The sequence below is a fragment of the Dermacentor andersoni genome, chromosome 2, assembly GCF_023375885.2.
Source record: "Dermacentor andersoni chromosome 2, qqDerAnde1_hic_scaffold, whole genome shotgun sequence".
NCBI lineage: Eukaryota > Metazoa > Arthropoda > Arachnida > Ixodida > Ixodidae > Dermacentor > Dermacentor andersoni.
Window position 1 is genome coordinate 200,103,647 of NC_092815.1, and position 144,179 is coordinate 200,247,825.

The 144,179-nt window shown below is 47.5% G+C and overlaps 2 protein-coding genes across 2 annotated transcripts in view; both read left to right on the forward strand.

Annotated features, from left to right (window-relative positions):
• Positions 1–10,497: 10,497 nt before the first annotated feature.
• LOC126540240 (lipase member J-like) lies at positions 10,498–70,239 on the forward strand. The gene is made up of 10 exons (XM_055076277.2): positions 10,498–10,617; positions 19,057–19,275; positions 27,172–27,394; positions 27,944–28,058; positions 36,558–36,708; positions 38,124–38,219; positions 41,228–41,380; positions 43,342–43,413; positions 54,422–54,490; positions 66,439–70,239. Exons 1-10 carry the CDS (start codon positions 10,498–10,500, stop codon positions 66,706–66,708), a joined length of 1,488 nt encoding a protein of 495 aa, XP_054932252.1. The 3' UTR covers positions 66,709–70,239.
• Positions 70,240–81,166: 10,927 nt separating this feature from the next.
• LOC129387350 (uncharacterized) overlaps positions 81,167–144,179 on the forward strand; it is a 66,608-nt gene continuing 3,595 nt past the window's right edge. The window contains exons 1-8 of the mRNA XM_055076276.2: positions 81,167–81,340; positions 82,916–83,004; positions 88,599–88,787; positions 90,998–91,228; positions 99,360–99,498; positions 103,181–103,527; positions 103,883–104,753; positions 127,684–127,925. Of these exons, the coding sequence (XP_054932251.2) occupies positions 81,167–81,340; positions 82,916–83,004; positions 88,599–88,787; positions 90,998–91,228; positions 99,360–99,498; positions 103,181–103,527; positions 103,883–104,753; positions 127,684–127,925 (2,282 nt within the window). The remainder of the gene's footprint in view (positions 81,341–82,915; positions 83,005–88,598; positions 88,788–90,997; positions 91,229–99,359; positions 99,499–103,180; positions 103,528–103,882; positions 104,754–127,683; positions 127,926–144,179) is intronic.

Genomic DNA, 144,179 nt, shown 5'->3' on the forward strand with positions numbered 1-144,179 from the left:
ACCTTCAAAAAATTCTTCACTTGTACGAAGGTACAGAGGTAGATCTAATGAAGGACATACAGGAGAGATACATAGGGGACACTAGCAAGGAACCCCTACCTAACTATGAAGGCGTAGGCAACTCCAGCCTAGACGAACCCATCAGCGAGGCGGAGGTCCGGGCGGTAATTGCCAAGCTCAAAACCAAATCAGCTTGAGGCCCAGATGGCGTTAGCAATAAAATGTTTCGCAATCTAGACGATAACTCTATAACTGCCTTAACTAACTTTATGCAGAAGTGCTGGGAAGAGGGTAAACTACCAAAGCAGTGGAAAACCGCTAAGGTGGTGATGATCCCAAAACCAGGCAAGAAACTCCAGATAGAGAACTTAAGACGTATCTCTCTAACCTCTTGTGCAGGCAAGCTTTTGGAGCACGTTATTCAAACGCGGCTCAATAACTACATGGAGGATAATGACATCTATCCGCATTCGATGGTGGGCTTTAGGCCCAGGCTCTCCACCCAGGACGTGATGCTGCGACTAAAACACCAAATCATCGATGCGGAAACGGGGGACGCAAAGGCAATCCTAGGGCCTGACCTAGCGAAGGCCTTTCATAACGTCACACATAAAGCCATTCTTGAGAACCTTCAGGACTTGCGAGTAGGCGTACGAACCTACAATTACATTAGGGACTTCTTGTCAGACCGAGAAGCAAAAATCCAGATTGGAGAATGCCAATCGGATGACATTAAATTAGGCAGCAAAGGGACCCCACAGGGCTTTGTGCTCTCGCCCTTTCTTTTCAATGTGGCCATGATCAAACTCCCTGAAAGACTGGAGGCTATTGAAGGACTAAACCACAGCATCTACGCTGATGACATCACGTTGTGGATAGCTAGGGGCAGCGATTCCCAAATAGAGTAAACAGTCCAAAGGGCTATCCAGGCAGCTGAAGGTTACGTCGGACTTAGGGGACTTAAATGTTCACCGCAAAAATCGGAACTGCTTCTATACCAGCCGAAAGACAGGGCCAGTAAGGAGGAACCGCAAATCTCCGTCACAGCTGGGGGGATCCCCATTCCAAAAGTGGACAAAATCAGAGTTCTGGGACTTTTCATCATCATCATCATCATCATCATCATCATCATCATCATCATCATCATCATCATCATCAGCCTGGTTATGCCCACTGCAGGGCAAAGGCCTCTCCCATACTTTTCCAACTACCCCGGTCATGTACTAATTGTGGCCATGTTGTCCCTGCAAACTTCTTAATCTCATCCGCCCACCTAATTTTCTGCCGCCCTCTGCTACGCTTTCCTTCCCTTGGAATCCATTCCGTAACTCTTAATGACCATCGGTTATCTTCCCTCCTCATTACGTGGCCTGCCCATGCCCATTTCTTTTTCTTGATTTCAACTAAGATATCATTTACTCGCGTTTGTTCCCTCACCCAATCTGCTCTCTTCTTATCCCTTAACGTTACACCTATCATTTTTCTTTCCATAGCTCGTTGCGTCGTCCTCAATTTAAGTAGAACCCTTTTCGTAAGCTTCCAGGTTTCTGCCCCGTACGTGAGTACTGGTAAGACACAGCAGTTATAAACTTTTCTCTTGAAGGATAATGGCAACCTGCTGTTCATGATCTGAGAATGCCTGCCAAACGCACCCCAGCCCATTCTTAATCTTCTGATTATTTCAGTCTCACGATCCGGATCCGCAGTCACTACCGGTCATAAGTAAATGTATTCCCTTACCACTTCCAGTGTTTCGCTACCTATCGTAAACTGCTGTTCTCTTCCGAGACTGTTAAACATTACTTTAGTTTCCTGCAGATTAATTTTGAGGCCAACCCTTCTGCTTCGCCTGTCCAGATCAGTGAGCACGCATTTAAATTGGTCCCCTGAGTTACTAAGCAAGGCAATATCATCAGCGAATCGCAAGTTACTAAGGTATTCTCCATTAACTCTTATTCCCAATTCTTCCCAATCCAGGTCTCTGAACACCTCCTGTAAACAGGCTGTGAATAGCATCGGAGAGATCGTATCTCCCTGCCTGACGCCTTTATTGGGATTTTGTTGCTTTCTTTATGGAGGACTACGGTGGCTGTGGAGCCGCTTTAGATATCTTTCAGTATTTTTACATACGGCTCGTCTACACCCTGATTCCGCAATGCCTCCACGACTGCTGAGGTTTCGACTGAATCGAACGCTTTCTCGTAATGAACGAAAGCTATATATAAAGGTTGGTTATATTCCGCACATTTTTGTATTACCTAATTGATAGTGTGAATATGGTCTATTGTTGAATAGCCTTTACGGAATCCTGCCTGGTTCTTTGGTTGACGGAAGTCTAAGCTGTTCCTGATTCTATTTGCAATTACCTTAGTAAATACTTTGTAGGCAACGGACAGTAAACTGATCGGTCTATAATTTTTCAAGTCTTTGGCGTCCCCTTTCTTATGGATTAGGATTATGTTAGCGTTTTTTCGAGATTCCGGTACGCTCGAAGTCATGAGGCATTGCGTATACAGGGTGGCCAGTTTTTCTAGAACAATCTGCCCGCCATCCTTTAACAAATCTGCTGTTACCTGATCCTCCCCAGCTGCCTTCCCCCTTTGCATAGTTCCCAAGGCTTTCTTTACTTCTTCCGGTGTTACCTGTGGGATTTCGAATTCCTCTAGACTATTCTCTCTTCCATTATCGTCGTGGGTGCCACTGGTACTGTATAAATCTCTATAGAACTCCTCAGCCACTTGAACTATTTCATCCATATTAGTAATGATATTGCCGGCTTTGTCTCTTAGCGCGTACATCTGATTCTTGCCAATTCCTAGTTTCTTCACTGCTTTTACGCTTCCTCCGTTCTTGAGAGCATGTTCAATTCTATCCATATTATACTTCCTTATGTCAGCTGTCTTACGCTTGTTGATTAACTTCGAAAGTTCTGCCAGTTCTATTCTAGCTGTAGGGTTAGAGGCTTTCATACATTGGCGTTTCTTGATCAGATCTTTCTTCTCCTGCGATAGCTTACTGGTATCCTGTCTAACGGAGTTACCACCCACTTCTATTCCACACTCCATAATGATGCCCACAAGATTGTCGTTCATTGCTTCAACACTAAGGTCCTCTTCCTGAGTTAAAGCCGAATACCTGTTCTGTTGCTTGATCTGGAATTCCTCTATCTTCCCTCTTACCACTAACTCATTGATCGACTTCTTACGTATCAGTTGCTTCCGTTCCCTCCTCAGGTCTAGGCTAATTCGAATTCTTACCATCCTATGGTCACTGCAGCGCACCTTGCTGAGCACATCCACATCTTGTATGATGCCAGGGTTAGCGCAGAGTATGAGGTCTATTTCATTTCTAGTCTCGCCGTTCGGACTCCTCCACGTCCACTTTCGGCTATCTCGCTTGCGGAAGAAGGTATTCATTATCCGCATATTATTCTTTTCCGCAAACTCTACTAATAACTCTCCCCTGCCGTTCCTAGTGCCTATGCCATATTCCCCTACTGACTTGTCTCCAGCCTGCTTCTTGCCTACCTTGGCATTGAAGTCGCCCATCAGTATACTGTGTTTTGTTTTGACTTTACCCATCGCCGATTTCACGTCTTCATAGAAGCTTTCGACTTCCTGGTCATCATGACTGGATGTGGGGGCGTAGACCTGTACAACCTTCATTTTGTACCTCTTATTAAGTTTTACAACAAGACCTGCCACCCTCTCGTTAATGCTATAGAGTTCCTGTATGTTACCAGCTATGTTCTTATTAATCAGGAATCCGACTCCTAGTTCTCGTCTCTCCGCTAAGCCCCGGTAGCACAGGACGTGCCCGCTTTTTAGCACTGTATATGCTTCCTTTGGCCTCCTAACTTCACTGAGCCCTATTATATCCCATTTACTGCCCTCTAATTCCTCCAATAACACTGCTAGACTCGCCTCACTAGATAACGTTCTAGCGTTAAGCGTTGCCAGGTTCAGATTCCAATGGCGGCCTGTCCGGAGCCAGGGATTCTTAGCACCCTCTGCAGCGTCGCAGGTCTGACCGCCGCCGTGGTCAGTTGCTTCGCAGCTGCTGCGGACTGAGAGCCGGGGTTTGATTGTTGTGTTCATATAGGAGGTTGTGGCTAAGTACTGCACCAGGGTGGCCGATCCTGCTCTGGTGAGGGAGGAGTGCGTTGCCGGTTCTGGTCACCGGGATCAGGCCACACTCCAGGCCTGTTTATGCAATTTTATCAGCACGCGGATTTTCTTTTTATCCGGTGTAAAATTGCGCGGCACCGGGATTCGGACCACGTACCTCTTGCACGCGAGACGGGTGTTCTACCTCTACGCCACCGCTGCACCCTGGGACTTTTGATTCAGGCGAACAGCTTTAACGGCGAAACAATAAGGAAACTAGACGGCTGCGCAGTGCAGACCATGAGGCTGATCCGCAGGATTGCCAAAAGGCGGTCCGGGATGAGAGAAGCGAATCTAGTTAGGCTAGTCCAGGCCTTTGTTATAGGTAGAATAGCTTATGTTGCTCCCTTCCTCAGTTTTAGGTCATTCAAGAAGAAGAAGATTGAGGGCATCATACGTAAAAGTATAAAACAGGCGCTGGGGCTTCCCTTCCGCACTGCAAATGAAAAGCTTTTAGCTCTAGGGCTGCACAACACTCTTGAGGAGATTATTGAAGCAGTGAGGATCTCGCAGTATGAGAGACTTGCGGGAAGCCCTACGGACAGGAAAATCCTAGCTACGCTAGTCATAAACTATGAGGGGCAGGAAGGCATCAAAGTCGACCTGCCGCGAAGCGTGCGGAACCGACTAATAATCCCACCACTACCTCAAAACATGCACCCAATCCATCACAAGGAACGCAGAGAGAAACGGGCCGAGGCTCTTGAGAAGCGTTTCAAAAACTCGAAGGACGTGCTCTACGTTGATGCTGCAGACTATGGCAAGGGCCGCATGGCCCTAGCTGTAGCTAGCGCTGAAACTAGATTGATAGCCAGTGGCACAGTTCCAACGATTGCTCTCAGATTGGAGAAGAATCTGCCATAGCACTTGCAATTGCAAGTACTTCAGCCAAAATTATAGTCAGCGACTCTAAGGTTGCGGTGATGAACTTTGCCAGAGGCAGAATTTCTCCCGAGGCGAACAGAATCCGGCAGACCTGCAGAGATGGCAGGAAAATTGAAATAATCTGGGCACCTGCGCACGCCTCCTTCGCTGGGAACGAGGCGGCCCACGAATTAGCTCGAGGACTTACATTCCGAGCTGGTGGGCTCGCCGAAGGCTTCACGGGGCGGGACCGCTTAGTGTGTTACAGAGAGATCACACAACACTACAGACTAGGGCGGGTTAAATATCCTCCGGCTGATATATCCTTAAACAAGAACCAGGCCTCCACTTGGCGTCGCCTGCAAACCAACTCGTTTCCAACCCCGGTGTCGTGAAGCCTCTACTACCCGGGTCAGTACTCCAGCCAGTGTAAGCTATGTAAAGCCAGGGCTAATCTTAATCACATTCTGTGGGAATGCCCACAGGCTACCTCTGAGGGAAGAATAAAGTCTTTAGAACAATGGAAGACCTTATTACTTAGCTCCGATCCGGAGATTCAACTGAAGACCGTCCGACTGGCCGAAACCGCCGCTAGGGTCCAAGGACTCCTGGCCGTCGTCTAGGTGGGAAGGCTTAAAGCCTTCCCTACATCGGTTGGACAACTAAAGTTTTACAATCCAAAAAAAATCGCAACCTCGTGTTTATCATCACAACACCAAAGTCCTCACGTATTTCGTTCTACACTTTGGGAAATAATACCTGGAAACTGCATGGTGTCATCCTGGAAATTCATTTCAAGTGGATACATCTTGCAAGCTCACCGGCTACATTTCGTAAATTCCGATATGTGACGTTAAGTGATTAAGAAATTAATGTCTTTTTCTTAATTAGTTTAATGCGTGTTTAGATTTATTGTGTTAGTAATCTCCACCTCTTCGAATAATCCAGCTCAAGGACGAGAATTATGCTATCTGCCCCAGGCGATCATTAAAAACTCCGTGAAACTGAAAATGATGACCCTGTTGCTCTTTGTTGTAGTTAACGCGTCGCTACAGCTCATTGAATGTCAGGAAATATTGAAGCACATGCCGAAATGGACAGAATTCTGGCATATTGTTATGTTAGTTGTAACCCACTTGCAGACTGTTTTGCGAACACCTGAGTGTTGTGTGCATATAGTTGCTATCTCTGCAGTAACTGAAGAAATCAGCCTGGTTCCTCTATCGGTTGCGGTCACATTAGGAATCCTGATCTTTATATCGTTTTATATGCCGGTTGCTTTTTCTCCCTTAGACTGCAGCGGTTTTCTACGAAAAACTGTGAGCGCAGCATTCTTTCCGATGAGGTATTAAGTTCGGCCGGTATGGTTTCACGTTAATAGCGTGCGGTTGAGATGACACACAAAAAAAAAAATGCTGATTTCCTTCGTTGTGCGAGTTTTGAGGGTAGTTGTCAATATAGCAGATTTGGGAGCAATTAAGTTTTAACGCAATCGGACTTTTTAAAGAACTTGAAAATCGCACCTATTTCGAAGCATTTATAATCGAATTTCCAGCTTAAATTTGGCAATATCGAGGACGAGCGCGCCAGCAGTGCAAAAAAGGCCACCCAGAATTTTATCAGACGGAAACGCTATGAGATGAATATTGCGACGAAGTGCGAAACTGAGCCTAGTATTCAGTCTTTGCATATACTGATATTGGCAAGCAGCTGCAGTGAGTTGCCGTGTCCGTATTTGCTCCCCATAAGCCATCGTTCAAACTTCGTCGCAAGATTCGTCACGGGGCTGTCCGCTTGACGTAACAGCTGGGCGCGCTCTTCGCCCGACTGATGCCCAACCCGACCAAGACCGTAGCAGAATTTCTGAGGTAGGCGACCACAAATTTTCGAAGACGCTGGAAATGCGGAATAGGCATTACAGTCGCCGCTCGATGCCAAAGTGCGCGCAAGTTGAAGAATACTGCCGCAATGACCTGCGGTACACGATAAGAAGCGTTGTGCGCGAAGAACTACGAAACACGCTTTCATCGTCAATGCCCCATCGATTGCTGACATCGCCCGCCAAGCGATCCATCCTCAACGACTGCAGCCTGAGCCACCGCAACCTCAGCCAGAAACCTGCGTCGCCGTCACCCGCCGTCACGTGCTTCGTCGGCGCCCGCGTCGGTGCCCAGCGCCGCAATGTCGTCACTAGCACCTGCTGCCGCCGCCAGCACAGCCAGCCGTTGGCTCGCGCAGCGTCCTCGGGAAGGCAGACGTATGGCGCGCCCCCGACTACAGCCCGCTCGGCCATCGCTGCCGAGAGAAACGGAACACGTCTGTACGGACGGTGCCCGTGCCACGAGATGGGACTACGAGGGTTCGCCGTGAACGCTCCGCGTACGCAGCAAGTCGAGTGACTACCTCGCAGCAGCACGGTGGAAACCTCGACAACCATCACGTTCGCCGTCGAAAAGCTGGCACTGCCTCTTCTCACCGCAGCGCCGACAGTGGCCCAACTCGTGGCCGGTCGGCGAGTCCTTATCCGGGAAAATGGAAGCAGCAAATGGTGGCTGCGGTTGCTGTTCTTCGAAATGCCGAAGATCCTCCGCCACCGACCAAAGCGCGCGAGATAAGGCGTAGCAACGACATACCGCCAGTCAGGCGAAACCTCGAAGCAGAATAAACGCCGCATAAAGAGTACCTGATGACGCGACGTAACAGGAGCGGCGTGATGCGACGCAGCCGCGACCCGACCCTGTGACCTTACTGGGATGCAAGACCTTGACGTGCTTTTTGAGGCCCACAAAGCGCCACTGTAGCAGAAAGAGTAGCCGACTACTCCGCCGGCAGTGGATTTCTCGCCGCTACGTTGAAGAAATTTAAGACTACATGGGACAGGCCCTTAAATCCGTATAGCAGGAGGTCGCCTAATAATGCTGACTGGAATCTGCATGGCCAGGCTTACTCTGTAGCCTTCGTTTTACTGCAACAATGCTCAGGGGACGCAATCCTAGGCATTGACTTTCTGAGCGTACATGGCGCAGTCGTATACCTAAAGTGCAATTCGATCACGTTGTCTACTGGCCAAACGATACCTCCGAACAGGGCTCTCAGTCGCCGTGCATCGGATGCACTTGACAATCAAGTCAGCGTCCCGTCTCGCTCCATCATCATGATCGGAAGCCGTCGTCAATAAGGACGAACCCATGCTGCTCGACCACAATATCGGCATCCAAGGGGAATCGTACAATTACAAGGGGAAAAAGCGAAGATAATGGCAACAAACTCGGCCCAGGAATAGAAACACTTAAACAACAGCACGAAGATCGCATACACGGAAGAAATTGCTGTAGCAAGCAATGTCTTTGTGGTCTCGGATTCTACCTTCCTAAGTCGACGGTCCAAGTTCCTGAACCCGCTTTCGATATTGACCGACTCTTCCCGGATATATGCAACGACAGCTCAAAATTGCCCAACAATATAAAGACTGCTTTTCGTCGTCGTCTAATATCAGACAAGAAAGCGAAAGGGCATAAAAGAACAAGTCGACGAAGCGCAGGACGACAAAATCATCCAGAGGTCGAATAGGCCATGGGCGTCTCCTTCGGTGTTAGTGAAGAAATAGGATAGAACTCTGCGTTTTTACGTCAATTATCGTCGCCTCAACAAAGGCATAACGGAAGACGCATAGTCGACACCCCTCGTCCCTATTAGGGATAGACTACGCACTGGACCGACTCTGAACTTTAATGTAGTTTTCGCCGATGGATCTTTTTTTGTCACACCGGATGTCCAATGTGAGTTCAAGGTGATGCCGTTCGGAAATTGCTCGTCACCTGCAACATCTTCGCGCGTGATGGATATGGCGTTGGCAGACTTGAAGCGGCAGGAACGTCTCGTCTGCTCGTATAATGCCATCGTCTTTTCCACAAAATTTTACAATCACCTGAGGTGCTTCGGAATAATACTAGAGGCAGTCAAGTCAACCGGACTCACCCTGAAGCCGGAAAACTGTCGCTTCGCGTACGAAGGGCTCCTGTTTCTAGCCACATCAAAGGTAAGTCTAAAGTCCGTCCTGACCCGCAGAAGACCGCTACCATTGCAACGATCCAGCAGAGCATCGATTAGAAGGCAGGGTGCAGATTCCTTGGCCTGTATGCATATTACAGGTGCTTTGTCCATAACTTTTCATGCATCGTCGAGATAGTGACACATATAATGAAACCTGACGTCGAGTTCAAGTGGGAAGCACCGCGTGTCAAAGCATTTGAAGAACTGAAATGACGAACCGACACTTGCACACTTCCACGAAAGGACCGACTCCGAAACACACACCGATGCAAGTAGCTTAGGCTTTAGTGCTGTGCATGTTCAAAGGAAAGACGGACTTCGAAAGATCATTGCTACGCTAGGGGGTCGTTGTCGAAATCGGAAGCCAATTATTCTACGGCGCAAGAAGAGCGTCTTGCCATTAATAGAGCTAAGGCTTAGTTTTGCCCTTACGTCGCCGGGAGGTCCTTCAAAGTCGCAAGCTAATGCCACGCCTTCTGTTGACTGGCAAATTTTAAAGCTGCATCGCACGGTGAAATCTCAGACTTGAGAAATTCGACATCATCGTGATCCGAGACTTTCTCACGCATTTTTTGCCGACTCACTGCATTGTGTTGGACAAGCCTCTTATATGGGCGGAAGTACAACGGATACCTTTGGAAGCTGTAATTATTGTACAAGCAATATGGCAAACGAGCAATAAAACAAATGGGAGACTGCACGTTATCTAGTCTTTCTTAATAAATACCGATGTAATAAAAACATTAATTTCAAAACACGCACGGCTATCTTGACAAATAACCAGCCGCGGTTACTCGGTGGTTTTGCGTTCTGCTGCTGTGCACGAAGTCGTGGGCTCGACTCGCTGCCGTGGCAGCATTCTGCTGGAGGCAGAATTGAAGATGCGCTTAGCTTCAGGGGCGTTTTATCGGAACGAAAGTAACGCTACACCATCTCCATAACGTTAAATCCCATTCGTCATAGGGAACAATGCACCCTTAACAAGAACGAAGCGCCAAGCGATTTCTCGTATACGCATATATATTGTTTCGCTCCTACTTGATTGAATTACGGCAACTACAAACATGTATGGGGTGCCGTTCCCGAGTGAGAGCTTTTGTATACAAATAGACCGGCAATATTTCCATAATGTACCGTTGTGTCATTAGTGTCTTCCGCACCAAAGAGAAGAATGCGCCACAAGAAGAGCGTGCGTGCCAGCGCTACAAGCGACGACGTCGTCGCATATCTACTGTAGAAACAGCCGTGCGCGCGATGAAGGAGTCAGCGAAGCTTCTCCGCAGACGCAAGGACACACGGCTTGCATCGGCGCTCTTGCGATGTGGCGGATCAGTGTTGGCGGCCGAGACGCGAACGCACCACAGCGGTGCACGCCCAACATTCGCGCAACTGCACCCGCGGCTCCGGCTCGGGAATGGTGGCCGTGGCACAGGTCGTTCCGCGGTTGATTGTGAGCAGCATCGGCCTGGCTCTCAATTTCACCGCGAGGCTCATGAGCAACAACGCTAATGACCCCGACGTGTGCACAACCATCGTAAGTTCACTCCTTTATATGTTTGTATATATATATTGCTTTTATTTTGTTTTTGTATATATTTTGTTGTGTATAAATTGTTTGCGCAATAATTTCTACTCGTAGCGCAGAAAATGGCATGAGGGACAGAATTGGCCATTACGGCGAACACATGCGATAACTTCTAATTGATACTACTATAACATTGACACGAACTTCAATACCACTACAGGACGTTTAAGCGCAAGTAATCTTTGCACGAGAAAGTGAAAGCAGGAAAAAGACAAAAACACAACCTAATTCGTATAGCAAGAAGCACAAAGCGTGGTCAAGACACCTGATGGGACACATACCGCCGGTTATGAATTCCCTTATGTCAAAGTGGTATGAAATAGGGGAGGAGGGGGGGGGGGGGTGCTGTTGCTTACGCAAGTTTCCTACAAATGCTGTACCTCTGTTGCTTTCATAATTTTCAGGTGACTGCTACATGTGAACTTGCTCATTGGTTCGGGAACTGAAACACATTTTGCTGGTTAAGATGGTGCGGGTTAGGCCGTAAAGTGGCTGCAACAAAATAGGTTCTTTTTTGCCTTCGTGGTGTTACTGCGACTGCGACGTTCAAACTGCTAAGAAATTCGATGACTTGGCCTTTTCTCCCGGTCACGGCGGTCGTGTTGCGAAAGGTTCAAAAAGCCGAAACACCTGGGGTGCTGAGTGCTCGACTCAGATAAGCTTACTTGTATTACGGCGAGAAATTCGAGCTAAGCAGATCACATGTAGGAGCCCTTGATTTGTCGACGTCATAGTTCAATTGAAATGCAGATTTCTCGCATGACAAGCTATCCGTTATCATTTGGCATCGTTTTCAGCAGCGGTGTTCGCCTCCCTGTACACATAATCTCCTGCAAGAGCTTGCAATAGCCATGATTGTACTAACGAGCGGGAAAGATTGCGTAAATAGAAAGTTTTTTCCCTCATTAGCTTTACCTCGGAGCCAATGCACACGGACGGAAACATTTACGTCTGAGATCGTTTACGACTGTGACCAAACGTCACTATCTCAGGCCCTGTAAAGATGTAGGAAAATGAATCTTTGAGAATGCCGTATCTTCAAAACTAGCGTTTGAGTTCGAATGCTCCTGTGAGCGTTAACATTCTCTTCCAAATGTCTGCGGCTCGCGAGAAAGTTATCGTGCATAACTTACTTGAACTGTTTGTTTGTCAACGTTTGTAACTTTGGGGCACGTTATTGACTGCCGAACAACGCAAAAAAAAAAAAAAAAATATGGAAAGACGCTAATTGCAGGCGATGTTCGCGCTCTGCGTTACTGCAAAGTTATTGACGAGTGGGAGACCAGTTTCCTGTGCAAATACACCGTAGGTGTATCACTCCAGGAAGCTGTTGACACACCTGTGCTCTTGGGCAACTTTAACTTGAGGCGGAAAGCGTTAACGTGCGATTTCGCACCAACTGTCTTTTTGCATGAGTCCTTTTGGTTTTGGCATGCTCTAACGACATATTAACCATGAATTGACGATAAAATGACATGGACCGTATAATGGCCCTGTGTAACAACAGGATCTCATGCTTGGTAGGTCGCCGTAGTAGCGAGTAGATCTAATTCTCAGTTTAGTGGAATTAATAAAACTCGCAGTGTTACGCTCTCGCAAAATTAGGAATACAACGCGATAGGATGGCGCTTGTGAAAGAGCAACAATTTCGTTTCTGGCGAGAAACTTGCAGCTACAGAGTGCTTTGTGGCTGGGTGGATTGTCGTTATGCAGCACCCAGGTTTTGTGTGTAACAAATTAGGCTGTTTTCGCAGAACAACCTCCCTCAGACTCACTTTTGATGGTCTGATCATACGGGTCAAATCTCTGATGGCGAATGGTGTAAATGTCGGGAAAGACTATGAGCATGTACTTCGTCTAGCTGCGGACTTTCAGCCGTAGTGACGTTGGGCTCTTCCTCAGTGAAGGCTATTGCTCCGTCTTAGCCTCATACTCGTACACCGGAGTTTCATCTCCAGTGATTATTGCTGACGTGAAAGACGTTCGGCAGCTTTGGATGCGATTGATGTAGCTATCATTAAAAAAAAATAATTGAGGATTCATTGCACTCTGTGAAGGTGGATTACCAGCGAAGCTGTACCACTTCACACAGGGCTATACGAGGGTGCATGTATTTATGGTAGTGACAGCATTACTGTGATATACACTCTTTGGTTCGGTTACAAACTCAGAAGCTTGGCCAAAGTTAAATTTATACGCGACCATTGTTGAGTAGTTGAGTGAGTTGAATTGGTGTGGCATTTCAAACGAAACTGTTCTAGCAGAAACTGAGGGAACCATTTCTTTTATGGTTTTGAAATGTCCACATTGAGGTTGCCAACGATGATCACAAGGGTAGTGTCATCATAGCAACCCATGATAGATGCGTGTTCATGAACTTCTGAATGTCACACTTGGGTCTGCCGACATATATATATATATACATATATATATATATGTATATATATATATTGTGGGCGTTTATTACGCTCGTCTTCTTCATCCGTGTGAGATCATCATCGTCGGGTGAGTGAGTGCCTTTGCTGGTTCGACGCCGAGTAGTCGGGCCAAATAAACGTCGCCCGAACAGAGACGTGATCACACACACACGCACAGACACACACACACACACACACACACACACACACACATATATATATATATATATATATATATATATATATATATATATATATATTAGTCATCATAAGAAGCCAACAAACACTGACACTAAGGACAACATAGGGGAAATTACTTGTGCTTAATAAATGAAAATAAAGAAACGATAAATTAATAGAAACTAAAATGGATGAAAAAACAGCTTGCCGCAGGCGGGAACCAAACCCACAACCTTCGCATTTCGCGTGCGATGCTCTACCAATTGAGCTACCACGGCGCCGTTTTCCCATCCACTTTCTTGGGTATTTATGTGTCCTAGTAGAACCCTGGGAGTGTTAGCCAGCGCCACCACTCACAGACCTTGGCGGCGGACGTGGAACGTCCTTTTTGCCGTAGGCGTCACGAGAACGTGATCTTTTTGAGTGAAGGCAACTACTCAATAAACCCACATATGCTACCTGAAGGCATCAATGTTGCCGGATTCGAAACCCTCGTAATGTAATAAACGAGAAGGAATGGGGTTAACCGAGGGCTCGATCTTTTATTAGTCATATTATAAGAAGCCATAAGAAGTCTGTCGCTGCTATGTTGCCATAATGTATTAATTCATGCAATGTTAAATTACTATTAGGAGGTCCCCCTGACAGTTCTTGCAACTCCGGGACCTCCTTCAGTACTAATGATGAATGATGATGATGAAATAACACTGACATATATATATATCATCCGTGTGTACCACTATTCCGTCTTTCGTTTGTACGACACAGACATCCCCACAGTCGGTGGTCGGTGGCATTGTCTTCTGGCGAGTCAAGGGTGTGTGGCTGTGGATAAAATTGGTCCTTTGCGTATATGGCAACGCCTCCGGCTCATGAGTCCATGTGCTGTTGTTCACAAACTATTCCAGCCTGCCCATCGACTTGAAACAATGGATCTTGATTCATTTATTACATTTATTACTATCTTTTACAATTGTTAGAGGTGGTCTGATTGAAGCCCACTTTACCTCATCCTCGGGGTCGGCCCGGTATTGCACTATCTATGGCATCGGCCCAGGCTCGCCTCTTTTATTGTTGACGCAGAAACACGAAATATACATGGAAATATTTATTTATTTCTTGAATTTATTATGACATTATTATTATTATTATTATTATTATTATTATTGGCGGAGTGCTTGGAGCCTGCTTCACCTCCGCCGCGGGTCGGCCCGATCTCTGGGATCGGCCCACGCTAACCTATTTTGTTGTTGACGCATGAACACGGATAATACATGTAGCCCTAGCCATATACAGCTTCGCTGTGAAACACAGCTCAAGTGTGGCCGTTAGGAGACGATTTTTTAAATTCAAGTGCAATTGGCGGAAGCTGCTCGACGCGTACAATTAGGATTTCCAGAACACGTTCGCAAGGTGGCGGCACGCACTTAGAGAGCTGCGCTGCTACGCAAGAAAACTATTTCATTTTGACAGTGTTAGCATCTACATAGATAAAGTACTTCCTCGAAAACAGAGGTGGTCTCAAACATTTTTGATACCACCTCGCATTTATACATATGCCAATCTTTACTACGCCAGATGTGCCGGGTCTGGGAGTTCACCTAGTGGAGATGCCCATTTAGTCTGCTGCTGAAGTGCTGATTGACTGGAGTGCCCGCCTCCTTCGGACGCATACCCCAGCCCAGTAGTGACGTGTCCTCATGTGAGCTCAGACATTTAAAATGCTCCCACATGGAGTGAGCTTCCGTATTCGGAGACAGTGTTAATAATGTAAAATAAACTTTTTTCCTTCGCTCCTACTCCCGGACGTACTCATCCGTGTGCCTGGAAAGATTACTGGCCTCAACGCTACCCTGGGCGGCAACAAAGTAGTATATATATTTTTTTTTTACACAGCAGCCACAGGCTGGAACGTCGACCCAAGGACATTGCTACTCTCAGCTGCTCAAGATGATTCTTTCACGCTTTGCGTATTATTCTGTATTGAATTAATTGTTTATTTTATTGCTGTGTATACGTGGATATCTTGTTTGCATCCCGCACTACTCATCTTCCTAATTTAACTGCATTATACCTGCACCGCTTGCGTATATTTTTACTAATGCATCTGTTCCCGCCGCATTGGATGAGTAGTCATGGCGCTGCGCTGTTGACTACAAGATCTCCGCTTCAATTACTGCCACGGCAGCCGCATCTCGATGCCGCCCGCATGCGAAAAACGCCCGTGCGCCCGGTTTCGGGTGCGCATTAAAGAACCGCAGAAAGTAAAACCTTATCCGCACTACCTACATCGTCCCTTATAACCCACTGTTCCCACGGGTTTCAGGACGGAAAACTTCGCAAATTTTTAATGCATCTGTAACACTTGCCTATTGAAACCTTAAGTGTAAGACCGCGCTAATTAGTGGTCGATTAAGACAATGAAATGCAATGACGTGTGTACACGCGGAGGAAAGTTATCGTTTATTGGTTAGCAAACATGAGTGCTCGACATGAGTGCTGAAACTGAGCGCACTTATCCTTGAAAGTAACACATCGCATTCGAGAACATCCTTCGCCGCATCCAATGGTTGCAGATCGTTGCTTCGTTACCTTTTGATAGCTTTGACCTCTGTGCGACTGCTTGTGGTGCAGAAAATATTCGCGCGCTGCCGGATGACTGCATGGTGCACTTTAGCGTGACGCTTGCGCGCTACACTCGCCCACGAGAATAACGCTGGCACGTGCGCCCGTGGCCACGCTCCGCGGAGCGCCACTGCGCACCGTGTGGCCGCACATCGAAGCAAACCTGCGCAGACGCAGCGATGCCTAAAGGCGTGGCTTCGTGCTCTGTACATTGCTTGAATCAAGCCTGCCGTTTCGGTGCGGTGAACCAAACTTAGCTTACAGTAGCATGTTCGCGTAGCGGCAAGCCAGCCCTAGCGTGTATCTATACCGCACACGTCAGAGAGACGGTTTCAACACGTCGAGCTTACTGCACTGGGCTTTTGACTCCAGTGAACATTTCCGTCGGTGCGAAAACATTGCACAAGATGGCAGGAAGCCACGCCTCCAGTGCAGCTGTGCAGCTTTGCTCCAGTGCACAGCCGTGGAAGCTGTACTGGCGCTCTGCGGAGTCCGGCCTTGCGCTGGCGTTCCCTGCAATACCCTGCGCGCGAATGTACACATATACTTCACTCTCCAGGACCTGCCGTGCTTGCTCAATGGCTCTGGTGTTAGGCTGCTGAGCACGAGGTCGCGGGATCGAATCCCGGCCACGGCGGCCGCATTTCGACTCCGTCGAAATGCGAAAACACTCGTGTACTTACATTTAGCTGCACGTCCAAGAACCCCAGGTGGTCAAATTTCCGGAGTCCTCCACTACGGCGTGCCTCATAATCTGAAAACGGTTTTGGCGCGTAAAACCGCATAATTTATCTTTTTTTTTCACTTCAGTCTGTGGGGCCGTCGGCATATATGCCTCGAAGCATGTGAACTTCTCGGCCCCATTTTCCCATTGTGTAAACATTTGCCTGTTGAAGCGCGTGGTTAAATCAATTAAAGTATCTTTAGAGCACAGAGAACCTTTTACGACGTGCTTGCTTTTTCATTAACATGTACGACGCACACCTGGCGTGGCGGCTGAGTAGATAATTTTATTGCCATAGCAATTACATAAACACTCCAGGCGAATTTCTGCCGTCACCGTGAGGTTCCGTATGAGTGAAAGCGTGTGAGGGTGAGCCGGCGAACGCGGTTCAATCTCGCGCGCGCGAGGGAAGAACGCGGCCCGGATGCGTGCCATCTCCTGTGGCGCGCAAGGCGAGGGGGTGAGGCGAGGCAGGAGGAGCGTTCTTCTCCGGCGGCTGCTACGGTGCCTCGACGTCCTCCTCGCCCGCCGCTCCGTACAGAGTGGACACAACCGCGGCGTCTTCGACGGCGTTGGCCACGCGAATCGCGGACGCCGTATAGACGCCTTTGGCGGACACCGTAGGGACGCACCGCGGCGTCTTCGACGGCGTTGGCCACGCGAATCGCGGACGCCGTATAGACGCCTTTGGCGGACACCGTAGGGACGCATTGCCGGCACTCGCGTGTCTTGAAAGCGGTCTGCGACGTGGCTAAACTGCACGCCCGCGCGGGCTTCATCTTCAAAGCGATCTGTGATGTTTGCAGGGTGCGCGTATTACCGGTTGCTCCTTATGCGCTGTGCTTTCGACGTTTCGTACGTGTTGAAGCGACAGATGCACGGAGGGCAATTGGCTCGCGGCTGCTGCCGCGATTCCTAACTCCAGCGTTTTCACAGAGAGTTTCCGCCGTCATCGAGCGATGTGTGCGGATGCTTACCTGTGCGCGCGTGACACCGTGCTGGTTAATTTAGTTAAAACACGTTGACGGGCTAGTTAGTTTGAATCCATGATAGAATGTGTAAGCGCGACTGAACAAGGACGTACAAAGAAGCAGACACACAAAGACAGCGCTGTCTCCGTGTGTCTGTTTCTTTCTACGTCATCATTGAGTCACGCTTACATATTCTATCATTGTTTATTTAGTTAGTAAGCGAATCTTTACAAGTTCATACGACCGTTAAAACTACTATCCTTACTTCGTACAGCTATCTACTAATTTGCTATCGCAATCGGTGCAGCTCCTTTCGGGCTGAACTGCGAATTTTTTAATTTATTCACTTCCGGGGCCATCAGGCTTTTCAGAATGGGGTGGAAAAATAATACAAAAATGCAAAATTCAGATAAAGGGGAAAACCGGTGTGTGATATTAGTGCTGATGGCGGACTTCGAATCTTTTTTTGGTCCGAAATGAATACAATAACGGTGGAAAGGTGGTCCCTGTTTTGAATAGGCTTTGGAATGAACAAGATAGAGTACTGGTTCTTCCGGCAACTTGGGACGCCAACTTTCATGTGGTGATTGGCACGAGTAAGTTACGTCTAGGAGTCGTAAAAAGTATTTGCCTTAGGTACTCCTTACTCAATAAAATCTTGCGAGAAACACGTAAACGACTTACAAGACGAGTAAAAAAAACAGCTTCTGTTGTCGACTTACAAGATGACACCAAAAAGGCTGAAATATTTAGCTTTGATAAAGCTAACAGACTGAATATGAATAACTTCAAGCTTCAGGAAATGATTGAGTATGAGAGTTTGTCGAAGATTGGGGGTAACGTATTCGCACTCTCCGAACCGGAGGGGATGGGGTGACAAACCCACCACGCGTGCATTTAGGGATGGTTCGACTGCTGCGGTAATAAGGTCCACGCCTGATCGACCGTGGATCAGAGGTATGAGACGGGAGGCGAAGTAAAAGCACACGCTCAATTTAATAAAATAAAAGCAGGCCAGAGACATGATGAAAAAAGGAATACGCAAACTGAAAGCAGATGTTGCAAAGCCTCGCGGAAGGCCGGCGGGTCACACGCAGCACCAACTCTGACGCAACGCGCGACACTAAGCCCACCACGGGGGAACAGCTAACACTCGCGAAAAAAAAAAATCAAATACGCAACACAAATGAAAAATACACGCGACAATAAACGTGGCAAACACTGCACTAACAGAACATACAAAAATGAACACGTGATGAATATGTAAATGAAAGATGGAACGTGATTTAAAAAAACAAAGTCCGGCGGAAAGTTCTTAGAGCAGGTTGTAACACGAGGCCTATCTGTGGCGTGCTCGCGGAGATGCCGATCTGAAGAAGCATCGGGCTGCTGGTACCTCGCTGCCGAAGATCTTGACAGACTTGCACCTTCTGTCGATCTACCGGCAAAGACTCCGGCCTGGGCGTTTCAGGCTGCCGACCACGTCTTCAGCTGTCGGTCCATGACTCCGCTGCTCGGTCTTCCAAACTACTCTGCCTGCTCGCCGTGGCTGGCCTGTCCCTCGTCAGACTTTTGCGACCCACGTGACCACCGGTCCGGCAAGCTCAGGAACAATAAGGAGCTTGCCTCCCTGCCACCATCTAAGCGGCGCTGCGGCTGCGTCGGCAATAGCGGCCATGTCGCCATGGGCGTGGGCACGCACTTTGTGACAGGGTTACACACAAACGAAGAAAAAGAGATATGATTTTATTGTTTCGAAGCGCTTAATGAGTAGATAGCCTCAATCCAGGCCTGCTGCAGTAAGCAGATATTCTTGTCCCTAAAGCGTGGTGGCCGCACTCTGGTTTGGGGATGTGGACAGGGCGGTGGGACATGGCACTGGGGATGGTGGAGCGTGGCATATCCACCAGGGCTGATGCGTCTTTAGGTGATCGCCGCATCTAACTCAACCTAACTTCAAGAAAGGGGCTCACAGATGGAATAGCACACAGTGGTATAAAGTTTGTAGGGATAAGGTGCCTCAGATAGGGCGGCCAACGTATCGATAGGAGGACCTATCTGTGGCAAAGGCGGCCTCGTTACCCTCGGCATTATAGTATTAAAGGGTTAGTGCAATGACGTCACGTGCGTTTGTTGTCGGTGGTGGTTGGTTGTAAAGGGAGGGACTTCAGAGGTGATGAGCGCTGGCGCCTGACGTCTGTGAGAGTCGTTCCCAAGACGAGGGGACAAGAGCGGGAGAGTGGGAAGGCTGGGAGAAAAGAAAAGAAAGAAAAGGAGATAGAAAAAACGGGTGGGGGGTACACCAAGAGGGAAAAAAAGGAGAAAGAACAAGAAAAGAAGAAGGGGGGCATGGGAAGGCGTTGGGGAAGCGAGAGGTTAGGGAGCATTCAGGGGTGTAGTTGGCGGCATGTTCTTGTAGCATTAGAGGAGCCGGTCAGGCGGTCAGTACGCGAGTAACGCAAAACATAAAAAAAACGGCCGTGGCTTAGCTTAGTTAAGCCTGGTGATTGCGAAGCAATAGTGTGTTATTCTCGGATCAGCTGGTAGTAATTGAGTAAATATACTCAGTAATGCCTGAGAGGAGCGGGAGTTAGGCCGCCATTGGTGGCTACCGCCTCGCCTCGCGACGGCGTGAGATGGGGCCCCGTTTTTACACAGCTGGTGTGACGTCACACCGACCGTAGCGCCCCTGGTGAGAGGAGCGGGAGTTAGGCCGCCGTTGGTGGCTACCGCCTCGCCTCGCGACGGCGTGAGATGGGGCACCGTTTTTACACAGCTGGTGTGACGTCACTCTAGGTCACGTGGTGTGACGTCACGCAGCGAGGTCACGCTAAAGGTCAATGGTGCCTACCACCGCCTCGCCACGGAACGGGCTGAAGTGCGACCTAAAGTAGTATTGCTTCGCAATAAAAAGATGAGCTGAAAGAGTGACTTGAGTACCATAGCAGCAATGCGTCGAGTAATTTTGAAGTAGTTAAAATGACGGCAAGGAGTCTGGGGTGCAATGTATGGGGTAACTGGAAGGCAGCGGCATGGGCTTTCAAGGGACGTTGGCCCAGTAGCTCAACGTGCCGACCCCCTAGGTGGGAGAATTCCTTATTCCAGGACCCCTCTCTCTGACTCGGGTGCCTCCTTGGCCCGGGCGACGAGACTGCGTTGGTCCAGGAACAGGGAAAATAGAGAAGTTTTCACGAAGGCAACCTATTGTGTGGTTATCATTATTGCACACGTACCCGGTCTGGTCCTTTCAGGACAGGTCATTAGCAGTGTTATCAGTTAGATGCTTGTATTTAATAATGAAAGAGATAGCCTAGCTATGGAATTAGTAAGAAGTGTCCGGCAGGGTAGTCTTACGAGTGATTATCATCGCATTGCATTTGCTCACATAAAGAGCCATAAAAGATGCATCACACCAGTTGGAAATTTTATTAGGGTTGGCTTGAAAAATGGAGGTCCTTCGATTCTCTAGAAACCGCAGCCGTCTGCGAAAAGTCCCATAAGTGGTAATATGTCGAAAAGGTCATTATTATTAAACAAGGAAACGGAGGGTCCCAGTGCTCGGACCTTGCTAAAAGAGGAAACGACGTTCTGATGATGAGCATGAGGTCGCGGCTTCGTTTCAAGACCGTTAAAAATTCAGTGAGGAGGAGGAGGACATATAAAAAAAAAAATGTAAAGGAATTAACGCGTGAAATATGCGCACGTACATAGGCTCACGTGCCAGTTACACAGACACAAAAAAAGAACTGCTGAAATACATTAAATGATGTCCCACTGCACCATCTCTCGTAGGCGAGGCGCTGCTTGCGGGCGTAATTAGCAAAAAATAATTCACCAGTTTCTGTGCTCCCCGCTTGCTAGCATATACATTGACCTGCAGCATTTGTCGACGTGCTCGCTGGTCAAAGCGTTCGCTGCAGTCCGAAGCTACTTCAGGGTTCGCAGAGACGGTGCAACAAATGACTCTCCACTAATCTTTGGCCGCTTTGTGTGGTTTAAAGCGCACGTGTGGGCGTTCTTGCAGTCCATTTCTGTCGGAATGAGGTCCGTGCAGCTCGTAACTGAACTCTCCATCAGCAGCAGAACGCGACAAGTCGCCGCCACAGCTACATGTCGCGCGTAGTCTGAGGCACGTCGTTCGACAGGCTGTAAGGTTGACAAATTTCGAAAAGCAAGACCTTTTATTTATGCGAACTTGCATCCACTAAATTGTGATATAACTCGGCAATAACTCGGCAACCGAGCAGTTTTCAATAAATTATCATCAATTGAGCTTTATCATACTCTAGATAAGCCTCAGGTAACCATACACTTAATTATAAGCTTACTTTTTTTGCCGTGGCATGCATGTGGCTGATCCCAGAAGTGACGGCGCCACCGCTTCCTTGAAGCCAACGACGACGAAGGGCGAAATGATTTGCATCGTTTGCAAATGCAGCTCGAGAAGGTGGTCTTAACGAGAATTTGACAAAGTGGTACACATGTATATATGTACAGAGCTTGGATTTGATAAATCCCGTCATTGTGGAATGAATTTAACCACTAGCTACGTTAGAATAAATGCAGCGAGGTTATCTCGAACAGAAACCGAAGTCGATAACGCTGTTAGACATTTCTCGACAAATGATTCTTGTAGAAGTTGTGATGCCTTACACAAGATAGCTCATATCATACAAAAATAGGAAGAAAAGAAAATCAAAAGTGAAAAAGAATTATGAGCCATTCCACTTTGTGAAGTTGGATGACCAGACAAGCTGTTTAGCACTCGACACCGAGGTGACATCGAATTTTGAACAAAGGTACGAACATATTTATTGCCCTGATCGGTGGCCATCGTGAAGATGGGTGTGAACACATTCTCGTATCACCTCTTTTATAGAATGCGTCCGTCACGTAAGACAATGAATCACTCATAGCTCCTTAATCAATGGTTTATATCACCGTAAATAATACAAAAAAATTAACGCGGGCTTCCCATTACGATGACAGAACAGAAATTAAATTCTACACCAGGCACGTACCCAAGGGGGGGCCCGCCTCCCCCCCTCCTGCCCGAAGTTAAGACGCATACACCCCCTCCCCCCCCCCCCCCCCCCCCCGCTCCCCGCCCACGCCACCACTTCTCTCACACATTCCTAAGGTGCCGCCAAATCAATGTTGAGACTTGACAGCTATTCGGCAGTCAACATTTTGCTGCCTTTTTCACTCCTTATGGATGGCGGTAAATATCGGCGACTTCTGGGATGTGAAGGCGAGTTTTCTCATCAATTCGGTGCTCGCACGATTAACTCGAGATGCATTCAGTTGTCACCGTCTATTCAACGGTCACGCGCACCGTTGTTGCTTCGTTAGTTCAACCTTCTTCGTTTAGACTAATCCAGGGACCGAGAAAGGGATTCAGTTCCTGGTCAGCTGGTCTGTATGCACGTGGAACGAGTTGTGGCCAGAGAAAATGCCCATTGCGTTTAACTTTTCTTTTTGTTTCATTATTTCCTCGAATGACGACTCGCTGCGACGCTGACAGATCCTCGGAGCCTTGTGGCCACGATATGGGTTAGATAAGATGGAAAATAAAATAATGCGAGACAGCGTCCATCATCAAACCCGGCAATAACCCTTCAACTCATAGGCAATATGACTGTCACCCGTTAACTCGTATGGTATTTTTCCTAAATGTACAGTTCCTTTAGTGCAAAATTGCCAATTGGAAACAAGAGTCGGAAGGATTTGAGAAACTGAGCGATCTACAAAGGGAGAGAGTACCAAGGCAACAGCCAAACATGTAGGAAAAGCGAAGATTCAAAAATTTAGCCATTGTGTATGAAAATGTTTATGGATCGACATCTTTTTATTTAAAAAGGAAGTACAGAAAACGCCGCCGGAAGTGGAGGACAATTCCGTGTGTTCTGAATGACGCTTCTACAGTTGTCATTCGAGCCGCTTAACGTTGCCGCTTCTCTGCTGTGCTTATGTAGGTGCTTTTCTAACCTTCCGCGGTGGGCGCAGTACGTGTAGAATCGTAGCTTTCGGCGCCATGCGCGGTTGTACGCGACTGGCGGCCACGCATCGTTACGTAACTTCCCATATAACAATACGAGTGGGTTGTGGCACTTGTTAGAACAGTAAACGAGGGATCCAAAAGAACTGTGATAGTTCCGCAAATATATATTTCTGTATAATTCTTCCAGAGCTAATTTTAAAAAACGCTACTATAGTCGGACACAACCTAAGTCTGCAACTTAAGCACCGCCCACGCCCTCATAACTGCGAGCCACTGTTCCTCCGCCTACCGAGGCTGTAAATAATTCGTACTTCAATCTTTTTCTGTTACCCAAACAAGGCGGTAAATACAAAAATAAAAGTATTAGCGCGTAATTTTATACCTTTTCCCTCGCCTATCATAGTGGAATGGCGAATGCCTAATCCTTAATTGAACTGAAATAACACTGCTTGCTTCACTACAACTATTTGTTGTGAAGTTTCACTTCAGTTGGCAGTGCAGTTTCATGAGTAAAACGGTTTCAGCAGTGAAATGGACTGCCCCGCAGACTTTTGAAAAGTGACATGCTCAGACTCCGTATATTTTGTCCATGTCTGTTGCACACCTCATTGGTTCCGCCGATGAAAGGACTCTTCAAGAACAGCAGACGCTTCGGAGGTATCAAGTACGACGCCATTTTGAAAAGGCCGCATGACGACGATTTTGTATGCTTCTGTGATTGGCTGGTGGAGTGATACAACTCTGCGCGGTCCCTGTGCCTTTTTTGCCAACTGTTGTTCTCTTAAGTTCTATTCTGCTAAAGTAATGTTTATTTTACGCTTTCGCTTCTTTACTTGTTCTTGGCAGTGTTCTTCCTGCGCTTCTTTCCTGCGCGAGTCCATTTGACGTGGTTCTTTGTTTGCCATGTAAAGGAGAGGTGTATCGCACAGGACGTACCTATAATATGCACCTTATTTCATTTCTCTTTTGTGTGTTCGCGCGTTTTTTATGGCGAATGGTGGGCGTTATTCACATTTATGCTAGTAAAGGTACCCCCCCTCATTTGCATAGAAAAGTTACCTTGGGTTGGGTTCCCCCCGAAAAAAAAAAATCCTGGGTACGTGCCTGCCCTACGTTGGGATGATGAGCGGCAACGGAGTCAGCTGTGGAAGAAGACAAGGACGGACGAACGCGAGAGCAGGGGCACGAGCGCGTTAAGGCGGTTGCGCCGAGGCGCGCCGACGAGGTAGTTCGCGGGTTGTTTGCGGACGATGGAAATGGCCTAGCCATATACAGTTTCGCTTGCAAAAAACGCGCGTTTCATAAATGGTAATAAGATAATATTGATAAAGCGGCACACTTGAAGCAATAACATAATTTACCGAATTGTGAGACAGATAAATATGGCTCACCTTGACATTTCGCAAATGTCCACGCGTCGCATCACTCTCTGGTGGTCTCTGCGCTGTATCTGTGGAACATGCTACCCAAGCCGTACAACTTGCCTTGGGTGGCACAAACATGGTGCCTGTATTTCACACCATTATGATCATGAAACAAGAATGTCTGAAGGACCACACGCTGCTTACAACAGCTTGAGGCATTGGGATTTCGTTGGAAAGGCCTTCATCTCCAAGACCTATAGTGAGAATCTTTTCGTAATTGTCATCTAAATTTTTTGTCGTTCAGATGGCAGCAACGTAAAGTTTTGATATTATTGAAAACATTTCAACCAGAAAGAAATAACAGGGCAGAACAACGCACATTTATGTCGGAGAGCGGTGTATCAGCCGCAACTGTTTGAAGCATTGTTTAATGCAACGCGTTAAACCTTTCAAATGGCTTCGGCAAACAGGACAAGAGAAAGGGCGAGCGTCGTTGCACGCACGGATTGACTTTCGCGGCAAGGAGTGACTCCATAATGGTAGCATGTTGACACGTATTGGACTGCCCGTGGCATTCGCGGATGAGCGAGAATGCTACTGTGACAAAGGCGCGCCGTCATGCTTCAGCGAATCGCATACGCCTGGTTGCGGTGGCATCGCATGTAACAAACAGATGCAAATCCGCTCATTTGCATCACAACGCAAGGTTGCTCGTGCCTGACATTCAGTACGCCCTCGAGAGAAGTGAAGCAGGACATAGAAAGCGAAGGTCGAAGAAAAGCAGAACACAACGCAACGTCTCCCGTGCTGTCTTATGCTTATATTATTTTTTCTGATTGGAGAACGCTCAAGAGGCTGCGGTAACAATGGGAGAAATTCCAACTTGCGGGGTACGACGGAGACGAAGGGAAACACGTGAAATTGGAACGTCGTGACGCGCACAGATGTGGATACATTTGTCTGTCGGTTGCTTTACGGACAGTGAAAATGATGGCATAGCAGTGCACGTGTCTGGATAGATGATTGTGTATGGGGCCCAGCTCCATAGAATGCCTTTTGTCTGCGTGTATGTTTGAAGAAGAAGCCATTTTTTAATAGCGTACTTATGGTATTTCACGCACTTTTCAGGGGCTATCTTTTTTTCCTATAGTATGTGTGTTTGTATCTATACATGTTGGTATCTAACCCTTTTGCCGCCTGTCTGGTCGATGGGTATTTTGTGCTCGAATGGTTTGGGCATCGGGATGATGTGGTGAGGTAACGGAGTTCGAAAACAACCATCGGAGTAACTTGGGTCACTGAGCACATGCTATGTGCACATCGTGCCTCCCTTTTACGAAACTCTTTCACGCCAACCTGTAGCAATGGGTATGGGCCACTCGGTCTGTGCTGGTCTTCAATAAACCGATTAGACGCCAACTGGAGTCACTGGGTATGTGCCAGTAGGTGTGTTCTGTACTTCAATGAAAGTCTCTTATGCCAACTTGGGTAACTAGGAATGTAACACTAGGAATGCGCCGGCTCTAGAAGGACGAGAAAATCGCTTAAATTTATGCGATGCTTAGCGGAATCGAATCCTCAAGGAGAGCAACCCGATGTACTAGCAGGCTGCACCACAAATGCACTGGGTATGTTCCACTTTTCAATTGGCGCCTTTGGCGTCAACGGTTTGACGAGCTGCGCCATGAATCCGCTGGGTATGCGCGGTTCTTCAGCGAACAATTCACTGACTTTCATGCCTGTCCATCTGCCATTAAGTGAGCGGCAAGCGAGGGAACATTTCTCTGCGCTCGCACGCACCGGCGCGCCAGGCTTCTCGTTTCGAACGCCACGCGCGGACTTCCAAGTAGCGCCACCAGAGGGTGCTGCGTGTCCAGAAAGAAGCGCGAGAGAGGAGTCCCGCTGCAGCACACACCTCATGCATAACTCGTTCTGGCGGTGGCATTACGCTGTGTGGCTATGCTGATTCAATGCGAACGCATTACCGTGGACATTCATCGTGAGATGGGTTCTGCCGAATTTTTAAGTGACGCTTTGCCTCTTTGGTTTATTGGCCGCGTAATTCTGTGTTGCTTGTTACACCTGCATCGCATAATCGGTCCACCCCCCCTCCCCCCAGACAAGCACTAGGCCATTCCTCGACGCATATCAATATTCGCCGCGTTCAAACGTTTAGAACCAAATAGAAAATATACTGCGTTGCGGCCTGTCACGAGCGCAGGACAGGTTGGTGCGCAGCAAGGGCTACCCTTTCGAGACGCATGAAGTGGCTACAGAGGACGGCTACCTGCTGCAGCTGCACCGGATACGTCACGGCAGGGATGGACACTGCGGCGCCAACGAGACAGGTGGTGCGTGTTGCGGGCGAGGACCCGTGTTCGTCATGACGGGCCTCCTGGCAGACTCTGCCTCCATTGTGCTCGACTTCCCCAAGCAGTCGCTGGGTGAGTCGAGTCGCTGTACCCTGTTATTTTTTTCCGTCTCTATCTTTTGCATAATGGGTGCCAGATTGGGGATAGCTTCGAAATATTTGTGAATGTTTGGAGGATTTCCGTTTGCGGACAATAGTAAAGCGCGTATTTTGCAGGCGGTCGGCATTTAATATAAAATGGACGCCGGAATTATAGTCTGGCGCTGCGTTTGTTCAGCAATTGCAGTGGGAGGTACAATATATGCATCATCCTCGCCTACTCGACTATGTGTTTGTCCAAGAGTGTGTATGTCGTTTTCTCTATCAACTTATTGTTCACATGCCCGAATATTTTTCGCACTTGAAAGCATGATTAAAAAATCTAGGAGATACACTGCAGTTATCGCCGAAAAAAGGTGAAAGAAATCATCTCATCACGAATTTTCAGAAACGGAGAAACCACAGTTGCGCAGTATAGCGTAAATTTGGGTTAATAATGCAACTTTTTATTGCAGAAAATGAATTAATCATTAGTTTTTAAGCTCATGCTTACGTTTGTTCTGTTCTTGTTGCGATGTTTCAGGATATGTGTTGGCTGACAACGGATACGACGTTTGGTTGGGAAACGTCCGTGGCAACACCTACGGAAAAAAACACAAGAATCTGAACGTGAAATCAAAGAAGTTTTGGAATTTCTCGTAAGCACAATATTATCATTTTTAACAGCCTTCTCTATGTGTAGCAGTGAGGAAAAGTATACACAGCAGAGGGTCGCGCCGAAAAAGCTGTTTCTTTGTAATTAGCATGCATAAACTGAACTTGGCGACTGCAATGGCGACGAATGCAATTAATGGGTGCAGTTAACGAGTGCACAATTCCAAGTTTGGACTGCAGTCCTCATTTTGGTGCCACATTTGCAGGCAGAAGAGAAAACCACGTTTATTGCTGCCATTCCTGGTCCCTACACTCTTGCTCAAGAGTGTGCATGAATTACGTTACCCATATTTTAAGCGGGTCGCAACAACGGTGAAAGTGCGTGCAATTTAAAAGGCAAATGCAGCTACATTTTTGCACTGAAGATCGAGGGCATCACGTAAGCTTTATATCAATAAGTTCTATTGAATCACAGAAATCGCAAAGCGCCCACCAGGGAGCATTCTACGTCGATTTTTATTATAAATTTGCAGCGACGTAGGCATTAGAAATCAAAGTATAAACGCTTGTATCGTAGCCGATGTCCTGCATAGCTGTTTCAGCGCACTAACCAACAAATATTTTGATTCATTTCGTGCTTCGTGTGGAGAACGAACTAATACTGTACGAGTATGTGTCGCGTAATAAACAGCTTTACGGGATGTTGTGAGAGAAGAGGGCATGGTAGCTATGAACTGAGTGCGGTACGGTAAGGTACCTGGGGCAGTAGCAATTGGGGTGAAAGTGCGGAAACGGTTGGGGCCAGAATGATTGAGCATCTTGTAACAACTCATGAAGATTCAATAACAGATGCAAGATCGCCTTAGAGCAGTCGTATTTCTATCACGGCAGAAAGACAAGAGCGGAGTTTATCTTTTAGAAAGAAAAATGTTTAAGATTAGGTGATAACCGTAACATCTTCCAAGATGACACGGGGTTGAAAGCTAGTAGTGGAGCGCAGAAACATACAAGGGACAAATAAGGGGGAGAGACACAAGGGCACTAGAAACAGGTGACACATTACAGATAGTCCGTTATTATATCTCGTTGGGTTGAAGACTGCTAGGATATATCGATATCGATGGCATGCAATTTAGTCTAATGCCCGGGGGACACGTGTTCAGAAATTTTGTTTTCTGAAGAGGTCGTAATATGCCAAGGTGGTCCCTTATCTCATTGTATACGAGCTTGAAAAAATCTGTAGGTTAGAAGGGCAGCTACATTTAGCGTAATTTCAGTGAATAGCAGATATAGCACGTTCTACCATCGTGTGGAAGAGTGGCTGTAGCTTGAGTACAGCTTCATATTTTGCAATTACATGAACAGTGATGAGCATAGAAATTTCACTAGAGGAACAATTTTCGACATTCTGCACCCCCTTTTAAGTACGTCGCCAGACTAAGCGCCTGTGGTAATATTACATCTGGAGCGACATTAAAGATGAAACAGCAGGGGCGGTGGGCCGTCGCGAAGCGAAAGCGTGGATTGTATGGCATTTCTGTGCGTTTTAGTTCGCTGTGTGCATGAAACTTTCACAAAAGTTCTCAAGCTCAAAGTTCAGGTACCTTCAAGTTCAATATCACCTCTTGTTAACGCGAAGCTTCGTATGCTAGGCCATCACCATTTCACTTACGTCAGTCAGTGGGTTGGTCGCTCAGTATTTCGCACGATATACGTGTGTTTCTGTTTGGGAAATCTTTGTTCCAGTTAACGAAGGTAAGAACATTGTAAATTGCTATTACGGCACTATACCACCAGGGCGATCACATATAAATAACGGAGCCTTTACATACACATCACGTTTTCACCGAAATGTCCGAGTCCGCACGATCTCACATCATATTACTACTCGAACCAATAGAACACATGGTTGCACATAAACGAATGGTCACGTTATACACTTGATGTTGAAGGTATGACAAGGCATGGACGCTTTGTGCAATCGACAATGTGCAAGAGTCAGTTTCCATAATTAGTGATGATGGCATGAAATGTGCATATACAAAAAAGTCAGGAAGATTCCGCAGTGGGCTAGTTGGTTGGACGTACTTAACACTGTTGCGGAGAGCGACGAAGAGACAGGACTTGAGCGAGAAAACAACACATGACACCTTGCGCTCACGTGTCGTGTGTTGGTTTCTCCCTCAAGTCCTGTCCCTTCGTCGCTCTGCACAACAGTGCTAAGTGATAAAAGTCAGATCCGTACGGGAGCAAGCTCGCACAGAAATCGCAAGTACATTTGCAATACACAACCCAATAAGTACGCGTAGTTGTGGACCTATGAATATTCAAGCTATACGCGCACCAGATACAAGCAAAGCGGTCTGCATAAGCACTGCATGTTGACCTCGAAAGTATTGCCGCTAAACGAACTATGTTGTGTACATGAAACAATGAATCGCGACGCAAAACACGCACGAATAATGTCGGATCATAGGCACATTCCAATGCACACAGACCTCTAAATGATATAGCTTCCGATATTCAACAGTTTTTTTAGAACTCCGAAATTTCATAAAGTTGGCCTACCCCCCCTTTCGGGTCATTGCATATGAGCCAGTATGTATACTCCCGTTCCCGGATAATCCTCGGACTGTGCATCTGCCATGGTGACACATGGACTACAGAAGCCCCGAATTTACTTTATGCAGACAGTCGGCCGTCTCTGCAACGAGCGTCTCTACAGCGAAATGACTTGTATAACGAAGGAATAATTCTGTCCCGGTTCTATTGCGAGTGGGGCGCTGAGCGACTTTTACAGCGAAGTGACCTATATAACGCATGGTTTCAGAGGCCCCAAGCATTTCTTTATATAGGCGTTCGACTATAGCTGTGCTGTGTCACGAGAGGTCTATAACGTCTATGCCGTCCATCTCTCTACATACACCTCTACAGGGCATTCTTTCATCGACAAACGTCGATGAGCGCCTTCCTTCATGTGACTTCACTGCATCGGCGTCACACAGTGCGCATCGGCGTGAACTAGTGTTGGCAGTTCAGCAGAGCTTGTGAATGTGTACATGCTTAAAAGCAGCAACACTGCATGACGATAATATTTTGACACGTGCTATGCATAAATAGGAAATTGGATTTTACGCGTTGCGGGAAATGAAAATAAAGATAATTTCAGGTAGGGGGTCTAGTTATACTTGATTTAATTAAACGTTTCAATAGCTTCACTGCACAAAGATTCCAACATGCGCGGTGGATCTGCATAATGTTGTTTATTATGAGACATTTACCTAACCTTAACCAAGAGTAGTTAAAGTTTATGTCATGGCTAGGCGCTGTTTAAATTTCAACGTGACGGGCATGGTGGTGCTGATTAAGCGCAAGGACGAAGGTTCGTTTCCTGCCACCACGGCCGCATGCCGCTATAACGCAATGATAATGCGCTCGTGTACTTCACTCAATGTGCAGAATAAAACGCGCTGGTTGGTCAATAATAAATCTGAAGATCCCCACAACGGCGTCTTTCCAACCGTCATTGTCACTCTGGAAAGTTAAAATTCATCAGTCCACAAATGAATAAATAGATCGATCGACTGGCAGGTCGCGGCTGCCTATGTGTATCGGAATGGTGACAGCTTCTACGTTTCCATAAAGGGAACTCGCTATAAATGTATGATGCGGCATTCGCTTCATCCAGAAAGGCATTTTTGATGAGGTTCTGTCTACTAGACAGGCTCCGCCGCACTGGAGCTTACAGCACTGCGCGGGCTAGGCTCGGGCCAGTCTCGGGCCAGGCTCGTGCAGTGCTCAGGCCAGGCTCGGGCCAAGCCTAAGAGCTTTGGGGTCGGGTCGTGCCTTGGTCTAGTGGGGACTTCATTAGGCCTGGAAATGTTATTTGCAACTCCACAAAGCTGTAAACTATAGAAACTGCAGACCTATGCAAATTCTAGGTCACTGGTGTCTGTCGGTTTAATGGAAAGTCGAGGCAGGCAAGTCACGATGGAGCATCTATACGCTGCATAGATTAGTCTACATTAGCGAGGTTCTTCTGCCACGGAGAAAACGGTACCAGTGATCAACCGCGCCTACTGTACGCTCCGCTTTTTTATGCAATCAGCATTCTTTGCCTGATTTAGGCAATTTTTATCTATCTATCTATCTATCTATCTATCTATCTATCTATCTATCTATCTATCTATCTATCTATCTATCTATCTATCTATCTATCTATCTATCTATCTATCTATCTATCTATCTATCTGTCTATCTGTCTGTCTGTCTGTCTGTCTATCTATCTATCTATCTATCTATCTATCTATCTATCTATCTATCTATCTATCTATCTATCTATCTATCTATCTATCTATCTATCTATCTATCTATCTATCTATCTATCTATCTATCTGTCTGTCTGTCTGTCTGTCTGTCTGTCTGTCTGTCTGTCTGTCTGTCTGTCTGTCTGTCTGTCTATCTATCTATCTATCTATCTATCTACATAATCTTACGTTATGTGACCCAATGAAATTATCTGCTAACTTGAGCCACTACGTATGTCGTCGAGGTCATGGTAGCTCAATCGTCGTCATACAGTCATGATCGTCCCCCGTTCTAGTCACGTCGTTCTCGTAACTCTGTTGTACTAATGCCATCATTTCAGAAACGTCTTAAAATTGTCGTCACAGCCTCATCGTCGTACCGCCTTCGGAGTTCCATCGACGTCGTTCCATCGCAATCATGTTGTCGTCATTCAATCGTGACATGTCGTGGTTGTCATGTCATAGTCATCATTGCGTCGTCGACAGATGGTCATCGTCATGCATTTGTTGTCGTGCTTTGGTCGTGATACCGTCATGGTCGTTCCCATCATCGTCATTCCGTATTCGTCATCTGATTCTTGTGATAGTGTCGTAGTCCCGCCATTTTCGTCATACATTCGTCGTTCACGCCATCATCGTCGTACAGCTGTCGTCCTTACATTGTCGCCAGGCCACCGTCGTCACGGAGTTGTCGCCCCGTCGCCATCATTTCAGAAATGTCATCCAATTGTCGCCATGCCGTCGTCGTCATGCCACCTTCGTCCTTACATGAACATAATTTCTCCTTCATCTCTTTATAATTGGGCTATCGTCAATCAATCGTGACATTGCCAGCGTCGTAATGACATTGTAGTTGTATCGTGGTTATTTATCGTTATCACTTTAGAATCATCGTCATGTCGTCGTCCTCATATTGCCTTCTCGTTCTATTGACGTCATTCTTTCTTCGTAATTCCATCGTTGTCACTGCATGCGCCATTGGCATAGTCTTCGTCCTACCGTCGTGAGATAACCTTGTCGAGCGATGGTTATAACAAAGCGGGACAAACATGGAGACGGTGTATGTCGCATATCGGCGAAGCACTTAAAATCTCAGGACGACTACTACAGATTCTAAATAACGTTGTCTTAGTCAGTACGGTGTGTCGCTACGTGGTCGCTAGACTGCGTGAATGGTAAGCGCATTGCCTTCGATAGTCATCTTAAGATGGGTCCTGCTGGAAGTATTTCGTCTTCGCGACAGTAAAAAAACTCTGGTCAACATTGTTCCTAGGTTATTAGAATCCCGAATTCGTAGAGGTGATCGCGCTCAGGCGCTGGGCGGACGACACGACGTTCGATGGACGTAGCGCTGCGAGTTTGACAGCGGGCCCGCCTGTCAGCAAGGGCACGCGCATTGGGGGGATTAGTAGTGGCGGTGAAAGGCAAACTTGAAGAGTTACTAGACATCACAGATTCGAATGAAAATGACGAAGTGTTGGAAAGATATTTGCATGGCAATTGCGCTAAAGGGAGTGGAAACTATTTGACTGGCGCGAGACTCGCTGCGAAAAATTCACAAGACTGTCTTCAGGTATGCAGGCAACCACAAGAGGAATCAATGAGAGGTGTTTCGGTGCAGCTGGTTACATTTTTCAAAAGCAGAAGACGTGCCTAGAGGCAGAGTCCTCTGTAATCTTTTGTTGCTGCACAAAAATATGTAGATTGTCGATAGCGATCACTGATGGGCCACTTTTCCCTACCTCTGCGTGTACGTGTAAATAGAAAAATAAAAAGAAATTTGTGACAAGCTCTTAGGGTACTTAAATAAAGTGGTCGCAAGCAAATTCTGGAACGTTCACAATTTTTGTTTAAGGTATAGTGCGACTAGCTACTGGTTTCCATTATTTTTCTTCATTATTCGTTCAAGCGAGTGGAATAGTATGCCGTACTTTATCGCAGAATTAGCCCAACTAACTAAATTTAGACTTTCAAATGTTCATTATCCTTAGATAAATGCTTGAAACTTATGCAAATGCAGCACACTTCTAGAACATTGGATGAGAGGGATGTGAAAAAGAAAACAGAACGCATAAAATATTATTGTGTGAGTGAATTTTTCTTTTGAATTATATTTTCACACGTTAAGTGGCCCAACCTTTGTGTTTGCTGCCTTGTATGTTTTTCAGGCACTAGGTGGGTTCCCTGCGAATCTACGTGAACAAACAAACGGATCATATTCCAATCTGATATAAAGAAACTGCGTTGCCTATCGTGTAAATGCACTGTACTGAAACAAAAGTATATAGAGTCAAAACCTGCACATATTGCAAAACAAGGATGCCTAAATTGTCGTCTGAAAAACTGACACCATTATAATGAAGCCAAATAAAGCAATACATATGGCACACTCCATGTGAATATATTGCAAATGAGCGTTAGCCTTGCGGATAACCCACTTCGGTTTAATGAAAAGAGCTTCTAGTGGCTGTGTATTACGGAATCCCTGAAAGTCAGTAGATCAGCGTACTTAAATTTACGTTCGCGCCAAATATATTGGTTCCATCGCGGTACATACCAATGATTATGCGATACTGAAAAGTGACATGAAAGGCGGTGTGTACGGGACCAGTCTTCAACAATGCCTTCGCTATGGCATATCGCCGGGCCTATCTGAAAATGTGGTGTGGCTGTTCATATCACACTATAAAGCATGAAGGTGGTGACCAAGAATGTACTTTTCTATATCTCCCTCTCTAAATGAAGCAGGTGTTGTGCCACTCCCGGTGGCTGTTGCCAGCATGATCCCTCCCTATTTTCCTAACTATCCATTGCATATGTGTGTTTTCATACCAAATATTCGAATCGTAATCTGTGCGTGTTCGGCTAGCAGTAAAATGAAATGAATTGTTTACTTCTCGCACACACAGTCAAAGTAGCCAGCAAGAGGGGACGCAAGGCAAAAACCTACTTTGACGGAGCTTGTTGTCCGTTGATCATACGGCAATATGTTCACAATAACCGACAGTTCGACTGAGCTTCGTGTAGTCTCAAGTTCTGATGAGTCGAACAGAACCTGGTCGGACACGGGCCAGGTTTAAAATCACCGGGCCGGGCTCGGGTGGGCCAACGCATGCTACTTTCAGGCTGGGGCTGGACCCGGGATTGAAAAACCGGCCCACGCAGAGTTCTAGCACTGGAGCTGCGTTAGTTTGGTTGGATATATTGCTCTGATGAGAGTAGGTAACTCATAATTGCGGACCAGTAAAAATTCGAATGAGAATTAATTGGGTACAATGCCTGGATTTCAGAGTTTGGGCAAATGGGACATGTTTTGAACATCGCTTCTGCCAAAAATCAAATGTTTTCATTTTGCTTCTTCAGTGAACGATGAGCGAAACTTGTTTTTCGTTTCTACTGAAATTTAGTAGGCTCGCGGCTTGACATAAAGAATTTCTCTTCGAGTTTGACTGCCTACCACTGGATATTTGGTGGCTTTTCAGTTATGTATATGTCTAGCTTCAGCTTTCGATGGATTGCACATTGGCGCCGAAACGTCGCTGTCAATATGACATAGAAACAGGCAGCCTATTTTAGTGGCGTTTTATTATTTTTATGTTATTGAGTGCGTAGAATATTTGCACTTTTTTCATTTCTCAGCCATGGGGTTTTTGAAGGATGAATTGTAATAGTGACAAGCGTACTTGTTGACCTGTTTACGGTGACCGCTTTTCACCGGCTAAGAAATTTCAAACGTTATCGCTCGGCGTAGGACAACTCTGCATGTGTTAGAACATTCTTGATTCTTGTTGTCTATCTTGATTCTGTTGAACATCTTGATTCTATCTGTTGTCTGTGTTGTGGTCGCATCTTCTGTAATCAAATTCTAGGCGTGACGCGTATAGTGTTGTACATTCTAGAACGTGAGCGTGCACCACTGATGACGCTGGAACCGTCCATTAGTCAAGCATAAAAACAAACGTGTTTGACCCGTCGATCAGATATCTACGACTGCCAACTGTGCTCGCCACTACTGTTGTGTTTTGAGTGTCACTTACTTTTTTGGGGCACAGGTTCGGCCAATAAAGATTGAGTTCTGCGACTAAGAGTTTTTCTACTTTGTTCTTCACCGTCACTACAACGTGACACTACGTTAGAAATCGTGCTTTTTGTAGGTAAAGAAAGCAACAGTAAATATTCGAAAACTTCGTTTTTATCACTGTAATTACGTCTGAACTAATAACACTGCATCTACAGATTTCACGAGCACGCCATCTTTGACGTCCCAGCTCAAGTCGACTACGTTCTCAAGGAAACTAAACACAAGGACCTGCTCTACATCGGCGTTTCTCAAGGCACCCTTATTTTTTTCACCATGTTATCGGAGAAGCCTTGGTACAACGACAGGGTGAGCTGACCAGAACGGCTAACATGCACAATCTATGAGCATACAGATGTCGTACTATATGAACGACACTGTGATGAAACACTCTGCATAAAAGAGAACAAAGACGAGCAGTTCCTTATAGCAGTCACGCTAGAAGGAATAAATTCGTTGTTGAATTGAAATCCTTCGTGAACTTCTTAGCGTCATTTCTATTATCACTTCAAGAGCAGGAGCTCTATATACGTCAGGTTTGAGGTTGTCATAGCCACAAGCTTTGCAATATTATGGTGGGTAACCTTTATGATAGGCTGCTGCAGTCGTGTACAATTCAATACCCAGAAGTGCTTGGATTTTTCCATACCAAGTAAGATTTACGAACCTGCTCAAAAATGGTTTCCAACCATTCAAAGGAAAAAACGACACCACCAATTAGCTCTCTTGTTTTAAGACATGCATGTATGGTTAAACCCTGATAAAGACTAAGCAAGCGGGGCAAATGATAAACTTTACATTGATTTTCAAAATCAGAGATACCGACATCTTCGGGCAAGTGATTTGACTGGAGAGAAATACCGTCACTCCGCATATGGAATTCAGGAGTGTAGATTTTTGGGCTGGTTAATTGCAGTCATAGCACTGGATTGATACGGACAAGAAAGACGACAGGACAGGCGCTAACTATCAAATGAATTTTATTTCAGAAAAGCATGGTACTTACACTGTTCAAATGAGTGAAAATCATCGCACGCGCAACCCAGCATACTCAGTTGATGCCACATACGGAACTATGTGAGAGCATGATGAGCCGCTGATATGTTTGTCCTTAATGATATGCAAAATACCGCAAGTCATATCCTTGCGTAGCGGGTGAACTTCCTATTACGTTGTCATCTCTGTCCCCTGTTTTATCTACAGACCCTTTTTCAGAAATAAATTGACCGTTTACCAAGAGCTGGAAATTTGTGTTGGACTACAGTGTCGACCCTGTGTTTCGAAATCCTTTTATTTTTGCATTTCGTTAGTTTGCTTCGAAATCTCGACACTGGCGTACAGCGTTCGGTGAGATTCGGACGAGTGCACTCGTGTTGAAACAGCAGTTCGCGCACACTACATGCATGCATTCGTAATGCGCGGAGCGACCTCCCGGGGCTGAAGGTGCATTTATTAATAAAGATGATGTATCTTTGGTACTGCCTTCATATCGGGGCAATACCGCAACGATATTAGAATTTTCTGTCTTAGCTGAAAAGTAATGAAAACGAGTGTTACCATCTTAGAAGAACGGGACATGGAGTAGCTGAGCTCTGGGAGAGAGAAAGATAGAGAAATAGAATGCAGGAAAGGCAGGGAGTTCAACCAGACACACCTCTGTTTTGCTACCCTGCAAGCTCAGTTCAGATTTTTTGCTGACCTGAGGACTTGATTTTGCTTTTCAGATTAAAGCCTTCGCTGGGTTGGCACCGTTTTTCAAGCTGGCACACCTTAAGGTACCGCCATTAGCTGTCTTCTCGCCCTATGCTGAAGCACCGCTGGTACGTACAATGTCCGCTAATTTGCTTTTCGTGATATGTTGGTTTGTGTTGAAACGATTCTGTCATACATCCACCATTAGTAGCACTGCTTCATATCACGTTCAAGGCGGAGTGTCTGTATACAACGGTCTGTATACAGCGGTCTGTATACAACGGGGCAGTTTCATCACAGATGAATGAGTGACTGTGTTGTTGCTTTGTCGAGCATGGGGCCGTAGATTTTACTCGTGCCTAGGTGAGATAAGTTCGGTGAGAAGCGGCACGAAGAAACACGGGTGCGTTGAGGTTTCCTCGGAGGCTAAGGAAGTGCGGATGGTCTAATTTATTATAAACCACCAGTATGACCTCTCTCGCAGCTGATGTCAACGCCAATCTAGCGTTATTGCACACCGAACAGCATACGTAATGTAGCAACCAATCGTTCAAAGATCATCCCAGTAAATTTTTTTAAGGAATGAGAACTGAATTTGATGTTGCTGAATCATGTTGGTGACACGAAAAATTTGTGTCTTGCGCAATCACGCGAAACGCGTAACGCATCAAGACAATGATGCATTTACTAAGTTTGTCGAATGTGACGTTAAGTGTGATCTCACACGTTTCTGAACCTATAGCTAAAAGAGTACAGCACTAAGCGGAAGATCAATGCTACAAATAATTCTTCATGCGGCATTCTCAGAAGCTGCTACAATATCGCCGATGCATTACGATAGCTGTTTTCTCCGGCTTTCTAAAATAGCACAGCTCAGGCTCCAAGTCCTAGTGACAGTCATTACAGTTTCATCGACGCCTTTACCATATCACGCTTTCCAGAACACGATATCGTGAGAGCCGTACATAAGTTTAAGCCTAAGCATTTTCTTGCCTATGATCGAATGGGAAGTTTTGTTATTAAAGGTTCTTCTGCTTTTTTCTGTCATTCCTTACCAAAATTTTAGTCTTGCTTTGTGTAGATGTGTCTTTTCTTCCAGTTAAATAAAGAACAATAGTTGGGCGCGTTGATACAAGTGGCAGTATCAGTGGCATCAGAAATATTCGTTCCATGTCCCCGTTGCCTCTTTTTGTTAAAGTTTTTGAAAAAAGCTATGTTTAAGCATCTGTCGTTTTTCTTTAAGCACAACATTAGCACTTTCGAACGTGATTTGGTTCATGAGAGGCCTATGGAAACCGACCTTGTTTCTTTTCTTCATGGTGGGCGACCCGCTGCTGTGAAACGGAGTCAGACAAAATGTACTTTGACCACTCAGAGGCATTTGGTGACGTTGCACATGGTCTTATAATCCGTAAACGTTTGACTTAGAGTGCTAATTCTAGCCTGTGCATGCTGATAAATGTCTACATCTTTCTGCGTTAAATTATGTCCACGTTAGTACTAAGCACTCTTTTCCTTTCCATTAATTTCGGGTGTTCCGCAAGGGTCTATTTTAGGCTCAAAATTTTTGGACTTTTCGCTAACAATCTCGAAGAATGTGTACGTCGTCTGACATTAACACCCTCGAATCAGTTCAAAAGAAAGCAATCCTCTTCATGCACCACCGTCTTGACCGGAACTTCCCACCCTGATCTCACCTTGTTGCACTAGGCCTATAAACTGCGCTCAAGCGGTGCCATATCGTGAGTGCCTTAAATTGCCGCCTAATCTCATTAACACCCCACGCTGCTCATTAATAAATAACTATCCGTTTCCTATAAATTGGAACCTACTATGAATAGCCACAAACTTAACCTTAAACCAATTTAACCGCCTACTAACATATTTGAGCACAGTTCAAATACAATCGTACAATTGAAAAATGGAACTTACTACTTAGTGAACCTAGGTCGTTGCCTTTAGAGGAATTTTTCGTTTAAGCTAGCTTGATTCATGCTGTGTTTATTATTACCTGTTTTAACTTTGATTTTGAAACAATCATGATTTTTAAGCTGTTGAAGGTGATGTGCGCAGAAAAATGTTTTGATGTTATATCCAAAGTACAAGTCCCGCTCTTGTGATAGTGCGTTTGGGCTGCAGTATGTATAAAAAAAATAAAAAGAGATAATTGAAAAAATAATTAATGCTATAACACGCGTTTTGATGTATACGATGCTTTGCGTTATATTATCGACATTTCAAACACTCACTTTTGCCCTTTGACTGAATTCTGTACATTTATTAGGTAAGCATAAGCGGTGGAGCTACACGGCGTGCTGCCTGTTGATAACGATGATAATAATAATCAATACGGCACGTACTCACTGGAAGCGCTTGTCCTTGGCCGCTGCCTAGACCGCGTTGTGTGCGAGCGCCCGTCTTCGTCTCGCTCGTCCTCCGGCGCTACGGCCGATAGTAGTGGCGCTGACATACGTTTTACATTTTTACGCTATCTTTTACCGTAGTCTGTTGTGGTTTCCTGGTTCGTTTTCTTCTTTTACGCTTTTTGCGTAATGATAATTGCATTATTGCTAAGGTTTAGAGATGTTTATGGGCAATTCCGTAAACATATGAATTGGATTGCACGGAGCAATGAAACGCTGAAATGAATCACGAAGACGAAGAAATAACGAAGAACATCTCTTGCGCCTTATTATTTGAAAATGAGATGTTTAATCGTCTAACAGTCACGCGCTAAGAGCGCTCGCGCCCCAAAACAGACGCCCTGAATGATTCATGCTGTGCAGGGTCGTAGACGACGGCGCACGTGAGAAGGAACATTCGCGTTCTAGTTGGCCTTCTGGCTCTTGAATTTCTTTTAGCTCGATATAGTGATGGCTTTTATACCTCGTTTGGTGATCTGCAGAAATGAGGCCCTCGAATAGCTGTTAACAAAAGCGATAAGTAATCCAAAAGAAGCCTCCAAGCACTCATGAAATTTTAAATAATATGTATTGTTTCCCTTAAGTCGTAGAACGTCACTATAGCTAGTTACAAGGCGAATTTTCTTAATGAAAGGTGCGCATTTCCTTTTTCACGGGGCAGTGAAAGTTTCCAATGGCTTCAACGTATCGTGGTTCCTTTCTGACCTTGACAGCGACTGGTCCACGCCGCGGGCGGCTACGAGCTGCTGCCGCAGGGAATGCCGATAGCGGGATTCGTGCGTCAGTTCTGCGGCTACGCCACGCGCGGCATGTGCTCTCTCTTGGCCGACAACTTCGCCAATTTCGGGAGTAGGTATGTTAACGAGGTACGTGCAACGCTGTCCGGTTAGTCACTTTACGTTAGTTCATGTCGAGTGTGCCAAATCACGAAGTAGGAAGCATCTCCGTCCCTAAATTTTCTTTCTCACTCAGTCCAGTATCATCGCTTGTACGATTACACTTAAATAAACATGGATTACAAGATACATCAGCCTTCGCGGTCATTACATTTTCTTTTTTCTGACATCTCGGACGACCTTTTCAATCATCTCTTGGAGCTTGATGTGTGCTACTGCTGTGCCGGTACGAGTAATTTCCGACTGCCTGTTTTTCCTTTCTCGACAGGCGGACTTTTGCAAATTTGGTTGAATTCTAAATTAAAAAAGTAGGGAGGATATATAATATAGCGACCTCCACTACACCCTGTGACGTCAGAATTGACATCGACTGTGCTTTTTCAAATACTGTGCTGCAGCGCGAGGCCTAACATATGGTGATCCGAAATATGAGGGAACATGACAGGACGATTTCTGAGCCACCAACGCAGAAGGCTTTACCGCAAACAGGAGAGAAAAATCACGCACGACGCGAAGCAAAGTCATAAAGAATTTATTTCAGCAGTGAAACTCGGAATGTACATGCGGCAACATCGCGTGGCAACATTCACTGCTGCCGCCTCACTCCATCCTACGCCTGCAAATTTCCAAACGACATGACATCATCGCATCCCCTGCCGCTCTCTGCTGTGTTTTTTTCACCTTAGCACACATTCTGTCACTCTGACAGAGCACAGGTTATAAGCCCTGAGGATTACACGGGCTGCCAAGCTACATTCCTTCTTTTTAATCTCGAGAGTATTAGCTTCTCCAGCTGTCTCTATGATTATCTTCTTTCTCCAATTCTTAGTTATTCTCCAAGTCTCTGCCACATACGTAAGTACCAGTCGAATACAATGTTTACACACTTTTCGAGGATAGCTGTAAGCTGCCGCTCAACACTTGTGCGACCTTGGTACGTTCGCTGCAGCCTATGTTATTCTGAAAATTTGCTTCCTGTGTTCTGGGTCGCTATTTACAAATTGGTCTCGGTAAACGTACGTTTGCACAGCATCTAGAGGCTGACTATCAATGTAAAACTTGTGCTGTCTTGCCTAACGTACGCCTTCAACGTATTATTCCTCAAACCTACTCTTAAAGTTTGTTGGCTGAAGTCCTTAATCATTTGTTGCAATACATTTTTATGGATTTTTACAATGCCTTACGGCAGCTCACATAAATATAAAGTATTATCTCCAGCATTGCCAAATTAAATAATATTGCAATGTTGCTGAGATGTTCCTCGTTGATCCTCGCACCTAATTACTGCCTTTCTAACGAAGCATTAAAATACTGTGCCTCTTTGTGAAATACACTTCTTTATGTCTATTTTCCCGCTTTTATCTAAAGAATCGTGCTAATCGTGGAATCTGTCATATTCAAAGACATAATTGTAAGACTTAATACAAAGCAAAAGCAACACGGACAACAGAAAAAAAGAAAAACATGGCAGCACCCCTTTTGTCCATGCTGCTCTTCGGCTGTAGCAAAATGTACGGTGAATCTTAAGCAACTCGACCACTTTGACATGGTATTATTGTATGCTTGCTGTACTCCTTGACAACGCAATGCCCACATGACTGCAGGCATCTGTATATAAGTGCATGCGTTTTCGTACGATGTGTAGTTCATGCAGAGTTGTTATATTCCGCAAAGTTCTCAACTACCTAATGGACTACAAGGACGGGATTCATTGATGAATATCGGTTTCTCAAGCCAAGGTTTCCTCTGAATCGATCGATGTCAAGTGTAGTCCTGATTACATTCGAATACATCAGAGAGTGCTTCGTACTGCACCAGAAGCAAGCTAATGAGCCACTAAATCGTGAACGCCCTGTCTCTTACCTTACAGATTAACATCAAAGCTCTTCTAAGTGCAAATAAATTTTTCATGGTGATTGTTTTTTCAACAGTCCAGGATTCCAGTTTACCTGTGCCACATGCCGGCCGGGACATCTATGAAGAATATTATTCACTACGACCAGGTAAGATACTTGAGTTAAAACTTTTTAAAACAATATTGTTACAAATACTCTCCTTTGGCTTAGTGTAATTCGCAAAATTAAGTATGGCTTCTCGCGATGGTACTCTGGGAGCACCTAAAATTTCAGTGTTTTTGATATTCATGTCTGATTTGGCTATCTACGAGGATGAGTAAAACATCGCACAAGCTCCGCAGCCCTGAGCCATTAAGTGTACTAAGTAGATTCAATTTCATGCACTAATTCGCATCCCCTACCAACCCCAGTTATACGAGCGAACTAATGCCTACAAAACTAGAGCTTGGTTATGTGTGGACTGCGGTACTGTCTGTAATAATGCCTCGAAAGCAAAATTATTCGTTTAGAGCCGAATCTAGGCTGGCATAAATACATGTGTCCCGAATGTCAAGAAGGGCACACTAGTGAAGTTGTCGAGATATGTGTTATGGTGCAGCGCTAACATTTTGTTGAAGAACTTTTTTGGTCGCATGAATGGCAAACTCTTTGACGCCGACGATAAATCAAGGCAAAGAAGCTACTCTGAGGAAGAGGGCAGCACTGTGAATTTTCAATATAAGCCCTGTCATCATTTACCCGAAATTCGTTCTGAATCCTAAGGTTCAACCATTTCATTTTTTATGGACGGGCTTTTTAATAATGCAGCGCGTAAATAGTTTTGCATAAAGCAATCTTGGAACACCCTTTGTTCTCTGTGGGCCATCTGCTCAACTATGCCTAAAAAAAACAATAACTACGCGCTGGTTAACGTTGCCCATAAGGGCGCGATCCCTTCATTCAACCCGTATCCCCGAGCACGCCGCCGGCCTCTTCTCCGTCACGTCACTCGCTGAGCGCTGAGGCTTTCTCTTGTCTGTGTAGTGTTGGCTAGGGTGCCTCGATGTCCTCCTCGCCCACCGCTCCATACAGAGTGGAGAGAACCGCGGCGTCGACTACGGCGTTGGCCACGCGAATCGCGGGCGCCATATTAGACGCATTTGGCGGATGCGGTAGGGACGCGTTCCCGGCGCTCGTGCGTCTTGAAAGCGATCTGGAACGCTTCTCGACGTTCACATGGAGCGGATGCGTCTCTCTAGAGCTCTGCAAAAGTTCCATCTTATCCTAGTTGATGTGGTGCAAGACCTTCCATTTTTGGTAAGGACATTCGAAACGCTGATCGACACCCGCTGAGCAGGACATCCGACCATTCGTAAGTATCGAAATTGTTTTATTCACCACTGTCTGCGCGCCTACCTTAAGCCTCGTCGGTGGCAGCGCGCGACGCCAAGGCGGCGATGCCAGCTAGAATTGAAGGAGAAGAGCTCACGGCGGAGGAGATGGTCCGCTGGCGCAAACAACACATATCCCGCGCCAAGCCCTCCTCCGCAGTCGCACTATCGTCGCAGCCAAGACGACCTGGGAGGATGGTGTGGCCCAGGCAGCTACTGCCGCCGGAGGATTCCCGCACCGCCGTCGTACGCATACGCGGGGGCGTAGACTGCTCAAAATACCACCCGATCTACGTCTGATGAAAGAGGCTGCCCGACTTGTCGAAGACATCGGCAGCGCCCGGGTAAATACCCTAAATAACACTTTATTGATCACCTCTACCAGTATGGACGGCATTGATGCCTACCTTCGTGTCAAAAGCCGCACCATCGCTGGAAAGACCCACGGAGTGGTGGTGCGCCCTACCTCTCCGTAAGACTCCTCTAAAAGCATTTCCCCCTTACCCGTCGACATTCAGGAAGTCGAAATCTTGCCTCATCTTCGGCAAGCTAACCCGGAACCACCAGTGATCCACGCCCACCGAATGGGGGAGAGCGAAACAATATTAGTTACTTTCCTCGGGTAGAAGGTGTCGTTCTACGTCAACAAAGCCCACTGCTGGCTCCGCTGCACCCCTTTTCGACAGAAGGTGGAAGCCTGTGTCAAGTTCAAGCAAATCAGACACCGACCGGATGTGTGCCCGGTTGTGTGCGTTCCAACTTGTGAGAAGTGCGGCGAGGTTAGCCCCGACGCGAACCATATCTGCAACCCTAAATAGGTGGTATGTGCGGGAGACCACGTCACGGGCTCGGCGCAGTGGCCACAGCGCTACAAGCCCAAGAGGCCCCCTCCTCCTCCGAAGAAAAATACATCTGAAAGCAAGCGATCAGGCAAGGAGCCGCCGCCCCCCCTGAAAGAAAAAAAAAACATTGGCCGGCGCTATCGACACCACTGACCTGGCCATCAGGAGCACCGCATAGGCAGGTGAGCTGGGCTGGGGTAGCTTTTCGCGGCTCCTCACTTCCCAACTCCCCTCCCAACCTGGCAAACACCAATCAGTCTTTCTCCCTAGCTCAAGAAAACGCAATGTTAAGAGTCAACGTATTCAAGATCGAAGCTCAAATCAAATCGCTTAACTTGCCTACCTGTAGGACGTCCAATACACCAGAGGACATAGAAATCTCGAACAACATGCAGACGAGTGCGGTGGTGGCGCCTCCCACTCGAAATACGGGAGGACCTCCGCCCGCCAAGTCCGGGAGCCCCTATGAGTCCGAAATACTCTTAGACGCCCACGCCTACACGGATCTGAACGACAGAATCACAGCCCTTGAAAACAAAAATGATCAGAGATTTCCTGCCCGAGATGCGCGCATTACACACTTCGAGACTCGCACGATCAATATTGAAAGCAAAATTGACGAACTCAAAAACATGATTGTTACGATCATCCCCCTTATTCGAACACAGAATAATGTCCAAAACAAATAAAAATAAAGATTTAGTTATCTGGCAGTGAAACTGCCGGCGGTAAAAAAAGAAAAACGCTAATTTCCCGCACTATGTAGCCAATCGCCCGACACCACCGGCGGTAATAACATTACAAGAAGTGCACTGTGCAGTAAAACTGTGATGATATGATACCAGTTGTAACGCTCCGTTGCAGAGTCTTACACGGCATTTCTTACACAACGACACCTACAGTAACACACACCAAATTTGCTGAGGTTGACATAGAACAAGACTTTATTAACATTCTTCCACAATCACACAATATTCCTACCATATCAATTCTTAATATTTACAGCAAACCGAAGGAAATGACATACAAACCGGAAACTCTCTTTCTTTCCGCCCACAAAGAAGCTCACCGCCACCCGTTAATTATTGTGGGTGATTTCAATGCACCGCATCAAGCTTAGGGGCACACAACCAGCTCTCCCATGTGTAGGGAACTATGGGAACTCATTCAAGACTCGCACCTTACTGTACATAATAACATAGATACACCGACGAGACTCGGTAATAGTGTCGCCATAGATACCACACCTGACCTTACGCTCTTCCGTCGCGGCAAAAATGTAGATTGGCTCCGATTAGATGAGAATCTGGGTAGCGATCGTTATATTATTCAACCTTCCTTTAGTTTCTAACACAAACCATTTCGTAACATTCCACGCACTATCACAGACTGGACTAAATTCCGAGAATACAGGGGAGGGCACATGTCAGGCGACATTTTTGACATAGAACAATGGGTGGAACAGTTAAAGAATGGTGCACTCAGATATACCACTACGCTACCCGAGGAGGCGCACATGCAGGAACTTGACGCGAAACTCCTCCACATGTGGACGGCTAACAGCTCGCTCTCACGAAGGTAGGGATGACAACGCTATAATATGAAGCTGAGACGCCGGATAGCGAAGCTGGACCTGGAAATCTAGGACTATGCCGAGCGACTGGCTAAACAGCAATGAGGACAAAAGTGTAAAAGCCTAACTGGGCGACTGAGCAATAAGCGAACGTGACATCCAATTAAGGCACCTTCTTGATCCGACTGAATCTAAAACTGTGTATGATCACCAGATCAATAAATTATTGCACGAACGAAAAGATAATCTTGCAAGCTTTTTCCAAGAGCTACGCGATAAGCACCTCCCCTTAAAGACAAAATCTCCCCACGTAAATTACCTAGGATCTAGCAACCCGGAACTGGACGCCCCGATTACGGAGGCTGCGGTTGCACACGCTATAGCTAACCTCAAAGCAACGTCGACATCAGGCTAAGTCTGGACAGCTGGGCTAGTTGGTTGTGATTAGCTTTATGAAACATCGTTCCAGCACACAATTGAACATGGACGAAAAGAGAAAGACTACACGAACGCCGGCGTTCGTGTTGTCTTTCTCTTTTCGTCCATGTTCAATTGTGCGCTGGAACGATGTTTCATAATGCTAGTCGACATCAGGGCCTGATGAGGTATCTAATAATATGGTCCGTAATGTCGACAGGCCAAGCGGTTTCTGCACTCACAAAATACTCCAACGAATGCTTGCAGCTAGGGCAGACTCATTGACCCCGATAACTTACGCCCCATCTCCCTTATGTCATGCCTTGACAAATTCATAAAACGTTATTCTCAACCAACCAACGGCATACGTGGAAGAGGCAGGGATCTTTCCAAAGGAAATGATTGACTTTCTTAAGTATTTATCTACCCAGGATGTCATGCTCCTACTTCGGAAGGATATAATTAAACAGAGTTCAGGTCTCGACACCAAAGCTGTGCTCGGACTTGACTTTGGTGAGGCCTTATTGAGGCACCTTAATAGACTAGGCATTGGAGAGGGTACTTTGATATACATCTCCAACTTTTTCAAAGATAGAAAGGCCACCATTCACATGGGCACAGAGCACTCTTCGCAATTCAACCTGGGCAGCTTTGGAACACCCCAAGGGTCGGTGTATCCCCCTTTCTCTTTAACGTCGCGATGCTAAACATCGCGCGCGAACCTCAGGCCATTTCAAGGAACTCCTTTACCCTATATGCGGACGACATCACCATATGGACCAGGGGCGGCGGTTGGGACGCAGAGCTGCAGGAACTCCTGCAGACAGACCGAGTCAACGAATGCGCACAGCAGCTCAACCTGACGTGCGCTTCAACCAAATCGGAGCTCCTTCTTGTCCCCGTACAAGAACGAGCCGAAATACATATCACTCTAATTAATATCATTCCTATTCTCTCCCATTCCTATACCATTCCTATATCAGTCCCATTTTTATCGTTCATAACATTCGGATCTTAGGTCTCACCATACAGAAAAATAGGCAAAACACAACTATAATTCATAGGCTCAGACAATACTTTGATCAGACAATTAGGCTAATTGGCAGAGTATCACACAAGACGGGGCTTGCGAGGACAAGGACTTCTCGAACTTGTTCAAGCCTGACATTACATCTCTCACATTACATATAGGGTGCCCTACCTCACTCTCACTAAACGGGGGGAGGAGGAGATCAATACACTTAATCGCAAGGTTGATAAATTCGCCCTCGTTACACCCATGACAACATCCCCGGAACGATTTCTTGCCACCGGAGCACATAACACAGTCTCAGAGTTAATTGAAGCCCACCTCAACGCACAGTGCTGCCGACTCGCAAGATCCACTGCCGGAAGATGCATACTTGGCTGGCTTGACATTAAGCCTCCCTTACAGCTTAGAAGCAAAGTTACTCTGCGGCGTGAGCTGCGAGCAAAATGCTATGTACCACCGCTTTCCCGGAACATGCACCCACAGTATAACCATATGCGGAGAGTGGCTCGGGTGCGAGCGCTGCACCGTCACTACGGCAAATTACTGGGCACACTATACGTATACGTCGCGGAATACCCCTCATTCGCTCTTGGCAGTAAGTTCGCTCTTACGGCAGTAACTCCACAAGGCCAGCTCGTGGCTGCGGCCTCTATATGCACCCCCGTCTCAGAGCAGGCAGAAGAGACAGCCATACTGCTGGCTCTCACTATTCCCTCAGCCACCACTATCATCAGTGATTCTAAATCAGTCGTGTACAACTATGGAGCTGGGTTTATAGGCCTACTGGCTGGAATCATGGCGCGCGAATCCGCAGTTCAGTCTGAAGTCGCACTCGTTTGGGTTCCTGCGCACGAGGGCCGGCCAGGCAATGAAACCGTTTAAGCCTGTGCCCGAGGTTTCACGATCCGGACACGAACAACACAAGGGCAGGTTGAGGCAGGCGCCTCACGTGGCAGGCTCATTAATACCACGACATCGCTAACACTACAAGTCATCTCGACGCACTTTACCCCCTCTCATTCGTGCCCCCTCGAGGGAGTTGCAAATCCTATGGAGACAACGGCAGACGCACAACACCATCGCTACTCTGTCACTCCCGAATAAACTATACCCCGACCGATTTCTCGATCCCGGCTGTTGTAGTCGCGTATCGCTCTTATGCTAACTATAGACCTTTTCATCGGGCGAGGAGGATAGGGTGCGCGGCGAGCCTTTCCTCCTCTCTGGCTTGGGCGACCCGGCGCGGCGCTGCGTGAAAGTATTGCTGTCACGGGCTGCGGAATGATTTCGAGATGTTTTAACGCGACAGCGTTAAGGAACTCGTGTCGCAGAAAAGCCGGTGTCGTTGGTGTCGGCGTCGGCGGCGTTGGCCGCGAGCGAAAATATCCCGGCAGGCAATTCATAAATAAAAATAACTAGCAAGTTGGGCTGCGTGGGAATCGAACCAGGGTCTCCGGAGTGTGAGGCGGAGACGCTACCACTCAGCCATGAGTTCGACCGCTCAAAGTTGGACAAAAACGCCTCTAGTGAATGCGGTGTTGCCTTAGAAACATGCCGCAGAAAGCTATACTGCTGTGTATATCGGTAATTATGAGCATGTAAGTTACAGAAGTCGCAGTTAAACGCGTAGCGAAGTACGTTTCCGCTATATTTCTTCTGCGCTTTCCGCACACGCAGAGCCATCTTGCGGCAAACACAGAAGACCCCCTCCTCGCAGTGTACGGTGCTGCCCCGACAGGTGGCGCGCCACGCGCGCATTGGGGCTGCGCGGGGACCGGTGCGAGGCGCGTCGCCGCCCCGACTCCCTCTCCCCTGACTACGCTTCTCCGTGCTCCCCCACGGGTTGCAGAACCAAGCGTCTTTCCTTTCTTTAGATCAATATCTATCTATCTCTCTGCCTGTGCCGATCACGACGTTTGGCTGGCGTAGATCGTTTCCCCCTCCGAGACACCGAGTTCTTTGGTTCCATCCGCTTGCTCAGGCACACGTTTCGTTGCCCCGCCGAACGCTGCGTTGCTCGACGCACACCGCGTGATTGGTGAGTGCAAAATCCGATGCGGGGCGCCTCGTAAGTGATCGCTGCGCCGTAGCGCATTGTCTTACACCCCTTGGCGGGTAGACGGGAACGCGGTCGCGTTCCACTCTTGAAGGCGAAGCTTAAGCGTCCTCCAATTTTTTAGATCGTACTCTGTGACATTTACGCAATGTCCGTTCATATAAGGTCGTCAGGGAAGCCTTTCGGTGCATGGTAACTACAGTAGGCAGAAATATGTCTTGAGGGCGCAAAAATGTGACGCGCATGATCAGCCACTGTGTACGCGCATTATCAGTCGCGGTGTGTGTATATCTTGTGAACTATTTTGCTTATATCGGTTTTCATCCAACAAAGAAAACCGGTGTCCCTGTATTACCAGCATTAAATGGTAAATCAGCTCAGTGTCTGATCGCTGGGGGAGTAAAACAGAAAAACAAGAGAGCGCATGCTCGTACATCTAAGCAGCGGGCGCCATCAAATATTTGTGATACACCGGCATCGTTCTCACGCATTTCAAGTCTAGTAGGCTTGAAATTACTATATGTCTACTCTAGCCTTCCTGCATGAGGCCGATGGCGCTGCTCCACACAGCGATCACTGCGGTTGGTGAACCAGCACGATACATATATAAGCTGTGTGCTTCGGCATTGCCTTTCTGGCCTGTATACAGCCATAATATATTCGAGGGATCGCATAAAAAGAATGCGATGGCTATTTTTGAAGACAAAATTTCCGTAATAATCATCCTCTTTCTCGAAAAAGCAAGAGAAAACGTACTAACGCCGCAATACGACCTCGCTTAGTCATGCCGCAGAACGTTTCTAGACATATAACCGCTGATGCCGTATGCTTGGACGATGCGCTATATAAAACAAAGATATCTGGAGTCCAGCACATACCACTGCTTAGGACGCTCGCGCAGTTCGTAAATGGTCGCTTTGCTGGACAAGCTTAATTCAGACTGTAAGGTATGCTGCTATTACTAGCCAAAACTATTTTATTCATGGATGGAAACCTCATTCATCGAACCAAGTAGTCACACAATGTAGCCTGCAGCGAACAGTTTGAACGCTTGTCAAAGTATAACAGCACAGCTCCTATCGTAACAGAACGTACCCACGCTGTTACGATTGTCGCGTATGTTTCATTCCTCCTCAACCGCAGCTTAGAACTAGAGGATAATCCTACAATAAGGTCACATTAGTGAATGGAACATTCAGAAATACACAATTGATCTCCGAGGCTGACTGTAGGCTCAAATGTATATGCGCGCACACATCGCGCCGCATGCTCCGTCCGCCTCAATGCCAGCAGAAAGTCCAGCCATACCGACTTAAGCCACTTCAGTACGTCTCAGAGAACCGTTTATCGCGTACAAGACGCATGTCATGCTAAATAGATCTCGCGAGCGCGAAAAAAAAAAAAAAACACCAGAAACTATCGCCGAACGTATACCTGCCATGCAAAACGGAGCGTTCGCCCAAGCCAGCATGCCGACTGCCCACAGATGGCGCCACTGCGCAGCAATATGGTGGCGCCCATGAAAAAACGGTGTATAACCAGGAACTTCTAAAATGCCCCGACCACCCCCCGCCTTAAGAGTGTGGAGCTGTGGGGGCTGCCCTAGGCAGCTCCGAGCCTGCGACGTTATTCATTCATTTATTGAGAGCGACCTGCGACGTGGACAATGTGAGCGCCCGCGCGGGCCTCATCTTCAAAGCGATCTGCGATGTTTGCAGAGTGCGCGTAGGGCCGGTAACTTCGCATGCACTGTGCTTTCGATGTTTCGTTCGCGTTGAAGTGAGAGATGCATGAAGGTCAATTGGCTTGCAGCTGCCGCGATTCCTCACTTCAGAATTTTGACAGCAAGTTTCCGTACTCATCGAGCGAGATGCGTTCGTGTTTACCTGTGCGCGCGTGACACCGTGCTGGTTAATTTAGTTAAAACACGTTGACGGGTTAGTTGGTTTCAATCCATGATAGAATGTGTAAGCGCGACTGAACAAGGACGTAGAAAGAAGCAGACACACAAAGACAGCGCTGTCTCTGTGAGTCTGTTTCTGCTTACGTCCTCGTTGAGTCATGCTTACCTGTTCTATCATTGTTAATTTAGTTAGTAAGCGAACGTTTACAAGTTTATACGGCTGATAAGACTACTATCTTTACTTCCTACAGTTATCGACTAATTTGCTTTCGAAATCGGTGCTTCTTCGCCTTTCAGGTGGAACTGCGATTTTTTTTTCACTCAGCAGTACTCTTCCGGCTTAAGAGGAAGCTTTAGCTCGGGTTCAATTCCGCCGCAGCCTACTCAAATACATGTAAAACGCCAAAACGTTTTTCTGAGATAACCCCTGGACCAATTTTCATGAAATATGTTGCATTTGACAGAGAAAGTCAAATTCTAGTGACTGTTGGAAGCAGAATTCCTATTTAGGGCCTTAATTAAAAAAAAAGATTTTCAAAAATTCGAAAGTGTGAAAAAAAAAAGAAGCATGAAGTTTACAACTTAATAGCTCTGCATCAAGAATAGATACCGCTGTTCTGTAAACGGCATTCACTAGATAATTCAAAGAGGACAAGTTCAATATGTCAGCTTTTATGTGAATTTGTTACGTTGTTTACAAGGGTTCTGCAAAAGCTGTAGTTCCATATTACTGAATTCTTTTAGATTCATGTGTAAGACATCAATTTTGTCCGCTTCAGTTGTACTATCGTATGTAATTCACAGAATTGTGGTATCGTTTTACTTTGCTGAGTTAGAGTTGTAAACTTGATAGTTTCGTTTTCTGAAAATTTCTGACTTTAGGAAATTTTTAATAAAATAATTGACAACCTCAATTAAAAATTCCAAACCAACAATCACTAGATTTAAAGTTTTTCTTTCAAATGCAACAAGCCTCGCCACATTTCGTGCAGTGGTTGCCGAGAAAAACAAATTCTCCTTTTACGTTTATTTAGATAGGAGCACCCGAGCTTAAGCTTGCTAAGTTCGTTCACAAAAGGGATTTTATATTTTGAATGCTTTAACGTGGCCTGCTACGACAATTGTATTAAGTAAAAATTAAGGTTATCAAGCAACATGTTGCTATTGCTATCAAGCAACATGTTGCTATTGATATCAAACAACGTTGCTATTGCTAGTTTTTCTCATTGCTCCCCCTTACTCAGTGCCCCCCTCCCCCCTGGGTCCCGTAAGGTATATAGAATAAGTAATAGAGAGAGAGATAAAGTTTTATTTGTGTTTTGTCTGGGCATCTTGCTCGTAATTTTCGCAACCTTTAGTTCAGGGCCCCTTTTGCTCGCTGAATTTCCCGCGCTCGCTGAACCAGGCGTGCCCCAGAATAGCGCTTTGGGACAATTATTATTTTTACTGGATGTAAATGAAACAGCCAATCTAATTTCATTGGGAACACAAATCATTCTGCTTGCAGATAGTTGTTGAAATTTGTTTTACTGATGTGTAAGCGAATTGAATTTGTTTTGGTGATGCATTTAAATGAAGCAACGAATTCGGTATGGCTGCAGACATTGGCAAAACTGTTTACCTATGTGCAATTCATAAAATATCGCGAATAATACGAATAAACTGAGATCACAGTTAAGGGTGTAGAATTACGCCCTAAGCTAACAGGGTCTTAATACAGCCTCGATACCGTCACAAGAGCGGTAGTAAAATGTTTGAGGTAAGGCCAGACTTTGTCCTGGCACCTTTTTCGTTTCTGTTGTCTTGTTGAAGCTATTCTCGCCACCTTCATTAATATAAATTTCTGATCAGCGGAACGGCTTACTCTGCACAAAGCAGTACCCTGCATGTCAATGAAAACGTGAAATGATTTGCTTATTAAAACGACTGCTTTCCCACCACCCCCTTTCTTTCAATTACAGCTTGTGATATCTAAGAAATTCCAAAAGTTTGACTATGGAGCGTTCTACAACAAAGACTACTATGGAAAAGTAAGTGCTGCAATTTCGGTTACTCTTGCTGCAGACCTCTGCTTTGTCGGAATCATTTCTAATTGATTTGGATTTATCGAAACATAAATAAGTTTCGTAATTGCAAATTGACTGGTCTGTCATCCTTGGTCCGTTGTAACGGCTCACTGAATGAAGAATATTTATGCCCCACGCGGTTACAAGTAGGAGTCTTAAGTACCGACCCATTAAGCCCGCGGTCTAATGACATCAGTTATAGGGAATCGCAGCGCGTTCAGCAAGCGTTTTTCAAAGATTAGCAAGTAATTTGTGTAAAAATGTGTCCCTTGTGCTTAATCATGTTTGCGGAGTTGGTGCCATCTGTGTGGCATGTCAGGCTCGCGTGGCACTTAAGATATTTGTTTCTGATAATTTATGAATAATACGTTACGTTAGCGCAAGGACAATGGCGTTGCGATCCTGAGCACGAAGCCGGCGGTTGGATCCCGGCCGTGGCAGCCGCGTTTCGATCGAGGCAGGAAGGAACAACGCCCGCGTAACGGGCACATCAAGGAAGGTGGCTGAAATAAATCCATAGTCTTCTACTACGGCGTGATTAATAATCAAATAGTGGTTTAGTCGCATTAAAGCTCTGGATTTAATGAATTTTTCGAAGTAATGCACTGGCAAACGTAGAAGTAAGTAAAAGAAACAAACAATGGTCTTTACTGCTTCATTGTGTGCTTGTCCCTCTTGCAGTACTTTTTTTTTTTATTGGTCAGACATGGTGGAAGGAAGAGGGTGTCACTTCCTGCTGTTGACAGCATAAATGTATCGCAAGGGGCGGACACCTGAACTATTACGTAGCCCCACCCCAGTTGAGCGATCTGGAGTCGGCGTTCTCATCTGGTCTGCTTTGCAAGAGTTTACCTATCAAAGAGTTGTTTGGCTTCGACGAACTTAAGCTGACCGGCGTCATCTGAATTACACTGGCGATAGCAAAAAAAAATAAATCAGGTGCACCATGTACCGTTGACATAAAGGACGACTATTCACTACAGTACTGGGAAAACTGAGTGAAGTGGTTGTGTCCTTTATGAAGTTTAATGTAGCGTATAACTATGCAATGCTGGTTAGTAATGGTGATCGTGCAGTCCCCATCGCGACACAAGGCGGCATGACTTGAATGGCTTGCTGCAGTGTCCTTGTATATTGTCTTGCAGGAAGCAGAGTTGCACAAAAGTCGACCATATATTGCGATCATTTCTCACGCAGGAAAGCGACTCTTCGAGCGTGCACGAACCTGCTAACAAGTATTAAAAAAATTCACCGACGATTACGATACTGCCTAATTCGAAATTCGAGCGCCGCTCTATACGTGTTTTCATATCGCGATATGTTGAGGTAAACAATTTGAGTGAAACATGTAGTGGAGTCGGCGATCGTCAAAAATTCTGATCTAGGGATTAAGCACGTCGGCTTTTATACATGACTCGTCGAAGATTCCAGTGTAATCACTGGTGCCGCCTGGCCTCCAGGGAGTACTACATAATTGGCGTTGCGCATACCATCAGATTACTAAACAATCGCAAAATATGACAATAGAAACAAGCGTGAACGAGACCAAACCAAGCAAATAAAACAAACGCGACTGAAAGCTGACGCGAGCAGACGATAGTACAAAACGAGCGGTCCGGCTGAGACCAGTTACGAGTACGCATCGAGCGGCTGGGCGGGTCCGCATGACACCAGTTTATCGCGGGCACGTCACTGAAGGGGCCGCTCTTACTAAAACCCCTTAAACTTCGTATAGTAGCGCCACGCTTTAAAGAATGCCGCCTCCTCCTCGCGCGTTCTGGTCGAGGCCGACGCCGCGTCGGCATTGGCCTAATGGCATCACGTGGGCGATCGCGCCAGCTTTGTTTACAGTCGCGCTGCAGCGTCGTTTTAGCTTCAGAGGCGTCTACAGAGTGGCGAGGAGCACATGTTTGCGCCTTTGCTCTTCCGTGTTTTTTGATTGGCGAAAGCCTTGAACTTTTGTGGCAAGTGCGACGTCGCATCACGGCATTTTCTATCACCATAATCTTCTGCGCCTTCGTATGCCAAAATAGTTCCAGCGAAGACAAGAAGCTCGTCTTGATACCGTCCGGTGAGCGCCACGGGTTAGGAAGAAAGACATGGATTCATCGAATTGGGATGGAGAATTTCAGACCTACATTCACCACAGGACTACAGGAGGTAGTTTCGAGTCTCTCATAGTATAGTCCTATGGGATGTGTACTTTGTTTATGTAGATAGTACGGTCGTATTTGGTGCGCTTAATCCTATTGTACGCCAACAGGCTTGAATTCGCGGGCACGCAAGGCTGCGCGCGAGAACTTGATTAGGAAACCTTTAAGATTTAGCGCGTTCCTTTTGGTAAAATTTGAGACTCGAGCGTGAAAGCTCATCTTAGGGAAGCAACTCTCTGCATTTTGAGGTTACTAACTAGCCTTCTTTAGAGCAAATAGCTTTGTTTGCCTCTTTTCTCCGTGTTTGTCATTGGCGGTCTCCCGGTGGATTAGTGATACAATGGAAAAGTGTGCGTGCTCTCCCGAAACCGCGTTCGTCGCCGAACGACAGCGTCATGTCTTTGAGACGTACTACGTTTATTTCGTGTCAGCTTTAAAGTGCATGTAGGTTAACATGCAGTGGTGGAGCACTCGCAAAAAAAAAAAAAAAAAAGAAAGACGCGCTCTTTCGAACCTCCAGAGCAGCGATGGTTCGTGCCGTCTGTCGGCCTTTGTACGTCATAGCTGACACGCGCCGCGAATTCACATGGTAAGGACGGCGCAGACAATTTAGGCTACTGAGGGCTTGCTGGAGGTCAGGATGTTGGCATTCGATCGTAAATGCGTTATTTTATTACAACCATTCGCAGCAGCATCTTGCGACACTCACTTGACAAATGTTGCGTACCTAATTGTAGCGCACGCGATACATTCCGAGTCGTCATGGCACAGCGTTAGCGCTCGTTCAGATACAGGTTTAAAAAATAATTATCAACACAGAAAAATAAGCTGCCTTCACTGAATTTGTACAACCGTCCGTATAGAAATTCTATGCTCTACACGAAGTTACTCGGGGCTAGAAAGCCAACGTCAACGCCTAAAGCGCACCGTGGTACTTTGCGTGCATTCACTATGCGAAAGGTCGGTTGCTGCGCTCGAACGGTCTACGCGGCGCCATGGTAGGAGAGGAAGCGTGATAGAGAGGAGAAACGAGGAAAAGTGAAGGCGGAGGAGGAGAGTGTCGCTACTTTACGAAGTTTAAGGGGTTTTAGCTCTTACTGGTCTCCGCTCTCGCGGTTCGCGTCTTTCATATCCCACTCCGCGTTTGCTCTTTCATCTTTCACTGTTCGTTCGCTTGGTTAGGCCGCCGCCGATGCCGACGCTCGCCGCAGGAACGGGCGCCTGAGTGCTGCGTTCGGAAAATTGAGGAGCCATTCGACCTTTTGAAGGTGGTTGACCAGCGAAACTGCTATGCTATGTCAGTATAAATTATGTTGGTGTAGAGATTAGTTGGTATGTCACTACACATATCATTATGTACGTCATTTATGCGAAATACAAAGAAATACACAATTATTCGTTGTCTGTTTTCTCATTATTTTAGCTTTATTTTGGGACGTAAGTGATGAACGGCCTTGTGGTGGCTGCGATACACCACCCCTGGCTCTTTTATGACTCCGCTCTAAAGACTCAGGTGTTGTGGACGCAGCGCCCTTTAGACGCAGGTGGCCGTTAAACCGAGCCTCGAAGCGGGCGACGTTGTGGTGGCCGTACGCCGTTCGGCAAGCTGCGGACACGGCGCGTTGACGGCGGAGCCTCCCAAGTCGCGGTGTCGGCAGCGACGGTAGACGTGCCCCGCTTCTCTGCAGTGGCAGCAAGCGGGCGGTGGCCAGTAGCGCGCCATATAACCGCCTTCCTTAGGTAGCGGGGCTGGGCGACGGGAGGGCGAGCTGGCGACTGCGGAGGCGGACGGCGCAACTGCGGCGTTACCAGTCCCTGGCGAGTGCGCGGAGGGGGAGCGTGACGGCGGGCTTCGAGGGCGTGGGTAGGCGCTTCCGGCCGAGGCCGCAGTGATTCGGGGAGTCCAAGCGACTGCTGAACCTCCTCGGACGATGTCAACTATGAATGCTACTTGAGGCGGCGTCGAAGAGAACATCCTGCGCAGTGCTTTGCGTACGACGGTTCTGATGGTCTCTCGGAGCACGTCGGAGCCTAGTGCTTGAATTTCGCTCTTCGCTGAAAGCACCTGACGATTGTATTGGCGAGTGCGCGTTTTCAGTGTCTTCTCAATGGTCGTTGCGTCTGTGAAAAACTCAACTGTGGTCTTCAGGGGGTTGCTGCTAAGTCCGGCGAAAAGTTCTTGCTTTACGCCCCGCATCGGGAAGCGGACTTTTTTCTCCTCGGACATTTCCTGGCCGGTGTGTCGAAAAAGAAAGGTCATCTCTTCTTAAGGACGGCGACATTCTCAATGGGAAGTTGCCCTCAGGTTTCTAGCAGAGCTTGCGCTCGCTCTTTGCGCACGACGCTCGTGAATATGTGCAGGAAGTCACGGCGAAATAGCTCCCCCGTTCTTAAGCTTGTTAAAGTGGTTTCTGAAATCTCGGAGCACGTTCTGGCGGCGTCTTCCAATGAGAAGAAGACATAGCGCAGCTTGTCGTTGCTGTTCCAGTTGTTAAATGTAGCGACCCTTTCATACGTTTACAGCCAGTTTTCTGGGTCTTCAAACGATGATCCGCGGAAGATCGGTGGCTCCCTGCACTGTTGCAGCACGATGGGTGACAGTGGAGATGTCATTGTGGTGGCTGAATTTGCCACGATCTTCTCGGTCATGTCGGTCCGTGCTCCGGGGGCACGCAGGTGTTGTAGCCTGCGGCTTGTTCAGTGTCCCGGGGCGACGCTGGTGTTATTTTCGGTGTGCGGGATTGACGGAGGCGTCCTATACATGGATGCAAAAGCGCCCCCGCCTGATGTCACGTTGTGGTGACGATGAAAAAAACAGCCGCAAAACTATGAATGGCGAAACTAACTTTTTGTTGGGCGAATCTGTGCCTACAAAAGCAAGTTACGCTCAAAGCACAGCGATTGCGGCGAACACAGTCGGCGATCGGCGAAATCTCATCTGCGGGGCAAGCGCGTCGGCTTTGATACATCAGTCATCGAAGGTTCCATAATAATCGCTGGCGCCCGCATGTCTTCCAGAAGGTCCCCAGTCCGATGCGATTACGACACATTTTCCCCGCGCAATACCCGAGTGCTCTTTGCAAGTTATGTCAGGAAATTAGAGCTACGCTCTCGCACATTTTGTCGGAGCGTCCTGTTATATCAACCAACTAAAATGGCAGTAGCTCCCGATGCTCTTGTGTCGAAGTGGGCCGCCGCTATGCGCAGCTGCAACTTCAAGACACAAGAGTGGACAGCTCAGCAGGCCCGAGAGGCAGCGACGACGAGGCAAGACCTCGAAGTGCCCTCGTGGGAGACCCGAGCGCGGGTCGCTAAACTTTGCCGGATTTTCAATAAAGTTGTTTACACGCATTCCAGAAAGCACTACGCAATTCGCGTCGCGCATACAATAAAATTACACAAGGTTCGCTGACAAGAGACAACGGACAGAACCATCGATGATGCCCGAGAGACTTCCGATAGATGCAGGCGCGTCCTGCGCTGAGTGATAACATTTTTTAGACGTCGGAGAACGGTCACCCGAGAAAGATAAACAAGTACAGGCGTCAATATGCGTTGACCGCCTGGGGAGTGCAGTTCAAAGGAGTGTATGAAACAAAACACGCTTGTTGCGATTGAGCACACTTCCTAATCAATTACCCGAATGAAACTTGGAAGGACTAAAGCTTTATTTTAGTGGACAAACAAGGAGCTGCCCGTTTCCTTCCCGTAGAAACTGCAGAAGCAGACCGGAATTTTACAATATTTACAACTTCACTGTGCTACGCAATTGCAAAAAGTAAATGAAACTCAGCATAATGTTAAATTCGTCTTACCGGCTAATTTTCATGTAATTCGTTTTGGAATAGTTTCGATAAGACAAGAGTTACAGCCGTTTTCTGTAACCATACTCCCTCCGCAGATGCCCATGTATCGACAGAAGAAGGGAATCCTGTAACGTTTACAACTTCACTGTAAACTAACTAATTATGACAAGTAAATTATGGCGTAATGATAGAGTCGTAATTAGGCTTAATTTCAGTTTGATTTTTTTACGAGATAGCTACATTATATTGAGAGCTACAGAGTATTCAAGAGAAAGTTGGCTTTGCTGCAAGGCATTTTATGTTCGCCGCCACGATTTTACTGGAAGGTAGACATAGACAACTTCGCTGTAAAACTTTTCAGTGCTTTAATCTTCATTGCCACTAATATGATGAGACTGACATAACATTTGTTGATTACAAACGTGAAATTCGTCTCATTGAATACAGTGTTTTACGAAATTGTAATGCATAATACGTTCTTTGCAGATAAGTGTTTCTTCAGAAATGATTTCTTCACCTGATCATAGACAAACGTGACTACATGTTGGGCTTATGTTTTTGTCGGTTATACCTCTCTGTTGTTTTCGGCTTACTTTCTTTTATTTTGAAAAGAAATGGAAACACCGTAAACAGACGTAAAATGAATAACAAGATATGGCACAACTGATCCTACGATGACTGTCGATGGTAATGCGAAGAGCGATCGTGGAATGTGGCGACAGATAATATTCCTGAAGTCACGTTTATTTAACACAGGCAGTGGTAATTATGAGACTTTCGTTGCTTTGGCTGTACGCCACGTACTCTGATATCCTCCCACTTTGATATGACACTCGCTTGCCAAGGTGGCGCATTAGCGTGGAGGCATAACAGCAACTGTATGATGCCGATGCATTGACGATGCAATTGCGAAGAATGAATGATATCGATTGAACGACAAAGGCGTATAACCAGAATGGCATGACGACAATGTGATGCCGTTATTTAAAATATGGTGATGGTATAGCGACAACGCGACTACGATAACATAAGGGCAACGAGATGATGACTGTGTGACTACGATGGTATGACGACAACCGGATGAAGAAGCGGGAATGACGACATTCGCACGACCAGTGACGACGACGGTATGACAGCGAATTAACGTCAGCGTCTGCGTGATGACGACGAAATGACGACGATGACATGAGAATGACGGCATAATCACGATTGAATGACGGCAACGTTATTACGACAGAATGAAGAAGAAGGAATTATGTCGATGCAGCGACGCAGATGGTGTGACCACGACGGCATGACGAGAATGAAATTATGATTCTGAAGTGACGACAATGGTGAAACGGCAACGTGACCACGATGGCATAACGACATTGGTGTGACGAGAATTGCATGTCGAAGTTACAATGATGACGATGAAACGACCGCGACGGCACCCCGACGACAGTATGACAACGAATGCATGACGACGACTGTATGTGGGCGATGCTGTGACGACGATGGCATGGCAACGGCATAAGGACAATGGAATGTTAATGAGTGTATAATGGCAATAGCGTGTCGATGACTGTATCACGAAACTTGTATGACGACGGCTGTATGAAGACGATGGCACGACGAGAGTCAGAGGACGAAGCTGGAGTGAAAATGATGGCCGACCACGACGGCATTACGACGACGGTCTGACAACGGAAGCATAACAGCGACTGTATGACTGTGAGGCATGGCAAGGGTGGCAAAATCACGGTTTAAGTATGGCGAAGAAAAATTCAAGTCGATTGAACGGAGGAAGTGGTATGACGATGACTGCATGACGACAGTTGGATGGCGTTGCTCACGTGATGACTGATAAAACGACAACGTGACGACGACTGTGTGATGACGATGGCGCTATGACGACGGCATGACCAGAGTCGAATGACAGAGCTAGAATGACGACTACAGCATGACGACCCCGTACCCATACCTAGTCACCCAAACCATTGGACAATTTGGACCACTGGGTCGGAGTAGAAGTGACGACGACTGCATGATGACAGTCAGATCACGGAGCCAGAAGGACATCGATTGAACGACCACGACGGCATCACTATCTCGGTATGACAACAAATGCATGACGACTGTATGACTACAATCCGTGACAACGACTGCATATGACGAGTGTAGGTGACAAAGCTACAGTGACGGCGGTGCAACGATCCCGAAGGCATCATGACCACGACCTTGTACCTAGTGGCCCAAGCTGTTAGACAACTTGGACCGCTCTGTCGGGACAGAAGGCGTGATGAAGAAGGCATGACGAGAGTATGATATCACGAAGCTTGAATGACCTAAATGGAACGGCCACGACACATCACGACCAGGAGCACATACCTAGTGGCTCAAGCAGGTAGACAACTTGGTCCGCTGGGCTGGCATAAGGACAGACAGGCAGGCAGACAGACTCACTCACTCACTCACTCACTCACTCACTCACTCACTCACTCACTCACTCACTCACTCACTCACTCACTCACTCACTCACTCACTCACTCACTCACTCACTCACTCACTCACTCACTCACTCACTCACTCACTCACTCAAAACGACTGAAGTATGCCAAGAATGACATTCGCATTAAAACGTGGTTGCTATGATGATATCTGTATTAAATAACACAAAAAACGCGGCAGTTTGTTATGTTATTGTTGCAGTTTTTTGCCTACACATTTCAACATTTATATGCTTGACCCAGATGGAAACACAACGAACAGATATCTTCAGTTTGACTCTGCACAACACCAAAGACAATCTTGCCTCTAAAGTACAGTGAGCTCTAAGGCAAGACTCACTATGACATAAGTGAATGCAAGGAAAAGTGCTGTTAAACACATGTTTGTGCTCTCAGCACTGACATAAATGCTGAAACCATTCCAGCGTAGGCAGTGCCGCTGCTAAGATGAGTTTTCGATGTTCGAAATGACAGCTCTCGACGACTGGTGGCGCGAAAGGCGCCATACAGGCAGGAAACTCTACCTTGCTTGATATTGGTGGAACTTGGATCACGTAACCCAGAACGCGCTAACGAGACGGTTGAAATAGCGTGAATCTTTCGGTGTGTGGTTGCCTGCGCCACATTAGTGGCATTTTCTACCGGCTTCACAATATGTGTATTGCAATGACCACTCATACAAACAGCGTAACGAACGTTCGGTGAGGTGCCGGAATGCTCACAACTCACGGTAGAAGGCTTCGCAAGTACAGGCACTGCGCGATTATTATTGCAAAACAAACACGAAAACGGCGATCGGAGCATAAGGAACTGTTTTTATGAACAAAAAGCACACCGGCGAACATAAGACAGAACGGCCGCTACCTGTGGTGGTGGTGATAAACTTTATTAAAAGGGGGAAGGGTAAAGAGGGACGTGGCTGAGGGTTAGGGCTCAAGTAAGGCCCTGGGCCTGCTTGGCCTTTTCCGCCCAGTCCACCAGTTCAAGTTGTCGGTCGACGTCCCCGGAACTGAGCCAGGCTGTCCAGCCAGTCTCGCTGCTGACGGGGGGATGAGAGAACGGGAGCGAGGTGCATTCCCACATTATGTGTGTTAGTGTTCCTGTTTCTGAACAGAGCCTACATTTGTCGCTTTCCCTGCCCCCTGTGATTTTGTTAATGTATTTTGGGTGTGGGTATGTATTTGTCTGAAGTCGCCGAAACGCGACCGCTTGCGTTTTGTCGAGTTGCTTGGCCGGTGGTGGCAGCGCGCGACGGCTCAAGCGATACCGATGAGCTATTTCATAATAAGTCTCGCAGGGTTCCTCGTGTCTCTCCTCCTCATTCACGCCGTCCGCATCGGCGGACGAGGCTCGGCGCGCGAGATCTCGAGCCAAACTGTGAGCCGACGCGTTGCCGGGCACAGCCGCGTGAGCGGGGGTCCACACGAGGGTTTTCAAGCCACGTGTGAGGACATGGTACGCCTGTTTGCAAATTCTACCACGGACGAAATTGCCGATGGCCTGCTTGCTGTCGCTGATGACGGTATTCGCTTCCGCATGCATGGCCATGGCAATCGCGGTTTCCTCCGCTTCCACCACTCGGCCAGCCGTGATTGTTGTATATTCTATCAGTCCTCCGTTGTGATCCGCTACCACCGCGGTCATGAGGTCGCCCCGAGGGTGTCTGGCTGCGTCTGTGTAGAGCACTCCATCTTGCGAGCCGTAGCGTCGCCAAATGGCTTCACTACGGGCCTGCCGACGGCCCTGATGGAACTCGGGGTCCATGTTGCGGGGTAGAGGTGGGGCATAAATATGCCCCCTGACCTTTCGCGAAATCGTAATGTACTCTATCCCCTCGGGGATAGCCGCGAGACTAAGCTTCCGGAGGACTGTGCGGCCAGCCGGGGTTAGCGAGAGACGACGGACTTGGGCTGTGTGGTGAGCGTCTAAGAGCTCCTCGATCGTGTTATGCATGCCTAAGGCCTCTAGCCTTGCGGTGGCCGCGTGGTCCGGAAGGCCCAAGGCTACCTTTGTGCTTCGTCGGATCATGGTGTTTAATTTGGCTAAGTCCGTGGCTGCGAGTTTGACATATGTTGTCGAGTACATGGTTCTGCTGGTTATGTATGCCTGCCGCTACCTGTGAACAGAGACTACACGTGTAAGTGAGGGAAGTTCTGCGCACAATGCCTTGCGTGCTTTGAGATGCAGTTGTGCATAAATATTTAAATGTGACGTTGTAGTGCCACGCGTTTCACATTTCATAGTACCTAGCACTATGTGGGCTTCATGGTACATCGTACAGTAGAACGAGGAGGGAAAAGTTGACTGTCACTTCAGCATACGCTAAAAATGATGAAGGCAAAAGACTGCGCGCTCACTAGACATTCATTACATTACTTGACATATTCATTCGAATGTATTACTTCCTATTGCTTTCTCCCACCATAGGTCGTGGCTTCGAGTGCCTTAATTAACTCTACCTTAATCAAATGTGCCTTAAGCAACTTCGCCCTCATTAACACCAAAGGTAGGCGGTGCGCCTCCCACCAAAGGTCGAGAGTTCGAGTGCCTTATTTCATTTCGCCCTAAATAACACCACATGTAGTGGGTTCGGCTCTCGACCTTCACGACGTCAATTGGAATCCAACGTGGAGATATTGCCTTCTCGTGCATATCTGGTTTGTCGTGGGTTCAAGCGCCTCAGTTAACTTCGCCTTAATTAACACCAAAGATTATCTGTTCGACTCGCACCAAAGGTCGTGGGTTAAACTCTCGACCTTCACGGTGTCAATTGGAATCGAACTTGGAGCCGGTTCACCGACATCTACAAGTGGGTTCGGCTCCCACCAAAGGTCATGGGGTTGAGTGCCTTATTTAACTCTGTCTTAATTAACTGCGCCTGAATTCACTTCGCCTTAATTGACACCAAATGTAGTGGGTTAGACTCTCGACCTTCACGACGTTAATGGGAATCAAGGAGGTTACAGGTTTTCTCTAACCTCCATGATCGGAATCCAACTTAGAGAGGCCGGTTCACCCTTATCTCCAAGTGGGTTCTCTACCAAATATCCAAGGTTCGACTCTCACCAAATTTCGTGGGTTCGAGTGCCCGAACTAACTCTATTTTAATTAGCTGTGCCATAATTAACACCACAAGTCATGCAGACGCTTCTTCGCCTCGGCTTCATGCTATATTATAAGAAAATTGATGGCCCAATTCGCCCTATTAGTCACCAAAGGACGGGGCTCGATTCCAACTAAAGGTCGTGGGTTCGACTCCCACCAAAGATTGTTGTTATTAATTATATTTGCCTTAATTGACACCAAGGGGCGAGGACTCGAGTCCCTATGAATTTCGGGGCCATGAATTTTGGTGCCATAACGCCGTACATCGCATTTTTTAATCCATGAGCCGTGTAAGGTTTTCGCCTTAAACATATGTTTAACGTTTTTCTGTCTTGTGATAATTTTTCGTTCGCTTCCAGCGGAGTGTTCCGGAGTACGAGCTGTCTAACGTTCAGACCGACCTGGGCATCTTCTGGAGCGCCGGCGACGAGTTTGTCCCCCCGGAAGACGTGCGCGAACTGCTGGCGTCGCTGCAGCGACATGTGAAGAAGAGCTACTACATCGACGACCCCTTCTACACGCACGTTCACTTCCTCGTGTCGACCACCAACGGAATATACCTTCATAAAGAACTGCTAGGTTTCCTCGCACGCTACGATGGGAAGGGTGAACTTTGCCCCGCTGCTTGAGCTACTAGTAGTACGCGGGTCAAAATAAAAAAAAAAGCAAGCGGCGAGGCGTCGTTCAACCCAGGAAGTCACCTTCAAGCAGTGCTGGTAACCTCCGAAGTCAGTTATTCCATAACTCGGTTACAGAAATTCTCTTTATTTCCGTGCATTTCTGTCGGAAAGAATTCTTCAGTTTGTCGCTATGGTCCCTGTGATGATTTCATTCTTTAATGCAAATAGACTGCAAATTTATAGTTTAAATTTATTTCTAACCGCGTTTTCAAATATTTGGATAATGAAATTGCTTCACTAAAGTTTAAATGATGTCGCAGTGCAAGTTCTGACAACAACACAGCCTGCCGCTTGAAGTAATATTCACAGAAGACATCGCATGTTTATGCTTTCCTTTATATACAAAAGAAGTTAGGAGAAAAAAACTGCCATCTGTAACATGTAATATTATTCGATGTGTAAGACAGATGGGCGGCGGGCCACTTTGTAGATTATAGCAGTGTCAAAACAGTGGGCCATTTCACGACAGTAATGTAAATTATGTGCAATAAATTTTCGATTGCATGCCGCGACGTGCTGATGTAGAACCACCACAATTATACGCGCTTGTTTGTCATTTGTAGCGCAGGAGGCTGATACGAGGCCACTTTTATGTTTTCCTTCATGCGAAAACTCGCAGAATCCCGTGGCCGCTTAGTTTCTAGAATGGGCCTCTGCCCACAGTTGCTCTGCCTGGGGGCGGTTTCGGGTGAATTTTCGTGCAGACGCGCAGTGCCACGACTGCCTTGCCGTGCTTGGATATGTGATCGCTTATGCCGAGGTTTGCCAGCGCTGCTTTGTTTGGTACTGCAGCCAAGGTTGTTTTTGCCGGTTACGTATTAATATTCTGCCCAAAGGGCGCCTAAATCGACAGCACAATTCTAGAGGTGCAAACGGCAATAGCGCAGTAGTTGTGCTAAGATTACGAGCGCAGCACATCCACACCTTGTCGTTCACTTGGCAAGGTGCGTTCATTGCGATGCAGTGTCGCCATATATGTCATGCTTAGAAAGCTAATACAAAGCTAATTAGCGCTGGCTGAACTCGAAACACGCTGTCACGTCAGTTGTTCTACGTATCGGTCATCGCGATGTCGCAGCCGTGGTTTCTCGCGTCTCTGAGCTTTGTATTTCCTCTTCGTCCTAGTGAATTGTTTTTCTAACTTACATAAGTTTCTCGTTGTCCCTAAATAAGGCCTGAAATCAGTAGATCTAGGGAAACTTATGCTTCGCAGCAATACCTTCAACACTTGCAGCCTTCTTCATGCGATTTTGATTCTTGTTAATTGCTGTCCTCCAGCGCTGAAACGATGGTATCATGGTCGGGTGAAAGTTAATGGACAAGAATGGCAGGTGGCATACGCAAGCGTAGTAACGCAAGGTGACAGTATGGACTTTCTGGTAACCTGCTTCGCTCCTTCCGAGAATCACGACGAATTTGGTCTGCAGAGGAGTACTTTGTGCTTTTGGGCAGCTTCGTAAAGTTGTGGCTTTTAAATCAAACGGTGTTTCGCGCATAACCCGTCTGATGTTTTTTGCATGTGCTGCAGTGCATTAGGATGAATGAGCATTAGCGGTTGAATAAAATGTGCATGCCATTGTTGCCACAAAGTGAAAATGCGTATTCCTTATTTATTACCTGCACTTTACATTATATGCATTACGGTTACGTTTCTGCATCGTCGGACTTCCCAAGTTCTGTAACTTGCATTTGATGCGCATGGGGATTGCACATACTTCATAAAATAAAACCTTGCCCGCGTTGCAAATTGCCTTTTTGTTTGAACTCCAACATCATATATCATAGTTCTATAGTATGCTGCTCTTTAAACTCCGAAGCACAATATCGATTCCAACGTTCTCTAAATGGATTGAATGTTTCTTGTGCGATTATACGCAACATGGTGTCGCTAAAGTTAGTAGCGTTGCAAAATTGGCAAGTTATTGGAAAAAATAGTCTATGTTAATATGGCCTCATTCTGTGAAAAGTTTAGCCTTATTAACCCAGCGCAGTTTGGCTTTCGCTCGGGACAGAGTACTGTGGGTCTGTTGCAAGATTTTAATGACTATATCTGTAACGAAATCGATAAAAACAATGTTGTTTTGACTCTTTTCGTTGATTTACAACGAGCATTTGACACATTAGATCATGAACAGTTACTATCAAAACTAAGCAGATGTGTTTTCAGAGACCCGTATTACTCATTTTTTAAAAATTATTTAACAGGCAGACAACAGTGTGTCCGTGTGGCGGAGTCCTATAATTCTTTGTTGCGTGTTAAATCAGGGGTACCGCAAGGGTCCGTATTGGGACCGCTTTTGTTTACCATTTACGTGAATGATCTTGCTTGCTTACCACTAAAATCAAAAATTTATTTATACGCTGATGACACGGCTTTGGTTGTATCGAACAAACTTTCGAGCGAAGCCGCTAGAGTGTTGCAGTATGATGTCTGTAAACTACTTGATTGGTTCATTAATAACAAAATGTTCATTAATAAATCGAAGACTAATATGATGTGTTTTCACAGCCCATATAAAGCAGTCGCGGATATTTCCCCTGTTTATCTCCACACCAGTGACTGCCTTGCATGCTCATGTCCTCCGGTAGCTCTGGTAAATAGCACAAAATACCTGGCCCTACACTTCGACGACACATTGTCATGGAATGTCCACATTCAAGAGCTCGCAAAGCGCTTACGTGCTGTGTGCGCTCATTTGTATGCCCTAAAATCTTTCTGTGATGTAAATATTCGTAAAATGGGTTACAAGGCACTTGGGGAATCGATCATAAAGTACGGAATAACAAATTATGGCTTTGCTTCTTCTAGTAGACTTAAGATAATTAACCGCATCCTAAAAAAAAAATTGCCTATAGCCTCTCGTATGGCACACTTGGTCACGGGGAAGATCTCTTGCTGAGCATGTACCAGTCAGACATGTTGTTTGTCGAGCAACAAGTTTTGTTCGACGCCATGTGCAAAAGATATTTTTTCTACTAAATTAAAAAACTTGAACGTGAAATCTCGCAGCTTACGTCAGACAGAAAAATATGTGGTACCTCGTGTGTGCACAAACTACGGCAAGAGAACTCGTGCTTTCTACGTGCCGGCTAATTTCAATAAGTTGAATGAGAATGATATCGCGGGAACATTTAAACAAATAAAATCACATTTAAGGTCATGGGTGATACGTAATGTCCATATTCTTTGATGTTTTCTTCGGGATTTGAAGCATGCAAACCTGATTGCGAAGTCATCTCTAATGTCAATGTGTATTTTTTTCCCCCTGTTGATGCAATAATATCTTTTGTTCAAATAATATCTTTTGTTCACTTTTGCAATATCATTTTTTTCCTATATTCTTTTTATTAATTTATTTATTTGTACACATATCAGTACTACCAGCTGACTGCCCAGCCTCGCACACAAGCAATGTTGCTTATGCGGGCTGGATCTGTAACCATGACATGACTGGATGTAATAAAGATTATTATTATTATTATCTGTCCTAGCAGCTGATATCTGGTCACAGGCGGTGTGCACGCACGCGGGGGTTGCAGGAGGGATGGTGGCGGGGTATATGACCTGCTGTTTTGATGTCATAAATTCAAGTGGTAGTCAGAGCATGCCTACTTTTTCACTTGTCCCTGTGTTTCGTGGTGCTCTTGAAGACGGAGTGGCAAGTGAACATGATTACAATTGCCCTCCAATAATGACTGTTGGAAGTCATGTTCGCTTGATGCCATGGTTTGTTCTCGGGTTTCAGCACCAAAATACGATGTGGCAAAAGGCCTTCTGCAGGCTTTGTGGGCGATTAGCGTGACAGCACACAAACATGGCTGACGTGACGGTCTCATCCTCGCAAGCCGAACGGGAGTGCCGCCACCTTCGTCTTCCTCTGCCTTCATGCGCCGCACTGTGATTTCCAACAACACTTGGCGTTCATTAGGGTTCTGCGCTGGGATTGTATGAAAGCGAAACATTACCTACAACTCCCTTTCCCTATTCGCTGGAAGCCACGCCAATCGAAGCCAATGGCCGCCACCGTTTACGTTGCGAGAGCTAGGACTTTATGGCCGATATCGAGAACTAGTATCCAGAAGACCGTTGGGAAAATGCCCCAAAATTTGTTGCCGAGATGACATTAAGGATGACCATTGCCTGGACCACCAACCCCTTTCCGGGAGTAGGGTTAGTGGGCCAGAAATGTCTGTCTGGCCTGAAGCGGTCAGGCTTGGTACCGTCGTGTCGGGCGATGATGTAGTTTCCGTGGAACGAAAGCCTGTAGGATACTTCACCAAGAACAGGTTCTGAGGAAAAGGGAGCCAGTAAGAGCACTGAAGAGGAGCCCATAAATAGTGAGTATTTCTTACAGTGAAGCTGTATACCACTACCCCCCCCCCCCCCCCCCCCGCCACCTCAGTGCATTTATCGTGTCCAAGGTCAAAAACTCGCAATCACAGCGGGAGGCGCACGCCGCGTGCGCCGCTAGGTTCCTTGCAGCCCCACCAGGTGGCGCTGGCCTCCACGCATCACCGCGGAGGAGAGCGAGCTGGAAAACCGGCAATCGACCATTGATTACTGTCTGATGAGAGAAGGAATTTATGATAAGCTGAGAGAAATGGTCATTGACGAGGAAGGGTATAGCAGAATAGGGAGTGACCATAAACGCACCATTTTCGAAATGGGATATGTAGTTGGGAAAGAGAAAAAGGAGCGTAAAATGGCCGGTGCAAATTTGAACGCTGAAAAAATAACAAATATAATCACAAGATACGAGGAAGAATCTGGCAAATGACCAAGCAAAGAGTTGGAGAACAGTGACCTTTTAAAAATAATAGCGACAGACATACGGGAAGACAAGCAACGCGCTCGTTGAAAGGAAAAATGAAAACGAAAACCTGGTGGAACAGGGAGATACGAGAAGCGATCGCGGAACGACAAAATGCATCCCGAGAGCACAGGCAGGTAAAAAGGAGCAGTTGCCGCACGATGAAGTAGCAAGAAAATTGGAAACCTACCGGGAGAAAAAAAATCTGTGGTTCAAATACTGGTTGAAGCAAAGATAAAAGGTGAAAGTGAACTTGGTTGTCACAAATACGTCAGAAAAAGAAGGCCGCATCAAGAATATTTTGGAACCACATAAACTGGAAGTCTCGCACAATACAACAGGACGAGGATGGAAACAAACTGGAAACGCAGCATTAAACTACATCCAAAAAATAACAGCCGCATTTTTCCAAGGCAATGACGAGTGCTCTATTATTTGAGGAATAATGGAGCATGAAAGAGGACCACATGGAAAAGGAGCTGGTGCTGACAAATTTCATTTGGAAGAAAGTCGAAAAGAAAATTCCTAGGCGCATTGCCAAAAGCCTACACGAGGTTCTCGTTGGGCTGATTAATGAACTAAGACTAAAAAGTAAGGAAGCTCTGTTGAAAAAAGTAGAAAAAGACTTTAAGAGATAGTCGAATACCGGCGACAACGTCGAATTAATTTAATTTATACAGGCAAGGGGGAGAAAGATAGAATTCATTTTTATAGACTGTTGACCACAACACCGGTAATGTACAAGTTAGCAATGCATGTAATCAGGAGAAAAGGATGCATATAAAGGCAGGGAGGACATGTAATCAAATTAAGCCTGCAAGCATGGGCCGAGAATAATGGCATTGCGGGAGAACTTCACAATGGCTTCGGAATAGGTAGGCGTCTGGGATAACTTAGAGTAGAAAGGATACTGTTATAGGAGGCCTTTTTAGACATTACAGGAGCGTATAACAACGTGGACCGCAAAATGTTGTGGGATGTTATAGAAGGGGAACGCTTAGGCAACGGTTGTCTAGAGCTTTTGAGAGAGCTTTACGTAGAAAATACCGATTGCGTTGTATGCGAAGGGATAAAGAGCGAGGACAAAGTTGATATCAACAAGGGACTGAGATAGGGGTGCCCTTTATCCACACTGCTGCTTATGATGCACATGGTCAGGATGGAGAGGGTGTTAGAAAGAAGTAATATCGGGTTTGATCTCTCATACAAGCAGGCGGGTACAGTAGTAGAGCAGCAGCTGCCAGGTTCAATTTATGTGGACGATATTGTGTTGCTAGCTCACAAAGAAAGCGATGTGCAACATCTGGGTAATATCCATGGACAGGAAAGCTGGGATTTCGGTTTTGAAATTTAGCGTTAGAAAATCTGGTGTTGTGGTATTCAATGAAAACAGTGAACAGACAGTTGTAATACAAGGTCAGCAAATACATAGGGTAAAAGAATACAAAAACCATGGTATACGGATAAACGAAGGCAATATATATATATATATATATATATATATATATATATATATATATATATATATATATGGAAATACAGGAAAAAACAATAACAGTAAAGGAGAAGAGAGATGTAGCCATAGCGAAGCACAGAGCGCTATGGGGATACGATAGGTACGGGGCGATCAGGGGTATGTGGAAAGCTGTAATGGTTCCAGGACTTACTTTTGGAAAAGTGGTTGTATGCTTGAAATAAGGGGCACAATCAGGACTCGATGCCAACGAAAGTTCAATGGGACGCCTCGCATTGGGCGCTCACGGGAAGACTACAAATGAGGCTGTGCAGGGTGATATGGGCTGGACAAGTTTTGAAGTGAGGGAAGCTCACAGTAAAATTGATTATGAAGAACGACTGAGGAATAAGAAAGAAAGTAAATGGGCTGGGAGAGTGTTGATGTATTTGTACAGGAAAACATTGATTTGCAGTGGAGGAAAAGAACTAGGAAGCTTGCCAGCAAGTATGCGGCCTGTAGGGTGGACAACATAGCAATAAAGAAGGTATAGCGGGAACTGAGAGAGGCTGAATTAATCTCATGGGTGGCGGCAATGGAAATGAAACCTGCCATGAGTAACTACTTAAAGAGGAAGAAATTAAATCAGGAAAGAAACAATTAATGATAACTCAAAGGGAAGCTCAATTTTCGAAGCGGGGTCAGGAGGCCTTAGAACACGCACTATAATTTCAGATATAGGAAGGAAGGATCATGTGCTTGCAGCGGTAAAGCTAGGGAAATGATGGAGCATCTTTTATTAGAATGTGAAGATATCTGCCCAGCGGTCGATTTAGGCACCACTGGCTTCCTTGAAGGCCTTGGGTTCAGCGAGAACGGGAGGAAAGTAAAGATGCCCGCAAAAGAGATTAATAAGAGCGATTGGAAGGTTGGTGGAAGAAAAGTAGGGAAACGACACACAATGGAGGCGAGCAAAAACAAAGTTCACTATAGTGTTTCCGAAACTGTGGCTATGAGAAATTCTAGTGGGGTGTCTTTCTTTTCTTTAACACAGGTAGAACATCAGGCTGTATAATAACTAGAGTTTGGTGGCGCACCCCACCACCCCGTTTCAAAGCGGACGCTCATAGCATCCATCCATCAATGAATACATCTATCCATCCATCCCCGGCAGCGGCGGCGACGGCTGTGTTTTGCAATCGTACCGTGTCATCAGTTTGGCCGTATACCACGGTAGCGGTTTTTGTCTAGGTTTCCCGCTGACTTCCATTAGCAGAATGAAACAGAAGGTACGTCGTGGGTCGAGACGACAGCCCCAGCTCTGATCGTTTCAGGTCCTCAGGTAAAAGGCGCGAAAAGGATGACGACACGCAGGCAGAGGCACGGACACACACACATTTTTGTGCGTCCCGCAAATGTCAAAAGCAGTTCCCAATTCCTAACCGATAAACTTGTTGGAAGTGGCGCTCTGTGAGACATAGTCTGTATGTGTGTCGTCGTCATTTCTGTGCCTTTTACTTGTAGACGCTAAACAAATATACAGAGATTTGCATCCTAACGCGTCAGATGAAAGGGTTAGTTATTTGACCCATTGACCCCCTTCAAGAGAAGTGAATAGTATTGTGGACTTTCCCTACCGCTCATTTTACCTCGTCAACAATACTTGGGCGTTATCTCTGTGGTCGACTTGATACTCATTTTTGACATCAGCCCATTAAAGCCCAGCTTATATCAACAGGTAGCTCCCCCTATGAATGGCGTGCATAGGCGTGGGCTGAGACAGTATGCGCTATTGTCAGTGGTATCTCGCGCACTTGAACAATTAAACATAGTAAACAAGAATCGCATACTAATCTAAAGGTATTCGAAAAAGACTCGCATTTGCGAATAGTCGCTATTTGATTCTTCGGAGAGTGAATCGAATAGGGCGCTATGCGATTCCTTATTCGAAAATTTCACATATCCTCATACCTCTAGAAAATAGAGAGCTTTATAATAGCGCTTGCAATAAAACGTATGCGCATTACGTCCGTAGAGAAGCGGCGTTGTCCTCACGGCGCATGCTCGGTACCTTATTGAGTTTCTGTGGTTTACGTACTATGCGAACGTACGTCATGCGGCGTGAATAACGTACGTAGTGTTTACGTACGGTAAGAAACGGCGCTGTCGAACATGGCGGCACCCACGGCTCCCGCTTCGGCGTGAAATCTCGTGGTGGCGACGCTCTCGCTATCGTTGATTGCCAGTGACTGCTGAAATGAGCTTTCGCTTCTTCTAAACTCACCTGAGATGTTATGAGCGTATAGCGCGGGAAATTTCTGAATTTCTTTGGTAATTACGGCTTTCATGGTCCTTACGAAACACCTTGTCTACGCGCCATACTACAGGTATTCGAGATAGGATGCCGCAGTCATGCAAAAAACACAAGGACAAACATTGCCAACAGCACACTATACACATTATATTACCAGCGACCTAGGTTCCCCAAGCTGTAAACGTTGAGAAGCCCATCCATCAAATAAACGCACCTTGTAGACGCGCACCCTAACTTCCGCTTTCAGAAGCGCAGTACTTGGAAAGATAGCATCGAGCAAGCCCTCCGGCAGCTTGGAGGGGTAGACCACTGCAGGACAAATGCTCGACCCGCCGTGGTTGCTCAGTGGCTATGGTGTTGGGCTGCTGAGCACGAGGTTGCGGGATCGAATCCCGGCCACGGCGGCCGCATTTCGACGGGGGCGAAATGCGAAAACACCTGTGTACTTAGATTCAGGTGCACGTTAAAGAACCCCAGGTGGTCCAAATTTCCGGAGTCCCCCACTACGGCGTGTCTCATAATCAGAAAGTGGTTTTGGCACGTAAGACCCCATAATTAAAAAAGAAAAACAAATGCGCGCAATCTATATATATATATATATATATATATATATATATATATATATATATATATATATATATAACGGCCGCTTTTGGAGCTGCACCACAAGAACGCGCTGTACCAGGAGGCATGAGCCTATCAAGGAGGCCAAGACCAGGGCCTCAGTTTCGATGTAAGTAATGAATGTTATTTTTCTCACTACCTCTGCATCTGCTCTTCCTCTTGTAGCAATCTACTCTCTTCCGCCATGAATCCTGTTACTTTCTCCGTCTATAGAGCGAGACACACCAAGTACCCGAAGTGGGTGACGTAGCTAGAGACAGCTATTGCTTGATAATTGCAATTACAGGTGCGATGATGAGAGCGAACCATGCTTCCCCAGTACAAAAGTTCGGTGCACTATCAATTGGCAAACAGACACATGCATACTACTCTCATTTCAACGCCAACAAATGCTTTGAAATGCTTGTCGCTTATGCCACGTCGCATAGACAGCATTTCCCGATAAAATCTCGAAGCATTCGTACGCAATAATGAAACGCGCGAATAATTGTTGAGCAAACCAGTGTCCCTCAGGAGGGTCACTCCGCATAGCAACAAGTTGCTTGCAAAAGCGAGAATTTGCCAGTTACACACATGCTCGCGTCACGCACACAGTTCCTCACCTTACACAAGCATGCGGCCTTACACAAACGTCTCGTAATGCAAATGATGAGGAATAATCAACTACTTTCAACATCCTTCGCGTTCTACTTCCCACAGATGTCATTATCATTATCAGCCTGGCTAAGCCCACTGCAGGGCAAAGGCCTCTCCCATAATTCTCCAACTACCCCGATCGTGTGCTAATTTTAGCCATGCTGTCCCTGAAAACTTCTTAATCTCATCCACCCACCTCACTTTCTGCCGCCCCCTGCTACACTTCCCTTCTCTTGGAATCCAGTCCGTAACCCTTAATGACCATCGGCTATCTTCCCTCCTCATTACATGTCCTGCCCATGCCCATTTCTTCTTCTTGATTTCAACTAAGATGTCATTAACTCGCGTTTGTTCCTTCACCCAATCTGCTCTTTTCTTATCCCTTCACGTTACACCCATCATTCTTCTTTGCATAGCTCGTTGCGTCGTCCTCAATTTCAGCTGAACTCTTTTCTTAAGCCTCCGGATTACTGCCCCGTTGGTGACCACTTGTAAGACACAGCTGTTATACACTTTTCTTTTGAGGGATAATGGCGACCTGCTGTTCATGATCTGAGAATACCTGCCAAACGCACCCCAGCCCATTCTTATTCTTCTGATTATCTGTCTCATGATCCGGATCCGCGGTCACTACCTACCCTAAGTAGATGTATTCACTTACCACTTCCAGTGCCTGGCTACCTATCGTAAACTACTGTTCTCTTCTGAGACTGTTAAACATTACTTTAGTTTTCTGCAGATTCATTTTTAGACCTACCCTTCTGCTTTGGCTCTCCAGGTCAGTGACCATGCATTGCAATTGGTCCCCTGAGTTACTATGCAAGGCAATATCATTAGCGAATCGCAAGCTTCTAAGGTATTCTCCATTAACTATTATCCTCAATTCTTCCCAATCCAGGTCTCTGCATATCTCTTGTAAACACGCTGTGAATAGCATTGGAGAGATCGTATCTCCCTGCCTGGCGCCCTTCGTTATAGGTATATTGTTGCTTTCTTTATGAAGCACTGCAGTGGCTGTGCAGCCGCTATAAATATATTTGAGTATTTTTACATACGGCTCGTCTACAGCCTGATTCCGTAGATCCCACAGATGTACATAATTTTATATGCGTAACTATTTTTATGCCTAGTCAACAAGGAAACCTGTTGGTCTGTCAGGCACGTAAGACGAATCGCTCTAAAGAAATTAATGTATAAAACAAAATAATTTCAAAAAAAAAAAATTGCTCTCCGGTAATTGAAAGTAGATGTAAGCATGAAATGGCTCCAGGCAAAGCATACTGGTTGGAGATACTAGCCACAATGTTAAAATCGGTAAAGTGCATGTTCGCAACGGCACACCCCACCACACCGCACCGCACCACACCGTACTGTGCACTGGCCCCCATGGACGCAATCGTTTCCTGTCAGAGACAGTGACAGGAAACAATCGCGTCCATATGGCGTCTGGCGCTGCCTGTGGTGTCGCCATCTCCGACCACTTCCAACATTACAGTACACTCAGCGTCTGTCGCAACTTTTTTTGCTTGTCGCGTCAAGTGGTCGGCTGCAAATGTGCGGCCTTAGGTAGGTGCAGTAGAGCGGGAAGTTGGGTTAGTTGGGGGAAGTTCATCTTATAAAACAGGGGTTACTGGAGAAGACGCGAACACTCTCACAACTGAATTTTATTGGGTGAAAGATAACACACACACATATATATGTATGTGTACAATGATCAAAATGACGTCATCAACACCGCCATGGCCGCAGTCTATGGCGGTGTTGTCGCCGTCGTGAACCGCCGCATAATCCTGGCGTTGTCAGTACTGTCGAGCAGTCTTCTGCTCTGGCATATAACTCGCTAAGCGATCGGCTTTCGGAAAACGTTTCCTGCCTCTCCTTCCATTGGGCTGCATTGCTCAGTTTAAGCACTTGTGATGGCGACCTCGTTGAAATGAATAACGATGTAGAAGCGCATGCAGCCACGACTCGACGCAGACCTGAAAGCTTACTGAGCAGAAATGAACGTGTTTCGAATTGAACATCGTTGTAGGTCTCGTACCAGCCAAACAACCATCCGTGGCGCACTGGACGTTGCCAGCTTGGCCAGGCAGTGTGGCGCCATCTCTCGAAGCAGTGCGAAACCCGGGCCGCGGAACTCACGGATTGCGGGCGTTGAAAAGAGAACAGGCAACCCTGTCCCAACACGACAAGATGATAATCAAGCGTATGGTGCCCTGTATCTGCCGTTTTAACGTCGCTATCGGAAATGACAAATTAGGCTTCAGGGTATGTCATATGTAAGAGGCATACAGCGCCGAAAGGAAGAAGAGGACGATGTGGACGTATCGTTCAGTACTGCACGAGCCCTCGAGGCGCATGACCTGAGCTGTGACCGGGAGAGAAGCGGCGCTGAGCAGGCATTATCGACGTGGACGAAGAAGAAGAAGAAGGCCAAGAAGGTTGGAGCGTCAGCATCGTACTGACGACTGGAAGCATGGAGGTTCGGTCAAGTCCGTGATGCTGGCGGGCCAGGCTTTGGCCGTCGACCTCGGCGACGTTCGAGCGAGGCTCCTTGGACCTGCTGCAGCCTCTCACAGTGGTGCCGGGCACTACAGGAAGGATCTCCCTTAAGAGGCAGACCAGCACGTACGATAGTCCCCGGGGCGCCTCGTCGGCACTCGAAGAAGTAGTGGCGGGACCAGCAGTTAAGCCTAACCAGTGAGGACGGAGTGCTTCGTCACCTACGGAGCTCGGGACACCGGCATCGGGGACGGACGAGTCGACTGGCCAACACGAAGGCAGCAACGGTTACGGAGTCGGCGAGAATACCAACTATGATGAAGATCCGACAAGCATCGGACGCGGAAGATACGGGCGACGACAAAAGTTTGTACGAACACTCCTTTCTGATGGCGTCATAGCCACAGGCTAGGGTTGCCTGACTTTCGCATAGAAAACGCCAAGGACTATCGTAGACGGGGATAAGGACATGTTTCGGTTATATAGGTGTTACCATCCCTTGAGTCAATTGAGTGTGGAGTTACTGAGTTTGAGTGTAATTAAAATCTGTTTACTGTGCTGCTCTGCGTCTGCCAACCCCATCTCTCCTAACATCCGCACGACCCTAGATCGGTGACACACGACAGCGTTTTAGAAGTTACAGCTTGAGTGATATTGTGAACAAACATTAGGAATGTTCTTGTGACTTGTTTGGGCGGTAACTAGCATATGTAATGCGGTCCTCTACAAGGGGCTGGAGGATCAGAGACGGCATTTTTTAAAGTCTTAACTGGCTGCCTGGTAAATCTCGTTTTGTTCTCGTAACGACGCCCGGATGTGTTCTTGTTTCGTTCTCGCTCCATTCTCATTTTGAGTGCCTGGATAAGGGATCTGGATTTTGACTCAAGGTCTCTTGAAGGTCGCGGACAACGGGAGCTATAAGCATTTCATCTTAAAACGTTGGCAGTGGTTATTTTCGAACCAACGACCGAGTGTTTTACCCTCGGGGCTGACAACCACGCTTGCAGAATGTGAATATATCTTAACCATATTGACACCTCTATTGTTTATTGTCTTTCCTGGGACCGCATTTCACGCGCTAACACCTCACAGTTATCGCTCAGCGATAACCGTCACGTGTTGGCGCGTGACGTGTTAACCGTGACTCCGAACCGTAACGCAGGACACCCCTGTATGTTTAAGAACTTACTCGAAAGTTGTCGTTGTTTCTATCTGTTGTGTGTGTTCTCCCTGAATTATGTGTGATTAGATTTTATGTGCGACGCCGATAACGTTGATGATTCTGGAAGGTAGACGAGCACCAGCGATTACGCTAAACCTTCGACGACTCGTGTAGAAAAGCCGACGCGCTCGACCGTCCGATCAGTTTTGCGACGATCGCCGACTGCGCTCGCCGCTATCGTTGTGCTTGACTGTTGCTTGTTTTCCTTGGGCACAGGTTCACACAGTAGACAGTTCGTGATTCACAATTTTCGCTACTGTGTTTTTCACCGTCACTACAATGTGAGATCTTGTGGAGGTGCTTTTGCATTTATGTACCGGAAGCACCCGTGAAACCCACACCGTGAAGACACCAGCGTCGCCCCAGACCACCCAGAAAGCCGCAGGCTTCAAAAGCGGCCCATGGACTACGATCTTCCACCTTAAGCGACCAAGAAGATTGCGGACAATTCAATTACCATCACGACTGACCGAGCATCGCCTGCAGTCGTTGTATTGCAATAACCCAAGGAACCATGTATCTTCCGTGGAGCTTCACCCAATGACGCAAAAGCCTGGCTCAAGAACTCAGAGAAAGTTTTAACCTTGAACAACTGGGACTCTGAAGACAAGTTACGCCATGTGTACTTTTCCTTGGAGGATGCCGCGAATTCATGGCTCGAGAACCGGGTGTCTACAGTTACAACGTGCGACCTGTTCCGCAGAAACTTCCATAGGATCTTCACGAGAGCTGCCCGAAAAGAAAAGGCCGATGCTCTACTGAAAGCCCGAGTGCAGCTACCTAACGAGGACGTTGTGATCTGTACGGAAAAAATGACCCGTCTTTTCCGCCACACTGATCGGGGAATGTCGGAGGAGAAGAAAGTCAGCCTAATCATGCGTGGAGTGAGGCAAGACCATTTGGCTCGAATGATGCGCAACCCTCCGAACACCGTCGAAAAGCTTCTTGGTGAGGCCGCCAACATCGAGAAAACGCTCTCAATTTCGAACAGACAATACAACGGCCACACGCTCATGAGAGTGCGCCGAAGGCTCGAGCACCCTGCTCCAACGACATGCGGAGGCTAAAAGAGGAGACTGTTGTGCCCGAAGAACTGCGAAAGATGCTTCCATCGTCACAGCCCCACGCTGAATCGACTACTGATATTCTTCGGGGAGAAATTCAGCAGTCGCTAGGAGCACCAGGATAACCGCAGCCTCAACCTGATGCAATGGCGCAGCCGTCAAGTCTTTCCTCCGCGCCTGCGCCAGGGCCCGGTAATGCCGCAGTTCCATGGCGAGCCACCGCCGCCACCGCCAGCTTGTCCACTTGTCAGCCCATGCAATTCTCCGAGGAAGACAGACGTGTGGCGCACTCCAGGTCACCGGCCGCTCTGCTTTCACGGCGGAGAAGCCGGCCATGTCTACCGCCCACGTCCGTAGCGTGACGTGGGACTACGAGGGCTTGCCATGAACGCCCCGCGCCTATGGCAAGGTAAACGGCCTCGTGATATGGACAACTACATCGCCGCCGCCATTCAGTGTAGCCCTTGACGACTGTCCCGTTCGCCGTCACCAGGCCACTACTTTTTGTCTGTGCCGACAGTAAACTGGCCCACTCCGGAGCCCGTCAGTTAGACCATATCGGGAAAACTAAAAGCATGAACCGATGGAGATGCGGTTTCTGTACGTCGAGATGCCGAAAATACTCCGCCACCGACGCTTCAGCATCCTACTCGACGACGTCGCAACCACAATCCGCCATCGAGACGAAGCGACGATGTGAAGAATACGCCGTCTACAGATACCTGACGATGATAGGTAACAACAACGGCAGAATGCGAAGCAGGCGTGATTTGACGCCGTGACCTAATCGTAACGCAAGACAAGGAACTGCCAACCTCGGCTTGCTTGTCGACGGCCACACAGCGACCGCTTTAGTGAACACAGGAGCCGACAACGGCGTCATGAGTGGATCCTGCGCCGCGAAATTAAGGAAAATCAAGACTATATGGGAAGGCCCCCAAATCCAGACACTTGGAGGATACCTGATAATGCCAACTGGAGTCTGCACGGCAAGAATTACCATCCGTGACCAGACCTACCCTGCGACATTCGTTATCCTCCAACATTGCTTCCGAGACGTAATTCTCAGCATGGACTTCCTTAGCCAACACGGCGCAGCCTTTCACCTGAAGTCCAAGTCGATAACGCTATCCGAAGACCATGTGATATCGCCAGAGAACTCTCTGAGTCACCATGGTTTGAGTGTGCTTGAAAATCAAGTCGGCATTCCGCCTCGCTCCAGTATCATCATTACCGTCGGCACGAAAACACCGGTAGATGTAGAAGGCGTCGTCGAGGGCGACCAACAGACCGCGAATTTTGCGTCACGAGAGGAATAGCTCGACTGCATAGAGGAAAAGCGAAAGTAATGCGGGCAAATTTCAGCCAGAAGTACAAACACCTCAGCAAGGACACGGAAGATCGCATACATAGAGGAAATTCTGGAAACCAGCAATGCGTTTGTTCTCTCAGATTACACCGCATATACCTCGACGGAATAGCTCCCCAAACAGCCTTCAATATCAATCCGATTCTCCCATGTGTACGCAGCAACAGCTCAAATATCTAAGACGACGATGCGAAGACTGCTGCTCGTCATCTCAAAGATTCGACAAATACCAGTCGCTAAGCATCCCAGAGTAAGCGAAGAATGCGCTTGACCACTCCGCCAGAGCCCTTACCGAGTTTCTATACGAGAACGCGAAGCTATAAGACAAGTCAACGAAATACAGCACGATGACATCATACAGCTGTCGAAGAGCCCGTGAGCACCTCCTGCAGTCTTGGGGAAGAAAAAGGACAAAACTCTGCGCTTATGCTTGTAATATCCTCGACTGAACAATATCCGAAGAATGACGTATACTCGCTTCCACGAATAAACGACGCATTGCACGAGCTCTGCAACGTTAGGTGTTTCTCATGGATGCATCTCAAGACTGGCTGCTGGGAAATAGAAGTCGAGAGGAGGGATCGCGAGAACATAATAGACTATTACAGGCGCTTCATCTAACACTTTGGACGTATCGCAGAGACATTGACATATCTCACAAAATCGGATGTGGAGTTCAAGTGGCAAACGCTGCAAATCGAAGCATTCGAAGAGCTTAAACGACGCCTGGAGTCACCACCAGTAGTTGCCGATTTCGATGAAGACAACGACACTGAAAATCATACGGAGGCAAGTAGCCTTGGCCTCAGTGTCATTCCAGTCTAAAGGATAGATGGGTTTGAAAGAGTCATTCCTTACACTAGCCGGTCTCTGTCGAAAGCGGAAGGGCAACTATTCTACGACGAAAAAAGAATGTCTTGCCATCATTTGGGCAACCACCAAATTCCGCCCTTACTTTATTGGAGGCCCTTCATAGCCATGAATGACCAACATTCCTTGTGTTGGTTGGCGAACTTAAAGAACCCTTCAGGACGCCTCGTACAATACAGTCTCAGGCTTCAGGAGTTTCACATCGCCTTCGTCTACAAGTGCGGACGAAAACACACTCATGCCGACTACCTATCCCGCACCCCTCATTAACCCGCCGCAGCAAAACGACACGGATGACGACGCCTTTCTGGGGACAATAAGCATGGAATATTTCACTGAACAGCAAAGAGCAGACCCGAAACTAAAAAAATTAGCGACCTTCCCCCCACCGGAATGTGGCGTTAAGCGAAGCTTGCCCTGCGTGCATCTGACCTTCGTCACGGTTAAGTAACCCATAGGTAAGGGTTGCGGATTGCTTCGGCCTCCTGCTGCCTCTGCTAGGGGTCTTCTCGTTGCTGTCGGGTTGCCTGGGCTCGGTCGGCTCTAGGCTGGATGGGCGCGCCGACGGCGAGCCCTTTCACGGGCGAGTTCTCGCTGCCGCTCGTCGAACGCTGCCCGTTCCTCGGGGTAATGCACAACGCGTGGCCGCCCATCCATTTTCCGAGACTGAACTGAACGAAACCAAGGGCGCTGTAACGTAAAGCTATTCCAAATTTTTATATTCCAATTCTGCAATCAGCCCTCCGCGATTGGTCAAAAACTTTTTTGGACCACCCCCACTTCGCCTGTCTGTCACGCGACGTCACGAAATCCGCGATAGCTCCCCATTTGATATGACGTGTACACACTGATTATGCATGATTTCACCGAAGAAAAGAAAAAATACTTATTTCTCATTCGACGCTTTTCACCATTAGCTCTCGTCTATTGGTCAAAAGTTTTCGGACTGCACCCACTTCACCTGCCTATCACACGACGTCACGAAACCGCGAAAACTCACCGCATCAAAGGGACGTGTACGCGTTAAAGATGCATTAATATGCCGACCAAAACTGAATTTTCTTCTGAATAGCCGCAGACTGCCCCGTTCGGAAAGGAATAAAAGATGGCTGCTGCCGATCACTCAGGCAATGGCTACTTGCACCTGCCGGAGAGCACGGGTTTATTTGCGTATACTAAAGCTTTATGCGCGACCGTGCAACGTTCTCGAGAACTTTCGGCACGTTTACGACCTCGTTCTGCCAACTCTTCATCCGTAATAGCGTCATTCTTAAGCTTCCGTTGCATGCCGCTGCGATTTTCGACCAGCCACCGCAATCTAAGTAAGGGAAAGCGGACCAATCACAGACGCCGGCACCACCCTCTTCATCGGGTTATTGATTTTCAGCGCACTGGCTCGGCTCCATCGAATCCCTCTCCACATGAGCGTGATCCTCGCCTCTTGTCAGGTAATTAGGTAAGACAAGCCGCATCAGTGTAGGCGATGTTATTCGTTTTTCAAGGAAACAAAAGTGAGCTCCTTTGAACGAGGAGAGCGTTTCATTGGTCTGTTCAGACAACCCTGCAGGTCACCGCCCGATGCTTGCGTCGGTGGTTTCGCAAATTTGACGTCAGGAGATGGGAATAAAAACATATTGGAATAGTTTTACGTCATAGGGTCCCAAGCCGGTGCAGCGCGCGCGAAGCCCTTTCCTGCCCTTTCCCTCTCCACCTGAAGCGAAACGGTTCTCATTGGTTACGCGCGTGGCGTGAGCGCGCGCATATGCAGCCGGAATCCTTGGTAATGACACGCTCCGGCACCCGGCGCAGCTTTCAACTCATCAAACCATTCATCCCCGCAGCTGCTCTGCTCTGGGATCAAGTGGGGTTTTTGCGAGACCGCTAGAACTCCACTTGTGAGGCGATACCAGCTTCGCTTGAAAACCTCGTCCAGTACTTGGAAAGCGACAACGACGTTGTCCCTTGGGCACTTAGGCGATTATTTCATTAGTTTTTCTGCAAAATAGCGTCCTCGTACAGAAGAACCTCTCACCATTCTCTGCCAACTACCGTGCCTTTGGACTGCATGCAGAGGTTCTGCACGCCCTTCATGACGATCCGACCACTGGGTACTTAGGATTCTCTTGTACGCTGTCGGGAATACAAGAGAACTATTATTTGCCGCCCCAGACCGACGATGTTGCACGCTACGTTAGGGCATGCCGAGACTGTCGGCGGCGCAAGACGTCAGCAACAAGACCAGTAGGCTTGCTACAGCCAATCGAACCTCCTTGTCCACCCTTCCATCGAATCGGAATAGACTTATTGGGACCCTTTCCTACGTCAACGCCTGGGAATAAGTGGATCGTTGTGGCTACTGAGTACCTTATCCGCTACTACGGAACAAAAGCCCTGCCTGAAGGCCGTTTGGCCAAAATCGCGAAATTCTTTGTCGAGAATATCCTGCTGCGACATGGTGCCCCCGAAGCGCACATCACCGACCGAGGAACGGCTTTTACAGTGAAGCTTATCGAAGCGGTTCTGCAACACAGCTGAACAAGGCACAAGAGGGAAACTTAATACCACCCACAGGTCTTACAGACAGGCTGAACAAGACCCTCGCTGACATGTTGACAATGCATGTCGATGTTAAACATAAGACGTGGGATACGATCCTTCCATACGTAACCTTCACTTACCACATGGCGGTGCAACACGCCGTTCAAGCTGATTTACGGAAGGAATCCGGTGATGACGCTCGGCGTCATGCTACCGCACGACAACGAGGAAGGCAATCTCTATGTCGCCGCTTATCTCCAGCGTGCCGAAGATGCTCGACAGCTCACCCGTCTGCGCATCAGGAAGCAGCAGAGGACGCACAGCCGGCACTACAATCTTCGAAAACACTACGCGGATTACGAGCCCGGCGACCGTGTTTGGGTTTGGACCCCAATACACCGATGAGGACTTAGTGAGAAACATTTACGACGCTATTTCGGACCCTACGAGATCATCCAACGTATTGGGGCACTGGACTATGAGGTCGTGCCACACGGCCACACGGCATTACGCAATCACAGCGGCGCCGCTCGCCACCTGATGTAGTCCATATCGTGCGCCTTGAGTCCTTCTATCAGCAATAGCGAACTCTGGGACTTTGTTTCTTTGTTATTTCCATTTACTACGTGTGCGTTATTTTCTGTTTTACTCTTGTGTTTATAGCATCGGGACGATTCTTTTTTAAGAAGGGTGTATAGACACGTGGATTTGTTTGTCGTTCCTTCGGGGGACCGCATTTCACCTGCGGACGCGCTAAAGTTATCGCTCAGGACAAGACGAGCTTGCATGATTAAGAACTTACTCAAAAGTTATCTGTTGCGTATGTTCTGCGAAACCTTGTGCGATTAGATTTTATACACGACGCGAATAGTGTTGTGCTTTCTGGACGGTATACCGGGTATACGAGAACCAGCAATTACGCTATAACCTTCGATGACTCGTGTAGAAAAGGCGACACGCTGGACCCGCAGATCAGTTTTTCAACAGTCGCTGACTCTGTTCGCCGCTATCGTTATACTTGACTGTTGCTTGTTTTTCCTGGGCACTGGTTCGTGGAATAAAGTGTTATTTTCCTGATTCACAATTTTCGCTACTGTGTTGTTTACCGCCACAACAACGTGACGATGGGAATGTGTTGTATATGTGGCACAAAACAAATTGCAAAGAAGAGCACTTTTTATGAGGGCCTTGTTGAAAGACTTGTTGATAGTGGAATGAAAGTCATCTCTTTGACCACATGTAGAGGCGACTTGGAGCATTGTAGACATTAGAAAGATTACGATTTTGTGAAAATTTTATGCCAGATACGCCACATCGCTGATGCGTTTCGGTGGTCGCGGGATGCGCCTTCCGTTGGGGCGTTCCTCCACCGACCGAAATGTCACCGATATCTGAGGCATGCGCTTCACGTCACGTGCCACAGACAGATAAGAAATCAATGAGTTGATAAGAAGTGATGAGGGTTTGTATGGGTCTCATCACGGTTAATAATCATTCGACGCCGATGAATAAAGTGTTAAAGAGCGATAATGCCTTGTAATAGTTGGAGGAATTCTGAGAAGGTTGACAAGGACTGAAAAGGTTTGATAATGATTGGCTCAACACTGATAAGTTTGAAAAGCATAAGAATTCATAAGGGTCTGATTATGTTCGATAAGACTCATATGAACAGATAGGGCTACATAAGGATCGGATTGATGGCAATAACGCTGGTAAGGGTTGATGAGGGTCGGATGAAGTCTGACAAGGCTTATAGCGACCTATAAGCGTTGATAAGGGCTTGTACTGCTCGGATGAAATTTCATAAGGTTGATAATGACACCGAGCTTTGTGGAGATAAGCAAGTGGCACAATGCCTACGCATACTTAGGCGATTCCAGTCGAGTTACTGCATCAATGTTTTAAAAGTGTACTGTAGTGTTTGTTTCCTTTCTGTCTCAGCACTTCAGTGAACAAAACAATGGGCGTCAACGCCACTAAACCGACTACATTTCAAATTGAGTTGTTTCTCGTGTTTGCATATCTACCGCTGCTGAGTTGGAGGCCACGCCTTCGATCATAACCATAGCGGCCTAATTTTCACGGAGTCGAAATTCACAAATTCTCGTGTATTTAGATTAAAGTGCTCGTTAGAAACAACAGCTGGTCAAATTGAATCTGGGGTTTCCCACTACGGCGTGCCTTAAAATCAGATTTTGGTTTTGTCACGTAAGAACCTAGAATTTCTTTATTTCTCGTGTTTCCCTAATTTATGTTTCGGAAAGTGCGCTCATAATAGCGTCGATCAACATTGGAAGATTCACGCGGGAGTCACGCTCATGGGTCTCGAGGTGAAGAAAAAGAAGAAGCTAGCGCCGTCGCGCGACGTCCCGTGAATGCTTCGCGTCCTGCGTCACGGCTTGCATCGACCTTTCAGTCTTTGTGTGTTTCGTGCAGGGCAAACTGGTCATCAGGTGCAACTTCTCAGAGTAGCACTCTGCCCTGTGCCTTCATGGGGCCGGAACACACCCAGGAGACAACCGTACCATTGTCCTCATCGGAACCAGCCCCTGCGGCAGTTCCTCGTGAGCTGATTAGCCAGAGTACCCATGGCACTGACGAGGAACCGCCACCCGGAGTGATCAGGTGAGAGGACGCGTGCATGACCGCTCCCCAGAGTCGCATCGGTTACAACGATATCCTTCTAGTGTCCAGCGTATCATACGTGCTGCGCTTCTTTAATAGTTTAATGTCTTGGTTTATTCTCGGGAAGCTTAATGTGTAGCCTACAGTAGTGCTTTGGTACGCAGGAGAGAGTTCTCAGTAGTGGATAGTTCTGCGAACAGTTACCAGTTATGCATTGAAGTAGTATATAGTTATGAACCAAATGTCATTTTGTGTTTTCTTGTACAAATGTTTTATTCACGTCCGCAAATAGGAGTGAGCAAGCTGTTGTTGTTTTTCATGACGTGCAAATGTGTTTAGTAATCCCAGAGATACAGGCCGCGTTTATGTGAATGCGAGAATGACGCATCGCATCGCATTTCTAGCGCATCGCATCCATGTAAATGTGGCTAAGGCTTTAGGAAGGTGAGCCGCTCTAATGCGCCCGGAGAGGGTACGTTACAACGGGTAAGTCGACTCTCGCAATGCATATGATCGTGTCGAGGCAGCGCGGAAAAGTGAGACTACTACCGGCGTACGGCTCTCCTCCACTCACCGGAGGAGCGCGATCGCCGGAAACAGATTGTGGCTTGTTTCGGACAAAGCGAGGAGCTCCAGATGTTAACGTTGTCGCATTGCAGCAACGCGATGCGTTACGAAATGCGATACGTTGTTGTGGGATTCACCGAAACGTGCTTATAGATGCGTTATCCTGCGTCGCTCACGGTGCTGGTTTACGACGCGTTCGTCTCTCATGACGTTTTAAGGCGAAGCTTTCTTTCGCTCTTCTCCCCACTTTGCGAATGCTAGCTGCTGATATTTTGCCGATTATACACTTTGGGCCGCGGCTTGTATGTCACTGGCTGTGTGGCGGGTGCTGGCTACTAGCTGCTGCCTGCTAGCTGCTGGCTGCCGTGTTTCACGATTCCCGTCCTGGGTATAGTGCAGACCAGCACAGGATATAGTGCAAAGCGAAGCGGCTGGGGGCGGCAGATTATGTAAGCAAGCGCTGACGTAATCCACAACACAAACATACTTTCGTTGTCATGTCATCGCCGTCATTTCTTCGCTGTTGGGGCATCATCTTTTTCATCATCAGCCTCGTTACGCTCACTGCAGGGCAAAGGCCTCTCCTATACTTCTCCAACTACCCCGGTCATGTACTAATTGTGGCCATGTTGTCCCTGCAAACTTCTTAATCCCATCCGCCCACCTAAATTTCTGCCGCCCCCTGCTACGCTTCCCTTCCCTTGGAATCCAGTCCGTAACCCTTAATGACCATCGGTTATCTCCTCTATTAATTACATGTCCTGCCCATATGTTGGGGCATAGTGCAGACCAGATATCAGATATTGTCGGTCGTCGTCACTTTGTCATCACTCCGTCGTCGTTAATTGGTCATCATCATTTCATCGTCGTAATCAGCAGGCGGGCGGGCCGGCAGACCGGAAGGCCTAGACATCCACACTCGTACCAGAGTGGCGACAGCTACTAGGTTACTGTAATGAAATTTGTAGGACCCAAATCTTCTCCATTTCATGAGACGCTTATTTTATCGAACTTCTGTAGGTATCATCAGGCACCATTTTATTTTCCTTTCGATATATCTTAACCCTTCCATGACGGCAGGTATAAATGCCCAGAAATCTTGAAATTCTTTATCTCAATGGAAAAAACACAGCAAACAAGCATAATCAACGAAAATGAAAATGAATACTATTTTTGCGAAAGCTTTTTCAGCAGTAAGGGGAAAACACAAGGCCTAAAACTAGAAGTGGGCTTCACCCCAAACCATCTACGGCTGCTTTCGTCATATGTGAACCATAGATTTATGTTTCATTTGCTTTGTCATGTCTGTTACACCAGTGCAGCTGTAGATCTTGAATCCGTATTTCGCCTATGACCACGTGACCGTGCTTCCAGAAGAAAGTGATTCGCGTGCCCTACTCTTGCGTTCCTGCTCTAAACCAAGAAATGACGCTTACTGCCAGTCATTTAGTGTTGGTCGAAGTCATTAAGCAACACACTTCGTGCTCACTACCGAAACTAAAAAGAAAGTGTGGTATTTGCCTGTACGGAACACTGGTCAATGAAGGGTGCCCCTGCAGGCATCGCGCAATTCTGGTCGAAATATGTTTACACTCCAATAAAAGCAACGCTCACTTTCCCGGCGTCTCGCGTTCGCGACGCAGGAGTCGGCACGCGGTGTTCGTCGGCGCCCTGGGCCTCGTCTCGGCTGCCGTGTGGATCGGCGTCCCCGTGGCGGTGCGCCATGCTCTGGTTCGCTGCGAGGGTGTGCGATGCCTCTCCCTAGAGGCGGGCCTCAAACGTGCCCTGAACCCCGCGGCAAGCCCGTGCCACGACTTCTACCAGCACGTCTGCGGGCGATGGACGCACACGGAGCACCATTTCGAAGGACCCCTGTACGCATGCTAACTGATTCAATGCTCGCTGGGTAACCAAAGCCGGAACGGTGCTGGCATTTGCTGCGAAGAAACCCGCATCACCAGTTCTATTTATTTGCCCAACGACGGGAATGGCGTTAACGCAACCAGTGTGAAATTTGCAGCATAAACAGACTGTCGCGATTGTACAGTCACGCGCTATGTGAAGGTTAAAGGGCTACGGTGGGCCATTCTATACAACGATTCATACAGGGCAGGCAACGCTGCGGGAAGTACAGCAAGTAGTGCAGTCATAGATGTCTCACTCCTCGTGCTTCGCAGTTCAGTTGCCGCAGATCCGTGATGGTTTCTAAGGCATAAATTACTACATATTGCTACGGCACAATATGCGCGATCACGAAAGGCCAGCAGTGTGAAGACGACGACGACGATTAGAAGCTAGCGCGGGCTGTTGCCTCTTGGCCAAGCGCAGCGTATTTTCCTTGTAAATATATTTGTACATAGCTTTTCGTCTGCGTCTTCCTACGTAACATATCTGGTGGAGGTGGACGTTCCCTGTACCTCGTCACGGAGCTTCGCAGTGGACGGTACGTCTAGCCTTCCTTCATGGCTCCCGGCGACGACAACCCGACTCCGCCGGCTCCGACACCTGCTGCCACTTCGACGACCTACATCACTCTCCCCGCTCCCCGTGATCCTGGCGTATTCTCGGGCCAAGATGGGGAAGACGTCGATGACTGGATCAGCCTGTATGAACACGTCAGCCGCAATAACCGGTGGGACCCTACTATTATGCTCGCCAACGTAGTCTTTTACCTCGGTGGCACACCTCGAGTTTGGTATCGCACGCACGAAGATGAGCTCACCAGTTGGGATTCACTTAAGACACAGCTTCGAGACTTGTTCGGCAACCCCTACGGTCAACAACTTGCCGCGCAGAAGGCGCTTTCCGGCCGTGTGCAGACGTCAACAGAGCCCTATGTCACGTACATTCAGGACGTCTTGGCTCTGTGCCGCAAAGTTGACACCCACATGACTGAGTCAGACAAGGTTTCCCACATCCTCAAAGGCATTGCCGATGACGCCTTCAACTTGCTCGTTTGCAACAACGTAGCGACGGTGGATGCTGTTATAAGAGAGTGCCGCCGCCTGGAACTCGCCAAAAGCCGACGTATTGACCAGCAGTTTGCCCGTCTGCCCAACACCCCAGCGACATCTTCCTGTGCCGACGCTCCTCGTCCCAACAACACTGCCGATGTTACCAGGATCGTCCGGCGTGAGATCGAGGCCGCCTATCCGGCTGCCTTCGACTCCAGTCCCACCAACACATCTGCAGTCACGGTCTCACTGATCCAGGCAGTTGTCCGCCAGGAGTTTGAAAACATGGGTCTTCACACCATCTGCTCGGCCCATCGCCCTAATACCCGCCCGGCTTCTTCGATTTCGCCCCGTCCCGCATCTTCTTACCCACCACGTTTCCGCAACCCATCTGAATGGCGCACTGCTGACGACAAGCCTATTTGTTTCCACTGCCATCGAATCGGGCACATTTCTCGGCACTGTCGTAGTCGCTGGAGTTCCCCGAGCCGGCCTACTTATACTGCCTACTCTCGCCCCTCAGGTGGCCCTTCTCGTCCCTATGCCGCACGCTCCGATAATGCCGCCACTGATTCTCCTGCAACGAACCGCCCCTATTCTCGTTCGCCTTCGCCCCAACGACGACAATCTCGCTCTCCCCAGCCCCGTCGCTCCTATTCGCCGACTCCCTTCGGACGCCGCTCCCAGCCGGAAAACTAGACGATGCAGCGCCTCGAGGTGACGCTGCATTGCTCCCTACGCCGCCAAATCCTCTACTGACTTTGCCCACTCATCTGAACCTTCTTGACGTGCAAGTCGACGGTGTTTCTGTGTCTGCTCTCATAGACACTGGGGCGCATTTGTCCGTAATGAGCGCTGACCTTCGTAACCGGCTCAAGAAAATTATCACGCCCGCCACGACGCCTGTTGTCCGTGTCGCCGATGGCGGAACAGCCCCCGTAATTGGTATGTGTACCACCCGCGTCTCCTTCGCCGATCGCTCAACAATCGTGCTATTCACAGTCATCGCCCACTGTCCCCACGACATCATCCTCGGCTTAGACTTCCTTTCCGCACATTCTGCTCTCATCGATTGTTCCGCCAGTACTCTCCGCCTTGACCTGCCTGTTCTGGATCCTGCTGAACCACACCCCAGTCGCCTCAGTTCCGCCGACTTCGTTCGCTTGCCACCTTCGGCACTGACCTACGTTGACCTAGTGTCATCCCCACCAGTCCCCGACGGTCACTACATCGCGGCTCCTATGCAAGACGTCCTCCTTACACATGGGATCACAGTACCCCATACAGTTTTATCTATTACGGCGAATTGCGTCTGCCTGCCAGTGGTCAACTTTGGCTTGACGACACAAGTGCTGCCACGTGGGATGTCTTTGGCCCAGCTTTGTTCATTCGAGGATCACTCAGTAGCATCCATTGCAGTAGACGACACTTCATCCGATACTCCTCTACCATCGCAGTCGGCAAATTGTACCATCGCTGACTTACGGAAAATGATTGCCCCCGACTTGCCCTCCGAGCACGCTCGTGAACTCTACCGCGTTCTGTTTTCCTACCACGATATTTTTGACTTTAACGATCGTCCTTTAGCCCAAACTACAGCTGTCAAACATCGCATTAATACCGGCGATGCCCCTCCTATTCATCGCCGCCCGTATCGACTGTCACCAGCTGAGCGTCAAGTTATTCACGCAGAAGTTCGCAAAATGCTTGCCAAGAACATTATTGAACCATCATATAGTCCATGGGCGTCACCTGTAGTACTGGTCAAAAAGAAGGATGGCTCATGGCGCTTTTGCGTGGATTATCGGCACCTTAACAGGGTTACCAAAAAGGACGTGTATCCCCTACCTCGGATTGATGACGCCCTTGACTGCCTCCACGGTGCTCGCTATTTCTCTTCTATTGACGTTCGCTCCGGCTACTGGCAGATTGCCGTGGACGATCTCGACCGCGAGAAGACTGCTTTTGTCACACCCGACGGTCTTTATCAATTCAAAGTGATGCCGTTTGGTCTATGTAACGCCCCTGCCACTTTTGAACGCATGATGGACTCCCTTCTTCACAGTTTCAAATGGTCCACGTGCCTGTGCTACTTGGACGACGTTATCGTATTCTCCCCAACGTTCGCTACGCACCTCGAGCGCCTCTCAGCAGTCCTGGACGTTTTTCGGCGAGCCGGTCTGCAACTCAACGCATCGAAGTGCCAATTCGGCCGTCGCCAGATTACCGTCCTTGGACATCTCGTTGACGCGAACGGAGTGCAACCGGACCCAGGCAAGATCCATGCTGTTACGCACTTCCCTGTTCCGAAGTGTGTCAAGGATGTGCGCAGCTTCATCGGCCTTTGTTCGTACTTCCGCCGTTTCGTGAGAAATTTCGCCGCCATAGCACGACCACTAACCGACCTTTTGAAAAAAGACGCTCCTTTCCAGTGGGGCGATAACGAGGCCTCTGCATTCTCTCATCTAATCGACATTCTCACAACGCCTCCCGTTTTGGCCCATTTCGATCCTTCTGCGCCTACCGAAGTCCGTACTGATGCCAGCGGTCACGGAATTGGAGCAGTACTGGCACAACGCCAGCGTGGCCACGACCGTGTTATCGCTTACGCCAGCAGGCTCCTCTCACCCGCGGAGCGCAACTATTCCATCACTGAGCGTGAGTGTCTGGCCCTAGTTTGGGTGGTTGCGAAATTCCGCCCATACTTATATGGCCGATCCTTTTCCGTTGTCACAGACCATCACGCGCTTTGCTGGTTATGCTCACTGAAAGATCCTACAGGAAGACTTGGTCGCTGGGCCTTACGCCTCCAAGAATATTCGTATACTGTCACCTATAAATCTGGCCGACTGCACAATGACGCTGACTGCCTGTCTCGCTACCCGGTCGACGAGCCTGACGACGCCGACAGTAGTAGCGCCAACGGCATTTTCTCTGTCTCTGCCTTCGGTAACATCGCCGATGAGCAGTACCGAGACCTATCGCTGCGAGCACTTATCGAGCGTCTGCGCTCTACACCTACCGACGCATCGGTTCGCCGATATGTCCTCCAGGGTGGCATTCTGTATCGAAGGAACTTCCTCCCTGACGGCTCTGACCTTCTTCTTGTCGTGCCAAAACAGCTACGACAGACTGTGCTCTTTGAGATGCATGACGCACCCACTTCAGGACATCTTGGGGTAACCCGCACGTACGACCGCGTCCGCCGCCGCTTCTATTGGCCTGGTCTCGCTCGCTCCGTTCGACGCTATGTTGCTGCCTGTGATCCCTGCCAGCGTCGGAAGACACCTCAGGTGCTACCTGCCGGTCATCTCCAGCCGATCACCGTCCCTGTGGAACCGTTCTTTCGTGTTGGATTAGACCTGCTCGGTCCCTTTCCCACGTCATCTTCTGGGAACAAATGGGTAGCCGTCGCAACTGATTACGCCACCCGATACGCTATCACTCGGGCTCTCCCTACCAGCTGCGCCACTGACGTCGCGGACTTTCTCTTGCGTGACATTATCTTGCTTCATGGCGCCCCGCGACAGCTGCTTACTGACCGTGGTCGAAACTTCCTCTCGAAAGTTATCGCTGACATTGTGCGTTCCTGCTCCATTCAACACAAACTGACTACTTCATACCATCCTCAAACCAATGGCCTGACAGAGCGGTTAAACCGTACTCTTACCGATATGCTGGCCAAGTACGTTTCCAAGGACCACCACGACTGGGACATTGCCCTTCCTTACGTAACATTTGCGTACAATTCTTCCCGGCACGACACCGCCGGATTTTCTCCCTTTTATCTACTGTACGGTCGCGAACCTACCTTGCCCCTAGACACGGCACTTCCTCCTGCTGCGGTCTCAACAAGCGAGTATGCGCGCGACGCCATCGCCCTCGCTGACCATGCACGCCAGCTTGCCCGTGCTCGACTGACGGCCTCACAGACCACTCAGCAGTGTCAGTACAACGCCCGCCATCGTGACGTACAGTTTTCACCTGGTGCGCTCGTGCTCCTGTGGTCGCCCTCTCGTCACGTCGGACTTTCAGAGAAGCTCCTTTCGCGATACACAGGGCCCTACCGCGTGCTGCGCCAGGTGACGCCTGTGACTTACGAAATTGCTCCTGTGGCCTCAACCTCGTCCTCTCCTGTGGCATCTAGTGATGTCGTACACGTCAGTAGGCTCAAGGCCTACTACACTGCTTCCGAGTCCGATCTTTAGTCGCTCCGGGACGGCGCTTTTGCAGCCGGGGGTAGTGCTACGGCACAATATGCGCGATCACGAAAGGCCAGCAGTGTGAAGACGACGACGACGATTAGAAGCTAGCGCGGGCTGTTGCCTCTTGGCCAAGCGCAGCGTATTTTCCTTGTAAATATATTTGTACATAGCTTTTCGTCTGCGTCTTCCTACGTAACAATATATTACAGCTTTAACTCGCAGTCGCAAGCTTATGTCAAAATATATATTGCACACCTTTGTGTTTCTCGTTTGTGGAGTACTACGTTTTGGTGGCGAGTGCAAACGATACACTGTGGCTGCTGATTGCAGAAACATGCCACTCCGCCGGTGTGGTCGCAAATGTGTTTAGACCATCGATGCCTTTCACGTGATAAATACTTCATATTTTGTGACCTAAAAATATGAGACTTTATTTTATATCGAAAACATGAGGCATCACGTGCGTATATGCATTTTGCTTTCACATGTGACGCACAATTTCTTTTTTTTTTGTCGCGGATGCGAGCGGGGAAAAAAGTCTCTCGCTTTCGCAGGGTTCCGTGCTATGTATGAAACGGATTACAAGTAATGCGCCATCGGAGGGCGTTTTCGTCGAGGCGAACACAAGACTATCAGTTCCTCTCTCCGTTTTTTGAACGCACGTTCTTCTTTGGCGAGTTCAAACGAATTTCAGGTCCGTGGGATCTGGGTACCTAACCACTTTCGTCACATAAATGAGACAATCTGAGGCGTTCTAGTGCACGTAGGACAACGAAAAAGGCGCGAAGTTGAAGCTTCGAATGAAAACGCCGCACAATGTTAAGTGCAGAGTCAAGTACGGACCAGTAATATTGCGTAATTAAGAAAAAACAAAGGCCGAAATGAAACCCAAGTGTGCTCGCTTAAACTGCGCACGCCTAAACCCAGAAATGGAAGTGTGGTTTTACTAACAAAATAAATTGTGGTCGATCACGAAGGTAGTGCAGTATAATGCAAGCAACAACGACAAAAAAGTATAGGTTAAGTGAAGACTCTATGTAAGAGCAAGATGGTAATAAGCAGGGTAAGGTTGAATACGTAAAGTTAAGTTGAAGCGACAGCGACTAACGTCGAATAAAGAAATATACGGTCTTCTGGGAATCCTCTATTCCTTCCCTAACAACAAACAAGGTTAAACATGGGATAACTAATCGCATAGTGCACTAATACGCCGCGGAGTACATTCTGTTTCTTCGATGTCAACCGCTGCTGACTGGCTTTCCTCTGTGCCTTGCAGCAGCCTGCGCTCCGCTGAGGTAAACGGGCAATCTTGTTTTCTCGCCCGTATTTTCATCAACCGTCAGTTTAGTTATCTAACTCTCGTCTTGTGTGATATCGTGACGGCACCGAAACGCAAATTTGTAAAAGTTTGTATACTTATCACAAGAGGGAGCTGAATGTGTTTATTTTATTTGAAATAATTGGCAAGAAAGACGGCCGTTGGCTTGCGCTTGTGCGAATAATCGGGGTGCAACCATTGCAATCCCTCGAGAGGCAACCGCTGAGCGCTGTTAAGTCAACGCTTTATTGCATTTCATGGCAATAGCGAAAAAAAAATATGTATCGCAAGAAAAAAAGAAAAGCACCAAGAAAGAAAGCAACAAGCAAGTGTATCTGAGCGGGAGTGGCACTGCCCGAAGGAACGCCAAAGCAGGGAGAGAAGATACGATAGTCTCGTCGAGTCTCACCTCTGTCACGTTTAGGACGCCCTATTACGGAGCACTTACCGAGTCGGTGATTGCTCTGATTTCAGCCTCCATGCCACGCGCGACTGTACGCATCAAACTAGGAGCGTGTTCTGCCTGCAGGAAAGCGCGTGCTCCCTCGTTCCTGTACTTGCAAGTATACATTGTCGTGTGTCTCCGCCTGGTTTCCAAAAGCAAGGTGTAAAAAAAAAAAACTAGTTTCAGCCACAATACGAAGCAGTGACGCGATATATGGCGCAACATTGTGTGCAGTAACGCCTTCTCGGTTTATCGAAGTCGTTCTTTCCGGCCGGCTAAGTAGACAAGCGTGTGGAGAGCGTTGCGTACAGCGCCTTTCCGTTGTTTAAGCGATTCAAAATCATACCGTTCATAAGCTATACGAATTTTTCTTAGCCGTAAGATATAAAAAATCCATTTTTCGCAAGGACAACTTCTTGATAGCATTGTCATCCCTCGAAGCAAACTCAACGCCATACTCGTTTCGAAAACACGAACGTTGGACCATTCCCTTTTGCCGTACAGAACATGGTCGACAGATGATGCGTCATGCAGTTCCAAGGTTACTAAATAAATTCATATTTGAACGTTTTTCTCTTGAAACATCTAGTACACAAACTCTAAGAAATCATTTTTTGTAAGCCGCTGTATTCCCTTTGCATTAAAGTCTGACACGAATGACATTTGCATCTCTGTTAACACCTATGCATTGTGTATTAATGAGCATGTACGACGAGTTTATATCCATTGTTCTGAATTTCACTAATAACAATTTTTCTGAATTGTTCCGCTGTATTCCCTTTGCGTTAAAGTGTGATAGGAAGGACATTTTCATCTCTGTGAACACCTATGCATTGTGTATTAATGAGCATGTACCAAGAGTTTATATCGACTGTTCTGAATTTCTTGTATTATATTCTGTTATGTAGTGTGTGTGGATTTTGTACTTTATTTTAAAACTTTTGACCTTGCTGTACGCCATGTAGGGGGGCTCGGGCTTCCTCAAGCGAAAATCGTTCGCTTTTTGCCTGAGCCTACCCACATCATAATGATGTAAATAACTGACTTGACTTGACTTGACTTGTCACTGAATGAACCACGCAGGCAGAAGTACGATTCGTACCAAGACGCGGAGTTCCTGCGTGAAGTGATCTTCTTGGGAGACAAAGGCCGCTTCTCTCACATCAAGCATAGCGGGGTGCGATACAAAATGTCCAAGCTGCTGGTGAAGTGTCGGTCACAGGTGAGGCCCTGTCAGGCCAACTGGCCGTCAGGATGCTGTACCGCGTACTAAACTGTCGCGTCTCTTCACCCCGGAACTTCATGGACTGAATGAACGCAGGAAATATGCGAAACTCATTGCTACGTGTTCCTAGGCTGCTTGAGAGCTAGTAATGCTTTATTTCCGCGTGAATTTTTCAATTTACTAAATTCGAAAAATCTTCTAGTACCCGCGTAGAAGGGAAATTTAATTTTCGCGTTACTGCATGAGAATCCGAAGCAATCACGCAGGCATCTGCCGAAGAACTAGATTAAGACACTTATTAGGATTGCTAGCTGTTCGTCGCAAAACGCGTAAAGTAATATAAATAGAAAAAAAAAGTGATGAGCTGCAATAACATCAGTTAGTGTATCGTACTTGAAATGTGGTAGCAAATACAGTAGGTGTTGTATAATGACTAATGTGTTTGCCACGGCCGACACGTGGCAAACGAAACACGAAGCATGCAGAGCAAAGGCTTTGTACTTCGCCGGCTAGTGGTGCCACCTGGCGTTGGTATTCAGGAAAAGAATGGGCGGGCAAGCAGAGAGCTGCGGTTTTGTACTTATGTCAGGCAGCCGAACGCATACCTGAAGCAATCAAACTCAAATGTCCTTTTAGATGAAGATTGGTATCGGAAAATGTGAACTTCCTGTTTGAGGGTGTTTGCAGTGAGCTCGTTTTGCGCGAGACACTCGACCAGTCATTGGCGCAGTTCGCCACATAAAGACGTGTTATTCCTATCCTAGCGATAACGTTGAACATTTGGTAGCCGGTGGAAAGCGGTCACCAGAGAAAGACAAGCAAGTACACGTGTCAGGATGAACTGTTAACGACGGGGCTAGCAGGTCGCCATTGTCTTGGCTTCGGCTCGACTGTAAAGACACGGCGGGACAAGACTACCCATCAGTATAATCACTCTGAACGAAAGGTCTTCGGTAGCGACCCTTGAACTGTCCTTTTTCCATTTAGAGCACAACGTTTTGTCTACGGGAAACGACGCCAGGCGTGTTGCTTGATTGGGATTTACACAGGGCTACGCAGCAACACACCATGGCCTTGAGATCGCCGGTTAAACCGAGGCCTGGCACAATATCGACTCAAGACATCCGAAGTGTGGAGGAGCTGTCTCCGCGCACTACTAACTCGCAGCGCGATATTTGCGCGCAGTGTATAAGCAGGCATCACGTCACTATAGTCCGATATGCGTGCTTTCAAATTTCCCTATGAAAATTCGGCGTGGCACGTGCCATGGGGGAAGTCCTCGTGCTGGATTATCCGCTGACCGTGCAGGTTCTTCTGGAACAGCTGGGGCAGCGGTGGTTATAGTTACAGTGCACTACGCGAGCCATACACAGAAACTTTAGCTGGAGTTTGCGCGTCCTGCCTTCACATTGTAGGCGCTTGAGCTACGGCCCGCGGAGTAAAAAAAAAAAAAAAAAAAAGAGAGAAGGAAATCAAAGAAAACCTGTTGCCCTCCTAGGGTTCGCTAAGCCGTCATGGGGGAAGCGCGCTCGCAGTCCAGTCCGGTCGTGTTATTCTAGTACAGTCTAGCCGGGTTAAAGAACAAGCGGGGTTTCCTTTTCACGTTCCAGCGGAGCAGCAGGCTTACGTACGCGGGTACATCCGGGTACCAAATGCGCAGCCGTGACACACGCCACCGTGCTTCGCAAACGGTTTGCGTGCAGTCACAGTGCAGCGTACAAGTCGTGGGCGCTTCAGCAAATACCTTGAAACACCAGTTAAGTTTTGTTTGTTCTTTTCTCCTTGAAGTCGACCAAAGTCTCTTCAAGGTGATTATCGGCGTTGATGAAGCAGGAGGCAGGTTGGAGGTAACAAAACTCGAAGATATATTGCAACGGAAATATTTACACAGTCAAATACAGAGTTAGCAAAAGAACACTGATACAAAACACACAAGTAAACAGCGCCTTACTCTTCTACTTTTTCTTAAGTTAGAGCCTAGGACAACTGTCACTACATACGACCAACCGAGTCTCACTGTTCTACCACTATGTGGTTACGGCCCAGACTAGCGTTGCATCGTACAGAGTCTTACTGTTCTATCAGGTTTAGTGATTACAGCCTAGACTGAGGAACAAGCACCTCGTCTCGATTGTTGTAGTCGGAAGAGACAAAGAAAAAGGGCGGTAGGGTCGTTAGCCCATCCCACGGAAGCAGTTGCCAATGAGAGTTGACAGTTTCTTAAGCCACAACCCAAAGGGATGGGCTTACTCTCAAAAGTAAATGCATTGGAAAACAACCCTGTTTTCCTTCTTCCCACAACTTCGTTTCCCTCTCTTATTTCCACGTGGTCAGTGACGGCCTCGGCAAATACGCCAGGCACGCACGATTTATTGCGGCCACCTCGCACTTCAGCGGCGTTTCTAGCCAACAGGGGGCTCGGGCGCTGGTGCCCCAACACCGCGTGCCGCAGTCCCCCTCAAGGTCTTTCCGTGTAGAAAAATAATGACCGCTGGCGGCATTCGGACTCGGTGTTCTTAAACGAAGTTCTCCGAACGCGGCCTCCGCATGCGCACCGCGCCCCTCTCTACGCCGCGCACTGCAAGTTGTAACACGACACCAAGCGGGCTCTCCTCAGCGCTCAAAACAAGATGCACGTGGCTGCCGCCCGAATGCGTAGGGGCGTGAACCCCCCCGCTCCGTACGCGCAACGCGTGGTCAACATTGTTAGCAGCTGCGTCTCTAACCAGCAGGGGACTCGGGAGCCGGCGCCACAACGTCGCGTATACCACCGTCCCACTCGAGGTTTGTCCGCGTGGCCCTATTATGACCATCGGCGGAATGTCAACACAGCGCGCGTAAGAGCAAGTTCTCCGAATTCGTTTTCCGCCTTCGCACCGCGCCCCCCACCCCTCAAAAACAGAAACGGTTGCTGCCCGACGCGCTGGGGGGTGGACGCCTCCCCATTCACAAAACACATGGGCAACTCGCGGCACTACAAAAGTATGTACAAAACAATCATGCAGCCCTACACCGTCCATTCTGCATGCTCGAGAGATGAGCGGCCTAACAACACCGTTGGCACACGATGTTTGCAGCGTGAAAGTAGAAAATTGCTCACTCCTTTACGCCTCCTCTCCTCTGCGTGCATGCAGTAAAAAGTTGCAGGGGAAGGGTGGGTGCAGCATGCGAATGCAGCATCTTTGGCCATAGGAAGAAGCAGAACGTGCGTAAACCGGACGTTCTGGGTACTGGCTGCTCATAAAAAAAAAGAAAACAGTGATGTAGTGTTATGTATTTGTTTGTTTATTGAAATAACTTCGCTGAAGTACTGTCTGGGCCCGAAGCTAGGTATTAACGAAAGGACTGAACGTAGTATAGTGACAAATAACAAACGTGGAGCAGTGAAAGTTGACGTATTGTCGTACGGCTGAGCACTTTCAAGCTTGCATTGTCCGGAACGGTGGCGATGGATGCAGGCAAGTGGTCCCAAACCAGACTTATTTCGGGATAATGGAATCCCGGTATAACTTTGATCGACAAGACTGTACACCAACGTTTAGGCGGTGATAACAAATACCACATGTTCAACGGGCGTATTGCAAGCTGTTCACTTAAAGGGCGATCGAAGATATACGCTTTATGAAAAATACACCTGAGATACAGCTAGTAACAAGAGCGGTGGGTGCCGATTGCACAGGAAAGCGACGAGAGATCGATGACGACGATCCTCGAGAAACTGGGACTGCCGTGGCCCACGACGACGCCGTCCACCGAGCTGGAGATGCTGGACATTCTGGTGGGCGCCTCGCTCGACTACAGCTTGCCCCTGCTGTGGGCCTTTGCTGTGGGCCGCCACCCGCGCAAGAACCGGCAGAACGCCGTCTACGTCCTACTGGACGGCACGACCAGCATTTGGTTCCGCCACGTACGCGGCATGGCCAAGCGCAAGAAGATATTCAACTTCCTGCGACGGTGTGCCGAGAACATTGGAGGCAAGGGCCAGTCGTACGACAGCATGATACGCATCCTGCTTCGCACGCATACGTGAGTAACTCGGCTGCCGATGAGCCACGCTCGTTATGTTGATTTTGCTTTCGCGTGCCGTGCTTACACGCTACTGTGCCAAACTCCAAAGAGAATAATAGATCGTTGAACGATGCAAGTACGTAATCCACGCAATAAACCGCAGTCGGCAGAAAATGGAAATGCTGCACCGTTCATGCACGAATTTCACCGGGCTGAACGCACGGAAGTTTTTCCTATCCTTGCCAAATGAATAAAATTAACGCACACCGTGGGTGTCACTAGACTAGATATATATTTACTAAATTTTCATAAAGGGCAGTGCGAAATTGTTCCGTGATCTACTTAACGGCTGACAACGTCGAACAAATTGCAGGGAAATAGAGCGGGCCCTGAAGTACCACTTCGAGATCAACCAGCCGGAGTTTATGAACTTCAGCGACGTCATGCTGCGAGTGGCCGTAAACCGCCACCTACCGGACGAATCGCAGCAGTGGCCCGACGACGAAATAGTGTGCATGCAGCGTGCCGCATTCATCGGCTTCCGGCAGCGGCACCTGGCCGACGCAAGCAAGGCAGCCGCCTTCAAGTTGTACGCCGGAGCCTACCTGGTCTGGTACCTGGCCCCCTACACGTCGCCCTATCTCACACATTCGCTCATGGCAGACCTGGGTGAGCGTGAGCAAGAATGGGACTTCGTTCGCCGGCGCTGCTCGAGCCTCGTGCAGAACGCGCTAACGCTAGCCTTCTGGAAAGCCAGGCAGGACAAGGTCCATCGGTTGGAGAAGACGGTCGCGTTCGAGACGTACATGTCTCTGCGCAATGCCTTGAAGTCCCTTGTGTACCAATACGACGATGCCGTGGCCGAGCACATGTCCGACTTCATCGAGACCCTCTCGTTGAACGTCTACAACATGTCGCTCGGATGGGACGTGCTGGAGAGGATTTACCGGCCCATGCCGGCCGTGAATGGAATGTTCATGGATATGTACAGTACACTGGAGGCGTACAAATCGAACCTACTGCGGCGATACATTCGGAGGCCCAATAGCAGCTACGTGTACGTGCCGCAGTTGTTCGAGGTGCGCCCCTACCGACTGCTCGCGGCTCGAGAGATATACGTGCCAATCACGAACCAGCTGTGGCCGCTCTTCGACGTGAGGTACCCGCTGCCGGTGCTCATGGCTAGCTTTGGATGGCAGGCTGCGCGCGGTCTCATCGAGATGATTTACTACACCTACTTCGTGGTAAGTGTCACTCGGCAACTTTGTCGCGATTATGTTGCGAAGCGTCTTCCACGTGAACGTGGGCGCGATTTGCATGACGATGCGAAGCGGCAGTAACAAAAACGTCCGACTAATGAAACGTAAAAATAATAATGGTAAACAACGACAAGGCACCTTGCACGTACGCTATGATCCGGCCTGTGATGAGGCTGAAATGTAACAACTCGTGTGTGTGTACTCTCATTCACAGTATTTGTGTACGGCGCGTCATTTTTCTCCGCTGTCATCGAAAGTCCGGCGTTCTACGGCACGCTATACAATGACATTTAAAAAAAAATATTTAATAAAATCGGGCGCCCGTCAATCTTACGAAAGAATCTGAATTGAGGCGCTACGTTTCTTTGTAGGAATGTGCGATTTTAGAAGAAAGCTCACATTCGATGTGTAATAAAGACGCGGCTGAATTTCGTTCATAATTGCGACAAACACACAGTTTATCTTCTGAATTCATCAGCAAGAAACGAAACGCTGAATCTGAGGTCGCGTTGCATACTGCGACACAGCGACCCGCAACAGGGACGAGCAAAAAGATGAAAGAAAAATGAATGAAGCACGGAACAGACTCATCCCTGTTTGAATATGATCCTGTTACACTATGAACTGTTAACAACTTGCCTAATGTACCATTCTAATAAGCTTGTATTGCGAACGAGACGCGCGGACATAAGAGACTTTTAAGCGCGATAGTGTGATTGTCAAATATCAAGAGGACTGCTGAGTAGACCATAAATGTGACTGCTTCGGCTTTTCTAGCGATCACATTTACGGTCTGCTCAGCAGTATGATCCGACTAGCCCAGCAACATGTACTCCTAGCAAGAGCAACTCGTGCACGCCCATTAATAAACGCATCAAATCTTCAGTTCGTCATCTGCGCCCGCAGCACACCCTAGGCTTTGCGCTCAATCACCTTAGGGACTCTTATCATTTCTCTCGGATACATTGACCCTTGCGTTTGCCTGATGCCGATCTGCTACATGTCTGTGACATTTGGCCATCTACCCACAAGATTGGCACAGCCACGCCAGCAAGGTGGATATTCCAAAACGTTCGGGCAAAACTACTTCTCGAGTAATGTCGCAATTGGTGACCTTAAGATTTCTTTAAAATTAGAATTCTACTAGGTTTACGTGATTTGCTTCTGCTCATTACTGGTGAAGCATTGTAGTGCGATTAGCATTCTTAATGTACATCATTCACTTTCCTGGGACTGATTATCTATCTATCTATCTATCTATCTATCTATCTATCTATCTATCTATCTATCTATCTATCTATCTATCTATCTATCTATCTATATATCTATCTATCTATCTATCTATCTATCTATCTATCTATCTATCTATCTATCTATCTATCTATCTATCTATCTATCTATCTATCTATCTATCTATCTATCTATCTATCTATCTATCTATCTATCTATCTATCTATCTATCTATCTATCTATCTGTCTGTCTGTCTGTCTGTCTGTCTGTCTGTCTGTCTGTCTGTCTGTCTGTCTGTCTGTCTGTCTGTCTGTCTGTCTGTCTGTCTGTCTGTCTGTCTGTCTGTCTGTCTGTGTCCGTCCGTCCGTCCATTCGTTCGTTCATATCAGGAAGCTGATACTTATGCTTGATTTCATTACCACCTCATAACAACATGCATCCGACCACATGGAAATGGGCAGCAGTCCAACAAGTAGCCCAAAAGTTTCGTTGCTTCGAAAAAGGTGCATGTCACTGTTCGGCACGAATGTATACACACACACACACACACACACACACACACACACACACACACACACACACACACACACACACACACACACACGCACACACACACACACACACACATATATATATATATATATATATATATATATATATATATATATATATATATATAGAAGCATTACGTGGTTGTTAATTGGCCGGCCGCACTGCTGAATTTTACCACCCTTGTCTTCACAGCGGTAAAGACAAGCGTGGTAAAGTTCAGCAGTGCGGCCGGCCAATTAGCCATCACGTGCGTGCAGCAAGCGCTCCGATCGTGATGCAGATGCTTACATCTCTATTCCACGTCTCAAGTTCACGTACAAACCTCCGCGCTTATCCTGTCTTTCCAAGGCCAGCGACAAGTTGTTCCATCATCCTTCAAAACCAGAATTTCCACTTATTGTATAGAGTCCCCCTGCTCTTTGTAACGCCCCACGTGAGATTCAGAGTATTCAAATAAATAAATAAGAGAAATTCAGTTAATCCATTCTTACGCAGTTTTTACGATTGCTATCGCGATCGTTACGTAAACAAAACGCCAACGGCACGTCAAGCTTAAGCGACACGGTTAATCACTACGAGCGCGCGACAGAGTCAATTTTGAAAAACTCTCATCATTAAAAAAAAATGCGACCACGTGCGAACGAGCTTATGAGCGCACACGTTTCGTCATTACGAAGCTCAGAGGTGAAGTTGACCTTAAGACCATACTAGCGTGCATCCGTTCGCGTCTAAATAAGCAGAAGTCTAAAAAGTCGCCCAGATGTTTCGTTATCACGACAACGTACACGACACTGTTAGCTAGAAACAATACAAGCCTCAAATACACGCGTGGTTAAATTCAGCAACGAGACTGGCCATCACGGGCAGCAAATTCGCAGATCGCGATACAAAAGCCAACAAAAGCTATGTTATTCCGAACGAACGCAGTTTTACGATTACTTGGGTAATAGCGCTTACGCAAACAATAGGCCAACAGCACACGTAGCGATGTTTAAGCGACACGGTTATCACTACGAGCGTGTGAGAGTAACAGCCAACTGAAAAAAAAAATGTTTGACTGTTACGTGCTGAAAAGTACCACCACTTGCGAACGAGCCATTAAGTCGGCGCAAATGTTTCATTCGTCACAGACAGCTGAGGAGTAAACTCCACTTGATGTCACCACCATACTAGCATCCGACCACGTGTAAGTAGGCAGACGTCTAACAAGTAGCCCAAAAGCTTTGTTATTCCAAGAAACGTGCCTGACAGTGTTTGCCAAGAACAATATAGCAGTCCCAAAGGCAGGCGTGTTAAAATTCAGCAGCGCGGACGACCCTAATGTGTAGCAAGTACCCCGACCGCGATAGAAATGCATAGAAAATATCAGCTATTCCAACCTTACCCAGTTGTACGATTGCTCTCGGAATCGCGTTTGCGAAAAGAAAAAGCAAACGAAGCTTAAGCAAGGCTACGTCGGAAAGTGAGTGTCGAGAATAGTTAATATTATTATTAGTATATTTGTTGTTATTGGCCACTGCTCAGGAAAGACACAACGATAACTCTGGCGGACCCATCCTGTGGGCTACATGGGAGTTGACGGTTCTAAAGTTTCGCATTCAGAAATTTCTTTTTGGCGGACCTCAGCGCTGTGCAGAAACAATATAGGACATAGTAAGCTCCGAAGTTGGCAGAAAAGTAGTACGATGCGACCAGACGCAGGACCACGGAGGGTCAATCACCAATCGATGTTATCGTCACCGCACGTACAATGCCCGTCATTCGATTACACGCAGACACGACGAAACCTTAAATGAAAAAAATTGCAGGGCTGCTAACAGAAAAGCACTGACTTCATGAATTGTCACTTACCTCTTGTAGGCCTAAAGGCTGTTTCACATGCTGCGACTGCAACGACGAAAATCGGTGCTGTCGCACGCGTCGTAATGCGATTTTTAGAGGGCTCATTTCACATGATTGCGATTTCAACAATGCGACTGGTGCGACGCCCAGGGTTGCTTACTGCCAGGTTTCGTGGCACACGCTGCATAATTCTTTTATTGTAGTGAATGAAACGTTTACACTACAATATTATTGACTTCTCTTGATTAGAAACAAATAATATGTACGTTTACTAATTTAAAAACGTTAGTTAAGATTTGTCTTGGGGTGCGCGACGGCGGTTTCTGTAGTTCAGTGCGATATCACGCACGTAAACAGCTGTTCGCAGGTGGTTCAGCGATTCTTTATTCTATGGTTCAGCGCTGTGTGTTGTCCTATCTACCTTCTATGACCGTTTCGTTCTGCCTGCGCTACAACAATCTACAAGATGGCCTATCGACAAGTTCATATAGCTACCCTCACCGCTTATGCAGTATTCGGAATTCGGCTGCCACGAAGTTGTCGTGTCAGCCCAACAAGATCCTCGTGCTACCCGTGCTCGGCGTCAGCTCCTGGAGAAATGATGCGTGTATATTGCCCGTAATTGCGCTTATGTGGTGCCTGCTCCTAGCCATACTCCTGCGCCAAAAGCAACAAGAAGCACCAACCCGAAAGCCCGCGTGTGCCCCTGAACGAAGCCTCAAATGATCCGTGTGACTACTGGACGTGGAATGAAAATTGTGTTGGGAAATTCAACCTTAGCGCTAGCCTGGTTCATCCATCGCCGTACTTGCGCTGCGAATATATATATGGGAGCCCTCTCTAACCATTTCTAAAGGCACAAAAGCCGACGCATCAAATGTTTCGAGCAGTTACCATCACTATTGTAGAAACCTGTACGTTGTAACACAGCATTATAAAAGACACGGTTCTCGTGCACTTTGTGTCTCGCGCTGGTAGTATACTCGGAACTTCTAACAAGAAGACCATATCAATACGCGCTATTCATAATGCAGGATCGTAGGCCCACGGCAGGTGCACTTGCCGTAGAATTTTTCGGCTTTCTGCTCAGCCTCGCACGCCGCTCACGGTTAGCCTGTTTTGTGGAAATAAATATTATTATTATATTATTAATGTTTTAAAACATTATAGTTCCTTCGCTGTAATTTATAGCAATCATCCAGATTTCTTAAGCTAGTCATGCATTTAACATGTATTAGATCAACATTGTTACGACATGCTTATGGGAGTCATTTCAAACTAGGTTGCTCAGCCAGAGAAAGTACAAATGCAAGTCTGAATGTTTATTCCAATTTAATATTCCTAAACAGATGATAGTGGCAGAATTTTATGCCTGCTTGCACTTCCTGCAATTCAATGTTCAGAGCTGGAAAAACCGATCCCTTTTCTTGCTGTCGAAAGGCTGATTCAATGTCGATAGCAAGCTATAATTATTCATTTCGAGAGTGTTAAGCAATTACTATATCTCTAAGCTTATCAATGCGTTTTTGTTCCACGAACACAGTTAAGTTTTCATTCTCCCTCTCATTGACAGCCATGGAATGAAACTTCACTTTCATAAGTATCGGGATGCAAACATTCTGGAGTTTGTCCTGAGCATTTGTCTGCATCCTATAGTGTGCATGTTTGTATCAAGTTCTGGTGTTGCAATCGCAGTGATCTACGCATATTGTTATATTGCAACAAATTTATTTAACTTTGTTTTCAAACCTGCAATGTGGCCATGCAGTAACGACCACAATAATAAGCAAAAAAAAAAAAAAAATAAGCTGCAGATGCAGTGTACGTGTTGGAATCTATGCGAAGTGAAGTTTTTGTCAAGTGGTCAATTAAATGCTGTTAAAGTAACTGCAATAGATACAATTTGTCTTATTTTCAACATCCAACATGTCATCTTTTGCAAGGTTTGCTTAGGCACCGCATAGGTCAGAACCTTAATGCCATGTAATCTTTATGCATTACACTGTTCACGAACCATACCGAAATGCAAACGGCAGTTAATGTAGGTGCACGCTGCGAGACATCAACACAGTGACGTTTGTTGAGCAAGGAATGGTGCGAGGTGTATGCAGATGAATGAATGATGTGCTTATGTACTTATTTATTTATATACCTCGCAGGCTGCAAGGTTGGAGTATTATGCAAGGGGGAATAAAAAAGTTGTTACAAAAGCAAGAAGGGCACAACATTAAGAAAAAAAAAACAGCAATAAAAGCAGTACCAATACATTGCACCAACTAGCCCAACGTGTTTTACTGGCACAACATTATACAATACTTAACAACCAATAACAGAAAAAGTTACTGCCCATGCAGCCTGTACAGACGGTAAACCAGCGAAGCTAAAATGTGCGGCCCCGGTGTTTATCACTGGGTTAATTCCAATGGTTTATTCAGGTCTTTTTATATTATTGGTTATGTCTGTGTTTTTTAATGAGGTTATGCACATGTTTGGCTTAGGTTTATCACATTGTTTATTTGGAATGCCACACATTGCACTTTGCAAGATTACCATCATGGAAAGTGCAATGAGTGGTTTATTGTGTTAATCCAGGGAGTCCATCAAAGTCTTTCTGAATTATGTTACGCACTTGTGTTTTGTAATGCGTTAATCATAATGTTTGACTCAGTTATGCACTGTAATTACCAAGTGACACACCGGGGCTGCACATTTCATTTAATTAAATACAGGGACACATTTTCGAACCTATTGGGAAGTCGGAGAGAGACTGCTGCACGCGCGCTCTGCTGCTATAGAGAAACGACGTCACTATCGGTCTAGCCAATGGCCCACCACACCTTTGCTGCGAGATAATAATGATATCATGATCTTGTCTTAACCCCATCTCCCTCTGTGTCCCTTCCCTGCAATAATGCGCAGATAAATGTATGTTTGAAATGCATAAGCATTTCTGTGTCTACCCAACAAGAAATTTCTCCGTCCATCATGCAAGGTGAATGCAATGGCTCACACCCCCTTAAACAATGGCTCATACCCCTACAGTAGGGTTTTTGGGATCGGACCAAGAATGAACACCTTTCTGCTAGAGACCAAGACAATCATGAGGTGTATTAACAAATGAAAGTTATTTGAACATGCCGAGTAAATGCTGGTCGACAAGCAATAAATCGAATTTACACAAAAAGCAGACGCAAGATCTGATGTGTGTCCATACAGATCCCAACAGGAAACGGATCCATCTCTGAAAGCGTAACAGCGGCCATGCTGACACAAGATTCTCCGAGTGTCTTTGCATCTACAGCTTCCATGATTTCTCTAGGCAGCCGATCTCCACAGAATGCTAGCTTCTTCCTTTATAATGCACTCTCCACATCTGAGCGTGCATTGTAGAGGAAGAAGCTAGCATTCTGTGCAGATCGGCTGCCTAGAGAAATAACGGAAGCTGTAGATCTAAAAATGCTGGGAGAATCTTGTAAGCACGGCCTCCGTTAGAAATGAATGCGTTTCCTGTCACGAAACGCACGTGAATTTTTGCTTCTCCTTTTTATGTATGTTCAGTCTATTGCTTGTCAGCAAGCATTTACTCGGTGTGTACATTAAACTTTTGGTTGTTAGATCATCTCGATTTTCTTATTTGTCCTATGTGTTCTCTGGTGCCATTTGCAGCCAGGCTATTCGTTTTTTTAGACTGCAACAAGTCACGTTAATGGCCCTCTTGATACCTTATAAAACCTTTTATTTGGCCAATGTAGCAAGAATGTACAGTGTGAAGCAGTAAGAACAGGGTATGCTAACTTCTAACTAAAAGGTTTAATGTGAAAATACAGTGGTGTATAAAGGTTACGACAAAGTAGTACAGCAATAAAGCCTGATAAAGACTAGTGCTTGATAAAACCAAACATAAAAGCAGGAAAGGGAGAAAATACATATATATAAGTCCAGGTAAAAAAAAAACATTGTGATCACCAAGTGCGCATGTGGCTACCTTCCAGGAAACTCATTTTTTTCCGATGGCATGGAATTGGAAGAATGTGCTTGCACAAGCAAGCTGTCAGCCTGTCTATTGGAATAACAACAGTGTTTCTTGAAAGGTGCTGGCATGCAGGATTGGCAATGGTAATAATTTTTTCCTGCACTTGGAATTTTTCTCTATTTTCTCTCTGTAGCATTTTTATTTGTTTGGCTGAATCAAGCGCCAATTTTTATCTATCCTTCAAAGATGTCTTTCTTTTTCTGGGGAAAACTCGGGGAAGGCAGGAGATGGAAATTCAAGACGATGAGCAACATGAGAACAAGGTGAAAGTAGGAGCCAACTTTTCCACACGTGGACCTTGAAGAAGACAAGTCCACTTGTCGAAACGTTGGCTCCTGCTTTCATCTTGTTCTCGTTTTGCTCATCGTCCTTTTTTTTTCTGGTAATTTATATAATTCGCCACATTTTTACAAATTCACCTCAGTTGAAAGCTAGTCCTCATCCATATCTAGTGTCATCCTGTTGATACTGCGTCATGCTATGCACTCTTGCAACTTTGTGTGTGTGTGTGCGTGTGTGTGTGCACACGCGTGGATTTGGATGTGAGATTGGGCCCTTGGGCAGAGGTATCATTCTTCTCCTGTGCAGCCTTATGAATTCATTAACTATTGTGCAACAGAAATGCGATGGGCAGGAACGAAGTGAACACACAGAGCGCTTCGTTCTTGTCTGTTGTCTATCTGTTGCACTTTAGTTAATAATGAATACACACAAACTCATCTAGTTTTCAGTTAATATGTCGGGCTTATAAGCCCGCTTGTGTCCTGGAATATCTGCATGGCTATGTATCCTGTAATTTAATTTCTGGCCATGTGCTTACAAGTCGCGTGTCAATCTCCTGATTTTCCTGACAATCTTGTGTGATGTGCAGGCCCAGACAGTTTCTGGCGAATCCATGTAGGGTGTTGTGCAGGGTGTAATCTGCACTACGAGTGCTGCTTTGATTGCTTTCAGTTCAGCTTTTCTAGGTGTAGGATGACCTGGAATAGTACTCACTTATATGGAGTTTAGCTTTATGTAGTGTCATACTACTGTTACACTGCTATTGCCAGATCAGTGTACTATATGTGCCTTATGTTTGCTTGCATCTTCATGATTAGCAACCTCCTCTGTGTGTTTGGCAGTTGCATATAGTCTCCTGGCCTAATTGTTTGCCCCCATATTCCACGGTATTGGCTTGTTGTGTTTCATGTTCAGGTACTCCCGAGGTTGTGTTTCTGAAGGGAGGGGTAGTCGTCTTTGCATCTCATATGCTAGTTGGCATAGTATCTTGGGACGAGGTTCTGAGCTCTTGAGACAAAGAATTTGTGCTGCAGGCTGCAACTCTACTCTGTCTAGGTGCTTGCTTGTTTGCTCTTTCTCATAGAGATCTTCAAGCATGGTAAAGTTTGAAAGACCTGTTATTACTACCCGATGCCTGTATTCGATGAGTTGTCTTCTTTGTGTGCTGCTGGTAATTCATACCGTACCATACCTTGGACACAAGCACAGCATCTGCGGTTTTCTATAGTATCCACTCGTCCACCCCGATTATTTCGATATTATTCTTTTCACCAGGTGTGGAAGTTGCTACCAGGCATTGCATAATTGTTTCACCCACGTGCTGGCTCAGCCGTCATGGGCTTACACTAGCTGAGGATTTGTGGATGTTGACTCGCGGGCATATTTGTCCTGCTATGTGGATCACAATGTGCAATCTGGGGTAGTTCTTGATTCTAGTCTTTCTTTTTTTTCCGACGTCGATATAAGCTGACTTATCAGAAAGCGAGAGGCCTGACTGGCCAAGAAAGTCTGCAGTGTTGTCAAGGGCTTGTTGCATCATTCTTGATTTCTGTATAAGATAGCTTTCCCATAGACTGTAATACACCATAGGCTGTAGTGTTTCTTGTAGTATGCCCGTGTTGTTGGTGTGTGTGTCGGCCAAATGTACCTCCAACTTTCACCTGGAGTTTTCTGTCTTTCAGAAAGTTACTGTTTAAGTGCTCTACCAGAAATGTTTTTGCTCATCGTTCCTCTTATTAGAGCAGCATGAGGTACTGCTGTTAAAAGCCTCTTCACTCTCTTCATTCTTTCATAAGCGCTATTACACAATGTGCTGCAATAAAGTTTCTGCTGCTTATGGCCCACTCATACCTGCCAGAAGGGACAACTCTTGAAAAAGGTTTGCTTTGTGCTATGTGTGCGATGTAGTATGAGCATTCATGCCTTGACATTTACACATCTGTAGAACCAGCTTCGTGACAGAGTACTTGCTATACCTGATCATGCTTATTTGTGCAGTGCTGTTGAACAATACATATTGATGCAATGAATATTTACACACTCGAATTATCACGAAAGATGGTTGTTTTACAATTCTGCCCTTTGCTTTCTATTGATGTTAGATTTTGCATAAGCATGCCCCCTATGCAATAGTATATTGAAGTGTAAGGGTTCAATAAAAGGTGATCAACTAAATCTAAGTGCAAGAGCTTTTTTTTTCACCTATGACTCCCATCGAAATGCGACTTCCATGGCTGACAAATCAACCCCTCGCCTTGTGTTAGCAGCAGAATGCTATAGCCGCAGTGGCAGGTGAACAAATTGAAGAACAATATTTGTCTATAATTTTTTTTCTTGCCTGTATGTAAGTAAAGTTTGGAATAAGTTTGTAATTGCAAAAAAAGCCCAGTTTGTGGTCTTTTATTGAATAAACCACATTGTGTATAATTGAAATACCGAAATTTATTCTAAAATCCTCGGGTGATATATGTTCTTGCAAGTAGCATGGTATTTCATTACTTATAAAGATGGTAATCGCAGCGAATATCGTTATATGGGTTTACATACTAATATATGTGATCACAAACTTATTAGAAACTTACTAGAAACATGTAAGGCATGAATGTTTTGGCACACTTGATCAGCTGTGAACGTGCAAGAACTGCTTGTACTGGCTGACTTCACTGCACAGTTTTGACTTACTTTTCTTCAGCGTGTCGTTTTATACTGTTTTATCCCCACAAGAACAGGCCGTTTGCCAGCTTTTCGCATTGTTGCACGCGTTCTACATAATTGTGCAGGAGGGTACGTTGTCACTGTGCCACTATAGCAAGCAATTTACTTAATCCACTAGCTGTACAGTTAATTACCTTGCAGAGCAAGTGTTCATACAGATGCAGTAAGGATACAAAGTCCGCAACATAGTAAATGTTTATTGGTTCCTGTGCAAGAAAAAAAATTCTCCAGAGAAGAGGTGCAACTTAACGTGCATGTAATATTTTATTCAAGCCACGGATTTAATGCTATCGTAGCAAATTAATTACGATAGCCTACACTTTTGCTCTGTCAAATTTAATAAGAGGCAAGATAAGCTTTCAAGACGCATCAGGAAATTCATGCTTGAAAACCGACAAGAAAATGCAACTGAACGGTACCGCGTTCAGCGCAACGTTGAAACTTCGGGTACTTTGCTTTGTCATTTGCCCTTGCCGAGTTTGAAATAATTCAAGCTGCTCCGTAAGCGCGATTTTCGCATGCTACTCAACAAAAGAAAATTGTGACGACCTCGTCGTCTGCTGGGGATCGAACACCTCCTAGCACTGACAACTCGCAAAGGCGTACGAAGCAAACGTGAAAATGTACTTTAGTTGCTGCGTAACGTGTCAACAAACGTACATAAATGGGAGAATCGAATATGCGGTACAAGTTTTTTATTCTCCCTTCGCGTACGTACCGAATTCGACGATCCACGTCTCCGCGCATTGCACTTGTCATGCGAGACGCCATTTTCCAAAACAAACCGGCGAAATAGCTCCGTTGACAGCTCTCCGCGCAATTTCGACGGAAAATCGCAGCGATCGGTGCGACTGTGCGACCAACCGGTTGGTCGCAGCCGAAAATCGGGGGGTCGGCACTGCGACTGCGATTTTCATCGCAAACGACGGAAATCGCACTTCCGGTGCGACGAAAATCGCATCATGTGAACCAGGCTTAATACGTACAGGCACCGCAGAGATGGAGTTTCAAAGCGCACGACGAAAACGTTCACCTGGAATTGGCAAACGTTCACGCTGGAACTCATGAGCACATGACATGACTACCACTTTCAGAGAAAACCCTCAGAGTGAGCGCGAGCGCACCAACCTTTAGGCATTCCGAGCCTACAGAGAAGGGCGAAGAGATTCAATAAAACAGCGGCGTTAAGTCATGTGATCGACTACGCGCAAGTCAACGCAAAGTGTGCATGCAACAGAGAGTGGCGATTAGACTGGGTAAAGGCAGTCACTGCTCTGTCCTGCGGTAATGGTTGCAGTCGTTGCAGAGGTTGCAGCACAGAACACCTATGGTTGCAGTACTCGGCTTTCTCGATATGTTCGGAGAGCTTAGGAGCGTAAAACACGATTGATTCGGTTAAGCCTTGCGGTAGGTGGTAATGCGTGGTAATGCGCAGCTTTTCCGGCGTTCTGCCTACCGCTCTGTGACGTTTCCTCCCGATATGCTTGTGCAGTTTTGGTCGTTCATTGCAGCTTCTTCATTTATTGTCTGCATTAGAAGTTTGATCCTGAGTGCAACAACCTCATGTTGCTGGATGACATGTCTTTTCGGAAGATAGTGCGCTGAAGGCAGCCATGGAAGAGACTAGCACCCCGCGATATGATCACGTAATACGTGTTGAAGTGTGTGTTGGTCCCACATATGTCCGCTATGGGACATCCAGTTCAAAACATTGTTTGGACATCTATAGAATTAAAGTTGTGTGGATTTATTTAGATCCCAGTTCAATCGGGTCGATGTCCGAAGAATGTCTTAAATGGGACATTCCAAAATTAATGTGCTCATGTTATCCACCGGACGTCCTAACCGGTACTTGGACGTACGGGTCTAATCGGGATGTCCACAGGTTATTCGTGGTCCAATGGATTTTTGACCTTAGGCAACCATCTCGACCCTCAAATAGCAAGGCGCTTCCCTTCCTGTTAGCCTACGAATTTTGCCTTCTATTTTCTTTTTTCGCATTCTTGTAAATCTCCATGGTATTCTTTGTTTTCTTTATTTGCATCTAATTGGCTGTCTCTGTTTCCCTCACTTTCTTTCTGACTCCTGGTTGTCTATTTACACTTTCAATTACCGTGTACCTGGTTGCCAACTTTCTTGACCTCTTCCTTCATTCCGTCAAGCTATGATCTGTCGGAGCATCTAGATATGTATTGATCGCAAATACTTTTCAAGATGGGGCCCCTCGGCCGCCGCTGCAGTAGAGCGCTCCCTGTCCCTCTCTTCCCTTCCATCCTCCTAGTGTTATGTACGCAATGGAACACGGTGCGCTTCCTCCCCGCTTTCCTCTCTTGCGCGTACGATACTGCGCCGCCATCGTCGGCTTACTCTCGCAAGCTTTCACTCGCACATACAGCATACGGCGCGCAGCTACGATGTTATCACCCTTGGGCTTTATACGACGCATCACGGCGACGGCGACGTGATATTCGACGTTGATTGTGACGTGAAATTTTATTTCCGCTTTTGCGGGCCTTTCCACGCACGTGGCTGTCAACTTCATACACTTCGGACCTTGTAAGCACGTATGTTGGTCTCCGTTCGCGCCAAATCCCGGTCGAGAAAGGCCACAAGCACAATTTGCCCACGGCTTCAGCAGGAAATGAAGAACAGGGAACACAAGGTGTGTAAATTGGCAGTCATGTCGCTGTGCGTATTGCAGCAGCAGGTGCTTACCTTGGGTGACTGTTTCACATTGCAACTGACCAGACCGCCAAATCCGAGAAACAACGCAGCGACCACTGCTATGTGGGACAGCAGTGAAACCAAACTCTGCAATCAATCACTACCTCGTGCAAAAGTCAAGGCTATCGAACAGGAAGAGCGACCCTCAACAAGACTAGGAATGAGGAATCAAATATAGGAATAAGAAAACTCGCGTGTAGAAGAAAGAAAAGCCACTTTGCTCTTCAATCGTTGAAGGTCAAAACCACTGAGAAAAGTAAAATTTTACGTTGCAGACGGTGCAAAGAAGAATGGAAAACATCCGATGCTGCATCAGTTATTTCAGGAGAGGAATCGCACATGGCCGCGAACACTAGGAAATACTGCTACAGATACGCTACTGTGCTACTAAAGAGTGACTCGTAATAAGGATGAGCAAAGAACCGGTTGATCTTATGTTTCGATGAGGAAGAAGGATGACCTTGAACAAAAATGGGGAATGAAAAGCTTGCTTTCAAATAAAAGAAATCTTGTCCTTGAATACACCAATAGAATAATTTGGCAAAGCTAGGATGCTGATTAAGGAAAGGAAACCCAAAACCACAAGACGATGAAGCAGAAAAGAGAGAAGTATTACGCTTATTTTTGCGAGATGCCCTGACAGCTACCTACAGGGCTTTTTCAATTTTCTCTTGGCAGCAGATTCAGGCCTTTTTCCAAGCTGAAATCTTGTTTTTTAAACCAAAGGTACCAAAGAAGCCGAGGATAGGCGTAGAGCTGCAGAAATTTCTGTTTGTAGTCTGCACTGCAAAATGGCAGATCGCCGGTCTCCTCTGCCATGATACAGAACAATTCACGTGGTAACGCCTTAATGATGTGCAATAAAATATATTGCGTGTGTAAATTTGTCCTCTATCCTCACGTCATACTGATACGATGGCTTAATCGACACATTTAAATGGCAGAGGGCCTTTTCCTTTATTTCAACTGTTTTAAACATAATAAATAGTTTGGTAGGTCTTTAGAGGTTCTGGCTACTTTCCGTAAGGAGGTCGTGGCATGAGCAGCGCTGCCCCTTCTTTAGGAATGTTTATGTCAAATACCCATACACTTAGTAAAACATGTTGGACTCCAGCATATCACTTGCTTCTTCACTACTTTCAGCCGGCCCTTCTAAAGGCATCACTAGAGGTGCTAGGTGCCCCTACTGTCGCTCTGCTCAGGTTAGGCAGTGGAAGTGTCTGAAGTTCCGTTAGAACACGCCTTTCCATCTCGCAGTTGTTGTTTCCAGAAAGCTTTCAAAGCTTCGATACAACAATGCGCCTGAGTGCCACAGGAAACTGATGGTGATTTGGAGTTTGTTTTGCAAACGTGCTGCTGCCGATGAGCCCGAAGATATATCCTCAAGGGGATCCCGATTCAGCCGCCGCGTCAACAAGGCTACTGGAGGTTTTGCCGCAGCAACAAGATTTCGCTTTCGCGTTGATAGGCCAATAAATATAGTTGTAGGTTGGAGACGGCAACTGAACTTCCAGGAATTAATCCAAAGCCTTTCAAAACTCAATGTGTTCTGTGAACACAATGTGTCTCACAGGCGTGCCTCATTTTCCGCTTTTTTGTGCGTCGTGTAGTTCAAGGCATTGAGCAGCTTGTCTATTCGTTCTACAATGCTGCCTGTGTGTGTCGCAGTAGGAGGTAAAACGTTAAAAGCAATGAATTAAGGTCTGAAATGCTAATTACACACTGTTACGTGAAGCGGTATGAGCCTTCGAATAGAAGATGAAGAAGCGCAGGAACCTGGGTTCAGGAGAAGAGAAGAGGGAAGTTAGAATAAAATATCAGACAAGATGGACGCCAGTTCCATAGCAATACTTTCCGTCTATTGTGTCCTTTAACTAGGAACGCTACATTACGTAATACTTGCGGGGCAAATTTCAGCACCCTGTTGCCGAAAGGAGTTTTTGTACAAATTACGGTCTGATTTTGGTAGGTACTTATATTTCGGAAGATGAGAAGACTCGTACATTTCGAGTATGTGTTAGGATGAAGTAACATCCTCGCCACTGTGGAGGTCATATTTCCGCGAGTCCATAGCAGATTGCAACAAGTACAGTGGGTCAAAAATAAAGTATATTTTTGCCCGATGCATGTAAAAAAAAAAGGATCCTGTGGGCTGTCCCAACTGCAGAATTGCTGCTAGTTTGATTGCATATCAGTGCTTTTCCATAGAGACCATAGTCTTTCCGCTTGCTTACTAGCTCTCTCAGTAAACTCAAGACGGATGTAGAATCAGCCATACCTTCACCTGTCATAAAAGCTACAGGCTGGAGCCCCCGCTTCGCTCTTTCTGACACCAGAAAAAAAGAGTGCTGTGTATGCTACTTGACCAGACCTTTCAATGCCGCTGTCGACATGACCGCCATCATGCTTTGAACAATATTCCAGGTTTCGTTTTAGAGAAATTTCGCCAAAGATGAGGACTCTTGCCCTGTCCATCAGATACCGATTTCTTTGGTTGTTTCATTGACGAAATCCAGGGTCTCTAACATCAACCCAGGTTTGAGTGATATTGCCGATACCCAGGGTTTTAACACTTTTATTATTTGAAGGCTCAGCGTTTTTTCCAGGTGTTTGGGCTAGTGAAATAGTGGTTAAGGGTGAACTGACGGAACCCTTTTGGCCAACGTCGTCCGTGCTTTGGTTACAGGTGCATGTGAACACGAATAATTTCTAGGAAGTCTTTGTTGAGGTGCTTGGATGAGTCGGCCAGTAATCAGTGTTGGTGGAATGATGACTGATGCCCTTTAGCTCTCTGTAGGCTTAATATCAAACAAATACTTCTGCATCGGCTTCCTTGTTCGTGGTGTAAAAACCACGTGAATTCGGCTCCGGCCCCTTATTGTTGGACTTGACGGGGGCTCCTGAAATGAGGACTAAGACGTGCTCGGTGAAAACTCCGCTAGGACAACACAGTAGCTCATGAAACAAGAACACAGACAATAGGATGTGCAAAATTGCCGTACACCAGCTCTGAACTCACCTTGAGCGACAGCTGGCGGAAGAAAAAGCCTGTGAGACGTGCTTGGTGCAGGCTCTGTTGGGACAAAAGAGTAACGAATAAGACCCAAGAACGTCACCAGTTAGTCGCATACCATGCATGGAACTGTCTAATGCAATGAATTCGGTACTTTCACTTCAATTTACCAAAGGGCTATTCGGATTTGGGGGGAGAAAGAAGCTGCCGGCGGACACGAAAAAACAAACATGAAGCTACTCTGTCACCCACGGGCGCGGCTGCAAAATAGAATACGGGAGGGGCGTTCCGATATCACTCATTTTTTTCATGACTGTGTGTGTATAACGACGGTCTGTTGCGAGTGTGCGGCGTTTCTCACACCCACTATCGTGCGGAGTGTCCTTAATGTGTACAAACAGCGTTAAGGAGCACAAGAATTAGAAGACGAGAAACGCTGGTTCGCAACGAAACGTTTATTTCGGAAACAGCAACGGTGGGATCTGACTGCCGATATGCAATGAAGGATCTAGTTCGTTAGCTTGTCTCCGCCTTTAAGTTAACGAAACGAATCTTACATGATGATTCAGCCAGCGACGTTAAGTAACTCACCAGTGTTGCCGCCCTCAGTCGTAGCAGAATCCGGCTCCTGTTTCGGCGTGCTCCACATGGCTCAAGACCGAAATGTAGCTTTCGGGCTTGCATGTCCACTTGCCGACACGTCACTTCACCCCAAGCTAAATAGCTTGGGGTGAAGAGATATCGAAGCGAAATGTCGAAACGATATAAATTAGTTCTAGCCCGCAATAGGAAACCAGCGTAAGTGTACAAGCCAGTGAATCTGTGCCTGCCATGCACGTGAACATAACGGTAAAGCATTCAAATGAAGGCCTGAGGTGTCACGTGGGAGGTCGATGATGCTGAGCGTTATTTTGCGTTTACGATGGCTAAAAAGAAACAGCTAGTACCCAAGAGCAAAATGTGTTAGCGGCCAGTCGCGTGTATTCGCGCGCTTCTTTCACACTCGGAAAAACTTTTGTGCAGGACGTATCGAGCAACAGGAAGCTGTATCGGGAATTTTTCATGTTGCTCTACAATTTTCGCATTGACGCTTGTCATCTTACTATAATAATTCAGAAGCTGATCAATTTAAACTAATTATGTAATTAGGCGGAATGTAAGAAATAATCTCAGGATCTGTAAGTGACGGCGAACAGCGTTACTTTGGTTCAGTCCAGCTACGTGGCATTTGTACATTTTTAATCATGCCCTGGTGCATGATATTTGGGAAACTCTTTATATATGCAGCACAACTGACGGTGACCTAGAGGCGTGTACATTCGCCTAAGAGACGAGAACGAAAGAAAGTACAAGGGACACGTGGCGTATTGTGTTTCCTTTCGTTTGTTAGGGGCATTTACTCGCATGCAATGTTGAAGGAACTCGACCAACTAGCTGTGTTGACGGTGCCCTGCTTGCTCTGGACCACCGTCAGTTGCACTTCGCTCCTCGAAAAGGTTTCTAGAACGAGTGTACAGTGAGCTCCTGAACCTCACTTTTCAATGTGGTGACGCGCTTTACATTATGCATACGGGACGTCAAAGAGATGCAACGTAATCCTAACGCATTCTCTTGCGTTTACTATGTAATTGCCACTGATTTTTTAAAAAAGAGTTTGTCGGACTCACTACGGTTCAGTTATATTATGTGTATTAGTGGCTGCTTATAGCACCACAGAGCGCTTGTTCAGAGTACTAATTGCATGCTGATTGGAGTTTTTTAGTGAAGCGTAGCTTAGGTTTATTGTCACGCAGTCCTCATACCAGCTAACAGCGCGGGGAAAGCCAGACGCTATCTTGCTCGGTGCTCTTAGGCTACTGATAAACGCCGCTCAGGTTACAAACCATGGCTTGGAGAGGAAAAAAAAATGAAATACAAGAAAAACAAGAAAGAGCATTGTGGCTCCGGAACGTCACGTGTGGATCGTAACGTAGTTGTCACAGAGATGTGAGCATGACGCTGCAACTGTTTAGGCTGTACGCCCGCAGCCATCAGAGATTTCTACGCCTTCGCTCATCGCATGCATTAGCAGGATACAGTACACGCTTGGGTACCGGAGATGGCTTCTAAATTTCCCTCATTGATAAATATCTCTCAGGCACGTACAGATGTCGTCAGTGGGTGCTAGATTGTGGATTTATCAGGTAAGGGAACGATACCATTTTTGATGAAACGATAGCCCAGAATATCAATGGCAGATACCCCTGGCTAAAATCAGGCAGCGTCTACTGATTGTGGCTAGTTCCTTGAGCAAGCTTCGTAAGTTTTGGTGGGATGGATAGCAGAAATAGCATGCAGAGGAACGACGTCCTGTGAAAGAATGATGGAGGTGGTGGAAGGATCGCTTGGGCCTCTAACAACAGACTTTCTTGCCATTCAGTTGCCGCAGCAGTGCTCGAGTCAAATTTGGAGTCGAAAGAAGGCCTTCGTTAGAGTTCGGTGCGGAATGTCTCCTGGCTAAGCGCTACGAACGTTGGGACGGGATAGCTCGTGAGGCCAATGCATCGATCATATGAGGCGCAATGTTTCAGGTGAAACTTTCATCTGTGCCACCGTAACAATGGCGGCCTGGACGTTAATCTCATTATCATCGTCAGCCTGGTTACGTCCACTGCAGGGCAGAGGCCTCTCCCATACTTCAACTACCTCGGTCATGTACTAATTCTGGTCATGTTGTCCCTGCAAACTTCTGAATCTCATCCGCCCACTTAACTTTCTGCCGGCCCTTGCTACGCTTCCCTTCCCTTGGAATCCAGTCCGTAACCCGTAATGACCATCGGTTATCTTCCCTCCTCATTACATGTCCTGCCCATGCCCATTTCTTCTTCTTGATTTCAACTAAGATGTCATTAACTCACGTTTGTTCCTTCACCCAATCTGCTCTTTTCTTATTCCTTCACGTTACACCCATCATTCTTCTTTCCATAGCTCGTTGCGTCGTCCTCAATTTCAGCAGAACTCTTTTCTTAAGCCTCCAGATTACTGCCCCGCAGGAGAGCACTTGTAAGACACAGCTGTTATACACTTTTCTTTTGAGGGATAATGGCAACCTGCTGTTCATTATCTGAGAATGCCTGCCAAACGCACCCCAGCGCATTCTTATTCTTCTGATTATCTGTCTCATGATCCGGATCTGCGGTGACTACCTGCCCTAAGTAGATGTATTCCCTTACCACTTCCAGTGCCTCGCTACCTATCGTAAACTACTGTTCTCTTCTGAGACTGTTAAACATTGCATTCGTTTTCCGCAGATTAATTTTAGACCCACTCTTCTGCTTTGCCTCTCCAGGTCAGTGTCCATGCATTGCAATTGGTCCTCTGAGTTACTAAGCAAGGCAATAGCATCAGCGAATCGCAATTTACAAAGGTATTCTCCATTAACTCTTATCCTCAATTCTTCCCAATCCAGGTCCCATAATACCTCCTGTAAACACGCTGTGAATAGCATTGGCGAGATCGTATCTCCCTGCGTGACGTCTTTCTTTACTGGTATGTTGTTGCTTTACTTATGGAGGACTACGGTGGCTGTGGAGCCGTAATAGATATCTTTCAGTATTTTTACATGCGGCTCGTCTACACCCTGATTCCGTAATGCCTGCATGACTGCTGAGGTTTCGATTGAATCAAACGCTTTCTCGTACTCAATGAAGGCTATATATAAGGGTTGGTTATATCTCGCACATTTCTCTATCACCTGATTGATAGTGCGAATATGGTCTATTGTTGAGTAGCCTTATGAAATCCTGCCTGGTCCTTCGGTTGACAGAAGTCGAAGATGTTCCTGATTGTATTTGCGATTAGCTTAGTATATACTTTGTGGGAAACGGACAGTAAGCTGATCGGTGTGTAATCTTTCAAGTCTTTGGCGTCCCCTTTCGTATGGATTGGGATTATGCGAGCGTTCTTCCAAGATTCAGGTACGCTCGAGGTCCTGAGGCATTGCGTATACAGGTTGGCCAGTTTTTTTTAGAACAATCTGCCCACCATCCTTCAGCAAATCTGCTGTTACCTGATCCTCCTCAGCTGCCTTCCTCCTTCGCATAGCTCCCAAGGCTTTCTTTACTTCTTCCGGCGTTACTTGTGGGACATAAAATTCTTCTAGACTATTCTCTCTTCCATTATCGTCGTGGGTGCCACTGGTACTGTAAAAATCTCTATAGAACTCCTCTACAACTTGAACTATCTCATCCATATTAGTAATAATATTGTCGGCTTTGTCTCTTAACGCATACATCTGATTCTTGCCTTGTCCTAGTTTCTTCTTCACTGCTTGTTCACGTTAATCTCAATGATAGCCAATTCCGCCATTGGCTATCCACACAGACACACTTACGGCACTCACTCTTACCTCTTGACTGGGGAGTATCCTCCCACTTGTAGTAAGTGCGGCCAAAATCTCACAGTCCTGCACGTTCTTATCCAATGCCCTGCAATAGAAGCAGAAAGGAAAAGTATTTCATTTCCGCATATCGCGAAAATATTCCTCTTCACCCGAAATTTTTTCTCAGCAATGAACCGCTTTTTAATCCGAAACTAGTTTTAGAGTTTTTAGCTGAAACAGACGCTCTGGAGATCATTTGGCCAGGAGATTTTTAGCTCACGTATAACAGCCCTGCACTCAAATGCTTTCTTGAAGTTAAAGTGTGAATGTAATGTTTTATTGCATCATGATTTTAACGAAACTCCATTACCATAGCCCACAGCACTACTTACTTAACCAGTGTCATTATTTTATCAAGTATATATTTTACGCCACCCACAGCGACCGATTTTAGGCCTTTTTACAGCCATATCACATATACCATGAGAAATTCATTGTCTAATTCATTGCCTGCATCATTCACAATGCACCGTTAACATTACCTTTGTCATGGCGCTCTTTGGCCATACCTGGCCCTTGCGCCATAAAACACCACGCATCATCATCACTGGCTATCCACAATTGTCTTTGATTCACCGGTGGCCATGCCAACTGGATATTTATATTGCTTCGCGGTTACAGCGAATTTTGTTTTCAGGTCGCTAGTTTAAATGAAGGGTACATAGCAGAGTAATTACGTAGATTTCGTTTTCACTGGTCATGAGTGATACGAAGGCGAAATTAGCAAGGAAGGCTGCGTCTCAACCAGTCAGCCTATCAGTGTCTTAAGCGCGCGTGACTCAGAGAAAGACAAAAGGAGCGCCACATTTCCAATGGTCCTATCGACACTGTTTCGGTAGCAACGTATAGCACACAAGTTCCGCGACCCACCTTGGCCGTAGCGGGTGTACTATGATGAGGTTGCCGCACAGCGAAGCAGCCACGCCTGCCCTGTCTTATAGTATATGGTCCGGCACTGTAGACGAGCCTGTGCGCGTGACTCTGTGCTCTTGTTCGGCTGATCTTCTGAACTTTGGCGCCACTGGAGTGTGGCGTCTTCGTGTGGGTAGTCTTCAGGAGCCTCACCACCATGTGGAGATCTTCGCAGTAGAGGTGTCAGAGCTTCTCTAGTACCGTATGGAGCCCTGTTTCATCCGGCGCATCACTCCACGCAGTCTCCGCACGGACAAGCGCGGGCACTACACCAATATTGCCACACAGGCCGCAAGCACCCAGAGGTGGCATTCAGAGATTCAGAGGCGCCCGGTGGTAGCCCTCCGCCCTTTTGCACTGTGTCCAGCCTAGGGCGAGCGATTTCGGTACCCTCCTCTTATAGTTACGCCACTGAACACCTGCCAACAATACTAACAGCCGTATCACTGACGTGGTAGGCAGAAAAAAGAAGACAAGAAATGTTAAACGTGGTGGGTGATGGTGTCTCACAGGGGCAATTCGGCTCGGCTGGATTTCACAGCAATAATTTTGCTTTAGGGACACTGCTGGGCTATGGATTGCGCTGGCGACGCTCGGCGCAGTTTCATGCCGTGTTGTTACTGGGGTCCCGAAGTGGTAGTTTTGTAACACGAGTGTGTTCCTTTGAGACAGAGGGAGGAAATAAATTAGAGGCCACACACTATGTACAGCCACATGGGTATCGTGTCTTGATGGGTCACTTTGCTGATAAATTGTTCATTTTTTATAGGCGAATGTGAAGATATTCCTACATTTCGAAGTCTATTTTCTGACGATGCTAAAACCATATGTTCCGTGCTCCAGAGCCTAAAGTATTCTCTTACAACTAACACCGCTGCACGCACAATCCGTGACTGTGCTTTCGAAGTTTATTTTCGCGCCTAAATTCTAGGTCATTGCCTGTAGAATATAGGCGCAAGAGATTTCACCTCGTGGCCGCAAGGGACTGCGGTTATTCATAGCTGCAATTTCTGCGCATGTTGCCCCCCCCCACCCCCCTCACTCCCTGTATTTATTGTTGCGTTCTTCTCAGGAGCTTTAGATATGTCGCTGCTAGGTTCAGTGTAATATCTGAAACGTGCTCTGTTTGCATAAAAGCAAGGATCCCTGTTAGGCTCCAATTTATGGAACTGTGTTTTGACATTTCTGCAGGACGGCAACTTGACAAAGATTACAGGCGAGCAGAACACGTTCCCCGCGCCGCTGAGGCGGGCCATCACGCAGTTCCAGGAAGACCTACGCGGGGCGATTCGGCGAAGCGAGAACGCAACGCTGCCGGATGCCGAACTCGACAGCGCGACCACTGAGGCCATAGCCCTCCTGCTCGCGTACTGGGCATCCAAGACTCCGCTAAGGAATCGCACCTACAGGAACCCAGAAGGCGAGCGAAACAGGTTCGTGATAAGCTTCGGAGACATACCTGGAAAATTGGGTGATGTTTGCTATAAATTAGACGTCAGTGTTACAGTGGCCGCTGCCACGGTCATCTGAAGGAGCGTAAACTACGAAACAATGAGGAAGGCACTGAACTCCGCATTTTCTAACCTAGTTCTTCAGGCTGGACACCTCGAATCTAGGCGGCGGTGTTTCTCAACTAGGGCAAACTGTGTGCATTTGTTAGGATCCTCGGCAACTGCTTACATACAAAATTTTGATGCGTTTACATTCTGAGAGTACTTAACGCCGGGAGAAGTTTGTATGCTTGTATCTACGCATGCTAGTATCTAATCGTTTTCCCACCTACCTGGACCACTGAGTAGTGCGTGGTCGCATAGTAGAGTATCGGGCTGCTGTGCTGACGGAACAGGGTTCTAAACCAACCGTCGAACCAACTTGGGGACATGTGGAAATGTTTACATACTTCCGCTCTTCGACGAACCTCTTTCATGCTGGCATGTCTCGCAGTACATCCGCGACTGGGTAGGTGCCGCTGTTGGAAGTCGGTCTAGGCGCATCTTGAATGAACCTCTACGATACCTATTTTACCCATTGGGTGAGTGCCACTATGTGTGTGCCACTCTTCAATGAAGCCTTTGATACCAACTTCGTGAACGAGGTATGTGCCACTGGGATTTGGAGTTTGCCGTTCTGCAATGACGAAAAAAGAGCCATTAATTTTTTTACAACGAAGGCGCCAAATAAAATGACGGACGAAGGAAGACGACACGATACAACCACGTAGGCGCACTGACAACTGAACGGTTTGTTTCTTGATGCAGGAAAAATAGCTGCTGCGAAGAGTGAATAGTCAAGAAAAAAACACTGCCGTCATCTGAATTAAGCAACGAAAACACGATACAGAACAGCTTCTGTCACAATCCGCCCGGGTTCGTGAACGAGGGAGGGCTCGAGGCACCCTCCGTTAGACAGACGCTCCGCAGCGTGGTGGTGATGAACGATGACTGATCGCCGAGCAGCTGTGCTCGCCGGTGTTTATTGGTGCGGTTACCAATGTTGCCTACCGAGCCTGGAAGGCCAAGGAAGAATATGCCCGAGGAGGCGTCACATGCTTGTTACACCCCCTTACCGCCAGTTTGTTTGTCGACAACAAACGTCCAAGTTCAAAGTACGACGCTCTGCCTCCATCCTAGCCGGGTCGACGGTGCCTGCTACCAAGGCGAGTTACGGTCAGGTGGCTTCCGCCGTCGAGTACTCCGCCTGGGCACCGGTGTTCACGGGCCGGGCGTGACAACGCCGGGTGCTGCCTGAGCCAGCCTCGCTCCGTCCGGAGGGTCCGCAGTGGTCGGCCTTGTGATTGGTGCCGGACTTGACACCGGCACAGCGGGCGCCGCACCACTAGCAACGCATGCCGCTTCCGAGATGGGCGGTGCTACGCTGGAAGCGACTTGTGTTGCCACTAGTCCTCCTGCGGGCTGGAACTCTGTGTGAAAGTCGAGAGTGCTGGCCAGGTCCCGAGGCGAGGCCTAACATGGTCGGTGTGTCTGTGCCACATGGCCCCGTCTGGCATGCGGACGAACAGCGATGAGGCACTGGCAGGAGACACCACCGGTCCTGCGGACCAGGGTGCGCCAGGACGGAGGTTTCAGGCGAAAACTGGAGCTCCCGACTCCGGCAAAGGCCCGGGATGGCACCCTCGGTCAACAGCCAGCTTCAGCTACTTCAGGAGCATTGTGGATCGGAGGTCCGGGTGCAAGACGTCCAAGGGTGTTTTGACCATCCAACCCAGCAGGAGCTCACAGGGGGCACGGTCAGTGACATCGTGTGGCGTGGTCCAATACTGAAACAGTATCTGGGCAATCTGCGTCTGGAAATCCCCAGTCGGGCTCTTCTTGAGCTTGTCTTTGATGGTTCGCAGCACTCGCTTGGGTGCACCGTTTGAAGCAGGGTCGTAGGGCGGAACCATCATCCGGCGGATTCCATTCTTCGTCAGCCAGACCAGGTACTCTGTGCTGGCGAAAGCAGGACCATTGTCGGACGCGATGACGTCCGGCAACTCTTGGGCGGCGAAGAACTGTCGTAGCGTTGCAATTGTCGCACCTGCTGATGGAGTGGTGACAGGGAGAACATCCACTCACTTCGAGAAGGCATCCACCACCACCAGGAAGTAATGGTCCTTGAAGGACCCCTCAAGATCCACATGTAGGCGGACTGTGGCAACGGCCAGAGGGTGATTTCCATATGACGTGAGGCCCGCTGATGCTCCTGGCAGATTTGGCAGCTCTGCACCATGTGAACGATGTCCTGGTCCCGGCAAGGCGACAAAACATGGTACCGGGCCACCATCTTGGTCTTTTCCATGCCAGGATGACCCCCGTGGAGCAACTGCAGGACTCTGGACCGGAGACTTTTGTGGGATCACCCCCCTGTAACCCCACAGTAGGCAGCCCTGCTGCAAGCTCAGCACTGCGCCCTTGTGGCTATACGCCACCTGAACAGGACTGGGTCCCGGTTGGTCGCTTGCGATGCCGCACATCTGGAGAGCACCTCCGGGTACGCGTGCTCCAGCATGAACACTTCAGCAGGTTCTAGAACGGCATCAGGCACCTCAGGCAGGGGCAGGCGGCTCAGGGCATCAGCAGGTCCAAGGTCCTTTCGCAGACGGTAAACCAGCTGGTAACTATAAGCTGCCTGCCTCAAGGCCCAGCGAACCACTCGAGGGGATGCCTGCACGGGAACTGCCTTGTCAGGCCCCAGCAGCTCCAACAGCGGCTTGTGGTCCGTGACCGCCTCGAACTTCCGGCCCCACAGATACTTGTGGAAGCGTTCGGCACCGAACATGAGGGCCAGGCCTTCCTTGTCCAGCTGGCTGTAGCGTTGCTCTGCAGCCTGAAGCCGACGAGAAGCAAACGACACAGGCCGTTCCTGGCCATCTTTGTCCCTGTGTGCCAGAACGGCTCCCACGTTGTAAGGCGACGCATCTACGGTCAGGACGACGGGCTTGGCAGGATCAAAGTGTACCAGCACTGGAGCCTTGGTGATTAGCTCCTTGCTGCGCTGGAAGGCCTGGTCCGGCTCCTTCCAGACCCATTGCTGACCATGTCGAAGCAGAAGATGGAGCGGCTGTAGATGCTCCGACAGGTTTGGCAGGAGACTCCTGTAGAAGTTAATGAGGCTGAGGTAACTCTGAAGCTCCTTCTTGTTCTGGGCTTAAGCGCCTTGAGCACAGCATCAACTTTGCGGGGAGCCGGGGCTAGGCCAGCCTGGGAAATGACATGTCCCAAGTACTCAGCACTGGGGGCCAGGAAAATGCACTTGTCGAGCTTGAGCTTAAGGCCGGCGTCCTGCAGCCATGCCAGGACGTTGTGCAGGTTCTGCAGGTGGTTCCCGTCGTCGCTAGCAGTAACCAGGATGTCATCCAAGTATACCGCCATGTGCCGCATGACCCTGAAGAGGTTGTCCATCTCCCTGTGAAATATGGCGGGGGCTGAGACCACGCCATATGGTAAGCGCGTGTACTGAAAGAGCCCCAAGGTTGTCGATATTGTGACATACTTCCGGGAGGCATCCTGGAGCACCAGCTGCTGGTAATCATCTCTGAGGTCGAGCTTGGTAAACCTCTGCCCACTGGACAATGCTGACCAGAGATCCTCAATCCGGGGAAGCGGGTACTTCTCGACGGTAGCGACGGGGTTGATGGTAACCTTGAAATCCCCTCAGATGCGGACACCGCCGTCTCGCTTGAGGACTGGTACGATGGAAGCGGCCAATTCAGACGTTTTGACCGGTACCAGGATGCCCTTACGCCGTAACCGTTGCAGCTCCTAGGTGACTCCGTCCTTGAAGACGAAGGGCAGTGGGCGAGGCTTGAAAAAACGAGGCCGGGCTCTCTCAGGCACATAGATGCCAGCCGTCGTGCCGGCGAATGTGCCTATCCCTGGTTGGAACAGGGACTTGAACTAGGTTAGGAGGCTGTTGACGTCTTTCACCGCATGCAGGCTGGCTTCCTGGTACTCTGGCAGACGAACGTCCAGTGCATGAATCCATTTTCTGCCCAGTAACGTCGGCGACGACCCCTTTGGGTAAGTAAAGGGGAAGGGTTGCCTGCCTGTCACCAAAGCGAACGCTGACCTGTGCATGACCATAGACCTGGGAGAGCTACCCAGAGTAGCTGCGCAGCATCACACCCGAAGCCTCGACGGACACGCCGGGGAAAGTGCACTTGAAGAGTTCCCCGGCCATTACTGACACGCTGGCGCCTGTGTCCAGCTCCATGAAAATGGGGTGCACGCAGATTTCGACGGTCAGCATGTACGGCGGCACAGACGACGGTACAATGGCTTTGTGCCACATGGCGAAAATCGGCGGGTCCTCGGCCACGACGTGCAGCCTGGCCGCGGAAGAACTTTAGCCTGCTGCCGCACGCCCCCGCCGCATACCCTTGCGACGGCTACCCTGGTCGCAGGCTTGTGTGGTACGTGAGCTTGAACAAGGCTGCTGCTGCTGTTTGCTGTTCGTCCTCCCCCTTCGGCACACCCGCGCCAGGTGCCCAGTTTTTCCGCACGTGAAGCATTGTGCTTGAGAGAACTGGCACTGTGAGGGGGAGTGGGCACCACCACAGCGACCGCAGGTACTTGCCTTTGTCACCAACTTGTTAACTGCCGCTTCCGCCGACGGTGAGCCAGTCGCACGGTCGATCTCGCCGGTATCCTTGGCGGCAGCTTCCATTGCCAGCGCTACCTTCACGGCGTCGTCCAGCGAGGGGTCGGTAAGCTCCAGGAGTCGCGTCTGCATGGCGGGGTTGTTGATTCCGCAGACCAAACGGTCCAGGAGCAGGGAGTCCAGGTGATCCTCGAAAACGCAGGCACTCGCTAACCCTCGTAGCGCAGCGACGAACTGCCCGAGGGTCTCTCCTTCCCGGCAGCTCCGGTTGTTGAAGCGGAAACGCTCCATTAGTGTGGATGGTGCTGGGTTGAAATACGAGCGCATTACGGCGAGCAGCTCACCAAGCGTCCTAAGACGTGGCGTGGCTGGCTTGAGATGGTCGAGCAGAAGACTGAAGACGCGGGTCCCGCAGCTGGCTAGGAAAATGTCCCGCTGTTTGACCTCGGGTGTGTCGTTTGCCCGGAAGAACACGTGGACTTGCTCCTCGTAAACTGGCCAGGTGGACCCATCTCCTTCGAACGGCTCGAGCCTTCCGTAGAGCGGCATGGCGGTAGCAATGGTGGGCGATGTTTCGCCGCTCGCGGCAGCGTGGGACGATCCGTGGGTACCCGTCGCCAGTGGCACGATCCGCCCGGGTTCATGAACGAGGGAGGGCTCGCGGCACCCTCCATTACACAGACGCTCCGCAGCATCGTGGTGATGAACGATGACTGACCGCCGAGCAGCTGTGCTCGCCGGTGTTTATTGGTGCGGTAACCAATGTTGCCTACCGAGCATGGCAGGCCACCGAGCCTGGTAGGCGAACGAAGATTATGCCCGAGGGGGCGTCACATGCTTATTACAGCTTCTAATCGCCTCTCCCAAGATACGCCTGTTCCTTTGCCGATAGAGAAACGGAGGGTTCACTGATAAAGCATCACCACGCTTCTTGATCTCAAGCGCTTCCAATATCTCCCTTGTAGGGGAGATAAACGAACCTCTCGCCGACTTGGGTCGCTGAGTATGTGCCACTGAGTGTGTGGCAAGCGAGCGAATCATTGTCAGTGCTCTCGGGTATCGTCGCGCCATGCTCCTCGTCTCAGAGGCCACCCGTGGACTTCTCGACAGCACCACTAGATGGCGAAAGGTGTCCAGATAGAAGTGCGAGAGAGGAGTCCGGTTGCCGTATGACGCGTTTCTCAGCATTCACAGACACCGGTGCCCCATGCATCTCAGAGGCCAAGTGCTGGCTTCGCAATGGCAGCGCTGATGGCGCCGAGTGTTTTTATGGAAGCGCGGAGGAGGAATCTCGTCGACAGTTATTGTGATATGGGTTGTTGCGGAATATTTTTATTCCTAGCTGTTCTCAATTTCTACTTAAAAGGGCTGCAACGGTGATCACGCTGACAAGCAAACTCACATTTCAGCAATAAGTCGAACGTTATCTAAGTGCATTGAGTCCCTCGGTCGAGGGGAAACACTGACGTACATATTCAAATAATAAAGGACGCACCTTGGGAGCATACAGAATGTGAAGAGCACTATACCGGGTAGGCGTTGTACTTGAGAACACAATGCTGCCTTCAGGTACAGCAACCACGCCTCAGGCCATAAAAAATAGATACAATTTCACAAAACCTTGAAAACTGCTTCGGTTACTTTTACCTAAAAAATTAAGTGATCCACCCTCCGCAACAATCTCCGATTCACTTCGGCGTTCGGCTGCATGCTTGAACCAGGTGGCCCTTTGAGATGTTGGCGATTGATTCCGCAACCGTGGTCATGGGTAAGTTTTTCGTGTTATATGGCAGTTTGGAAGGCTCGATTTCAGTGACATTCAAGACAGTATTCCAAGAGATTTAAATCTCGAGAGTTAGGAGGCCACAAATTGGGAGTGACATGGTAGTAAAAGTTCTCGGCCAGCCATTCCTCATACTGTAAAGACAATAAAAGTATATCGATACTGCAAGTTACACAACAATTGCTTTCGCTAGCGTTCTCGCAGGGATATCGCCACTACGACTGTGCAGCAAATCGTCATAGTGATGCACTTGATTATTTTTATGCCCGGTACACGTCACCACGATATGAGGTGGCCGTGTATTATCTCCGATTCGCACAACGACACGACCATCCGTTTTCATTCTATACCAGTTACAAAAAATATCAATATATGTTCAGACAGCACATGTTACTGTCATGCCTACTACTGTAATGGCTACATGTGCTACTGTCATGTCTCTGACAGTAGCCATGACAGTAGCCACGACAGTAGCTTTTTTCTCATGCGCAAAAACTGAACGCTGCTTCCTGCTTGGGAAAGGAAAAATCCGAGCAAGCGGATTGTTTCTATTTTGCATGAAACGGTATTTGATTACTTTTCGCTGCTCGCATTCAGCAGTTTTTGGCCTCAAAGATGCCTACTTGATATATTCACTCAATCGCATGGACAGTGCTGCTGGGATGAGCTGTAATTTCGCAGATGTCGTTTATTTTGCAGGCAACGCTATGGCCATTGGCTTACAGCTACCTTTTAACGCGACATTGTTAAGGAGCTCGTGTCGCAGCCGGTGTCGGTGTCGTCGTCGGTGTCGGCGGCGTTGGCCGTGAGCGATAAATGCCGCGAGGCACTTCATAAATAAAAAGCAACTTGCAAGATGGGCTGGGTGGGAATCGAACCAGGGTCTCCGGAGTGTGAGACGGAGACGCTACCACTCAGCCACGAGTTTTTTTTTATTGGCTCGCTTTTCACAGAGTTTACGAAATCAGAAGAACATATTAACAAGATCATAGTACCGAGAACCGTCGGCTGTTTGCTGACTAAAAGTCATCAGTATTTCGGCATCTGCAACAACATTTCTAATCTTGGAACCCACTCTGGTACATACGACTACACCTTATGCACTTCGACAAAATGGGACACCGATTCGCAAAAATATTCGCGAACTGATGTAGCGTCAATATCCGCATTGTGTACAGTAGTCCGAGCATAACCAGATCGAAAGGCACACCATCGTCGTTTTCGACCGTGAGATGACGGATTCCATGCGGACTTATGGCAACTCTTTTTTCAAGGTTCTCTGTAAGATGTCCCAGAAGAACACTCCACCCCAGCAATCTAAAAACACATGCTCAATTGTCTCTGGTGTTTTGCATAACAAACAATGAGTACCCCACGGAACAAATAAACCTTTTTCTTCTAACCATGTTTTAACGGGTAAGGTTCCTGTGTGCAGCTTAAAAAAAGGCTTTAACCCCTGGTGCAACTAGCATTTTTTCAACACGTTTCACAACATCTTTTCCTTTGCCTGCACAGTATAATTCACGGTAGAATGGCACAGGTAATAACACATCCACAAGGTCCGTGTACAGTTTTTTTTTTTACGTGACACATCAGTGAAATGTTGCAAAGAAAAACGCACCGATAAGAAGCGGAAAGATGACACCACTTCTTTAAGACACAACAAACTCCGGTAGCACTTCACCCAGCCTCAGTTGAATCATAGTTCTGAGAAAGGTATCATCTACATCTCTGAGAAAAACAAATCGACTGACGAGTTGTCTCACATACAGATGCACTAAACCAAGCCCACCATCACTCCCTCTTTTGAAGAGATTTGTTCGGCTCGTTTTTTCCCATAGAGAGCTCCAAGTAAAGACCGCGAACACTCTGTGCATTTTTTGTACATTTAACCTGCTGCAATGCAAAACTTGCATTACATACCATAGCTTACTTACAAGAAATCGGTTGCACGTCGTGGCCCATGCGAAAACCGACTTATCCCATCCTTTCCACTTTTGTGCATTTTCACGTAACACCTCTGTTTTTTTCAATAAGACTCGTTGTCAGAGTAGTACTGCAGGGGTACTCCTAAGTATTTTGTCGGTGTTTCTTGCCCTTTAATGTTCAAAAACATCCTTGGTGCAACGTCGCATTCTCCATGCCAGAACCCAACGCTCTTGTCCCAGTTTACTGCACTACCACTTGCTTGACAGAAACTTTTAACAGCATTGACAGTATGCGTTATACTTTCATGATCAACACAGAAAACTGCAATGTCAGCTTAAGCAAGAAGGCTTACCTCGGCTTGATGTAATTGAAATCATCGTATCGCGTCGTTCCTAATTACGCTTAGACAAAAGGGCTCAATATATATGCAAGAAAGAAGCGGGGATAATGGGCACCCTTGTCTGACTGAGCGCTGTACTGGTATGTATTCACCTACTAATTTGTTTATTATCAATCTCGTCGTACATCTGGCGTAAGCCATCCGCCCACCTTCGCCGATCACATTGCCTACATCCACATATTCAAGTATAGATAGAAACAGATCGTGCGGCACGCGGTCGCATGCCTTCTCAAGGCCAACTTGCAGCATAGCGACAATGAGTTGCATTGCGTCACAGCATTCAAGGATTCATCGTGCTATGTGTATATTTGTCATAATTGTCCTTCCTTTCATTCCGCACGCTTGATGTAGACCGACTAAATCTTTCATTACTGTCTGCAACCAGTTAGCCAATACTTTCATTAATATTTTATAGTATATATTTGTCAGGCTAATCGGCCTATGCCATGTGACGCTACGTAATTTGATTGGGTCTTCAGTTTTTGGTATTAGAACCGTGTGTGCTGACAAAAAGGACGGCGGTAGATGTTTGTTCGCGTAAGCCTCGTTGTATACTTCAGTCAAAACAGGCGCGATAACACCCTTAAACGCCTTGACCCGCTGATCAGATTTTCGACGATCACCGACTGTGTCCGCCGCTGTGGCCGTTCTGTGAGTATAGCGTGTTTTTTGAAGGCACAAGTTCGCCCAATAATACGCTTGTTTCGTCATTCCCAGTATTGCTGCTTTCCTCACCGTCACTACTACGTGGCATCTGCTGGAGGTGCTTTGCGTTCATGTACCGGATTTCCCCACAAAAGCCGTGACCCAAGCCCGAACGCGGAAGACAACACCAACGTCAACAATAACCAGCGTGGTAGCCGCAGGCTGCAAGGACTGCCCCCGGAACACGGACTTTTGCCGGAGACGAGCAGAAAGATTCTCACCAAGTCAATCCCAATGGCAGCCCCAGCGTCCGCCATCGTGCTGCAGCAGACGAGGGAGCCTCCACCGTTCCGCGGTTCAACGTTCGAGGACCCGGAAAGCTGGCATGAGACGTATGAGAGGGTCGCTACATTTAACAGCTGGAAAAGTGACGACCAACTGCGACATGTCTTTTTCGCATTGGAAGACGCCGCCAGGAGGTGCTTTGAGAACCGAGAAGCCACCCTAACAACCTGGGACCTGTTCCGAAGCGGCTTCCTGCAGACATTTGGAAGCGTCGTACGCCGAGAACAAGCCCAAGCGCTATTAGAAACCCGGCTGCAGCTACCTAATGAGACCACTGTGATCTTCACGGAGGAAATGAGCCGTCTATTCAGCCACACCAACCCGGAAGTGTCTGAAGAGAAGAAAGACCGCCTACTTCTGCATGGTGTGAAGGAGGAGCTTTTCGCCAGAATGGCACGAAGCCCACCGAAGACCGTCGAGTTTCTTCGCGAGGCCACCAGCATCGAAAAGACAGTCGAGATGCGAAACTGGCAATTCAACCGCCGCACGAACTCTACAAACTACGCCGGAGTTCAATGAGTGCCACCGACGATCTACGTTAGACCATCAGAGTGGTCGTACGGGAGATGCTGCAGAAGTTCTACCCAAGGTCGCAGTCTCAAGTTGATTCAATCGCCGAAATCGTTAAAGAGGAGGTACAGCGATCGCTTGGAGTTCCTGAGGTGCAACCACAATCATCGCAACCCCAGCCGGAAGCGATGACCTACGCCGCCGTCGCCCGCCGTCAAGGTCCCCTCCGCGACCACGCCAGGGCCCTGTAACGCCGCAATTCTGTCGTCCACCGCCGCCGCCGCCAGCACGCTCACCCGTCACCCAGCGCAGCTATGCAAGGAAGACGGACTTCTGGTGAGCCCGCGACCTCCACCCGCTCTGCTATCACTGTGGAGAAGCGGGCCATGTGTACCGCCGATGTCCACACCGCGACCTGGGACTGAGAGGGTTCGCCGGGAACGCGTCGCGTCCACAGCTTGGAGAGCACCCGCGTGACATCGCCGATACATCACCGCTACTCAGTGGAGCCCTCGACGACCCTCCCGTTCGCCATCACCAGGCCGCTACCTGTCACAGTAGCGCCGACCATACACTGGCCCAGCCCGGGGCCGCTCTGCGAGCCCATATCCGGAAAACTAAAAGCAGGAACCGATGGAGGTGCGGTTGCTGTTCGTCGAACTGAAGATCTTCCGCCGCCGACGAAGACGGTGAAGCTACTATTTCGACGACATACGCCGCCGTTCCGACGATGTCTGGAAGCAAAGAATACGCCGATGAAAGACAACCTGACGATGCCACGTACAGGCCACAGGTCAACGCGACGCTACCGCGATCCGACGCCAAGACATAACTGTAACGTAAGGCAAAGAACCACCGTCCTCGACATGCTCCTCGATGGCCACGCAGTCACCGCCTTAGTGGACACAGGGGCCGATTACTCCGTAATGAGCGGACACATCGCCGCCCAGTTAAAGAAAGTTAAGAATGCATGGGAAGGCCCTCAAATTCAGACCGCTGGAGCACACCTCATTACGCCGACTGGAATCAGCACGGCAAGAATTACCGTTCATGACCAGACTTACCCTGCCACCTTCATTAACCTCCAACAGTGTTCACGAAACGTCATTCTCGGCATGGACTTCCTGAACCAGCATGGCGCAATCATTGACTTGAAGTCGAAATCGATAACGCTGTCGGAAGATCAAGCGATACCGCCGGAGAGCTCTGGTAGTCACCACGCCTTGAGTGTGCTCGAAGATCAAGTGAGCATGCCGCCGCGCACCAGCATTATTATTTCCGTCGGCACCGAAACACCCGCTGACGTAGAAGGTGTCATCGAGGATGAGCAACGTCTACTGCTCGACCGTAAAATTTGCGTGGCAAGAGGGATCACTCGACTGCACGGAGGGAAAGCGCAAGTGATGCTAACCAACTTCAGCCAGGACTTCAAGCATATCAGCAATTCGTTTGTCCTCTCGGATTCTGCCGCATCTACATCTACGGCCATGGTTCCGAACCGTAATTCGAAATCTATCCAAGTCTGCCCATCAGCAAGCGGCAACAGCTCAGAACTCTTATCCTACGATACAAAGAGTGCTTTTCGACGTCATAGAGGATTCGACGAATACCAGTCGCACAGCATCGCATAATAACCGATGAGTGCGCTCGACAACGCCGCCAGAGACCTTACCGAGTTTCGACGCGAGAGCGCGAAGCTATAAGGCACCAAGTCGATGAAATGCTGCGTGACGAGATCATCCAGCCGTCGAAAAGCCCGTGGGCATCTCCTGTAGTCTTGGTGAAGAAAAAGGACGGAACCCTACGTTTCTGTGTCGATTATCGTTGTCTGAGTAAGATCCCGAAGAAGGACGTATACCCCCTCCCACGGATAGAGGACGCATTGCATCGGCTATGCAACGCTGAATACTTCTCGTCGAAGGACCTCAAGTCTGGCTATTGGCAAATAGAAGTCGGAGAGAGATCGCGAAAAGATCGCCTTCATCACGCCAGCCGGCCTCTACGAGTTCAAGGTTATGCCATTTGCACTGTGCTGGGTGCCTGCAACGTTCCAGCGCGTGATGGACACGGTTTTAGCAGGATTGAAGTGGCAGACCTGTCTCGTCTACTTGGACGACGCCATCGTCTTCGTCGGAAATTTCGACGAGCACCTTAGGCCGCTTGCGACAGTACTGGAGGCCATCAAGTCATCAGGGCTCACTCTGAAGCCGGAAAAGTGCCGCTTTGCTTACGATGAATTTCTGTTCATAGGCCACGTAATCAGCAAATGTGGTGTCCATGCCAACCCGCAAAAGACAGCTGCCACCGCAAAGTTCCCGCAGCCCATCGACAAGAAGGCAGTGTGTAGATTGCTTGGCATGTGTGCCTACCACAGGCGCTTTGTCAAGGACTTCTCACGCATCGCTGAACCGCTGACAAATCTAGCGAAGTGTGATGTCAAGTCCAAGTAGGAAACGCCACAGGCCGACGCATTTCAAGAACTCAAAAGACGCATGCAGTCGCCGCCGGTACTTGCGCACTTCGACGAGGACGCCGCTACCGAAATCCAAACTGACACCAGTAGCCTAGGCCTCGGTGCCGTCCTAGTCCAGAGGAAAGACGGACTTAAACGGGTGATAGCTTACGCTAGGCGGTCGCTATCGAAAGCGGAAGGCAATTATTCTACGGCTGAAAAGGAATGCCTCGCCATCATTCGGGCTACAGCAAAATTCCGCCGTTACCTATGTGGCAGGTTATTCAAAGTCGTCAGCAACCATCCCGCGTTGTGTTGGCTAGCTAATTTAAAGGACCCTTCAGGACGGCTAGCGCGGTGGAGTTTTAGACTGCAAGAATGTGGCCTCACTGTAATCTACAAGTCCGGACGAAAACACTCTGATGCTGATTGCCTATCCCGCACCCCCCTTGACCCGCCGCCGCAAGAGGACGAGAATGACGACGCCTTCCTTGGAATAGTAAGCGCGGAAGACTTCGTTGAACAACAACGAGCAGACCCGGAGCTAAAAGGCCTCGTCGAGTATTTAGAAGGGAATACCGAATTTGGAAGGGAATATCGTTGTCCCTACGTCGTTTAAGCGCGGATTGTCTTCGTTCACATTTCGAAACAACCTACTCGTGAAGAAGAACTTCTCACCAGTCCGTGCCAAGTACCTTCTTGTTCCGTCGGCGCTGCGTCCTATACATGACGATCCGACGGCTGGGTACCTCGGTTTCTCCCGTACACTATCAAGGATACAAGAAAGGTATTACTTGCCGCGCCTAACTGCCGACGTCGCCCATTACGTCAAGACATGCCGAGACTGTCAGCGACGCAAGACACCGTTGACAAGGCCAGCGGGATTACTACAGCCGATCCAGCCTCCTTGCCGACCTTTTCAGCAGAACGGGATGGACTTGTTGGGACCGTTCTCGACGTCAACATCCGGAAATAAGTGCATCGTCATGGTAACGGACTACCTCACCCGCTTCGCTGAAACGAAAGCTCCGGTGAAAGGTAGAGAAGCCGAAGTGGCAAAATTTTTCGTCGAGAGCATCCTGCTGCGACATGGTGTCCCAGAAGTTCTCATCACCGACAGGGGAACGGCCTTTACAGCAGAGCGAATCCAAGCCATTATGCAATGCAGCCAGAGAAGCCACAGGAGGACAACTGCCTACCATTCGTCTGCGGGTGGTAGGCAGTTGGTAGGCAGTAGCGGGTGCGCTGCTGCTGATGATTGCATCATGTAATTAATTACCACCGATAACTGAAGCAACTGCGTTTTACGACCAGACACCTCTAAATGTTGATGTTAAATGACTTGACACACACACACACACACACACACACACACACACACACACACACACACACACACACACACACACACACACACACACACACACACACACACACACACACACACACACACACACACATATATATATATATATATATATATATATATACATATATATATAATACATATTAAAGCTGTATTCAATGCTCCGAAAACAGCACAATGCTAGAAACTAGGTGATCAGTGAGACCAATTCCTGTGACGGAACCGAATTGTTGCCATAATCATTTAGTTTTTAGAAAGAATGCAGGAATGCTCAAAGTATGGTTCAAGGTGAGCCGGCCTAACTTATGGTCAATTCTTCTATTCCTCATTCTCATGATGATTTACCCGCCGTAACTGACAGCCTTGCGCACACACCACTCTTCCAAATTTTATGCGCGACTTTATGTTTTCCCTTTCCGCACAAAAAAAAAAATTGCAAGAAGGGAGACAAGTTGAGTTACCAGTCGATTTGTGTAATCTACTTCTGTTCTACAAACAGGAACGACTGTTTCCTTTTGTCTCACACCAACATATCGGCAGACGCTCTTTTACTCGTGCTCAACTGGGCAAAAAATCAATGGAAGTTTGCATAGATTCAAGTTTATGGAAGTCTCCGAGTTATTGCTCCATATGTCGAGCCCGGCTTTGTTCAACAACAAGATCTAGTGTTCTCTCGAATTATCATTGCCGAATACCACATTTATGCGCACAAAAACCGTTTTATTGAGGGCGCCGCCATTTTGCGATCATAGCGCCATCTGTCGTCCGGTATCGTATGTGGTATCGCGCTGGAGGGGGCACTGTGACGACGAGCGGAAACTTTTTGCGCTTTCCTGAGAGGCATCAACCAGCTTAAGCAGTTGGGAAATTTATTAGCGTGTCGTGAATATGCTTTGAGCTTCGATATGGCCGCAGTATCGACCGGCGATAGGCCTAGAGACGCTACCACAGCTCTGCCCCAGATCAATGTCGGAGGCGGTCAAGTCTGAGCATTGTCGATACGTAACACACATGTAGCGTACTATTATCAAACTATATTAAGGTATCACTGAGGTGAAAACAATCACAGGTGGGTGTCTGTTTGCCATGCGGTGTCCCACGTCAGCGCAACATCCCAATCCAGGTAACTAGCGAAGCTCCGAGGAAACACGTTTTGCTAGATTTCGTGCCACTAAAATTTACAGGGTACGATTTTCCAAGCATTTGCTTGCCTGGCGCTTGATAATCAAGCTTTACAAAATAGGCAACTGCAATATACCCTGACCGGAACGGCGTTTAACGTGGATAAAGCAACCCGATGACAGTGGCCGCCATCAGCCAGATGCCCACGACGCGTTGAAATATGCAGACTCCTATGTGTGGAGCAGTGCCTGCGCAAGGGCATCTCACCGACTCGAGAGAGCTGAAAAACGAACCACTCTCTGCAATAGCAAATTTATTTTATAAAGTAATACAGGCGCGTGATGAGTGGCGTCGGCCAGGCAGCTTGCCGACGAGATTCGGAAGCGCAGGAGAGCCCATGTGAACTAAGGGCCGCCGGCGCACAGTAAGCATGGCTTTGGTTGCAGAAAAAAGAACACGCATCACGGTTCTTCGTGGGGACGTACTGTTTTCATAATTCGTCCACGTGAACTTCTACCAGGACGTTGGCTGCCAAGCATCACAATAATAGTACACATTTCAAGAAAATCTGCATTTACGAAGAGATAGTTGACTTCGTCCCTTCACAATATAGTTGACAGACTTAAATATGCACCTTTATTTTATATCACGGTTTTAGCATGGGTGCCGTGTTCATCGCTGTGCGCTCACTGGAAAGAAAATGTTCGAACATTATAGCGACGAGACGAGGCTGATGGCGTCGATTCCTTTTTGTGCGTGCTTGCAAAGTAAACCCGACGTTTGTCTGTAACTACAGCGACGGAGTCCACGGAGTCACCGCTCTTGAGGATGCGTGCTTCACATTTGCTTCCGAAGGTTACTTTTGCAACCGAATACAGCACAGCAGGGGCGCTTTAACGTAAAGCTATTCCAAACTTTTATATTCCAACTGTGCCATTGGTCAAAACATTTTCAAGCCACCACTGCGCCTGTTTGTCACGCAATGTCACGAAAACCGCAAAAACCGATATGTGCACACAGATTGACGTAGTAGTTC

Excerpts from the sequence above, each read along its gene's own strand:
- LOC126540240 (XM_055076277.2), top strand. The coding sequence starts at position 10,498 with ATGGTGGCCGTGGCACAGGTCGTTCCGCGGTTGATTGTGAGCAGCATC. Across the intron at positions 41,381-43,341 it reads GGAGTAGGTATGTTAACGAG|TCCAGGATTCCAGTTTACCT; the intron begins GTACGTGCAACG and ends TTTTTTCAACAG. Across the intron at positions 54,491-66,438 it reads ACAAAGACTACTATGGAAAA|CGGAGTGTTCCGGAGTACGA; the intron begins GTAAGTGCTGCA and ends GTTCGCTTCCAG.